Genomic DNA, 105,725 nt, shown 5'->3' with positions numbered 1-105,725 from the left:
ATGAATCTCTTGACTTAATGGTGTAGTTTTACAGGCAGTCATCATGTGGATTAACCTACCGTTATATTTACTGTAAACTTCCGCATCTGTTTTTGTACACGGCGGGTCACAGAGACGACTCTCTGACCAATCAGTGGTCTGCAGTGTTTACACATCACATTTTAGTATCTGTTCCCCAGTCTTGGAACCTTGGCGGAGGTGATACCAAAAAACTAGTACGGGTACCAGATTCCAGGTCTTTATTGTAATAGAAACACAAAAAGGCCGAGTTGAGTTGAGCTGAGCCGAGGACCACGTAGTGGAAATGTCTCATTAGACAAAACAACAATATCCAGAAGATCCAGACCAGTTTTTCAGTTGTCAAGTCGTCCTCCTTCACCGTAATGCATTTGCTGCCTCTGAATAACACCAAATTCTCCATATAGCAAAATGCATAAGGCAGAATACTAGCAAACCCACGACTGTCCAGAACAACACACCAACAAGTCTGGAACTTCTGGGTCAAACCAAACCAGATATCAAAAATGTCAACATGAAACCTCTCACTTGGTCTATTTGATTATTTCCAATTTTAATTTGTGCGTACAATCGAAAGCATGAAAAACAACTAATTTTATGATTTGTAAATGAATGATGAAACAAGTTGACCAAATGTGGGGTTTCATGTGACATTTTACTATCTGATTTGGTTTGACCCAGCAGTTCCTGACTTCTGCATGTGTTAGCTGTAGTGTCTTCTCAGATTGTCTACCATGGACCCACTATATTAGACAAAACAACAATACCTGGAAGATCTGAACCATTTTTTCCGTGTCATGTTGTCCTCCTTGAGAGTAACGCCTTTTGCTGCCTCTGAATAACACCAAATTCTCCATTATCGCAGAATGCATTAGACAGAATACTAGCAAACCCACGGACTGTCCAGAACAACACACCAGCAAGTCAGGAACTTCCAGGTCAAACCCAAATCAGATACGTACAATTGAAAGAATGAAAAACAACTCATTTTTTGATTGTACATGAATAATGAAATGAGTAATTTTTTTCTGTTTTACGATTGTGGATTCTCAACTGAATATGAAAAGAACCAATAATACACAGATTCCGTAGGAGTGCCAGTGTGTTTGTAAACTGTGGTTGCTTAATGGCGTTCGGTTGACTTCTCCAACACCACAGCTTCATTTCTTTTAATCCCATTGAGTTTTTGTCTGTGGACAGCCATTGTTAACCAAACAGTGGTGTGTTCTTCAGGTTATTTCAGCATTTCTCCAGCCCCTTCTTTCTAAAGTGAGAATGTGCAGTCTCACAGTCCCACTCAGTATCTTCAAAGTGAAAATGACCCCTTGTTCTCTCTGCTCGGAGCTGAATCTGACAGACCCTGTGCTGTAATCTGTGTGTGGTCTGAGATTCAATAGTTATGATGTTGGGCCTCATGCCCACCACTTCCACGGCTGGACCGTTTTATGGCCCCGACAGAGGGAGTGGAAGGCCATTTAACGTCATTAACTGATAGCAGTGATAAGTGTTCTTTATATAAACACTGGCAACAAAATCTGGACTAATGTCTTCCAAACTGAAGGATCTTCATCTTACAAACACATGCAAGTATTCTATACTGAAGTTACACAGCACGATCGCTACCAAAAGAAGAATAAATAAATAAAATTATATGCATACGTGTGTGTGTATAAAAATCACAATTTCAACAGTTGGACGTCACATATTTAGAGCAACTTGAGCCACTCTTGCATTAATCTGTGCTCAGTTTGTTCTCAACTCTCTATTATCAAACCCATTATCTATTTTTATTGTATATATATTTTATCTTATTTTATTTTGTAAATATTGTATGGCATGTATAAACCCTCGGAATCACGATCCACTATTGAGCTGTGATCATTCTTCTTTCGGGTTTCGAGACTAAAAGTGATGACAATTAAAATGCAATGTGACCAGGGGTGTCAAGGAAAATATCGGTTCTGCAATATATCGTGATATTTTCATTTCACAATACTGTATCGATATAAAAGTACTGTATCGATATTTTTAGGTATTTTATTCGAATGCAGATATTGTGGAGGTTCATTTTTCTTCTTTGTTTATATTTTATTTATTATTATTTTAACACTGTTTTATTAAATAATATTAGTTCCTTGCTGGGATTGAACTAAACAATGTTCTGTATTAGTTCAGAACCTAACAGGATATGAATATTTGAACAGGATCTTAAACTGTAATGTCTGTAAAACATAATTTAAGTTTTTAACAAAGGAACATTTTGTGATATAGCATTAGTCCTGTTGGGATCAAATAAAAATGTGTTTAGTATTTGTGCAGATTTCTGGTGTAATTCAATTCTTCCAGGGAATATCATTTTAAAAAAGAAACAAACAAAAAACTGCCTTTTTAACAGTATCATGATATATTGTGATATATCATTGTGATCCTAGTATTGTGATTTGTACTCGTATCGCCAGATTCTGGCCAATACACAGCCCTAAATGTGACAAAGATAGCAATACTTCTATGTCACACTAGAAACTAAGCTCAAGTATTTGTTGTATATTAAAAAATGCAAAAACATTTATACAGGTAATGAAAATCTGAGAATTTAAATGGACAGAGCAATAATGCACAGAACGATTTTAGTGTAATTCCATCATTGCATTTTACAAAAGGCAAATGGAACAAGAAGGAAGGTTGGACAAGACGCAACACGACTGAAACAGACTGTTAAGTCAGGCTGGCTCACAGAGAAAAACACTTGTCATTATGTCCATGGTCTATTACTGACATTGAAAACCGACCTGCACCATTGAACCAGAGCTGATGTTTATTATCCTCATTTGAAGTTTAAAATGGTTGAATGGCATGAGGTTCAGTCACAAACAGCCTACTTTATATTTGAACCCATACAGACCCAGCGCTTACATTAGCTGAGTGGCAGCTCCTAAATGAATTTTTCTCTCTATTTACCCTTTAAGTGATTTATCACCATTATTACAATATTATCTCTCTGGTATTTTTGCTAGCTTCAGTGTACCTTAAGTTTTTTCCTACATTTAATTCACACATCATGTAGATGTATCATGAAAACTCAAGAGTAAAATTGCAAAGGTTATTATATGAAAAGACTATTTTTTTTCAGTAAAGATATAAAAACTGAACATAAACCTCAGCGTGGCCCATCGACTGTCATTGATCCAACTCCATGGGTTTTACTGGGGAATCAATGTTGTAGAAGATGACGGTGTTTTCCACGGTAACTACGGAACCTCTGAATGTCCAAATGGGTCATATCTGATGACCATGAAAAGATGAAGAAACTGTATTGTACACCAATTACTGACATGGATATGAATCTAGATTAATGGAATCAACAGGTATTAAACAGTTTTAGATCAGATGGTTTTGGTCAGCGGCAGAGTTTGGGTCTTTTATGGGTTATTACTTTTGAGCACATTCAAGAAGTCTGAGCTTTCTCTCTTCAATATTACTTCATTATTAGTACTTAGGACTGTAAGAAAATATCGGTTCTGCAATATATCGTGATATTTCATTTCACAATATTGCATCGATATTAAAAAGTACTGTATCCGATATTTTTAGGTATTTATTCAAATGCAGCTATGGAGGGAGTTCATTTAGGTTCTTTGTTTTTCTTTTTTGTTATATTTGATTATTGTTTAATATTATTTCATTAAATAATGGTTATTTGAATCATCCTAAAAAGCCCTTTTTACTGTTTGAGAGAAGCACATGTTCGTTCCTTTGTTGGGATTGCACAAAATAATGTTATGATGTTAGTTCTGAACTAATAGAATATGAACATTTGAACAGGACCTTAAACTGTAATGTCTGTAAAACATAATTTCAGTTTTAACACAGGAACATTTTGTGATATAGACTTAGATCCTGTTCTGATCAAATAAACATTTGTTTAGTATTTGTGCATATTTCAGGTGGAATTCAACTCTTCAAAGAAGTAATCATTTAACAAAAGAAAAACAAAAAAAAAATTGCCGTTTTAACTGTATCATGATATAGCGTATTGTGATCCTAGTATTGTGATTTGTATCGTATCACCAAATTCTTGCCAATACACAGCCCTATCAGTCCTTCTACTTTGGTGTTTTTTTAACTACAATGTGTAAATGAAGTGAGCTCTAATGTGAAGTAAATGGTAATGTAAGATCAACCAGAGTGAATAATTGTCAGACGCCCACCCTGAGTGGAAATGATTATTATCAGATCAGAAGACCAGTACATGTTTCAACAGTCGATCAGTTATGTCTAATAAAACAACTAAGGTATTCAGGAATTTAGTTGTAAACTTGCAATTCCAGTCACATAAGGTTTTAAATGAGCAGATATAACATTTTACTACCTTTTTTTTTTCTCCGCCAAAAGGCAAACAGAAATCAAACTGTCATCAAACATGTTGAGACGGCAGCTGCCACGGTGGAAAAGCAATCTGGGCTCATCTCTAAAATGACCAGATCCATTTGAGGCCTGATAGACCAACTGTGAAAATAAGCATGCACACACCCAGGCTCCAGCAGGGAAAAGGCTCATCAGTGTAACAGGGGCCACACACACACACACACACACACACACACACACACACACACACTGCAGTGACCACCACCCACTGCTGCCTGTGACAACGTCAGTAAATCAGCAAAAAACAAGACAACTGTTACTGTCAGCCTTCAAGCACACATGGCCAGCACTGGAGCAGGTGTGTGTGTGTGTGTGTGTGTGTGTGTGTGTGTGTGTGTGTGTGTGTGTGTGTGTGTGTGTGTGTGTGTGTGTGTGTGTGTGTACGTCTAACAGGTTGCGGTTAGATCAACAGGCCCGTCTTCTGATTAATACTGCGACTCAAACAGCCCCCTGCATACAATCTGTCTCATCTCCAAACAGAGGAGCGCACAGACAGGAAGTGGCTCCAAAAGCTGCAGTCAGACGGATCTGGTTCAGATACAAGGGCTCAGAGCCACACAGAACTGCACCAGGCATCAGTTTAGGAAAAACAAGGAGTCACATAAACAAATTAAAGGATCAGGGAAAACAAACTGTCTTGTCACCACTTACTCCTACAATCCAAACCACGTAATTTCACTCTAAATTGTTCTGACAATCAGCACTGTTCTGGGAGTTGTTTTGAACCAGATGGTAGTGTTGCAGCTAGGGCTGTGTATTGGCAAGAATCTGGCGATACAATACAATCATAATACTAGGATCACGATATGATATATCACAATATATCATATGATACTGTTAAAAAGGCAAGTTTTTGTTTGTTTCTTTTTTTTAATGATTATTTCCTTGATGAATTGAATTACACCAGAAATCTGCACAAATACTAAACACATTTTTATTTGATCACAACGGGATCTAATGCTATATCACAAAAAGTTCCTGAGTTAAAACTATATCATGTTTTACAGACATTTACAGTTTAAGATCTGTTCAAATGTTCACTTCAATTAATTCAGAACTAACATCAGATCATTATTTTTGTGCAATCCCAACAAAGAACTAGCATTATTTAATAAAACAGTGTTAATAATAATAAATAAAATATAAACAATAAAGAAAAAAAAACAAAACAGAAATGAACCTCACAGTACCTGCATAAGAATAAATACCTAAAAATATTGATACAGTGATTTTTAATATTATTACAGTATCGTGAAATTAAATATTGCGATATATTGCAGAACCAATATTTTCTTACACCCCTAATTACAGCGACTGATTATTCTGTTTGTAAAATGTCAGAAAACAGCAGGACATGTTGATCAGTGTTTCCAAAACCCTGACATGATATATAGAAATATTCAGTTCACTGTCAAAAAGGAGTACAGAAATAGGAAAAAGAGAATTTCCTGTTTTGAAGCTTTGGCTTTTTTCTTTACAAAACAAATTATGTGTGCAGATTAATAGATTAACTAAATCAGAGGTCTCAAACATGTGGCCCGCCAAAGGTTCCAATCCGGCCCATGGGATGAATTGACAGTCAAGGCTGTGGAACTCATTTTAGTTCAGGCTCCACATACAGACCAATATAATCTACAGTAGTAATAGCATAAAAACCCATAAAAACCTTTTCTTCTCTTCATCTGATGTGAAACAAAGATAATCTTACATTATGTCTATAATAATGACAACTTCAAATTTTTTTCTTTGTTTTAGTGCAAAAAATAACATTAAATTATGAAAATATTTATATTTACTAACTATCCTGTAACAATAAAATGTGAATAATCTGAACAAATATGAACAACCTGACATGTCTGTATTAACTTCAGCCCAGTTTGAACTCTTTTCTGCCTGTTCCTCAGGGTTTAGTGTTTTTGTAGATCTGATCCAGAATGCACATGTAGAAATGATAAGTTGAGGCAGAATATTGTTAAAATTGCACTTGTTTCTGTTAAGAAATACCAGTTTTTACAGTTATTCACATCTTTTTTTGTTGGATAGTTTATAAAAGTATTTTCATAATTTAATGGGTTTTTTGCACTAAAACAAGGACAAAAATTAGGAGTTGTCATTATTTATTATTTATAGGTTATTCTGTTATTATTCTTCTGGTCCGGCCCACTGGAGATCAAATTGGGCTAAATGTGGAACCTGAAAGAAAATGAGTTTGAGAGCCCTGAACTAAATAGTTGACTCCCTTTGTGGACTAATGGTGGACTAGTCTGGCTCACAGGATGTACTCTTTCAGAATAATCCAACTCAGACTCCTCCCCTCCACGTTCTGATGAGAACGTTCCCAAATCCTTCTTACTATGTCAGAAGACAACATCTTCTGAGCTGCAACCACATCAAGTGTTCTTTTTTCCTTTTGTTAGCCTTTCCTTAAACAGGGATTTAATCATCCCAATAGCTCAACTCACTTTCCAGATGCAGACATTCCAAGTTCTGCCCCTAATGGTGATTCAGTTAAATACCAACTAGAGGAACAGCCCAGAGACCTGTATTTTTCATGTGGCAGAATGATAACGGAGGGTACCAGACCGATCTTCAACACTGGTACATAACAAACAAAATGGTGCAGCTATGGAAGAGTAGTAGTCGACACAAAACCCATTAATCATTGTGAGTAAACCAGTGAATTTTAGAAGGATCGTGTATAGTTTTGAGCAGGGAAAGCAGTGAACCCAACTGATCTGCAAAGATCACATTCCTAAATAAATAAACAAAAAACTTGACAATTTTTAACACCGTGCTAGCCAAACACAGACAGACTGCTTTCAACAGAAGCAGCAGCTATCTCCTCTTTAACACACTAATAAATCCACACTATAACCTACATATCCTACTAATATTCTATGAGCAGCTGAGTTTGTTTCTAATGCAGCTCAGTAATCACCCACTCTTAATTTTTAGTTAATCTAGAAAATGGTAGACACTACGTACCATTTGCTGACTTGTGAAACAGCTGATCAAGGGAAAAAAAAAAAAAAAAAAAATCAAATGCCTAACTCAGAATTTCACCTCAAATCTGTGTCCAACGGCCTTTTTCATCCTTTTCAAATAATTTTAAGTTACAACAAGGTAATCTAAAAGGATATTACCAGACATTCATATAAATTTACTACCTTGTATATGATTATATTCCTTCAGGGTGTTACATGTGGGCTGCTGGAGAAAACACTGCTAATTACAGCAATCACTGGATAAACTGTATTTCTTAATTTTCTGTATTCTCACTAGTCCATGTCTGTAAAAGCCCTTCATGGTGAATAACAGTGCCTTTGTAATACTTTCTAGTATTTTATGTGCTGTATCATCATTGTTAGTCCCATGGGGTGCAGTTTATGGCTGTGCTGTTCTACTCTGAACTCAGATGTGTTAATAACACCACTTTAATGTACTTCCACCTTGAAATGGTAGCCAAAGATGAAAACTCCTGTTTTGAAGTTTGTGACACTACTGACCAGACGCCTAATTCTGTTAAACTGGAAGAACAAAAAATCATCCAACTCATCAATTTACATTTGGAGAAATCTAATTTTCACTAAAGATAATATAAAGTTATTTATTCAATTTGGCAGCCCATTATAGATTACTTTAATGTTAGTAAGCAGACAGACCTCCTCCTCCTCCCTTTTTTTTTTTTTTTTTTTTAAATATGTATGTGTACCTGTGAGTGCAGGTGTAATGTTCTTGTTCTGACCACATATATGGGACACTATATAAGACTTTTTTATACTGTCATTGTTCTAATTTCAATAAAAGAGTTGGAAAAAAAAAAAAGATGAAAACTCAAGTATTTATTGTACATGTCAAGAGTAGGGTAAGGGTAGGAAGTACCCCAGGACATGAGTTCCCCACACTGTCACAGACACTTAACTAATACCATGCTCTGAACTGAATGTGCAATAACCTACTCTACCCTCCAGTTACTTTTAATGTCAAATGTGCAAACCTGTTGTTACCTCATGCGGTCCGGGGGCCAAACCTGGCCCACCAAAGGGTCCAGTCCAGCCCTTGGGATGAATTTGTGAAATGCAAAAATGACACTGAAAATTTTAACAAGCCTTTTAGTTCAGGTTCCACATTCAGAGCAATTCAATCTCAAGTGGGCAGGACCAGTCAAATACTATCATAATAACATATAAATAACGACAATTCCAAATTTTTCTCTTTGTAAATGTAAATATTTTCATATATTTACACTAAAACAAAATATAATTTCGCAATAATGTGGAAAACATGAACAAATATGAACAACCTGAAATGTCTTAAGAGAAGTAAGTACAATTTTAACAATATTCTGCCTGTTACTAAATGTTTTGTGTTTTTGTAGATCCACTGTGATCTCTAAGTTATAATGTACATGTGTAATGATAAACTGAGGCTGAATATTGTATAAATTACACTTATTTTTTGAGTTTGTCCATGTTATTCACATCTTTTGAAAGGATAATTTGTCGATGTAAACCTTTTCATAATGTAAATTTACCTTTTTTCACTCTAAAACAAAGAGAAAAGTTTGGAGTTGACATTATTTATATATTATTATGTAATTATTTTTACTGGTTCAGCCCACTGGAGATCAAATTTAGCTGAATGTGGAACTGAACTAAAATGAGTTCGACACCGCTGCCAGTGGTGGCACCAGGATTTAAAAGTGTGGGGGGGGGGCAACTGGAGGGCAAAGAAAATGTTGGGGGGGATGGACAAAAAATTAATGCTTTGCGCTTTAGCGGCTGATATACATATATAATGTACAGCCTATCCATTACACTTTATATAGAGGGCAATTTTAGGGAAAATCAGGTAATACTTAATGTATTCAAGGTATTTGTTAAAAACTACAGCATGAACAACTCAGACTTTCTGTTCTGATTATTTAATAGGTACAATCTACTTTCACATATTTCTCTAAACCAGTGGTTCTTAACCTTGTTGGAGGTGCTGAACCCCACCAGTTTCACATGCGCATTCACACATTTTAACACACACCTATCACCTAATTTCCATCAGGCTACAATAATAATGAATATTTACTGCAAATCAGTGTGACTTCTGCTGTTGTCGAGTGTGTGTCTTGACCTCCACCAAACCCCTGAGACTGACTCACCGAACCCCTAGGGTTCGATTGAACCCAGGTTAAGAACCACTGCTCTAAACACATCAGAAAAACATGCAGCAAACAAACAGCAATGCCAATGTATGCAAGTTAATAAATGTTGAAAACACAATAAAACTAATAGCCTAACCAACTAATCAAACAAAACGTATGTATACAATGGCTTCCACTACATGCACATGTATAGAATCATTGACAACATCTGTAGGCTTAGGTCCACTTTCATACTGACCGCTATAATCTTCTAGCAGAAATTTAAACTGAGTGATAAAATGGACCTGAACAGTTAACAAAACTATCTGTAATTAATAGGTGGGTTCAACACATAAAAAAAACAGTCCTTATGCTACTCATGCTAATTCTTTGCTTTACATTTCTTATGTAGAAGAAAGATGAATGCAATACAATCCATTCCAGAACTGAAGGCACACACGTCATTATGAACCCAGAACTGTATTATTCATAAGAAACAACCTCTGCATGTCTGCCTGCTTGGATCATAAGTGGATCAGAATGTGTTATGTACGCTTTCATTGACAAATTTTTCATATTTCTTCATTGCCTGAATTTTCCCAAAGATTTGCCCAAATCTGGGTGGGGGGCAAAGGTTGTGACTGGGGGGGTATTTACACCCCCATGCCCCCCTTGGTGCCGCCACTGATTATACTGCTATGTATCTGTGATAATGGCAAATATTCTATTCTATTCTATTGTAGTAAACCCCGCAGGTATAACTGTGGTACTATGGGCTTTGGAACTGCTGCTCCAACATTATACTGTTTAATCTGAGTTTGGACGGTGCGGGGAAAAAAACAAAAAAAAAAAACAGTTCGGACCCATTTTAGCAGAACAGCACAGGCCACAGCCACACGGATCAAGGCTCCAAGTGCATGAATAATTCCGCCATATTTCCACAACAGGCTGAACTTACTGAGGATCTGCAGACACAGTTAGACGACCTACTAAACTACAGCAGCAGCAGGAGGAGGAGGAAAGCAGGACAATGGGAGCCTCCCAGGCCCCACGGATGGCGTCCTGATGCCAGAGGATCCGAACCCTCCTTCCTTCCCTCCCTTCCTCCTCCTTTCTCCTTCTTTTCCCGGTGCTCCCTCCGTCCTCTGCTAAATGAATGGAGCTTTTCCTCCAAGGACAACATCCGAACCTCCGGCCTACCGAACGGCACACCGGACGCGCTTTTCCCCAGCCGGGCTCATCCCTGTGGGGGGGTTAGGGGACACTTCCAGACAGACCCTCCTGCTCCTTCTCTCCTCGGTCTGAACATCTCCGTGTCCTCCATGAAAACAATAGAAGCCGAACGGGCTCCAAACTTCCTGCGGGCTCACGCGCACACCATCCGCCTCCTGTCGACTATTGTTTGGGGGGAAACCGGAGCCCACGAGCCCCGAACCAACGGCTCCGGTTCCGCCTTACAGCAGCACATACGAACCGATACCGCAAGCCAGCGACATATGAACACATAATCGATAGAAAACAGTACTTACTTGTTCCAGATTCAGTCCATTCAGGTATTTTTTCCACACTTTCCACTTTCTTTTCCACTCAGCCGTAAAGCACTGGCCCCGCCTCCTTTCCCTTCTGGCCCCTCCCCCCTGTGTCTTCCCCCTGGGGAAACAGTGAATGTGGTTGAGCCGCGACACGTTTACGACCCCTCGGATTTTTCTGTGCTTTCATGGAAAACGGCCAGATGGTATCAGGTGTCAAAGCGGTTCCCTTCACTGACACAACACATGGACGTTTTATGGAGCTGCTGATTGAATTATCCTCCAAACCATTTCAATAAAATCTGGTAAAGAAACATTTGACATTTTAGATAACCACTTCTCTAACCCAGGACTACGGTGGCCCAGAGGTGCAACAGCCCAGAAATTATCCACTATAAGAAAAAAAGAGTACAGCCCAAAAAATTATCCACTAGAAGAAAAAAAGAGAACAGCCCAAAAAATTATCCACTAGAAGAAAAAAAGAGTACAGCCCAAAAAATTATCCACTAGAAGAAAAAAAGAGAACAGCCCAAAAAATTATCCACTAGAAGAAAAAAAGTGAACAGCCCAAAAAATTATCCACTAGAAGAAAAAAAGAGTACAGCCCAAAAAGTATCCACTAGAAGAAAAAAAGAGAACAGCCCAAAAAATTATCCACTAGAAGAAAAAAAGAGAACAGCCCAAAAAATTATCCACTAGAAGAAAAAAAGAGTACAGCCCAAAAAGTATCCACTATAAGAAAAAAAGAGAACAGCCCAAAAAAGTATCCACTATAAGAAAAAAAGAGTACAGCCCAAAAAATTATCCACTAGAAGAAAAAAAGAGAACAGCCCAAAAAATTATCAACTGTAAGAAAAAAAAGAGAAGAGCCCAAAAAATTATCCACTATGAGAAAAAAAAGAGAACAGCCCCAAAAATGATCCCCTATAAGAAAAAAAAGAGAACAGCCCAAAAAATTATCCACTATAAGAAAAAAAAGAGAACAGCCCCAAAAATTATCCACTAAGCCCAAAAAATTACCCAGTATGGAAAAAAAATCCACTATGAGAAAAAAAAGACAACAGCCCAAAAAATCATCCACTATAAGAAAAAAATTATCCACCAGAAGGAGAAAAAAAGAGTGCAGCCCAAAAAATTATCCACTATAAGAAAAACAGTGTGGTTGAGCCGCAACACGTTTACGACCACTCGGATTTTTCTGTGCTTTCATGGAAAACGTCCGGATAGTATCAGGTGTCAAAGCGGTTCCCTTCACTGACACAACACGAGGATGTTTTATGGAGCTGCTGATTGGAATTTTCCTCCAAACCATTTGAATAAAATCTGGTGAAGAAACATTTGGCATTTTCGATAAGCACTTCTCTCACGGTGGAGTTCCAGTGTACACTGTCAGTCATAGGGTACTGGTACTGGTACTGGTACTGTAGTCAGGTTTACTGTGTGTGTTTGGGTTCAGTACTATCTGAGGACTTCTCTGTCACAAATGGTGTCTGACAGGGTGGGAAACTCTCCCCACTCCTGTTTAATTTTTGTACCAAATTGCTGAGTATTGAACTCAATAATGTTCCAGTTGGTTGTTGCTGTGGAAGTGTTGTTCCTCATCTGATGTATGCAGATGATACAGTCTTAACTGCTCCATCTGCCAAAGGCGTCCAGCAGCTGCTCAACACTTGCTCCCAGTCTGGTCAGTCTCATGATATTTTATTTAACTGTGATAAATCAAAGATTATGTTGTTTGACACAAATAGTTCCAATGTAAAAACTAAACTTGAGTTGAATAACCTTCCATTAGAATCTGTCCAAACCTGCAAGAACCATGGACATACTGTATCTGATCATCTTAGTGATGATAATGACATTTAAACGAAGGTCAGGAGTCTTTACGGCAGGAGGAGTTTTATCTCTCACAGGTTTTATTTTTGTTCCACTACCGTTAAGAATAAATTGTTCATATATTTTTGCTTGAATATTTATTTAATATTTCCTTATGGGTTAATTTTAAACGTTGTACTGCTCACTCAGTCAGAGTTGCTTTTAACAATGCTTTCCATATTAAACATGGTTTTTATCGTAGCTACAGTGCTAGTGGTATGTTCTGTTTTAATAATGTTCACTCTTATTATGAGATGTTACGGAAAGCAATTTTGAATTTTATACTGCGTTTAAGTCATTCTAGAAATGTTATGATTTTTACAATTGTTAACTCTGACTTTTATACTGATTCTACTCCTGTTAAATACTGGCACCAGCATCTGTATACGTGTTATTGAAGATAGGATGTGTGCATGTGTGTCGTTTTTACATTTATAACCCTTTTTATTGTTTTTTAATGCTCATTATACTCTATGGAGTGTAACTATGTACATGTCTGATACAAATAAATAAATGAATAAATAAAATGAAATAACCCAGGACACTGCCAGTTACTCTTTGTTTCTTTGCCGTATCCAACCCAATTTAATGCATTTACTGAGTTAATGCAGTGATTCCAACCTTTTTTGTCTCCTGACCCTTTTTTAACTTCACAAATTTCTGGCGACCCCAGACATTCAAAACTGAGACTTTTTTTTTTTTTGCTAAAATTAATCTGTTTTTGATCCTGTAATAGTTTTCTATCCTCTGTTTCAAATACAGGTTAATTTTAGAGGACATTTAGTCTATATAATGTCTATTATTGTGGACAGAGGCAGTAAATCCAGCTGTAGATTACTGCACAAAGGGTCAGGATCTGTCCAGTCAGTCCAGCTGGGATTTACAAGGAGGACAATTAATACTGAACAAACAAGAACTGAAACTATGAATTATGAAAGAGCTGCAGCATCTGAAACTGACCACAGTGAACATTTGACACAAACAGAACCACAGAGCTGCAGTTTCACACTCAGTTTGTCATGTCTGTTATGTTTGTGATTGTCTCTGTCAACTCACCATAGATTTTTTCCTTAGTATTTTTTTTTTTTTTTTTTTTTTTTTTTTTTTAGTTTTTATCAATTAGTAGATATTTCAGGTGACCCCATTTGAATTCCAGGTGACCCCATGTGGGGTCATGACCCCAAGGTTGAAAAACACTGAGTTAATGTAATGTATACTTTATAACTTCCTAATGTAGAGTACAATGAGTATATACATATAAAAACCTATTAAAATACAATTGTGCTCTATCTATCTATCTATGTAAAAGTTGATAAACTGATTGTTTCATCTTTAGACTGTTGTTGAAATATATCTCTAGATAGATAGATAGATAAGTGTGTGTAATAAAATAATATTGCTAATTTCTTTTCTGTTCTTTCTTACATTTGAATGGAGCAGCTGTAACCCACAGTTTCCTCTGGGATTAAAACAGTTTTATAAATCTGAGTACAGTTCAATATAACATGGTGAACTGTCACCAACCACCAAACTATGACACTTTTAAAGCTTATTCTTATATTCATATATTAGCTATATGCTACTGTTAGCATTGCTCATTGATGCTAGCTAGCTACACACATACTGTCTGCTTTCTAACTACTTTGGGATGGTCACGGTCTGTGGGAAATAATGACCTGCTTTAATTATGTATGAGCGAGATAATCGTAGGCCACGCCCATTAAGTGCACTTCAACTCGCAACCAAAAGTTTTGAGCGTAAAAGCAAAGAGGACTGATTTAGAAGGAAAATGGTCTATTTTTATTACCACTTACTGCCTTTTGCTCTAAAATCTCCATTGGTTGTAAATCTGTTCTATTTGAATAAAACCCAGCCGTCTCTCCGTACTCTGCCACCTGCTGGAATATTAGAGGTGTGTGTGTTTCCTGTGCGTTGGTCCAGAGCCGGTCGAGTTTGGATCAGATTAGAAAAGGATGAAATGAATGACTCAAAATTACACAAGTGGAAGCAGGGATGAGTGTATGTGTTGAATGATCTGCAAATTCAACACTTCACACAGAACTTCAGTTACAAAAGATATTTCATGTCAGATGCACGTGCAAAAAGTGACTTTTTTTTTTTTTTTTTTACAAACTGGTGTCATTTCATTTGCAAGTTTCCAACCATTTGAATAAATCCTGAAACCTTTGTGCTGATACCAATGTGCATTTGTCAATAACAGTGTGTACATTTACAGATAATATGAGACATATCTGCCTCCATAAACAAATGGCTGCCCCCCCCCCCCCCGTGGAAAATGATGTAATCAAAGGTCAGAGGTCATTTAGAATGAACATGTGTTTGAGATGGAATTAATCTGATAGACACGATTAGTTTTCAACAATCTTTTCCGATGGATCCTTTAGGGCAGGGGCGTCAAACTCCAGTCCTCCAGGGCCAGTATCCTGCATGTTTTACATACTTCCCTCTTCCATCACACCTGGAAGTCATTCCATCATTATCAGGCTTCTGCAGAGCATGCTGATGAGCTGATCATTAATTGAACCAGGTGTGACGTCCATTCCGGTCCATCAGATGAATTTATGAAATGCAAAATTTGCACTGAAGATATTAACATTCAAGTGTGTGAAACTCATTTTTAATCAATTATTTTTCATTTTTAAGCGGTTCAGACAAGTAAAAATAATAGCACAATAATCTAGAAATAATAATAACTTAAAAATTTTCTTCTCTTTTTGTTTTAGTGTGAAAAAGTAAATTTGCATGATGAGAATGTTTACATTTACAAACTATCCTTTCACAAAAACAACCATGAACAACCTGAAATGTCTAAAGAAAAATACGAGCAGTTTTAAAAGTATTCTGCCTGTTACTGAATGTTTTGTGTCTTTGTAAATCTGCTGTGATGCGCATGTGTAAATGAGCAGCTGTGTGGAAATATGAGAACGTATGTAAATATATATGAGAAATCCTATCCTACTGTATGATGCAAGTTCTGTGTTTGTCCATCTGATCGATGTTGCAGCACAGGAGAGCGTTTGTACAGGTTTTCCTCAGCCTTCACCGGCCCGATCGCCACCAAACTTAATGAATAGAAACATGACCTGATGATCTACTAGGCACAATTTTATGTCCGTATTCAAATGTTATGAGGTATGCTGGGAGATTTTAGCCTCTCATGCTATCGTACAATGGCACCATGGGTACAATGCCGCTAGTATTGTTCAAACTTGCGTATTGACCCGTGTGGATCCACAGGTTGTAGATGTGGTCGTTTTATTCTGTTGTGTATTCGTGCATGCTGTACCGCATTTGTCCAGCAGTCACCGCCAAAGTGTTCTGGCCATAGCAACATGACTGTCAGGATATTGTATTCCAACATTACTAATATCTCCCAAAATATTGGTCCTATCAACTTGTCGTTTTCACTCGTCTGTTCACTGACTAAAAATACATAAGTATGATAAACTGCAGCAGTCAGATGTGTACAGATTTAATGTGATGCCTGAGACACACACGTCTGCAGGTGCACGTCTTTCTGACATGTGTTCCATGCAAGGTTCTAATAGTTTTGGATTTTTCATTATAGTTTAGTTTGGACTTTTTTTCTCTAATTCAGTTAGTTTGAATTAGTTTTTAGAGGAGGTTTGCTAGTTTTTATTATTTTCTAAATGTTTAGTTTTAGGTTTTTTTTACATCTTTTTCTCTTCTTCTCTGTGGTCGTATTCAAATCAATCCCAGACAGGACTCTGCTGCTTTAGTCTCCATGTTTCCAGGTAGAGTGGGGACCAGAAGACGACTGGAAACCACAAGTGAACACAAGTGACGGACCTTTAAATATCACATGGTGCCAGCAGAGAAAATTGCTTGAGGGAAACAAATCGATTTCGTATCAATCCGACGTTGACAAAGACGAAAATGAAGGGAATTTTATCCAGAATTTTTACACGTTTTAGTTTTGTAAACACACAATACAGTTTCAGTTAGTTATCATTTTTTCTTTTAATTATAGTTTTTATTTATTTTAGTTAATGAAAATGCTTTTACAATTCTAGTTTTTGTCATTTCGTTAGTTTTCGTTAACGATAATAACCTTGGTTCCATGTCAGAAAGACGACACTATTAGATATTTTCTTCATTTATCACAACACTGGAAGAGAAAGACTGGAAAAGAAGCAATGTTTATTTCTTCATCAAGGCATCACAATTGGTCACTGAGTCCAGCCATAAAATGAACATCCACCAATAAAATTAAAACGTCTTGCATGTTGTCAGAACTCTCTGAAGCAATCACTAAAAGAAACTTCGTGAAAAGATAAGAACAAAAGAGTGTGCAGCCAAAAGTACCAACGCATTGTCACCGTTTGAAGTTTCTGAATTCCTTCCACCACATAAAGTTCCCTAAACAGGACGTGAGGATTATTCAGCGACTTAATGCTAAGGGTTTATGGACTGGGACACGCCTCTCTGCACTTGGGGAAACTCTTTTTCTCCACACAAATATCACAATATGTGAAATTACAGTGGGTCACCAACCACATACATGTGTATTCATGTGTACTGTGACTGAACCACATATTTGGGTCATTTACAGTTAGTCTAATGTTATCAGGACTGTTAACGCTTCAGGATGTCGATTCTATCAAAATGCTTCACCACACATTTCCAGTACTGGTAAATCTGTTAGTTTAAATTTGACTATTTGTTCACTGACTCAAAAAAAGTGGTTTCTTCTCATTAAAATTGATTGATAAGTTAACTTACATGACTGAGAAGACAGCTACAGTATTGCACATACCATTGCAATCCTCATTTAAAGTTTACACACTCACACACACAAGCACAGCATATTTTGTTTTGTACACTCGGACTCATACAACCACTTCCCAACTGTTCACACACTCTGCATTTACACATCCACATGCTCTCAGTGACACACACACACACACACACACACAAAATAATGCGCAATATTTAGTGCCCAACACTTGACACCGTAAACAAAACATTCTTTGACAAATAAAAAGGGGGGAAAAAAAAACAACCTAAAGACAAAGAAATATAAACATCTTGTCCACTAGCAGGGCCTGCTGGTGCCTGACCAGTGTTGTTCCTGACCCTGATCAGTCCAGATGATCCAGGCCAATCCAGTCCGGTCCAGTCCTCATGTCATGCCTCACCTGTGTGAGTCCATAAACATGGAGTCGTGTATAAACATGGAGATCTGTCTGTCTGTCTGTCTGTCTGTCTGTGTACCTAATGGTGTGTTTCAAACTGAAGAGCCTGTCCGTGTCTGTTTGGGATCGGAGTAGCAGAGGGAACAGTAGTAGTAGTAGTAGTAGTAGTAGTGGTCGTGGGCCCGGGTCCCCTCTGCCCAGATCAGTAGGTGGCGTTGGTGGGTTCCCTCCCTGAGCTGAAGAGAATGTCGGCCTTTGAGCTGATGAGGTACGTTAACAGCAGGGACGTTACCAGCACGCCGACGCCAACACCCAGAGTCAGCATCTGTGGACGAACATTCAGATTACAGCTGAAAAGATTAATCGACTCCAATCCGTTCAAAAATATATTCAGTTACAAGTTTCCTGAATCGCAGCTTTGTTTCCTTCATTTCTCTGCTGTTAAACATTGGTTCCACTGTTGTGTTTCACACGGACGCTTATTGTGACGCACATGACGCCAGGATCAACACAAACAACGTGGAGCGTGAGGAGATGTTCCCCATTTGGTTTATGTGTGTGTGTGTGTGTGTGCAGATTTAAATGTCAAATGTTTAGAAGAGAGAAGTTTGGAATGGACGAGAAAACTCAAAAACTCAAGTGGGCCTCAAAAAAGCACAGAACATTAGAAAACAGAGCTGCAACCGATTAATTGATTAGGTGCTTGAAGCGAATGCAAAAATTCACGATTCGATTAATCGACTCGAATTGATTGAAGGGAAATATTCTATTGCAGTTTTCCTGAATTGAAGCTTCTTTGTGCGTCACAATAAGCGTCTGTGTGAAACACAACAGTGGAACCAATGTTTAACAGCAGAGAAATGAAGCTTTGACACAGGAGAATTGTGGCTGAATGATTTTTTTGGATAACTTTGAGTCGATTAATCGGTTGCAGCTCTATTAGAAAAGCTTAGAAAAGGACAGTTCACATCCTGGTCACACTCTGAACAGAACAATGAAGACGAGGACAAACAGGTTTGAGAACAGTTTTTACCCAACAGCTGTCACCACACTGAACGTGCAAAAAAAAACATCTGATGGGAAATAAGTTTGAAGGGATCAGTGCAAGGATAGAATGTGTGTGTGTATGTGTGTTTACCTATTTATTTTAGCTGCTTTTATTTGTATTAATTGATGCATGAAATGGACGGCACTTTCAATTTCTTTGTACAATGACAATAAAGAGATTCTATTCTATTCTGTTCTATTCTATTCTATTCTATTCTATTCTATTCTATTCTATTCTAAGTATATCTGTATTTGTCTTTTAACTTTATTAACCCATAAACACCCAGTATGATATTTGTGTCAGTTCCCAAATGAAAATTTCTTTTTATTGAACCTTTAGTAAGTGATTTATCACCATTTATTAGAATATTATCCTCTGCATTTTGCATTTTTTTTCCCAGTGAAAATCACATATTTTCCTGTATTTAATTCACTGATCATGTAGATGTTCATAAAAGTTCACATTAAAGTTGAGGGTTATTTGATCATAAACAGAGAAAACTGTAGTAAAAGTGTCTTTTTCAGTCAAATCTATCATTAACTGAACTTAAACCCAGTGTGTCCATCCACTGTCATTGATCCAACTCCATGGGTTTTACTGGTGAATCAATGCTGTAGAAGATGAAGGTGTTTCCATGGTAACTATGGAGCCTCTGAACATCCACATAGGTCATATCTAATGACCATGAAAAGATGAAGAACTGTATTTTACACTAATTATTGACATGGATTGATAGAATTAGTGGATCAACAGGTACTAAACAGTTTAGATCAGTAGATGCTTTTGGACAACGGTGGACCTTCGGGTCTTTATGGTTAAGATTATTTTGTATTTTTTAACACCAGAGTTATGCGTTTACTTTGGTTTCCATCTGACTCCTACAATTAAATCCAGCCTCACGAGTTCGTGAGTTAAATGTCTGTAAACTCGTGTTCGCTTTAACCTGACTGACGCAGACTCACCTCTAGTTCATGACTGGCTACGAGGAATATCCGTCCTTTGATGGTCTTCCACCTGGACTCGGTCCACGTTGAGTATTCTGTGGAGGTGTACTCCTTAAGTGGGTCGAAGGCTGGGGACAGGGCTTTGGAGAGGTGAACGGTGGAGCGGACGCAGAAACTCTCCCTCTGGGTCCCGTTGGGCGGCACCGAACCTTGAACCCACATGTAATGGTACAACTGCAAGAGGGGAGAAGGTCATGTCAGCTGGCAGTTCTTTGGAAATGGATTCCACAGGCTGCTACTTTTGGTTTGGTGACACTTTGTCTTCATACTCTGGTACTGACATTTAGCTAGAACTGAAATGATTAAGTGATTAATCGATTAACTGACCTGAATTGATTAAAACAATTATTTGGTTACAATAGTCCTGAACCAAAGCTTTGTTTTTTGTGAAATGCAAAATTCGCACTGAAGATATTAACACTCAAATGTGTCAAACTCATTTTTAATCAGTCATTTTTCATTTTCAAGTGGTTCAGACGAGTAAAATAACAGCATCTAGAAATAATGATAACTTTAAATTTTTCTTCTTTTTTTGTTTTAGTGTGAAAAAGTAAAATTGCATGATTACAAACTATCCGTTCACAAAAAAACAAGAACAACCTGAAATGTCTAAAGAAAAATATGTGTAATTTTAACAATATTCTGCCTGTTACAAATTGTTTTGTGTCTTTATAGAGCCGCTGTAATCTGTACACTGTAATGCACATGTGTGGAGAAATATGACAATATATGCAAATATATGATACGTGAAAAATATATGAGGAATATTGTTAAAACTTGTGCGTTAACCCGTGGGGATCAATGGTTCGGTTACAATTTTCCTGAACCAAAGCTTTGTTTCCTTTATTTCTCTGATGTAAAACATTGGTTCCACTGTTGTGTTTCACACAGACGCTTATTGTGACGCACATGACGCCAGGATCAACACAAACAACAGAAGAGATGAGGACAAAAAGGCAGAAAATATGTCTGTATTTTGACTTTTCTCCACTGGATCCATCACTTCCTCCTTTAAACTTTGAAGCTTTAACACAAACATTCTAAATCTGAGTGTGTGTTTGTTTCAGTTGGATGTTAGTTCCATGTTCAGTTGGATCCAAATGTGTGTCAGATTGACCTGATAGATTATAGGTTAGAGATGGAACTGGACTGGTTTGTTGTTACTTCTATATAAATATTTTTTTATATATCCTTGTACTTTTATCCTTTTGTGGTTGTTGTTTCAGCTGGTTCTGGAATAAAGGATAAGTTGTTTGTCATTTTCACACGTCTATTTCATATTTTTACTATTTTTTTCCCCTATTCAAATAATTGTTTGATTGAATCAAAGAAAATAATTGATAGATGCAGCTCTCCACTGCATGCCACCAACAAAAAAAAGAAATGTGTAACTTCTTCAGAGACCTGTCAGCACAATATGGTGGAATGTGTAGCTGTGATCTGTATCTTCTCTAGATATAAAAGAGCTCATTCTAAGGAAATGAAAACATTGGAGCACTGATTTTCTTGTGATGATAATGAAGACAAAAATATAAATATTATATTGCATTTCTAAAAATAGATCTATCCAACTGTAACATATTGGATGTTTTAATGACATGCTAACTGTGTGTTAGTGTGTTACTGCACTAGTGGTTTTATCACATATTTCACTGTAACAGGAACCATTGAACCCGTTAAGCTGATCCATTTTCCACATTCCACTCCACAGACTGAGTACAAACCCTGTGCATCATTGAAACCAAAGCTGCTGTGGAACTTACATGGTGGCTCTCTTTGTCCTTGTCGTCTTCTCGTTGATGCTGGCAGTCTTCCTTGGTGACATTGACAACGGTACCGGTCAGGTTGGCCAACAAGTACTGGACCAGAAAGGTCGGTTCACTCGACTGCCAGTTGGCCACTCCAACGTAGAAGTTTGTGGGCTTCTCCGCTGATTGTGGGGAAAACAAAGAAAATGAGTTGATCAAGATGTGCCACACCACCACCACTCATGGACCTCAATCTGTCCTCAATCTGGACCTCTAAACATAATTGTACAAGTAACGCAACGGACCTGTATGTGGAGGACTTGTTAAAAAAGCTGTGAGAAAGTGAGCTCCCCTCACTTTATACCCCCCACGCCCCGGTTGAGAACCACTGGTGTACGCCAAGGTTTTTGCACATATGTACGGACAGACGGACGATGAACTGATGACAATACCCTGCGGTGAGGGCCGAGGGTAAAAACAGTAGTGATTAAGCTTCATCAGTGACTTCAAGGGCTGGGTATCATGGTCAATTTCCTAAATAGATTTGATTTTGACTCATAAAGTTCTGAATCGATTAATCATGATTTGATTTGATTCAGTATTAATTAATTGATTCAGATTCATTTAGTGATACCAAAGTACAATTTTGAGCTGTACCTGATTATTTGACCATCGCAGCCATGCAACACAGAATCAATATTGACATTAGAAAGGAAATAAATCTGACATTTCATCAGTAAACAGATGAATCTGCTCTTAAATAATGAACAGGACACAAACATGTCCATGTCTCTACAGTGGATCAGATCAGACTTCTTTGTCATCTTTATTCTGTTTTATACCTGGTGCTTCCAGCCTTAAGACACATTACTATCACCCTGGGGCACCGCTACCAATTTTGGCCCCCTGAAATATAATCATGTTGGGCACTTGGTACAAGAAACTTACTGAAGGGGGAGGGTGGGCGGAGCTTTGTGATTTCCACTTTACTACTCCTCTAACTCTGCACACAGCTGTAGGTGACTGAAGCTAATATATCTAGAATGACTAGCTTCCATGACCCGCCTCTGCTGGCTAGTTCCTCTGCACTGTGGGATCAAATCTGTGTCAGTGGTTCCCGGGTCAGGTAGTCGCAGTCCTGCTCTGAAAAATTGATCTCATCCACTATTAATTGACTACGCAAAATAAAAATGAAATTGATCCAAAATCGATCAAAGTGAATTAAACCCAAATTAAGATAATTCAGTTGGTTTGGGAATGTCTAATTTCTGTATTTCTTAACATTCTTTCAAACATGTTTTCCACAAATTGATGCCAGAGATTCACCCACTCAATGCAATGAGGAAAGAAAAAGAAGAAAGAAAAAAAACAAACAAAGACTCTGGACTACACTGGAAATAATTCCAGACCTTCTGTACTCTTAGAAGATAAAAGAGCTTGTATGTCCACTCACTGAGACGGCTCATGAACTCTGATGGGATTATTTCCTGGAACCAGGAGTTGTTGGATTTAATCAGGAGACTGTAGAGCATCCTAGTCACCTGAGGACGAGAAAGACAAGATGCATCACCAGAGGATGGGAATTTAATTCACTCTTTTTTTTTCCCTCCACTAAAAAACATAATTTTGTGGCTTTTTACTGTTACAGACACATTTCCTGGTTGAGGAGTACAAGGAGCAGAAATATGTGGGGTGCAGGAAAGCTGTCATGTTTTTGACATGATTCTTTAAAGGTGCGGGAGACTTTCGTGACCAATTTTTCATCAAATCTGTAAAACGTCATTCATAGCCTAAGTATCATGAAACTGTAAGTCTGTCTGTCATTACTCACCTGAATCTCTTGGATTACGGTGAACAGCTTCTTAGTGCCATCCACCAGAAACAAACCATGTGTTTACAAACAGAGCTGGGAGGGAACTCGGGCATCTTCGGAATTTTGTTGTGATGTGCATTGTGAGAAACGGAGGTTCACGCAGCCACCTGACAGTGGCAGCACGATATGATATGATATATGGATGAAACAAATACAACGCGGAAATGGCTGGAGGAATATGCATAGAGGGAAGGGAGCTCCTGCCGTTTCCGCGTCGTGTCTGTTCCAGCTGCCACCGTCAGGTGGCTGCACGAACCTCTGTCTCCCACAATGCATGTCGTGACAAAATTCCGAAGATGCCCGAGTTCCCTCCCAGCTCTGTTTGTAAACACATGGACTGTTTCTAGTGGATGGCACTAAGAAATTGTTCTCCGTAATGCAAGAGATTCAGGTGAGTAATGACAGACAGATGAACAGATTCATGATACTGAGGTTTGACAGAGTTGATGAAAAATTGGTCACGAAAGTCTCCCGCACCTTTAAAGATGGTAGAACCAAGAACAACAGATAAAGTCACTCAGAGCTGCTAGTTGACCCCAAACATGTTTTTTTTTTTGTCATTTCTGCTTAAATACATCCATCAGTCTCACCAGTCGAGCCTCTGCGGTGATGCTGGGCAGTCGGGATTCTTCACCTCCTGCTTGGATGTAGAGAGCACGAGCAACCATGGTGGCCACCTCCGTCAGAGCCTGAAGGACACACACGACCACTCAGCCTTTATTTACATTTTTACTCAAAAGTCTCAAATACTGCCAGGAGTTTTCCTCCGGTCGAAGCTGAAAGTCTGTTCAATGTGAACGTATTAGGCCGTCAACAGTTGATATGAAGAGGCATAAATGATGACGTTGAATAAATAGCTTTTTAAAAATATTTAGATGTGGAGTCAGATTATATTTGTTCATGGGACATTTTTAAGAAGACATTGGAAGTGGGCTACTTCTATAGAATGAGGCCTAATTAACCTATTGTCTGTGTCTGTACGCCTAAGAATAAAAAAATATCTCTTATTGCCAGTTGATTTCTGAATGTGTAAAGTGTCCCTGAATACACCATACACATGCACTGTGTGTCATTACAGAAACAGAGGAGGGGTGGTTAAAATGTGTGATTCCACAAATATTAATACAGAATGCAGCTGACTGGCACATTTCACTTACAGTGATACCTAAACTTAAGTTAGAGTGTGTCTTTAAATGCAGCATCTGGGGTTTGACTGCCTTCTTTAAGTCTGTTTAATGTTTCATTGCAAATTACAACTTAATTTTTTGAGCATCGTTTGTATTATTCATCTTTTATTCAGATGTACATCGAAACACTTCATAAAAAAAAGACCAAATGAATGAATTTAAATTCTGCAGTGGGTGGTGACAGAGTAAACGGTACCGTGGCTGTTTCAGTGATGTGCTCCAGCTGCTCATCTGCCGTCAGGTTTGAGGGGTACGATATGTTCAAGTACTCTGCGTTATCATACATACTCTCATAGTACCTGCACACCAAACATAAAAGCACGTTAACGCACTCTTTGAGAAGACACACCCTGTGATTCTCGGCGAGTAGTTCCAGTTACCTGTTAGTAAAAACAGACTGGTGGTCCTCAATGACGATGCCAGGGATCGGCCGAGCTCGGAGGAAACGCTGGAAGGACGAAGGCGGCAGCGGCTGAGAGGCCTGAGGCTGATTCACCGTGACGTTGAGGTCTTTGGAGGCCACCTGCAGGTTTTCAATCAGCTTCCTCACCTGAAACACAACACACATGGAGATGTTTGAGCATAATGTGCTTCAGAAACAGCGGTTTAGAATCCAAATAGTGTGGTTCAGCAGGTGGTTTGAAAATCCAGTCACTTCCTCTTTCATCAATAGTCTTCTGTAGTTTGACCCATTTCCTGTACATTTGTGTTATTATTGTATGTGATGACACAAACTGGACATCTTCATCACATGAAATAATTACAGGTATTTATGCACAAAGCTGTTCTGCAACTAATGACTGCTTCAATAGTCGACTGGTCATTGACTACTGCACCGACTATTTGACTAGACTGATTATGAACTGTGACAGAAAAAAAACAATGGCTCGTATTTAAATTTATTGCAGCAATAAAATGTATTTTCTTTCCTTTAACAAGAACACTTGGTGCACAATAAACTTTGTTAAACAAATATTCAATTCAATATTGAATTGAAAATAATATTGAATATATTAAACAAAGGTGCATTTTGTGCATAACAATTATAGCACCTAACATGCATTTACTAACGACCTGTCGAGGACTACATTAGTTATTTTTTATTTGTCAACTAGATGTTGAAGACATTACAAACTGTGAGACTGCAGCCGTCTTGTAAGTTCATTACATCCACACTGTGCGACCTGTATCTAATAAACCTACCGACAATATGTTTTTTGTCTTTTGTCATGCATGACTTCGCAATAACAAAACCTTCTGAATTTCAGGCCAAGCCTGAGATTTTTAATTTAACTTAAACCCATTTTACCTGTTTAAACAATGGATCAATATAAATGAGTGTAGACTAAAGGTCATCAGTGTAAGCCATCTACTATAGCAGTAAACTGTGAAGCAAAGCTAAAAATCACAATGACACAAAAGTGTTAAAAGGATGAAAGACAGAAAAATGTATTAAAAAGAAGATAAAGAAACAGAGGGATTTGAGATGCCAGTTTACAAAGACAGCTGGAGTTAATATTCAACACACACACACACACACACACATTTATGTGTCAGGTGGCTCATCACATCATCTCATGCTGAATTCCTATTGGTTGTTAAGTAAAAATAGTACAGACGTAGCAGCAGTCACACCATGAAGTGGTCACCTGACATTTATGACAATGTTGCAGGTCATCGTTGGTCACAAGAGTAGGACAAAGAGCAGGACAAAGACATCTTTGAACAGCCCAATGTGAGATGCACATTTATATATTTTTACCACAATCAGATGAGTTTATTCTTCCATGTGGGAAAACCCTAATACATCCCAGTTTAGGAGACTGTCAAACACATGCTGTGATTTCCATCCATCCCTAATCTATCCCTTTAGTAATGAAAGGGTTAATAATAAAAACAGTTACATTTCTGATTGTAAACTTTAGCTGATTTGTTTTTTTGCACATTACAAATCAGGAAAAGTGCATTCTTATAAATGAATTTCCTGCAAATATCCAATCCACCTGCTGATGTGAGCAAGAGATGAGCTTAACAATCATGAACCAGGAACAAAATTCAGTGCAAATAATACTTAAAAAGTTATATATATATATATATATATATATATATATATAAAAAACACATATATTCAGTTTACTACAGCTACAACAGATGAAACATTGGACTGTAAAGACGATAACTATAGTCCATGTCTTAGTTCTTTCTCACTTTCCTGGTCAGTGCTTCACAACCATAAACCCATAAAATAAATCTTAACTAAAAAACCAGGGTGAGGAACACTTCATTTCTACTACCTGCTGGCACCGTCAGCTGCCATTTGCTGCTACACTTTAGTTGCACTAGTGAGTATTTCGAAGAGCAGAGCTCAACTCAACTAAACTGATCTGAGCCGCCGGAACAACGCTGCATTTGTACATTCTAGCTGTAGTGGTGGAGTCCTGAATGTGAAAAAGGGGAAACTGTGAAAGGCAAACCTCATCATTGACGCTGCTGTTCCTTCGTGACACTGGATCAGAGTGAAGCCACAGCTGAGAGTCGGAGCGCAGCCCCACCTACGACGAACACAATCAGCACAGTCAACCGCAAATCACACATCACGTTAAGACAGCACACGCTTTCATTGACGCTGAGATGAGTTGTAAAGGAACACAGAGCACAGAATGATCAGAGGGTCATTCTACAGCTCTGCTCAGACCTCCCACTTCATGTCATGAATTTTCCTGAAATAAATTGATGTAAAAACTTCTACTAAGTCTATTAAATATGTAGATTTATATTCCAACATTCACTGATTGCATATTTTTGGCTCAAATGACTTAAAAGAGGTACTGAACATTTCCAACTCATATTCATGTCAAGGTTATTATCGTTAACAAAAACTAATGAAATGACGAAAACTAGAATTGTAAAAACATTTTCATTAACTGACATAAATAAAAACTATAATTAAAAGAAAAAAACGATAACTAACTGAAACTGTATTGTGTGTTTACAAAACTAACTGAAACAGATAAAAATTATGGAAAAAAATTCATCTTTGTCAATGTCAGATTGATATATAATCGATTTATTTCCCTCAAGCATTTTTCGCTGCTGGCACCATATGATATTTAACGGTCCATCACTTCTTGTCACTTATGGTTTAGAGTCGTCTTCTGGTCCCCACTCTACCTGGAAACATGGAGACTAAAGTCCATAGAAAGCAGCAGAGTCCTGTCTGGGATTTATTTGAATACGACGGAGAAGATAAAAGATATATAAAAAAAAAAACCTAAAACTAAACTAAAACTAAGCATTTAGAAAATAACAAAAACTAATAAAAACTAGCAAACCTGCTCTAAAACCTAATTAAAACTAACTGAATTAGAGAAAAAAAGTCAGAATTAAATAAAACTAAACTATAATGAAAAATCCAAAACTATTGTAACTTTGATTCATATGAATAGGTTGTTGCTGGAATAAAACAATTACCCAAACCAAAGTAAACATACACTAGTTTTTAGTTTCCTAGTTTCTTTTTTAAGGTCATGTTTGTTCAATGACACATTTCAAATCACAAATTTCATTTCATGTTTTTGTTTTCCTCAAAAATATGCTCATAGCATAAAAGTCAAGAATTAAAAGGTTTTTCTTCTGACGTATTTGTTTGAGTATTGGTCATTTTCAAGAATGCCCAGCCTTTCTTTTCATCTATGACGACGTTAAATATCTAATTTCTGTAAATCCTTCCAGTCTGCTGCAGAGTAACACACACCTGTCCAACTTCCAGCACAGAGTGAACGTTGTCCAGATCCACAGCAAACTGATTGTTCTCCATATCGTACACCATCCTTGAACTGCCAATGTAATCGAAGGTCTCCTGTGATCGAACGGACACAAAAGTGGAAGGTGTATGAGGAGTAAGTAAACACAAAGGGGTTTGAATACAACAGGATGAAGACAACTGACCCCCTGGAAGAAGGTGTAGAGGATGGTGCGGTTGGGCGGGGCCTCCTGAGTGGCGTTCCGCAGGGCGTGAGCGGCCGCCAGCAGACTGACGAAGCCTGTGACGCTGCTCTGAGCTCCTGGAGCGATGTCGAAGAAAAAAGACCTGCTGTCCAGCTGTGGAGACGACAGAACAGACGCACTGGATGAATGAATGAATGAATGTTTATTTCAGTTAAATACAAGATACAAAACACACACATATAAAAAAGACAACAAAACAAAACACCTACATATTAAAAAAGAAACAAACAAGCATAAAATTAACACATTTTGTAACTGAAAAAGGAAGAAGCTGAAGCCGGAGGCTTATTTCTGCTTCTCCTATTTACACCCTTAGTCCATGTCCACACCTTAAGTTGCAACAGAAAAATACTTAAACTTAAATTATACTACATTCAGTGTAATAAGTTATTTTGTAAACATATTACTCTCATAGCCCTTCATAATTTGACCAATTAAATTCTTTTTGAAACTCAACAGTGAGCTACACAATTTCACTTCATCCTTCAATTCGTTCCATAGCTTGACACCAATAACTGAAACACTGTGATATTTAACGTTTGTTCTTACTTTACACTTTTCAAACACAAACATCCCTCTTAAATTATAATGTCCTTTTCTTAACTTAAAGATTTTCTGAATACAAAAAGGAAGGTTTTTACTTTTAACGTGAAACATAAATTCCATTGTTTTTAAATATACAATGTCAAGAAATTTTAGCAAACCAGATTCTACAAAAAGTGGATTACTTGATTGGAGATAACCAGCTTTGTTTATGACTCTAATAGCTTTTTTTTGGAGTTTAATTATTGGGTCTAAATTAGTCTTATACACATTGCCCCATATTTCCACACAATATGACATATATGGCATTACAAGTGAACAATACAACATATGCAAACATTTTTTGCTTAACAAGTCTCGAGTTTTATAAAGAATCGCAACAGCTTTGGACATTTTGCGTTTGATATATTCTATTTGTGGTTTCCAACAGAGTTTATGGTCAATAATCACTCCCAAAAATTTTGTTTCATACACCCTTTCAATTTCAATTTCATTAATTTTCAGTTTTATATCATCACTTCCCCTAGCACCACCAAAAACCATAAATTTTGTTTTATCTTCATTAAGTGATAACTTATTTACATCAAACCATTTTTTTAACTTGCTCAATTCCTTTTCCACAATTTCTAATATTTGTTTCATATTTACTCCCGAATAAAGCAAATTAGTATCATCTGCAAATATTGTAAATTTTAACTTACTAGATGCCATAAAGATATCATTTAGATAAAGTATAAATAACTTGGGTCCCAGAACTGAACCTTGTGGGACCCCACATGTTACGTTTCTAAGTTGTGAATTTGTATTTCCAATTGATACATACTGAGACCTATTTTGTAAATAACTTTTTAACCAGTTTTGCGTCACACCTCTTATACCATACATTTCACATTTCCGGAGTAATATTGAGTGATCAATTGTGTCAAATGCTTTCCTTAAATCAATAAAAACACCAACAGTATGTTGTTTCTGATCCACCGCTGTTGCTATATTTTCTGCAAATTCCATTACTGCTAAAGATGTTGATCGGTTTTTCCTAAATCCATACTGATGATCATTTAATATCCTATATTTGTCTATGTAGTCATCTAACCTCTTTACAAACAGTTTCTCAAGAATTTTAGAAAACTGTGGTAACAGTGACACCGGTCTATAATTTGACACCATGTGCTTATCACCATTTTTATAAATCGGAATCACTTTAGCTATTTTCATATTTTCTGGAAAAGTACCTGTTTGAAATGATTTGTTACATATATACGTGAATGGTTGAAGGATACTGTTTATCACTTGTTTTATGAGTGACATATCAATGGAATTTCTATCAGTAGATTTTTTATTTTTAGATTTCCTGACCACTTCCAACACTTCACTTTCACAAACTCCACCAAGAAACATTGAATTATTGTTTTCAATAGCAAAATCAAAGTTTTTATCATCCTTTTCCCACTTGGTAATATCTTTTGCCAAATTAGGACCGACATTAACAAAAAAATCATTAAATATATTCACGATGTCCTCTGTATTTTCCACCACAGTGTCACCATTTTTAACAACATATGTAGCAAAATTCTTTTTATTACTTTTTTTAATCATATCATTTAACACTTTCCAAGTACCTTTAATATCATTTTTGTGTATTTCTAACAACTTATCATAATAGGCTTTTTTATGTGTTCTTATAATTGCTGTCAATCTATTTTTGTATCTTTTATATTTATTCTCTTTTTCTTTCGTTCTGTGCTTCAGGAATTCCCTATAAAGACTGTTTTTCTTCTTACAAGCCCTTTCCAATCCCTTAGTTAACCATGGTTTCTTATTCTTTTTAAGATCTTGTCTATATTCTTTCACAGGACAATGTCTATTGTACAATGTCAGGAATATGTCTAGGAAAGCATTATATGATTCATTAACATCATCTACATAAACTTCATGCCAGTCATAATTTATTAATTCCTCCTTTAAGGCCATAATTGCTTCTGGTGACTTTGTTCTTACCAAACAAGGTTTTTGCTTATAGTTGGTTAAAGATAATTTGTTGTTCATTTCCAGTTCTATAAAAACTGGCAAATGATCACTTATGTCAGTCAGAAATAGACCACTCGTTATTTCACCATCAATAATGTTTGTAAAAATATTATCAATCAATGTTGCGCTTTCCAATGTGATTCTACTTGGTTTTGTAATTACAGGGTGAAAACTCAAACTAAACATAGTGTTTACAAATTCTGCTGTTTTTGCATGTTCATTCCATTTCAATAGATCAATGTTAAAGTCACCACAAACCAAAATCACCTTATCACATTTTTTTTCATATAAATTAGTAATCTCCTTATTGAATTTCTCAATACATGACCCTGGTGTCCTGTAAATACAACTAAGAAATATGTTTTTGTGTTTTTCCATCTTAATTTCAACCGTTACACATTCCATCAGATTGTCTATAGCAATTGTCAAATCACCATTTATCTTACATTTCAAATCATTTAACACAAATAGGGCCACGCCCCCTCCTCTTTTATTGGCTCTGTTTTGCCAAAACATCTCATATCCTTCTAACTCATCTAGTAACTCTTTCTCATCACTCAGCCAAGTCTCTGAAATTGCTATTACACTAAATTTATGCTGTAATTTTTGCAAATAATCTTTAATTTTATCAAGATTGCTATATAGACTCCTGCTATTAAAGTGAATCACCGAAAAAACCCTTAATTTTAGACTTATACTTGTCTTCTGAATAATATTCACATGTTGTTTTAATGCTGTGGTAGAAGTGGGTCTCTGGGTCAATATCATTCTCTAAAACATAGGGTTTGTGATCTTGAAAGTCAAAAGACTTAAATTCAGTGTATTCACACATTCTCATATTTCAGTCCTCAACAGAATCTGACCTCATAGCTCCATCACAACAAAATCTGATATGACATATCTCCACTGGTCCACCTCTGTACTTTGTTCTTCATCTTCATTTATACTGATCAAGCTCAGTTATGTCTCTAATAACAATAACTTTGGCCCGTTCAGGAGTACCATTCAGTCTTATCATTACCTTACAGTTTCTTACCCATGTGTCTTGGATTTTTTTTTCCTTTTTCAAGATTCTTGCTTGTCTTGCAATTGCAGCATTTCTCTTTGTTAAATTTTCGTTTATGTACACCCCTGTGCCCTTAAGTTTTTTTGCATGCTTGAGCACTTCAATCTTCTGTTTTCTGCTCACCAAACGAATAATAATGTTTGGCCTCTTGCTCTGTTTTTGGGGTAAGGTGTGACAGACAGCTATATCTTTACGGATCAGCTCAACCTGCTGTGTGGAGGTTGAATATTAACCCATAGAGACCAAGGATGACTTTTAGGGCAGTTCCCAAATTTTTTATCTCCATTTAAGCATTCTTAGTGATTTATCAGCATTTATTGTATATTTTCCTCTGTATTTTGGGTTTTCTGTGAAAAACAGGTATTTTCCTACATTTAATTTATTGATCATGTAGGTGTTAACTTTATTTGAAAACTAAAACTTTAAAAGTGACAAATGAAATGATAGACTGTTATGTGGAGAAGGGGTGGGATTACATAAATTATATTTCCTCCCACTCCATTTCAAATATGCAGATGAAGTCATATTTTGTTTCCATGTACAGTACAGGCCAAAAGTTTGGACACACCTTCTCATTCTTCGCATTTTCTTTATTTTCATGACTATTTACATTGTAGATTCTCACTGAAGGCATCAAAACTATGAATGAACACATGTGGAATTATGTACTTAACAAAAAAGTGTGAAATAACTGAAAACATCTCTTATATTCTAGTTTCTTCAAAGTATCCACCCTTAGCTCTGATGACTGCCTTGCACACCCTTGGCATTCTCTTGATGAGCTTCCAGAGGTAGTCACCTGAAATGGTTTCCACTTCATAGCTGTGCCTTGTCAGGGTTACTTAGTGGAATTTCTTGCCTTATTGATGGGGTTGGGACCATCAGTTGTGTTGTGCAGAAGTCAGGTTGATGCACAGCTGACAGCCCTATTGGACAACTGTTAGAATGCATATTATGGTGAGAACCAATCAGCTAAGTAAAGACAAACGAGTGGCCATCATTACTTTAAGAAATGAAGGTCAGTCAGTCTAGAAAATTTCAAAAACTTTGAATGTGTCCCCAAGTGCAGTCGCAAAAACCATCAAGCGCTCCAACGAAACTGGCTCACATGAGGACCGCCCCAGGAAAGGAAGACCAAGAGTCACCTCTGATGCTGAAGATAAGTTCATCTGAGTCACCAGCCTCAGAAATCGCAAATTAACAGCAGCTCAGATTACAGACCAGATGAATACCACACAGAGCTCTAGCAGCAGACACATCTCTACAACAACTGTTAAGAGGAGACTGCGTGAATCAGGCCTTCATGGTCAAATAGCTGCTAGGAAACCACTGCTCAGGAGAGGCAACAAACACAAGAGATTTATTTGGGCCAAGAAACCCAAGGAATGGACATTAGACCAGTGGAAATCTGTGCTTTGGTCTGATGAGTCCAAATTTCAGATCTTTGGATCCAACCGCTGTGTCTTTGTGCGACGCAGAAAAGGTGAACGGATGGATGCTACATGCCTGGTTCCCACCGTGAAGCATGGAGGGGGAGGTGTGATGGTGTGGGGGTGCTTTGCTGGTGACGCTGTTGGGGATTTATTCAAGATTGAAGGCAACCTGAATCAGCATGGCTACCACAGCATCCTGAAGTGACATGCCATTCCATCCGGTCTGCGTTTAGTTGGACCATCATTTATGTTTCAACAGGACAATGACCCCAAACACACCTCCAGGCTGTGTGAGGGATATTTGACCAAGAAGGAGAGTGATGGAGTGCTGCGCCAGATGACCTGGCCTCCACAGTCACCGGACCTGAACCCAATCGAGATGGTTTGGGGTGAGCTGGACCGCAGAGTGAAGGCAAAAGGGCCAACAAGTGCTAAGCATCTGTGGGAACTTCTTCAAGACTGTTAGGAAACCATTTCAGGTGACTACCTCTGGAAGCTCATCAAGAGAATGGCAAGAGTGTGCAAAACAGTCATCAGAGCTAAGGGTGGCTACTTTGAAGAAACTAGAATATAAGAGATGTTTTCAGTTATTTCACACTTTTTTGTTAAGTACATAATTCCACATGTGTTCATTCATAGTTTTGATGCCTTCAGTGAGAATCTACAATGTAAATAGTCATGAAAATAAAGAAAATGCAAAGAATGAGAAGGTGTGTCCAAACTTTTGGCCTGTACTGTATATGTAAAAGTTTTCAAATTTTCTTGAAATCTGTTTTATTTCCAGGCACTACTGTAGGATTATTTTGTTAGTTTTGTTGCATATTCAAAATAAACCAAACTGAACTGTAGTGTTCATTAAAATCTTAAATTCAAAGTAAATTAAAAGTTTATCAGATCAAACCAGAAAAAAAGTGACTTCCAACAAAATCTGTCATTAACTGAACATAAACCCAGTGTGTCCATCCACTGTCATTGATCCAACTCCATGGGTTTTACTGGTGAATCAATGTTGTAGAAGATGACGGTGTTTCCACGGTAACTATGGAGCCTCTGAACGTCCAGATGGGTCATATCTGATGACCATGAAAAGATGAAGAATTGTATTTTACACCAATTATTGACATGGATTGATAGGATTAATGGATCAACAGGTATTAACCATATTAAACCAACAGATGCTTTTGGTCAGCTGTGGATGTTTGGGTCTTTATGGGTTAAACAACATGAGTGAGATAAAAGTGTTACTACTGCAAACTGACAGTCCTCTGATGAGCAGTGGGCTAGGTTTTGGTTTGACTTTGAAAATGGAAATCTTCTTGGCTTTGAAAGGCGATGAGATCAGTGTTTTTATAAACTCTCATGTACATCTGAACGCTAATAAATAACAAATGCTGTACTGTAGTCAAATATCTGAAAGGGCACATTTGAAGAATTTTACTCGAAGGCAACGAGCCTTTTTTGGAAACTCACCCTGGCCGCTGCTATGATCACATTCTCAGAATTCTTGTGTCCTTTCTGTGTGGTGTTGATGGGCCTGGAGGACGCCCAAACATTGGAGTCACCCAACGGGTCACACACCCCCTCTGCAAGGAGCAACATGGACCTATTAATAAACTCATTGACTATACAGTAGGACAGGGGTGTCAAACTCATTTTAGTTCAGTTCCACATTCAGGTAATTTGATCTGCAGTGGGCCGAACCAGTAAAATAATAACATAGTAATATATAAATAATGTCAACTCCAAACTTTTCTCTATATTTTACAGTGAAAAAAGTCAAATTAAACAATAAAAATGTTTACATCTACAAACTGCCCTTTCAAACAATGTGAATAACTTGATCAAACTGAAAGAATAAGTGTATTTTAACAATATTCTGCCTCAGTTTATCATTTACACATGCACATTATAATGTACAGATCACAGTGGATCTACAAATACACAAAACATTTAGTATCAGGCAGAATATTGTTAAAATTGCACTTATTTTTCTTAAGACATTTCAGGTTCTTCACATTTGTTCAGATTATTCACATTTTTTGTGGAATTATACTTTGTTTTAGTGTAAATACATGAAAATATTTACATTTACAAAGAGAAAAATGTGGAGCTGTGAGTATTTATAGATTATTATGATAGTATTTTACTGGTCTGACCCACTGGAGATTGAATTGGTCTGGATGTGAAACCTGAACTAAAAGAATTGTTAATTTCTTGATATCTATTTATGCATTTCACAAATTCATCCCAAGGGCTGGACTGGACCCTTTGGGGGGCTGAAGTTGGCCCCCGGGCCGCATGTTTGACACCTGTGCAGTAGGACATACAGTGACCCTTTTTTGCTAAATTTATACAATGTTGAAAATTAAATCCATTTTATTTTTGGACAAAATAATGACACACGTAATGCTGCATATTAAAATACAGATGTTATGTGAGTACCTGGGCTGATGCTGAAGTTGATGTCGTTCCTCCTCATGCAGGTGGCTGTGTCTGTGACCGCAGACATGTGGGAGTACAGCTGCATGGCACACAGTGGATACTGAGGAGCGCTGCCGTTTACTACCTGGTTATGGTCCAAGAAACACTGGAAAATAAACACACATGCTGATGAAAAGGAGGAAAACTCAGACCCAGATCATCATTTGGGGTTTGTTTGGGAATTAATGACTTTCTATGAAGAGAAAATGCATTTTTGCTGTTCCAAACACACAATGATGGAGAAAGACTGCAAGTAGGGATGGAACCATATGAAAATTTCATATCACGGTTATTGTGACCAAAATTATCACCGTTACCATTATTATCGTGATATTGTTGAAATGTGCTCCAAATGTTCAAAAAGTACTTATACACACACTGAAATAATTTAAGCAAGCTGTATTTTGAAAAAAAAAACCAAACAAAACAAAAAACGAATAAAATAATAGGCAAAATGTACTTTCTGTGGCAGAAACATTCAAATATTAACATGTAAACATCAAACATACATATGTGCAGTAAAGATGGAAACTTATGGCCACTGTTTGACCATTTTCCAGATCAAGTTTGAGTTGTTTTAGTTTCTTTTTCATAGATCGATAGATAGTCTCTCTCTCTCTCTTCCTCTTTCAAAATGCGGTAATCAAACACGGTTATCATGATAATTAGAATTTAAACGGTAATACTAACTGTCTGGAATTTTACCGTGGTTTATTGTTGTACCGGTAATCGTTACATCCCTAACTGCAAGTTATTCAATGAAATGACCAGTGAGCTTCCGTCATTTGGCCCGTGGGATGAACTGGTGAAACACAAAAATTAAACTGAAGACATTAACAATCATTTTAGTTCAGGGGCCACATTCAGCCCAATTCAGTGTCAAGTGGGTCAGATCAGAAAAATACGATCATAATAACCTATAAATACTCACATCTTCAATTTTTTCTCCCACTGATTTGGGCTTATGTATTTTTTATGACTTATCAAATTTCTTGTTTTCCTTTGGTCTGATGATGAAAATGGCGCACTGCAAATGGATGTTATGTTACTGTTCTTTTCACTCGCCCAGAACGTTCCAAATAAATCCATACAAACACAAACATATTCAAAGGCGATGAGTGAAAAACCTAAGCCAGGATCTGAACTGACATTCCCCCAAAAACCTGACCTGGGTGACCTCAGACAGTCCCATAAGTAATGAATTTGTTATATCGTGTTTAAAAGGGGTTAATTATGATGTCTAAGTGAAGGAGAGTCTAGGCAAGGCAAGGCAAAGTTATCTGTACAGCACAATTCACACACAGGGCAATTCATAGTGCTTTACATATATGGAAAAGAGACAACTTAAAAACACACAAAACATAATCAATAAAACATAAATAATAATCAATTTAAAAAAAGCAAAAGAGAAGAGTGCAGATAGAACCCTTTCAGTTGTTCTGTGCACAGTTGAACAGAGCTGTTTTCAGCCTGGACTTTAACATTGTCACAGTCGAGGTCTGTGTCACTGTTCCACAGTTTAGCTGCATGGAACTGAAACACAGCTTCACCTGTTTAGTCCTGACTCTGGGCACCAGCAGAAGACCAGTCCCTGAGGTTCTCAGGGTCCCAGATGGTTTCTATGGGACCAACATGTCCCAGATGTACTTTGGTACTAGACCATGGACAGACTTCTAGACCAGCAGAGCTGTTTTAAAGTCTATTCTCTGAGCCACAGGAAGCCAGTGCACAGATCTGAGCACAGGACTAATATGGTGGTCCTTCCTGGTTCTAGTTAGGACCAGAACGGCAGCATTCTGGATGGACTGCAGCTGTCTGACAGCTGGTTTAGAGAGTTTAGTGAGAAGGCCATTACAGTAGTCTAACCTGCTAGAGATACAGGGGTTGGACAAAATAATGGAAACACCTTCACCTCAAGATGATAATGCCCCAATCCATACAGCTAGAATTGTTAAAGAATGGCATGAGGAACATTCTAATGAAGTTGAGCATCTCGTATGGCCGGCACAGTCCCCAGACCTCAACATTATTGAGCATTTATGGTCAGTTTTAGAGATTCAAGTAAGACGTCGATTTCCACCGCCATTGTCTCTAAAAGAGTTGGAGGGTATTCTAACTGAAGAATGGCTTAAAATTCCTTTGGAAACAATTCACAAGTTGTATGAATCAATACCTCGGAGAATTGAGGCTGTAATTGCCGCAAAAGGCGGACCTACACCATATTAAATTATATTTTGTTTGATGTTTTAAGGTGTTTCCATTATTTTGTCCAACCCCTGTAAATGGATGGATAAGTCTGTCCAAGTCTGGTTTAAACAGTAAACCTTTCATTCTGGCAATGTTTTGAGATGGTAAAAGGCTGATGATGTTACTGATTTAATGTGGCTGTTAAAGTTTAGGTCCATTATTACCCCTAGATTTCTAACCTGACATTTAGCTTTAAAAGTAAGAGATTCCTGATGACTGCTGACACTTTCTCTTGGTTTTTGTGGGCCACAGACAATGACTTCAGTCTGGTCTGAGTTTAGTTGGAGAAATTTCCGCTTTATTCCACATCCTGAACTTTATCAGGGTTCCTACAGATTTCTACAAGTTAAATTTAAGACTTTTTAAGACCTTTTTAAGACTACTTCGGGTCGGCGGGCCGTCTATTGACCAAAGGGTTGGCCGTTTGAATCCTGGCTCCAACTGTCCACATGTCGAAGTGTCCTTGGGCAAGACACTGACCCCTAAATTGCTCCCAGTAGAGCCAGGCAGTGCCTTGCATGGCAGCAGCCGCCTACTGGTGTATGAGTGTGTGTGTGAATGGGTGAATGTGAGGAATTGTAAACTGCTTTGGGCACCATGAAGGTGTAGAAAATGCACTATATAAGTTCAGTCCATTTACCATTTTACTTGAAATAGAATTTAGTGCCCATTTCACAGCCATACTGACAAAAATTTGTGACTCTTAGAATTTAGGAACATTTATTTATTTACATCAGCAGAGATTGAATATTACATGCATACTGTACACAGAACTGTGTGTGTGTGTAGAGTGTGAGGCTCTACTTTGCTAAATCTGCTTGATTGTGGAAGTACATACTATGCCAGGCAGTTGGACTCCCACTGCTTGGTTTTGGTGGTTGGGTTCAAACTCTCCTCAAACATAAGGACAAAAGGCCTGTGGTTGACTTTCAAAATCAGCTCTGTCTTGACGTACACTGCTAATCCAAATGGAACGATGCAAGCCGTTTTGTCAGCACCACCCATAACGTGTTCACTATATCTGAATCAGGGAACACGCATTTAAACAGCTTGGTGGTTCCATCGTTGGCATTGTAAGATGTGTTTAGGTACAGAAACCTCTGCTTTTAGGGTCGGGGTAGAACCAAACGTCGTTCAGAGGTAGATTTCTGTTGCTGTTCTAGTCATACTAGCTGGTGCTGACCGGGTACTTGATGATCCCAGCACAGACACAAACACAGAGATGGCAGGAGTTTGTCGCTTGGCTTTTACTTGGGCCATGTGTTTCAAACTTAAGATATGAAACTTAAAACCTTTGGAGGCAGTGGTTCCCAAACTTTTTTGGCTCGTGACCCCATTTTAACATCAAAAATTTGTGGCGACCCCAGATATTCAAAACACAGACATTTTTTGCAAAAATTAATTTGTTTTTGATCATGTAATAGTTTGTTATACTATGTTGTAAATAAACATCAACTTTAGACAACATTTAGGCTATATAATGTATGTAATGCAGCTTTTAAAAATTTTATTAGGAAAAGTGTGTGGTGTTTTACTTATGACATATATATTGAATTATTAAAACATATTTTTTATTAGTAATTTTTTTTTTTAATCGATTACTAGAAATTTCAGACGACCCCATTTGAATTCCAGGCGACCCCACGTGGGGTCCTGACCCCAAGGTTGGAAAACACTGTTTTAAAAACTTCTTTAAGGTATTAAATGCAGATTTGTACATTCAAGACTTTTAAGACTTTTAAGACCCTGCGGGAACCCTGTTTATGGTCTGTCCTGTCAAACATGTGTTACATGGGTTACTTTTCCCAGGAACCAAAAATTAAATCAGATATATTGAGTATTTGGCTGCAGTATTTGGCTTGGATCACTGACTGCTTTTGCTTAGGGGCACACAGGCAGGTTTGGGCAAAGTATCAAACTACCATGTCTGGAAATATAATTATGATTTTGACAGAGCAACGAGGAACTGTCGCATAGTTTGAAACTCACACCAATTAACCCTAATGTTGCAGCCACTCGCGCGTTCCTCTAACCTTTGTGAGGTAAATGTGCAGTCGGCTGTTATCAGTGAGCTCAGACTGAAAGTGGAGAGAGAGCAGATTACAGTACAAATAACAGGTCATGCTGCAGTCAGTGTGTTTGTGTTCGCTGTAAACTGTAAAAACCTGAAACCTGAACGAAACACATGCACACGCCTTGTTCATGAGTCAGATATATGAGTATATGTCTGAGTCAGATATGTGAAATATTTGCCTTAAAAAGCAGTACAAAGACAGCTAATGAACTGTTGCTTTTGATAAATCATCTCATTAATGAATGATAAATCATCTCATTAATGTGCCACAACTTGCCGGTCTGGTCCTCAGCTCGGTCTTACTCCAACAGCTTTCTTGGCCCTGGTCCTAAAATTAACCGCTAATACTGAGACAAGTTCAGATCAGATTTTTTTGCCGCTCTAGTGCTTTGAAATGGCATTTTATTCTCCAGCACCAGAGGCAAATGGGAAACAATTAGCCCATGTAACGACAACAGTGTTTAATGGCGCAATAATAATAAACACGTTTGTTGCAGTTCGAAGGATGAAGAGAGGGACTGGTCTTTACCTGTCGTATGACCTGAGTGTCATTGTCGTCTTTTAGGGAGAAGATGGGGAAGTCGAACTCCTCGTAGGCCAAACCGTTCCCCAGAGGGTTCCACACTGTCACGTTACAGTGGGCATAGGCCGGATCGTATTTCTCTGTATACACGCCTGAGGAAAACACAAAGAAAACGCATCAACCGCAGGAACAATGAGGAAGGCACTCAGCTTTTACTGCTTCAACCCACATCTTAAAGCCAGGCTACATCCAGACAAACCTAAAGGCTGGAGGTGCTTATCGCTCTAGGTTCACAGTAAAACATGTGACTTTTTTCATGTTGTGTTGTTTTGTCGTGTACTGTGACTGAGGTTCAGCTGTTCAGAGGCTTCGTTTAAGATCCTTCAAACAGCTACTTAATGTTTGCACTAAAAAGGGTTATTTTTAGTTACTGTTTAGAGAGATTCACAAGATCATTCACACAAAAAGACAACCAGAAAAATCAACAAAGCAACAGATGGTAAATGACAAGATAAAAAGATCAGGGTTCACATATGGTGGTGCATATGGTGGATTTAAGGTCTGACAGATGAAAATACAGCCAAACTGTCTGGACAGAAAGAAGCCAAACAAACAAATAAATACATAAACAAAATAAATAAGTAAGTAAGTAAATAAATGCATGCTTCTTTAGGCAATCTTTTTTTGCATCAATGTGCAAAAGTTCCGTGATATAACCTTCCAATAAATTGTAATTTTCTCTTTTTCTACTATGTTCTTTGTTGCACCACAGGCCTTAGATTTTTTGTAATTTCAGTTTTCTGTCTGTGCTGTGCAAAACTGACAAATAAAGCCGACTGACTTTGAATTCATTGTGGTCTGAGAGGAAATTTGACTTCTACACCTTCTTGTGACTCTATTTTCAGGACAACAAAAAATTTTTGCCTCTGACAAACCTGTAACTGTGGCTTTAATAGCATTTTACACAGCCTACTATTGTGGAATACTTAAATACAGTACTATGAAAATGTGTTTGCCCCCTTCACGATTTCAAATAATTCCACATACTTGTCACACTTAAATGTTTCAGAGAATCAAAGAAATTTTAACATTAGACACTGATGACCTGAGTAAATAAAAATGCTGTTTTTAAAATGATGATGATCAAATGACACATAAACCTATGGGGCTCGATGTGAAAAAAAAAAAAGGCTCTCTATTGTTAAATCACAAATTAACTTTTTTTTTTTTCAAACTGAGTTCAACTTCACCTACCTCATGGCCTGATAACAGCCCAACAAGTTGAATCAAGAAATAAAGTAAATAGAACATGTTTGACAAAGTGAAGTTGGCTAAAAGGTCTGAAAAAGTCATACATCATGCTGCGATCTAAAGACGTTTAAGAACAGACGAATAAAGACACACACACAGACAGACAGACAGACAGAGGCTGCACACTAGTCATACATACATAGATATGAGATCCAAACTGACTGCCATTCTGCATAATCTTAATAATAGGTTCATATTTAAGACACATGTCTGGAATATTAACCATAGTGACAGTGAAAAAACAGTCTCAGACATGGGTTGGCAACCTCTCCCATCTAAAGAGCCATTTTAGGACAGAAATAGAAAAAAAAACTGTCTGGAGCCAAAAGATACCCTTAGTTTATATGTTTTACCTCAAAGTGGTGACTGTTTAAAGAAGCTCTTTAGGATCAGTCTGTATGGACTATGTCTAGAATAAATCAAAGTTTCTGTGCGTTTATAGAACTACAAAGAAATAAAAGAAATACACTAAAGAAAACTGTGACTATTGTCAGTATTTTGTTGTGCAGCAAAACTCAACTGGAATGTGAAGGCTTATACAGATGAATACTAGTGATGTGACGTTCATGAACGAATCGAATCTTTTGAACGGCACTTTGAAATGTACGATGGGAACTGAGTCTTTGTAAAGAGCCGTTCATTTCTTTGTTTTTTTTTTTTAAGGAGGGAGTGTCCGATTGCCTGTCAATTTACCAACATACTGTTCTTGTTCTGAGAACTGCACGACAGTTCAGGTATTTAAGTAATTGCAGTGATTAATCACTGTTGTGTTTTGTGCATTTTTTTCCCGTATGTTTACACACATTTATTGTTCTTGTTTTGAGGAGAATAAATGTTATTTCATAAGAAAATGTTTCACTTTCTTCTTCGTTTTTAGGCTACAGACTAGTCCACATAATGCACCGTGGTGTTTTTAGTCAAATTCCATCATTTGCCTAATGTCACCTCTCATGTCATGTACTTAGCCCACACATTTGAACTAACTATTCTTTTTTACGGTAAGATAATATTTACTGTCGTGCCAATTAAACACCTTTAAAATGTAATGTCAATCATCACATGTAGCCTATTTAGTCATTAAAACCTTGGTGTTTCAAAATAATGCAAAAAACATAACAGAGCCAGTCTTTTGAACGGCTCTTTTCAGTGAACGGCTCCTGATTGAACGGTTCCCTTCAAAGAGCCAAAAGTCCCATCACTAATGAATACCTTCAGTGTCATAAAGTACAAAGTAGTCTACTTTACTACTACTGCCTCTATTTTTTGATTCATTTGGAGTGTAGTCTATATTTTTACAACTGCACAACATCAGAATGACTTTATGGTTGTGATAACAAAAGAAAAATGTGTAAAAAAAAAAGGAAAAAAAAAAAGTGTTATTCATTTTCATATGTTTTTGATGAAGCCACATGGAGCCATTTGAAAAGGGCCCAAGGGCCAAATGTGGCCCCAGAGCCACAGGTTGCCCACCCCTGGTCTAGGATTCAACTCTAACACAAAACAAACCTAGTCCGAACCAGTTCAACTAAAACAAGTCCAAACTCGTGGGGATTGAGCCGTCCACCCATCTGCAGCCCAACAGGAGACACTTTTCTGAGCTTGGACCTGACAGAACACAGCAGGAGACGTTCCCTCTCACTAAACTAAGACTCACTGCTGAACTTCCTCAACACTATCAGACAGGTTGAAGCACGCACAGCGCCACCCACCTGTGTTCTCGTTGGGGCAGGTGGTGTACGGGGAGAAGGGCTCCGTCGGGTTAGTGTTCGGCGCCACAACAGCCACCCCGGCCACCCTGTTGGAGCCGTTCTTCAGCTTCATCATGATGGATCTGACATGGCGACAGGAAGCGCAGAGCAGGACAGGTTAGACATGAGCAGAGGTCAGACAGGGCTGACACACAAACACGGTACACAAATACTGTACAAACACGGTAGGGAAATACGGTACAAATACGGTATACAAATACAGTACACAAATATGGTACGGAAATTGAAGCTCTTGAAGACCCAGCTCTTCAGAGAACACCTCCTGTCCTAGCACTTTCAAACATTCCATTTTAAATGTATTATGTTCATTCTGTTGTTTTACTTGGTATTTTTATTTCACTGTTTTAATTGTACAGCTGTTTTTATGTCTTCTTAATCTATTCTTGTATTTTAGTCTGTCATTTTGCTTTTTTTTCCCTTCTGTACGACACTGTTTTTAAGTGTACAGCTGCTTTGTCTTTAATCTATTCTTGTATTTTAGTCTGTCATTTTGGTTTTCCCCTGTAAGTTGCTTTGGAAAAAAGCATCTGCCAAATGCATAAATGTAAATGTGAATACGGTTTACAAATACTGTACACAAATACTGTACACAAATTGGATACGGAAATATAGTATACAAATACAATACACAAAAATATGATACGAAAATATGGTATACAAATACTGCACACAAATACGGTACGGAAATACGGTTTACAAAGACTGTATACAAATACTGTACACAAATGCGGTAAAGAAATCTTTTGTATTGGATCCCTTCAATAAATTGTGCAATAATCTTCTGTTCTGCAATAACAATGCAATATTTATCAAAATATAAATGCACTATTTGTATATAGACTTACAGATATACATACTATCACATACTGTTAATACTGTAAATTGCATCTATTCCTATTTTGTCCATTTTTTTATTCTACTTTGCTCGATTCTTATGTTACAAAGTAAAATTGTAAAATTGTTACTCTATTTTCTTAGCTTTATTGTTGTAAGTTGTATGTTAGCTACATCTTGAGTTGTTAGTAAGTTAGATGAAATTTGTTGGAGACTGCAGTGTACATATTGTTTGGAGATGTGCTTTTTTTTTTTTACTTACTAAAATAATCACTTAATCTAATCAAATCCAAGAAAATAATGGATAGCTGCAGTTCTAGTTCTGTTTTCTACGTTACGTATGATGTTTTGTCTGAATACATTCATATTTCAACACAAACATGACTGCTTATTCTGCACAGGGTGATAAAACTGCAAAGCAAAAAGGATAACCTTTAAAATTAGAGCAGTAGTAGTTTTCATTTTGTACCAAATGGAACACCTTTCAGTTTACATTTAGTGGGAACTGAAGGAGCCGGTTTGATCCAATGTGCTCCACTTGTGCAGACTTTTGACTAGAGATGAGTTTTGTGTCAAAGTGGTGCAGTTCAGCTGACACATGGACGTGTTGACATTTTGGAGAAAGTGGACATGTTCTAGAGACAAGTGAGAACCACTGCAAAAGGAAGTGAGAGCCTGTGTAGGATGTAAAATGTGTACCTGGTAAAGAGTGCAGCCTCCAGGATGACCAGATACGGAGGGTTAGGGCCTTTGCTCAGGACCCAGTCCAGGTTGTCTTCAGACTCGAGCACGTGAAGCACACCCACATTACCGGACAAAGAGGCTGAGAAAGGAAGAAACGGGAAAAATCAACATGGGAGACCTGCACTGTAACAGATATGCATCTAACCCAGGAGTCTCAAACATGCGGCCTGGGGGCCAAATGCGGCCCGCCAAAGGTTCCAACCTGGCCCATGGGATGAAAGTGCAAAAATTCCACAGTCAAGCCTGGCGAACTCATTTTAGTTGCGGTTCCACATGCAGATCAATATGATCTACAGTAAAACAATAACAGCATAATAACCTACAAAAAATAATGACTCCATATTTTCTTCTCGGTTTGATGTGAAAAAGTAATATTACATTATGCCTATAAATAATACAAACTTCAAATTTTTGTCTTTGTTTTAGTGCAAAAAAATAACATTAAATTATGAAAATATTTATATTTACAAACTATCCTGTAACAATAAAATGTGAATAACCTGAACAAATATGAACAACCTGAAATGTCTAAAGAATATTAAGTACAATTTTTTTTAAAAAGTAAAAAAAAAAAAAAAAAAAAAAAAAAAAAAAAGCACAAGTTTAACAATTTTCTGCCTGTTCCTCAGTGTTTAGTGTCTTTGTAGATCCAATCCATAATGCACATGTAGAAATGATAAGTTGAGGCAGAATATTGTTAAAATTGCACTTATTTTATTTTTTTTAAAAGAAATTTCACTTTTTTCAGGTTATTCACATTTTTTTTGTTTGGATAGTTTAAAAAAGTAAGTATTTTCATTATTTAATGGGGGGTTTTTTGCACTAAAACAAAGACAAAAATTTGGAGTTGTCATTATTTATAGTTATTATGCTATTATTTTACTGGTCTGGCCCACTGGAGATCCAATCAGGCTGAGTGTGGAACCTGAAAGAAAATGAGTTTGAGAGCCCTGATCTGACTAAACAAAAATGGGTGGATTCAACATTTATACCTGTATTTGACTATGGAGACATACTTTAAATCAGGGCCGTTGAACTCACTTTAGTTCAGGGGCCACATTCAGCCCAATATGACCTGAACCAGTAAAATAATAAAAACAGTGGCAAAAAGGAAAATTATATTATAATAATGCAACGTTTCCACTGGTAAGGTTTTGCCGTGGCGCCACACCATACATTTCATACAAAAAAATCCTCACCGTTGCATTAGACTTATTCTACATATGGGTAAAATATAATAGGGCAGGACACACATCCTGTCCCCTTAAATGAAAGTTTACGAAGCTTCAGGAGGTAGGGGAAAGGCAAATGAACATTAACTTTCACTTTCACTGCTACGGTCTGGGCTGCACATACACATAGTGAGGTACGCGTGGCATGGACGCCCGTACCACCCCCCCCCCCCCCTTATAGTATTATACGTAGGACCAGAGGTTACACTAGACATTTTTATTGTCCGTCATTTTGACGGACAGGGTCGTAAAAATTCCGTCATAACATATTATTATCAGTCATTTCAAATTTTTATTTTTTAATGATAAAGAGATATATTTAGTAGTTTTTAATGTTCAAAAACATCTCAGTGATGCAGCAGCTGTAGTTGCTGCTGGCTGATAAACCAACGTGATATCACGACTTGCATAATTATATACGCCACTTTTAATTGGTGTGTTATCATGCACTGAGGGTTAGGGTTCAGGTTATATGAACCAGAGATCTACGCACAAATTGACATGCCATCAAATAACACATGAAAGGTAGAAAATGCGTACATATAACACACCAAATGCCACTGGCGTATTCCTTGCTTTTCCGTCATCCTCCACCGCATCCGTCCCTCTTTTTTCACCGCGTTTATTAATGACATCGGATTTAACTGGGCTTTCTAAAATAACTAAGGAGACTCGGCTGTCTTCACAGTTTGCGCAAGAGAAGTAGCATCTAATTTTGGCTAAAGTCAGCGAAACAACAACACAAGACTGGACACTGACTGATTAATGTTCACACTGGCACCAACTGGACAGGGGGTCTACTACAGGTGGACTAACTGGACAGGGGGTCTACTGCAGGTGGACTAAGTGGACAGGGGGTCTACTGCAGGTGGACTAAGTGGACAGGGGGTCTACTACAGGTGGACTAACTGGACAGGGGGTCTACTGCAGGTGGACTAAGTGGACAGGGGGTCTACTACAGGTGGACTAACTGGACAGGGGGTCTACTACAGGTGGACTAAGTGGACAGGGGGTCTACTACAGGTGGACTAAGTGGACAGGGGGTCTACTACAGGTGGACCAACTGGACAGGGGGTCTAGTACAGGTGGACTAACTGGACAGGGGGTCTACTGCAGGTGGACTAACTGGACAGGGGTCTACTACAGGTGGACTAACGGTGAGTCATGTGACTGCAGTAGTGCTGTTGTATTCAGTGTAGTTGTGAACAGTGGTGCTGTTGGTTCTATACAGGTGGATGTTGGTTCTATACAGGTGGATGTTGGTTCTATACAGGTGGATGTTGGTTCTATACAGGTGGATGTAGGTTCTATACAGGTGGATGTAGGTTCTATACAGGTGGATGTTGGTTCTATACAGGTGGATGCTGTTATGGAATGTTTGATGCCTTGTTAAGAGAGACAGACAGACCAGTGATCCTGCAAACAGGTTCTGTTCACAGTGTTGTGTGAAAACTTTCTTTGGTAGTATGAGACTGGTGTGTGTGTGTGTGTGTGTGTGTGTGTGTTCCTTTAAGTGAGAGAGCGGTGTGTGGCGCGTGCGTGTGCGTATGGTGTGAGTGGTCGAGCAAGGTGAGGGAGCGGCAGTTTCGAGCATGAGTGTGTCAGAGGACAGAAGGAAAAAGTGTACAAACATCGACATACTGTGCATAAATAAAAGCAGCTGTCTTCCACTACCGGCAAGGGAGTTAACCCGACATTGGCCCTGGAGGAAATCTGCCCTGTTCTCGCTGACTACGGTCGGACGAGCCGAGCAGGAGAGGTTAACAGTAGATTACCCTCAGTATTTGAATCTGTCAAAATGACGGACGGCCTTCAGAATTTTCCGTCATTTTTAAAAAAAATCCGTCAATGACGGAATATTTTCGGTTAACGCGACCTCTGCGTAGGACGGAACCCCCACCCCCACCCCCCATCAGATTACACACCGCCACACCAAGAGATCAATTCCACAGGAAACACTGATAATGTGTACGTCTACAAGGTTTCATTAAAAATGTGAATAACATGAACAACCTGAAATGTCTTAAGAAATATAACTGCAATTTGAACCACATTCTGCCTTTGTTCATCATTTACACATGGAAATTACAACTCACAGATCACAGTGGATCTACAAACACACAAAACATTTAGTAACAGGCAGAATATTGGTTCAATGGTACATATTTTTTTCTTAAAACACTTCAGGTTGTTCTTATTTGTTCAGATTATTCACATTTTTTGTGAAAGGATAGTTTCTAAATGTAAACATTTTCATGTAATTTTAATTTTTTATACTAAAACAAAGAAAGAAGTTTGGAATTGTCATTAGTTATAGGTTATGATAGTATTTTACTAGTTCTGACCCACTTTAGATCAAATTGGTCTGTATATGGAACCTGAAATAAAATGATTTTGACATCATTGGTTGTTAATATCTTCAGTGTTATTTTTGCATTTAACAAATTCATCCCATGGACCAGACTGGGTCCTAAGGTCCATGGGCCACATGTTTGACACCTGTGCTTTAACTGAATGCACCTGCCTGTTGTCTTCACCTGTTGGACAGTGTTTATCACAGGGCTCTGACATTCACTATAAACTGTGCTCCTCTCACTCATCACTGCGCTTCTACAGTAAACTGGTCATCTGTATCTGCTCGTCACCACAGCCACTGATATATTTTAATTTAGGAAGCAATTTTTGGTAGACGTCCTTCTCGTTTATGTTCACTGTTAACCTGGAATCATAGAAGTTACAATCACTGCTCAGTGGATACTTGGAAACTGTTTGTTCCAAAGATAAGGACTGAATTTGGAAAGAAATCTTTGAGGTTTTCAGCTCCTGACGCCTGGAACAAACTTCAGCCTGAGCTCCATCTGCAAACACTGATTAAAGACAGAGTGAAATCCAAGCTGTTGGTCTGGAAATGTTTAGAATTATGGTATAAGGGTTTTTTTGTGTGTGCGCAAATTATTAGTATTTTTTTAAAATTATCCTTTCTTGCCTTGTATATATCCTTTTATATGTTGAATATATTCCCTCTTTCTGTGGTTTAGAGTTGGCCTTTTGTATATTTTCAGTATTTCTTTGTAGTTCTGTATATCGTCAGTATTTGTCAGAACCTGAGGACAGCGCTCCACACCTTTGGAATGCACTACTTTGAACTCTATGTAGCACAGAGTCCACTGACTACATTAAGAAGGAGCGTAAAACGTATCTTTTCAGGCAGGTGTTTAGACCGGGCTGATGTTTTTTCTTTTTGGGCTTGTGTTATTGTCTGTTTCTCAGTGCCATTGTTTTGTTTTATCTTGGTGTAAGTATGACATTTTATTCTCAACTGTAAAGCACTTTGTGATTTTATCTGTAAAAAGTGCTACACAAATTGAATTTATTTACTTATTTTTCAGTATATATTTTCAGTATAATTTTTATGTTATAGTTTTATATACAGTCTTTCTTTTCGCACTTTACGAATCTGCTGCTAAACAGAACAGAGCTGCTAAATGGATTTTCAGAGTTCCTGTAAGTGACAATAAAGATGTATTGTATGGTATTGTACTGTATTCTGTAACTATGTGACTGTATCGCTGCCGTCTTGGCCAGGATCCCTCATCTCAATGGGACCAACCTGGTTAAATGAAGGTTAAATAAATAAAATACATATCAATGCAACTGTCTACTTTAAAGCAGATTCCTCAAAGTTCAACACCAGGGTAAAGTCAAGGGAAGGTTAACATCTGGTCAAGAAAATTTAACTACAATAATCTACATCAAACTTATGTTTTTGGGTAGGTAATTACTTATATTTTCAGGAAAATGTATTTTGAAACGAGAAAATAAACTCTAAATAAACAAAAATAAACTAAATTTAAACCAAATACATTGATATTTCACTATTATATTATTTATGTCATATTCTAAACGCACAGTGTTTAAAATTAATAAATGCAAATATCTATACAAAATACAGGTGAATATAATGTTAATATTATTTGTATGTTGTAAATAGTGTAAAAAAAAAATTATGTGATATTGATAATGGAAATAAAAAATGTTACATTTGATATTTACTTCTGTTGTTCATCTGTGACACTGCCATTTTTCAAAACTCTTTCTATTTAGGTATGATCTAATATTTTTTTCTTTTAACCAATTATTAGATTGTAAAATTGAGGGTTTAAGGTTTACACTGAATACATTTGAGGATGAAAATATCAGAAGAACTTCACTTTGGAGAACTTCGCAATTCTTGAAAAAAAACAGACGTTAATGGTTTTGTCCATCCGTGATGCAGTAGTTTTTGATATTTTTCATTTAAAAATATTTGAAACTAAATTTTGCCCTTTGAGTCTGTTTCAGATGGTATTTAGACCTTTACAATTATGTGGAATACTTGTCTTAAACTTGTCTGGTTCAAAAGTTATGAATCAAGCAGTAGTGGAAAAAGCGTCTGTACCTACGACAGCTTTTCAAATACACTTTTCTCATTTTAAAAAAGCCTGTTTGTTGTTGCTGTAAACTCATCTTTTAATCAGTGGAAATCATCTGTAACCGTCGCAGCCACAGGATTGAGCAAGCATTTCAAAACCTCGCACACGATGAATCTTTTTTCTCCAAGCAGTAGAGTAAAAAGCAGTGACTGAGGGGTACGAGGGAGCACAGCATTACAGAGAAACGCCAAAGAGGACAGCTGTTACCCAGCGTGTCCCAGATGGGTTGTTAATGGGGAGCTGTACTCACACTGGCATCCTATCTGGTGTGTTGCGTTGAGCAGTCGGACGCAAGGAACGGTGTAATTGAGATGGACGTAGATCTTCTTTTCTACTGAATTACAGCCAACACCTGTAAAGGGAAAAACAACACTGAGACAAACTGCACAAGGAAACAACATGGCATCAGACCTGTGGCCAACACAGCACACAGGCTACGTTCATACTGCAGCCAAATGTAGGGCAAGTCACAGCCGCGTCTTTTCCACTTTTTAAGTCTGATCTGGGCCACGTCCATATACGGTTCTAAAGGATCAAGAGGCTGGTTTCATAAGTGTGTTGAAAGGAGTGATACTGTGCTTTTTTAAATGAAATTCTTCCTTTTCCCACATCTCCCTGTGGTCTCCATAAACTGTAAATGCTCTGCTTGGCTCTGAATTCTTCATTCATTCAACTCCACAGGTCCATCTTCAACCCTGTTTCTGACTAACGACACCAGAAAGGTGGTTTGGAGCGCTGGCCCTTTAACCTCCTCAGACCCAGCTATGGGTTTTCTGTCCACATTTGTGGACAAGAGTTTCACAACTTCATACAAAAAAAAAATGAAAAGAAAACTGTCCACCACAAAGGACATTCCATAAAAAAATTTAAAAACATCTGAAACAAGAAAAGCACTTGGACAGCGCAGACCTCTGCCAAGACAGATCTGCCCCCCCCCATCACCACCAAAATTTAATAATTTCTTCCTTGTGCCAGTATCAACATTTCCTGAAAATTTCATGAAAATCCATCCATAACTTTTTGAGTTATCCTGCTAACAAACAAACAAACACGCAAACACACAAAGCAAAGCGATCACAGTACGTCCTGGCAGAGGTAAAAACTGTTGCATCATCATGTTTCCAATATAGGCACTTATTTAATAAAAACAAAAAAAGCTTGTACTTTGCTGACTTTTCCTTGCTGAAAATGAGAAAAGCAGTTGAAAAGTATTGTACTACACAACAGAAATGCATCTGAACTCCGGCTGTAAACCTGAACCAGTCCATGTTCGTCAAAGTCGATGAAAACTGACGTGACCTCCATGTTGACTTCAGTAGAACAATGAGGTTTAGCTGAGGATTCTGTTACTATTCTTTTGCACATTTGAGTTAGTTCAGGGATGTGACTTGTTCACACTGGAATCTGATATTGGAAATATAATAATATACAATGTGAACAGCAACACAAAAAGAAATGTGATCTGACTAATGAACCCGAGTCGAGCACTGACCCTGGCAGGTCCACTTCATTTCTTTAGGGCATTTACAAACAGCTTTGGAAATAATTTTTTGTTCATTGTGACTAAGCTGTGAAACTAAACAATCTGGAAAAGGATGCATGAAATATCTGCTGTAGATATTAATTAAAGAAATATCCATATTAAAATGAATGACATCAAAAAAAATCTGAACCGCCATATAAATCTAAATCATCTGATGCTGAAAAACAACCTAGACATACTAGTAATATTCCCAAAACAGAATATTAAATGGTCAAAGCTGAAAAGCTATCAGACTGAATTTTTCCTAAAAGTTATGATGATGTATAATGTTTTGCCATCCAATATTCCTGTTTTCACTCTTTTTCTTATGCTATAAGTTTATGTCATTATGGTTGTAAATTTTTTTTTTTTTTTAAAGTAGAAAATAACTATCTCCTGAATCTAATGAATGCTACATTCTTGACAGATTCAATTCTGATTCACAAAATCTGCTACACCTTTGATCTGCATTCACAATCCTTTCAGTTTGTTTCAGTATCGGTCCAGTTGGGGTACGCACGTTACAGCTACTTTTTTTAACATATGAACAAAAGACAATTAAATAAATAGTGCAATAAATCTTGCAAAGAAGACTTTAACCTGATGTATGATTAAAAAGATTGGTATTTACATGAAGAAGTGACACAGAGGCAGTTATGTACTTGTAAAATAAATGTTTGATCTCTGAGTCCTTCCTGGTTATATAAAGGTTAAGGAAAATACAAAAATAAAATAATGACCAAATGAGAACTTTGCTGCTGGATGAATTAGAGTCCAAGCTTTACTCATGAACAGCAAATCAGCCTCTGGTTTATTCTAATCAATACAGGATCAAAGATCAATGTGACTCACAAGTCCTAATGATTCACTTGAACGTCAAGAAGATTAGGGGGATGCTTACAGATGCTGCTGGATTCCTGCTGGTGCTGAGTTCTAAAGCTGCACTGAACTGTCACTGAAGAAACGCAACTGAGTCACATTATCCCTGAGCATCCGTTAATAGGTGTCCAAATAATAATGTTCTTAGAGGATGAGATCAGTGTCAAATCATTTCACGTGGAATCAGGATCATCAGTTCGCCCTTGAAATAACAGGGAAAAAAAAAAAAAAAAACACAGGAAAAAAAAAACAGTGCTTCTCCATGGGTTCCTTAAAGCAGTGTCTGACTTTGATCCCAGATGTTTGTTCAAATGAGTCCAACCCCAGTCAGATCCTAATTATCTCTAATCCGTTAGTCTGTCTGTGCTTCTGCACCTGAATCATGCGAATGAATGTATGGAAAGCACTTTGAGTGCCCAAAAAAGCTCAATAGAAATCTAATCCATTATTTTTATTATTTATGAACACCTTCGCAGATGACTCCATCAGAAACACAGTCCACTTGTTTACAGAACAAACCCAAACGTCACTCGGGCCTTTTTGGAAATCTTGTTGTGAAGTGCATTGTGGGAATGTGAGTTCTGTGCAGCAGCAGTTTGTCTGTTGGTGAGTGTTGAACCCACATGTGTCCTTTACCTCCATCCACCGAATAGACTCATTCTATAAAACAACCCTGGTGGACTGGAGGAGTTTACGGTGGAGCGATCTGGGTCATTTCTTTGCTGAATCTGTGAGAAACCGCTTTCACCTCCCACAAACTCCCACACAGACTGGTCCTGATTGGATGTCCCAGCAGGACACTGACCCCAAGCATACCACCAAGGTAGTGCAGTAGTGGTTCAAGGACATGACCCAGTCAAAGTCCTAACCTAAATCATTTAGAGGATCTGTGGAGGGAGCTAAAGACCAGAGTGATGAGTAGGAGACCATCCAACCGGACCCAGCTGGAGGCTTTGGTCCAGGAAGAGTGGACCAAAACCCCACAGGAGACAGAAGAGAACCTGTGGACACTTACAGGAACCATTATCAAGAACAAAGGCTACTCTATTGACTATTAAGAAAAGACTTTGGACTTAGTAAACCTAGGGTATGAATAATTTTGAACATGGCATTTTTTAGAAATCCTCTAATAAAATACTCCTGAAATAAAGTATTTCTCCAAGTATCATTTGTTCTTATTTCCTCACTTGTGTATCAAATATAAGTCACAAACAAACTTGACAAAACTCATTCATTTCCATCACAAAAACAAAAAGTTACAAAAAATGGCAGGGGTCTGAATAATTTTGAGGACGACTGTAGATTGTTGGACTTTTATTAAAGGAAGAAAAGTATTTTATTGCTGCTGCAATATTTATTGACTATTAATTGAATAGTTGTTTAACCAACTTTGTTATGCATTTGAACTGTTGTGAACCAAATCAAATCAAACCAAACCAAATTTTATTTATATAGCACCAAATCATAACAAAAGTTATCTCATGACACTTTACATATAGAGTTGGTTGAAACCAGACTCTAAGCCAATTTACAGAAACCAACAGAATCCTCCAGGAGCAAACACTAGTGAGTGGTGACAGTAGTGAGGAAAAACTTCCCTTTAACAGCAGAAACCTGGAACAGACCCAGACAGGACCAGTTGGGGTTAAAAAGAGAGAGTAAAGGAGGAGAAACGAGAGAGCGATAGAGATAGAGAGAGACTGGGGGAGAGGGGGAGAAGCAGGGGGAGACACATGGATGGAACTGATGCACAGAAAACTGAACTAGAACTGTCAAAAGGAGATCAGCTGGAGTTAGTATAAGTACTACAAATACCAGTACTAACAGTAGATATACTACTACTACTACAAATACAAGTACTAACAGTGGATATACTACTACTACATATACAAGTGAACCAAATGTTCTTGTTAAAGGAAAGAAAATGTATTTTTGTGCAGCAATAACAAATAGCCATTGTTTTTTTTTTTTCTTTCCTTGAGTTCATAAGCTGACAGTCAATAACTAGTCGACTACTGAAATTACTACTGAAAAGCCCTAATTATTGCAGTTTCTCTTAACTGAAGACTAGTTTGTCACAAACTATTGAATGCCTTTAATATTTCAACCCTTAAATAACAGCCATTATTTAGACAAGGCAACAAGTCAGGACCTATCACTTGAATCTTATCAACTTTTCCCTTGTGTTTTTCCTCTAAACACTGCAGTTATTTCACATAAAAAACAGACTCGGTTGAGTTTTACTGGATCATCGAGTTTACAAAGGCACCCTTAAGATTTAGCAGACAACCTTTCACCTGCTTTATTCGCAACATGTGTGTAGAAATGCCATCTGAAACATTACAGTAGTTCTATTTTTTGCATTAAATGCAGGTGACGTTAGGGCTTTTAATCCCTCCAGCTGCAGGAGGGAATCACGAGCAGTCACGCTGATGCCGAGTTTTCATTTTCCACACAGACAGAATCAGTGACCCGGCTAAGACACAAACCACTGGACAGACTTCAGAATCAACCCCGTATGAGACTGTTCACGTTTCCCCTTTGTGAAACACCGGCAGACCATTACCACGACACTTCCACTCACTGTGAAACTTTTATCTAAAACCGGTTCGGATATTAAAGCCAATCAGGACAGCTAGCTAGCTTAGCATCCAGCTAACTCCGAACACAAAGAAGTCAATCAAAGCTAACTGTCGCACACAGAAACGCAAAGAAAGAACGAACAAATAAGTGGGCGAAAGCATTTAACATTATAATAATCCAACTCACCAATGAAAAAACAACAAATTAGCACATTAACGATCCATTTGTTCGAGAGTAAATCCATCTTCCTGGTTAGAAAAGCTAAAAAAACACAACAGGAAGTGCTGACATAGAAAACGTCCGGGTTCCGCTGTTTGGTTCCGCCCTGTTAAAATGGCAGCTCCAATTTTGAAGTATTCAACTTTTAAGATTTCCTGTTAAATTTATATCTGGCTAAATATTTGTATCAATACCAATCTAGTATATCCCATACCAGAAGTTCCCTGTTTTATATTGTTTTTTCTTTATAGTACCAACTAAAAGGAGCCACTTCTGTATTTATTCAGCTGACTTCCTCATGACTCACTCCTGTGCTGAACCTTGTACCGAATGTTATTCATTCATTTCATAATCACAAAAAAGGGGGAAAAAAAATCTTCCATCAGAAACACACAGAATCACATCTTATGTCTTTTGAGAACAAGCTTTTTATTGTCATTTTTCACAGATGCACAGACAGGTGTTCATATTGAAGGATTCCTTTTATTACAGTCAGAGGCAGAAGACAGTTTACAGCTCCAAACAGAGATCACATGGATGCACTTAGAAGAAATGCTTCCTGCCATGAAGGGTGGTGGTGATTATATAGCTGAAAGGGTTAAAAGCTTTGAACATAACATTGGCTCACTGAGAGCAGACGTATAGATACATCTCCACATTAATAGTTGTATTCATTCTACAGAGGAGGAAGGGTGGATGTGCTGAAACAGATCACTGTTCCTATCGTCTTGTTCTCTCAGCGGAACTGAAGTGGACTCACACGCAGACCAATCACGTCCTTGCCGATCTCTGTCACCTGGGAGATGAGGTCAAAGGTTAAAACAAGTAGACCAAATTATATCTGTATATTATTCTAGGACTGAGTTGCCGACTTTAACCCTATTAAGAATATTTCTGTCTACACTGATCCAGTTTTGACCTTTTTCCTCTTCATGTTATTTTCTTTTTAATTAGTTTAATATATAATGTTTACGTTTTTTTCTTTTTGTCATTTTCTTGTGTATTCTTTTTGACATTTTGTACACATTTCAAACAACAGGGGTGATGCTATGTAAATCTAACCTTTAAAGCTTCTGTGTGTATTTATATGTATAGTAGCGTAATACTGCCCATACACCCGATAAAGATCAGGAAAACAGGAATGTTGTACTTTTTCCTACAGTGACTGAGACTGTGCGGGAGTTTTTCAACTGAAACTAGGATGAAAATTAGTAACTTAAGGTTTTTTGTTTTTTTTATTAGTCAAAGCACACTTTGCCTATTAAAAATTACGTCATTAAAAAAATTCTGCGTTTACTGATGTAAGTTGAATTTAAATGAGACTAAGATAAGAAAAATCATCTCTTGATACTGTTTAATAAGTACCGACGCACTAATCCTATCAATACATGTAAGTAATTTGTGTGAAACAGAATTTGTCATCATTTCATGATAATCAAATATGACCCATTGGGACGTTCAGAGGCTCTGTAGTTACTGTGGAAACACTGTCACCTTCTACAACATTGAATTTTGGGGGCTGGAACCGATTAATGGCATTTCAATTAATTTCAATGGGGAAAACTGATTTGACATACGAGCAAACTGAGTTACAAGCTTGACAACGGAATGAATTAAACTCATAAGTCAAACGTACCACTCTACAGAAAAGTACATGATTTTCACTGATAAAATGTGAAAATGAGAGGATAATATTATAACAAATGGTAAGAATCATTTAGGAAAGGTTAAATAGTGGGAAAAATTCATTTGGGAACTGCCACCAAAGTAGCACTGGGTCAATAAAAAGATTTGTTTCATATATTTAAATATATTGATGAATACAAACTTCATTTGTGTCCTAGTTAAGTGGGAAAAGGCCTTAGACTGACTGCTCTGCTCCAGTCTTCCTGTTCAGCATCTTGAGTCTGTGCTTTTCTTTTCTTGACGGAATTGGGTTTTGTCATTTTAACACTTAAACGTCTTCAAGTGTAATTTTAAACTCAATACTGGATCACTTTTTAAGTCTGTTTTTCTTTACTGCAAGACAGTTTTAAATTCTGTGCAACATAGTAAAATTAAAAGGTAAAGTATAATTTAATTGGTTTTAAACCCATCTCGTTGGTTTTCAGTGGATTTCTGAGTATTTCCCGTCATACCTGTGTGACCCTGCAGATCTGGCCTTTGTAGGTGGGGCAGTAACAGGCTCCAGACAGTGGGCACTTCTCTACAGGACGTCCACGATACAGAGGGACGAAGGAGGCGGCGCACAGGTCAAAGGGGTTGTGGGGGTCGTAGTTCAGCTGATGAGCATCTGTCAGTGTCTTCTCACACGCTGCCAAAATCTTGCGGGTCTAAATAAGAGGGAAGGTTTTGACATGATTGTAAGAAAATGAATGTCATCACAGTAAAACAACCACGTCAGTGAAGCTGTGGTTGGTGCTCATCCAACCTGCTGAGCGACGTCGGGCTTCGGTCCCAGCTCGAGCAGGCGTCTGGCGAAGCCGGCAGCCATCTTGAAGTTGCGGAGTTTGAAGAAAAGGTTCAAGGCTGTGCGCAACACCAGCACCATGTGGACCGGCTGCAGGTTACAGTGGGTGAAATAGGCTGCCATCTGTGACAAGAACATCCACCAAGAGAACGACATGAGGCTCAGGAATCAGACAGATGATGGTCAGTGGGCCGGTGCTGCTGATCACACACAGCTTTACCTCACACAGCCTCTTCTGCTGCTCCAACGTGTCTTTAGGCAACTTCTTCCTCTCCGTCTCCATGGTCAGACCCACTATGTACTCTCTGCAAATTGTGATCAGTTGCTGAGCCTGAAACACACACATTACAACTTAGGACAGTGGTTCCCAACCTTTTTTGGCTCATGACCCCATTTTAACATCACACATTTCTGGTGACCCCAGACATTCAAAACGGAGACTTTTTTTTTGTGCTAAAATTAACTTGTTTTTGATCATGTAACAGTTTGCTATACTATGTTGCAAATAAACTTTAATTTTAGATGACATTTAGGCTACATAATGTATATTATTATGGACGGAGACAGAAAAACCAGGTTGAGATTATTGCACAAAGTGAGAATTGCTGCAAATTAATACTGAACAAACAATAACTCAAACTATGAACTATGAAAGAGCTGCAGCATCTGAAACTGACCACTATGACCATTTGAAAGATAAACAAAACCACAGTGCTTCAGTTTCAGCTTCAGAGTTTGTCATGTCTTTTATGGATTGTGATTGTCTCTCTCAACTCTCCATATATTTTTTATAATTTGCTTTTTTAACAATTATTAGAAATTTCAGGTGACCCCATTTGAATTCCAGGTGACCCCATGTGGGGTCCAGACCCCAAGGTTGAAAAACACTGACTTAGGAATTTCATACAGTCAAAACTTTCTGCAGGTTTCAATAGATTTATTTACCTTCTTCTAAGACTGTTATAAATGCAAGTCCTACTTCACATCAGGCAATTTTTACAGCAGCTTTATGTTGTCTGAATACCCATGTGGACCTTTTTAAAAACATTCCTCGTTAAAACTTCCACTGTGAAATCTGGTGCTCACAGGAGCTTCCAAATCACATGACCAGTTTTACTGCACTTCTTTGTAGAGCTGAAAGGATTAATCAAGTAATAAAATCATTCAACAGTTTTCCTGAATCAAAGCTTCATTTCCTTAATTTCTCTGCTGTTAAACACTGGTTCCACTATTGTGTTTCACACAGACGCTTATTGTGATGCACATGAGGCCAGGATCAACACAAACAACAGAGGGGATGAGGACAAAAAGGCAGAAAATGTCTATATGTTGACTTTTCTGCATTGGAACCATCACATAGTTCTTTAAACTTTAAATCTTTAACACAAACTTTATAAATCTGAGTGTTTGTTTCAGTTGGATGTTAGTTCCATGCTCAGTTGGATCCAAATGCGTTTCAGACTGAGCTGACAGATTGTTTATAGATGTCATTGGACTGGTTTGTTTTTTATATCTATAGATATTTGTATATATACACACTGTTATTGTTATTTCTATATAGATATTTCTTACATATCCTTTTCCTTTTATACTTTTTGTGGTGTTTTTTCAGCTGGTTCTAGAATAAAGGACAAGTTGTTGGTCATTTTCATACATGTCTGATTCACATTTTTTTCATCTTTTCAAATAATCATTTTATTGAATTGATGAAAATAATGAATAGATGCTGCTGTACTTCTTTGAATTTGCTCGTCGCTCACCTCTGCAATTTCTTGCTTGTTATCAACCACCAGCAGAGGGACAGACAGCAGGATGGCTCTGAAGCGCTCCACAGCTTCCTCAAAGCGTCCGGCCGTGGTCAGCTGGTAGCACTGCTGCAGACGGGAGATGAGGTCCGCCAGACGCAGACCTACAGCGGGAAGACCCTGCTTTGCACCGCAGTCCTAGAAGAATGTAGAGTTATTCACATATGCATATTAACAAAGAAAATGTGAAGAATAGGACCACAGTGTCCCTGTATCTCAGTGCCATGTCTCATCAAGAATCAATCCCAGGTTGTCAGGTTCTGTCTCTACGTTTCAGTCCTGTGGTCTGGGTGCAGGAGACCAATCTCCCAGTAGAAATGGGTGGTTCTTTCACTGGAGGAGAACTAAACTCATTCAATCAAAGTCCATATATGACTTCTATCAGTGATCAATAGGAACTAGACTGATATCTGTAACCATTTACATGTTATGAACCATTAAAATATGAACCATTATAAGGAAAGGCACATTTTAAAGGTGTGGGAGATGTTCATGACTAATTTTTCAACAAATCTGTCAAACCTCAGTCATATCCTCAGTATCACAAATCTGTAAGTCTGTCTGTCATTACTCACCTGAATCTCTTGCATTACTGTGAACAATTTCGAAGTGCCATCCACCAGAAACAAACCATGTGTTTACATTCAGAGCTGGGAGGTAACTTGGGCATCTTCGGAATTTTGTCACGACGTGCATTGTGGGAAACGCTGGTTTGTGCTGCTACAGACACGATGCCTAAACGGCAGGAGCTCCCTTCCCTCTATGCATATTCCTCCTGCCGGTTCCGTGTTTCAGCCGTTTCCACGTCATGTTTGTTTCATCCATATAATATCATATGGTCACGCTGCCGCTGTCAGAAAGTGGTGCGAGCCGTCGTTTCCCACAATGCACATCGCGACAAAATTCCAAAGATGCCCGAGTTCCCTCCCGACACTGTTTGTAAACACATGGTTTGTTTCTGGTGGATGGCACTAAGAAACTGTTCACCGTAATGCAAGAGATTCAGGTGAGTAATGACAGAAAGACTTACAGATTCGTGATACTGAGAATATGACTGAAGTCTGACAGATCTGATGAAAAACTGGTCACGAAAGTCTCCCGCACCTTTAATATTTCACAAATTTGTCAAAAATCTAAATTTCTCGAAATCGTGAACAAACTTTGTAGAGATTGTCCCATGGAAGATACACATAAAATCTGAAATGAATGCGACCAGTAGTTTTATCGGAGAAGATGTTTGAAAAAAAAATCGCTAATGACACAGCACCTTCACCGTCGCTAATGGCTGATCGGCTGGTGAGATAAAAACGAAATCAGAAACCAACATGAACTATTCATTTTAAAGCTAATTGTACCTTCCAGTTCCTCTGAGGATGGCTGCGCAGGCAGGGCAGGGAGGGCAGGCCCAGGTAACAAGTACGGCCCCTGGACAGAGTCTGCATGAACAGAGACTTGTAGGGGCCGAAGTTCACGACTCCAACCTGGTCATGGAGCAGCTGAGGAGGTAGAGGGGAACGGAGGTGTGTGATGAAACTGTTAGTTCAAGGAAGGGCTTGGCTTAAATAGAAAAGAACAGGATGCTTTATGATCATGTGAACATACCCTCATTGCCGTTTCGAAGGAGCCGGCCAGGATATGGTCCACTGGCAGCTGGGAGTTGTTGCACCACATCTGGGTTGGACTAACGCCTTTGGTGGGTGGAACGAAGAAACCGTCTTCTGCTCCTCCACCTGTGCTAGCCGGTAGATCCTGATGAAAAGGGAAAGAGTGATGAATGAAAGACATATACCCACTGGTGTATAGTAACAAATACAACACAAAGATTCACACTGTCTGAGGCCGGTCACAAGGGAAGAGAACCATGGTAATGACAGTTAAAACATCCATAGTGTCTACACCAAAGGCCAATAACCATGAATCCCGGAAGTAGATGATGCTCACCTCTTAGAATGCAACATCTAAATGAAAAATGTAAGGCTTAATATGATCTAAACAGGTAATTATATAAAAATGTACCTCTTTCAATTGTCATGAATGATGAACTTAACCACAGAGATGAAAATGAGGCTGTAACCATGTTCATTTCTGCTGTAAAGTTGGACATTTTATCATGGGGTCTATGGGGGTTCATTCACGTTTTGGAGCCAGATTCGTGTAGACATTCAAGGAATTACACACTTCCATGGTAGCCTCATTTGGATAAAACAGTGTCCACACATTACTTGTATGTTTTTTGGACTTTTGACCCAGTGGCTAATACTCTGTCCATGTATATGATTAGTGGGGTGGTCAGTATTTTCAGTAAACGTACAGTAGCATTAGTGGAGTGACCAGCTGAGCCCAGTTCAACACTTTATCTTACTCAAAAAAATAAGGTGGTGACAAGAACAGTATTTAGACAGTATTAGGCTTCAAAACAGCAATTCTAAAATTAACAGGCAACATTCCTTTGGTTATGTCCACATTTTTTTGTCTAATATTAATATTCTAGCTGTTTCAGTGTTGTATGTACAGATGTAACTTCTCTTACCAACTCTGGAGGAAGGTCCAGGTCTTCCTCTACCTCCCATCCTCCTCCCTCTTCTTTCCCTAGTCCTCCTTCATCCCCTAATACATCCTGGGCGTCCATGAAGCCATCTGAGACAGAACGACACGAAGAGTAATTAAAACAACAAATGGATTTTTACTTTATGAAACCTAAAATAAATACTGTACATGTAAGCTGCTCTCAGAATGTTGCCAGTTTACCTTCATCAAGCTGGAGCTCTGCATCCTCTCCCCATCCTTCTCCTCCCGGAGCATCCATATCCAGGTCAGCAGCCATCTGACCTGCCTTACCTGCAATATAAACAAAAAAAACCCACTGTCAAATTCAAGAGACCCAGGTTTAACCCCCTTATTACACAACTAGTGTTGAGGTACATTTACACTTAAATATGGGAAACTGGGGAATAGAAAACTAAAAATGGTCACAATAGATTACTTGGCCTTAATAAAGTAAGATTAATCACACTACTGTTCCTAAAAGTAAATACATTTTAAAATCCACAGTTTTTAGTATGATTTTTCTTCATCACCAAATATTCAGATTACAGTGGATGCTGACTGACCCTTTGCTGCAATGGCTCCCTCAAAGAAGCCCTTTGAGACAGTGAGCAGAGGCCAGTTGGTGTCCAGAGGGTTTATGGGTGGAGGGGGCTGCAGCAGCTGCGCATTGGGATCAACCTCTGGAACCTAAAAGACACAGAGTTACCGCTAATGTTAGCCAACGTTACCTCTGACATGAAAGGGAAAGTAGGTTTGGCTTCAGCTTTAAGATAGTGTGTTATGGAGGAAATATGTAGCCCACACACCGTCTCCTTTTCTGGGTCAAAGGTCTCCTTCAGTGCCTCGGCCTCTTCGTCCAGCCCATGGGTGGCAGCCGTCAGGTAAGCCAGAGACTCTGGAAACATGCAGGAAAACAGTTACAACAGTGTTTCATCCTCTGAAATACTGACAATTAAGAGGTTTGGAAACTGGAGCCAAAAGGGAAGCAGGGTTAAAGGGATTGTTGTAATGTGTTAAAGTAAAGTGTTGTTACCTGTTTTTTTAAACAACAAAGAAGTATGAACGAAGTGCTGGAGTGTGCATTTAAGACACTGAGGAAGTGAACGGTATAAACTGAGTGTATGGAAGCTGAACTCACTCTGTCCACAGTTCTTGAGGATGCGGACTCTCTCGCTGACGTCTCCCAGGTACAGAGCCGCCTGGTAGTGTCCGCTCATGTCCTTCCTGATCTCAGCTACACACAAAGAGGACAGATAAAGGTTGACTCGACTCATATTCCACATGATCAGTTTAATAGCCCTCAGAGCCACGTACCAATCTTCATCATCTTGCGCAGCTTGGCCAGGTTTCCAGTGATGAGGTAGAGGAAGGTGAGCTTGTCGAAGTTCTTGGTCCTCTGGTAGCACATCTCCACAACCTGGTGGTGACCCTGCAGCAGCGCCGCCTCACCCAGACGCTCCCAGCAGCTGCGCTCATCCAGGGCTTTGGCTGCCTCCAACGCCACCTGAACACATGGAAAATGAAGGGAAGAAAAAAAAAAAAAAAACAACTTAAATCCTCAACAAGAGAATTCACAGTCGACTATAATAAGCCGATATAATCACAGCAATTTTGGCCCACAAGAAAATACAGTCGTGGAAAGAATTATTAGACCATCAAAAGTCATCAAAAACAATGGTTATGCAATTGAGTACTAACTCCTGTGTGTGTCGTGTGACTAAAACAGACAGAAAAGAAAACATGGAATGTCTAAAAGCACTGCTTTTGTCAGTACAATGCCATAGATACTAGTGGAAGAACTGAAGTGATTTTGGTTATTATCAAGAAAACATGGAAAATAGATAGATATCAGCTCTGAAATTCAACTACTATGAGCTATTTTTGTTGTTACCATTATATTTGTCCAAACAAATGTACCTTTAGTTGTACCAGGCATTAAAATGAACAAGAAATTGAAGAAAAGAAGGGGTGGTCTAAAAAATTTTTCTGCGACTGTATGGCATATAATATAAGAAAAACACCCCAATAAATCATCAAGAAAAGGGATCGAGATCTTATAATATATTTTAGAGACTATTAGCATTAGGGCTTCAATTTGCTTAGAAAATGTATAACACTGTTCCACAAATTACTTATCTAACTACCATAACAATATTTGAGTACAATTTGATTTCTGCTAAGGGTAGAAAATCTACACCGCTTCACAATAACTTATTTTCATTTAGATATATCCATCCATCCATCCTTCTTTTTCTGTTGTATTGATAATTTCCTTACTGCTACTTCTTATACTTTAATGGAGCGACTGTAACACACAATAACTTCCTCCTGGGGTTAATAAAATATTCTGATTTGATTCTGATAAGCACAGGTGAAATTAAATCAATGCCAAAACAGGCTCCAGGTCTCTGATCCTGAAATGTTTATGGAGCTATGTTGGTGCAAAAAGGTTTACAGCATGAAAAAATAGATAAAGATTTTGAATCTGCGTTAAGATGTGTAGGAATTCACAAAAACTGACTGTTTCATTAGAAAGTTTGTCCTAATTAGAGGTGGCTGAGCTGGTCTAAACATCTCAGGACAATCTACAATCTAAATCACAATTTTTCATATGTCCTTTAATAACTCAATTATTTATTCAAAGTATTTCTTTATAACTTCTTCCTACACTCAACCTCTCTTGTGATCTAACAGATTTGGTTGTTGTTGTTTTTTTTGCAATAATGACAACCCTATCAGGGAGTTCTGTCCTAGTTTTCACCTAGTTTTTGTCACTTCAACTTAGTCTGTTTTAACTCCTGCAGGTTAAAACAGACCAACACTTTTAGAGCTGACAGACTCAAACTAAACACACTCAATAGCCTCCAAACAAACCATGATGTAAATGCACACTTTTCTTGTGGCTATGTTACTTTTTGCTATGTGCTCATATGTTCATTTTTGTGTCCCTAAAACGCTGTGTTTACACTGATCCTCAGCCCATTTAAAATGAATACGTTTCTTTCTTATTACTTTATTGTCCTGAAAGGTTCAAAAGGTAATCGTCTAAGATCTACTGCATCACTTAAAGAGTTCAACAAATCAAGCACAAACTATGAATAAAAGCAAATAAATGACATGATGCAGCCACATGAAACCTAATGACATTGATCCAAAACATTTGGAATAACCCACACTGAAAGTTTGATTCAGATACAGAACAAGACTGGATTCATTCAGGTTGAAAAGATAAATCTTCAGGGGAGACACTGATCCAACACCTGATGTGTGCTACGCCGTGTAAACACATAGCTGATACCTACAAAAACACATATTCTGATGTGTTTTCACCTTTCCTCCACATGAAAACTCTGGTTTATACCACATAAAACAAGAACTACGACCAAAGTGTAGATTTGGTAAAACTGTTTTTGTGCTTGTGTGTTCAGGGAAAATTAATATTTATAATGAAGGAAATCTCTAATGTCACTGGTATTTAATCTGTTCCATTGAAGAACAGGGGTGTAAGAAAATATCGGTGTCGCAATAAATCACAATATTTCATTTCACGATACTGTATCGATATTCAAAAGTAATGTATAGATATTTTTAGGTATTTATTCAAATGCAGACATGGCAGAGGTTCATTTTTGTTTTTTCCAGCTCTTTTATTTCTATATTCACATGGGTATTTTCTTCTGTTGTTTGTATACTAAAAAAGTAGTATTGTGATATTGCAGATCATAAATTTAGGTTTTTTAAATTGATAACACTGTTTTGTTAAATAATGGATAATTCAGTTCATCCTAAAAGCACTTTTTTACTGTCTGAAAGAGGCAGATGTTGGTCTTTTTTATTGGGAATGCACAAAAATAATGTTCTGATGTTGGATGATTCAGAGACTGAACACTGTATTCTTTTCGCAACAGGATACGAACATTTAAGCAGGATCTTAAAGTGTAATGTCTGTAAAACATTATTTATTTATTTATTTGTGTGGGGTTTTTTGTACTGGTAAAGCCACGTGTTAAAACTTTATCCAAATGCTGCACTAAAGGTTTTTCCAGGAAATAATCTTTTAAACAAAGAAACAAAACAAAAATATCGCCTTGTTAACAGTATCATGATATATTGTATTGTGAACCGACTATTGTGATTTGTATTGTATCGCCTGATTCTTGCCAATACACAGCCCTACTGAAGAGCAGATCTGCAAGATTTGAAAATGAAGATGGTTGACTCTATAAATGTGATTAACCACCCATTCTCCACATTCTACTTATAATCCATGACAAACACACCTCGATGTTTCCACACTCCAGAGCCAGACTGAAGCGGGTCTTCTCATCTTTGACAAAGTGCAGCGCCACCTCTGGGTAGCCCTTCTTCTGCAGGTAGGCGATGATGGACTGACCCACCAGTTTGGCGTTCCGCACCATATGAAGCACCTGCACGGTCAAAGGAAAGGTGACAAACACGTCATACACGGGCTGAGGATTTGAAGCCATATCACAGTCATCAGTCACCATGAGTTTTTTTTCCTGATGACCCACAGACAGACTCACCTCGTCGTACTTGCGGTTGACCAGGGCCAGTTTGAAGCGGTACTCGGTGGGGTCGATGGTGAGGACACGAGGCCTGCACTCTCTGTCCAGGCAGTACACGCTGTTACCTCTCACGCGGGTCACGTAGATGGGCAGGTCCAGAGTCCTGATGATGCCATGATCACTTCACGGAAAACAAACACACACATTAGGTACATTAACAGTGACCCAAATAAAGACCGAACGAATTTATAACATAACAAGTTGCAGATCCTCAGTGACTTCACATTGCACTGCTTAATGCACAATTTGGATTTTTTCCTTTGCTGAAATCAGATTTTTTTCCACATGGTTGTTCACATTATTATTCAAATGCACCTGCCATAAGACTCACATGTGGACAGTCTGCTGCCCTGAATGCACAGAAAAAGGCACGACGTCACACACATCACACTGTGTTTACAGACGTAAATATCGTTAGCATCATAGTAGAACTGTGATATCTGCGTAACTTTACCCTCCCAAACACTGCTGATTCATTTTATGCAGATATCACAAATTGGCCAAAAATATTATTTAGGTAATTATGCTATGAAGCTAATGATATGCAAGTCGCCAGGTCCCGCCTCCTCCATCACAGAAATGCGATGTCTGTTGCATTTCAATGATGTAAATGTCTGATGAAATGGAACATGACTGTTCAGACAAAAGTCACATTGACAAACATCACATATGTATCCAATCTAGCACCATATATGAAAATGGCCTGAAAAAAAAAAAAGTTGTTTTTTTTTTTGTTAAAAATAAAGTAATTAATTAATTTAAAAAAGTCAGATGTATGCTGTTCAGACTGTCAAAAAAAATCAGATATGGGTCACATATGAGCAAAAAGTCAGATCTGGGCCCCTTTTACCTGCAGTGTGAATGTAGCATTAAATTATACTATCACACAGTATCATTTTTCTACTGCCCTACACTACCATGAACAGGTAAACCAAAGGTGGAGAGTACTAAATTAAAAGAAATTTTAAAAAATAAATAAATAAAAAAGAAAGAAAACTCAGGACTAACACACTGTAAAGACCCAACTTGTATGAAAAATTGGAACATGCTGAACATTTTGAGATATACATACACAAACAGAAACACATGCAGATATGATATCAACACAGTGGAAACCCCTTACAGCAAACATATTACCCAGGTCAAATTCATCAGATCATTTTCCTACTTGAAATTTTGACCGTTCAACTGCCACTAAGTCTGATAATGACTTTTATTTACCTTGAACTGTTGATAGTGGTGCAATTAAATCACAATATGACTTTCTGACCCCATCATACAGCCCTAGTGTCCACTGCAGTACAACCTGATCCCTATTAGAATTAAATCATTTCACCACATCTATTGTTTTTTTGTGAAAAACATGAACATATTCAGGTTTGAGTAATGTAAAACAATATTGGACAATAGGCCTGTCAGACTTTTTTAAAGTCAGCTGGTCTATTCAGATATTAGGTTTCGTGATCCAAGTGAAACAGAGCTTTATAATGTTTACCGGACAGATAAGCCCTCAGTGTTAAGTGTAAGTACAATAAGACAAACAGTAGCACATACCCAGAGGTGAGGGCGTATTTGATGTGGTTGGAGGTGGTGTAAATGAACACTCCGCTCTCATCCCAGGCTCCGCTCTTCACTCGGATGTTCTCGTGAATGTTGCACAGACTCTCCAGCTTACGGTTGCAGATCATGATGGCTGAGGGGAAAAAGAGATTGGATTAAATTCATTTTTTTCAAGAGGTTAACATCAATAACGCCCTGATTTTTAGGTCAAATTCAGTTACCAGAACCAAACACTGTTCGAAAACTAAATCCACAAGAGGAGATAACCGTCGTGTGAATTTATGATCTTTGTATTTGTTTAAATTGCTCTTATCTCCTCACCGTGTTTGGCCAGGAGGGCCACGTGGCTGGTGTCGGAGCTCCACACCACGTACTTGACCTTGGCGATCTTGACCGTGGCCAGAGATCGCTTCTGCTGCACGTCAAATAGTGTCACGCCGTCCGCATCGCGCAGCAGCAGCGAACCTGTTCCGGCGTAGAAGATCTCCTCACAGCTCGGAACCTGAACCTTCTTCACAATTTCATTCTTTAGGTTCTTAATCAGCAGCTAAAAGAGGGAAACAGGCGTAGATATCAATGTAAATCATGCACATGTCTTTTGGTTATGTCCTACTCTTGCATCATTCTGGGCTCATGTATATTCAACAATTGTTAAGATATTGGGTTATGCAATTCTTAGAACATGTTTGGTGATGTATTTTGGATGTATTATTGGTAATAATGTTAGAAAAAATTATAGATATTTGTTTAAAATACTATTAGCAGCCTGTAAAAAGGCTACTACCAAAAAATGGTGCAGATTAGAACCACCTACAACTAACGACTGGATACAAACTGTGATTGAAATATTTGAGATGGAGATTCTGACCCATAGACTGACTGAAGAAGAACAGTGTCATGATAAATGGAAGAAATGGACAATTTTCATTTCAACGTCACACTACTACAAAAAATTGTTAGTTAGTCACAATGTTTATTGTAGTCAATGTATCCCAAATGTCCCGGGTGTTTGTCTTATTTTGTAATGTACATATAATAAACAATAAAAATAAAGTTTAAAAAAAAAAAAAAAAAAAAAAGAGGGAAACAGATGAAAGGTCTTAGTGGATATACACTAGAGTACCGCTATCAGAACTGAAAAACTGTATGAATGATGAATTATTCTCACAGGCCCCCCCACACCCACATCACACCCTGTGCAACCACAATGTAAATATGTATATGATTTTAAAGTTTAAATCTAAATTTTTGTAAGTATTTATATAAACAGCAGATTTCTCTTTTTTTCTCTTTATATCTGTTGCTCCACAAGTGTATTTTTTGTTTTCTGTATTCCCAGCACTTCATTTTTGTGTTGTTGTTTTTTTTTTTTGTATTTGCTGCTGTCAACTGAGACATTTCCCCATGGTGGGATCAATAAAATCTAATCTTATTGCTTTGTGCAACAACAGACAAGAAACTAACCAAATTTTCATGAATGAGTTTTAACTCACAGCTGGTCAAAAATGGGATAATATTGCCTGCTTTCAAATTTCACCTTCAAACCTAAATTTCATAGCAATAATTATTAGAATTTACACTGTTAAATGAAAAAAAAAAAATGTAAGAGATTCATAATATTTTTGCAGTGGTATCATTTCCTTCTAAAACCTCCCCAGATTCTGAAACTTGTTCTCAATCGATACATTTCAGTATTTTGTAGACCTGCATATAAACCTACCGAGTGCATACGATCCAGGACAGCAAATCTGTTCCTGGCGACCCAGACTGCTGTAAGACCAGAGGACCTCTTCCCCTCTGGAGCTGAAAAGGACAAAGAACAAGTGTGTTCAGAACGAAGGAGGACAAGATACAAATGTCATTCATACACAGGTGATACAGTTAGGGTTAGGGTTAGTATTTCAGTACCATCTGGGTTCTGGGAGTCACTTTCTTTGGGAATGGAGTACAGATCATAAGTGCTGTTCTCCAGGTTTGTCGCCCTCTGCAGGACAATAAAAGCATTAGATTAAAAAGAAGGAAGACTGTTTTGAACAGAGGATTATGAATAACGTGAACGTACAGTGCAGAGCAGAACGGCATTCTCAGCTGGGTTGTATGACATGCTGAAAACTGGGAACTTAGACCCACTAGGACCAGGAAAGGAAACCAAATGCAACAATTAGACTATGATATGATTAAGTCACAATGTCTAAGTTTATACCAGCCACATTTATTCAGACATGCAGAAAGGCAGTGCCTACCTGCGAAGCTGCATGACAGCAGTGTCTTTGCTGCTGTTGAAGTCCAGCTGACGCAGGAACCGGTCCTTGACATAGTACAGCATGTTTCCATAAACAGCATAGGCTGGACGCTCACGCTCCAGCTTGAACACAATCATGCCACTGTCATGACCTGAGGAAAACACAGACAGACTTTTACAAGCTGCATAGAAGAATAAGAATAAGGATCAAAGAAGAAGCAGCTTTTAAAATACTCAAGGACACTTTATAAGGCATAGTTAAAAACATTTTCCAAACAATGATGTAGGCGTATGTGACAATAATTTACCATAATATATACACAAACTGTAAGGCTACAAAGTTAGAGGGAAAAAAAGTTACATTATTAAAAAGAATAATGAGAACAACTAAAAAAGTTGGCGGCACTTATCAACATCCCAACCCAGCTGTACAACACTTTGTCCCTCCTCCTCACTGATACCCTGTTTACCCAGGGATTCATTTAGAGTCTTAACTTTCAATCTTTTCAAAAACTTTTTAAAATTTTGTAAAAAAACAAAAAACAAAAAACAAAAAAAAACAAAAACAAAAAGGGGGAGAAAGGCACATGTAAAGAGTGTGTGAAATTTGAAAAGAATCAGGTGACTAGTGTCTGAGAAACCGAATGGACTAAAATCACAGACGGACAGAATCATCATTATACCCCTGCCCATTTAATAATAATAAAATAAATCAACAGCACAGTAAAATGAGATCTGATGTGCCATTTGGAGGAGGCGGGTTTTGAGGTGGAATTTGAAGGGGGAAAGAAAGTGAATGTAATGAATATGTTGTTCCAAAGACGAAGTTCCTAAGGACTGAAAGCTCTGACAGATACCCACAGAGGACAGCAGACAGAAGGACTGGACAGGTGTGGACAGGTAGGTCCTGTACCAGCTCAACCACAGGAGGGACCGACTGTTAACCAGGCAGGTGTTTGTGTTACATTTGTCAACACTTACCAGCAGCAAAAAGGTTGAGGTTCGGGTGGGCCCCCAGCACCCAGAAGCGGTCGTGGTCCCTGCGGAAGGTCTGCACTCCGGTCCTCTTGGACATGTCCCACACCCGGATGCTCTTGTCCTCAGAGTTGGACAGGATGAGCTCCTGACGTGGGTGGAAGACGGCACAGGACACATTGTTGTAGTGTCCTCGGCACGTGTCCAGCTCCCACGCTTTAGACTCTGAACACAGGATGAAACACAAAACAAATTCAGAAACAGGAATCCACTGAATTAAGCAAAAAGCAATGAAGGTTTGTGAAGACTGAGTGGTATTTGGAGAAGCCTGAAGAAAAGCCCTCACCGTTCATCCTCCAGATCTTGACTTGCCTATCGTCGGCTCCGGACACGATGAGAGGCATACTGGGGTGGAAGGCCGCCCAGTTGACCCCCCGGTCATGACCCTGCACACGGACACACAAACCTAAAACTGGCATCCATCACATATGTCTGCGCTGAAACTGACGCTCAAGATATTAACTACCTTTGTTAGGGTCAATGTTACTACATCTGTAAAAGCAGTTTTCACAGTTGGTTTCTTAGTTAACAAGCGGAAAATGATGAATTTTTTTGCGTCATATTTTTCTTTTATTAACAAAACTGACATTAACCCATAAAGACCCAATGCTACTTTTCAGTTCCCAAATTCATTTTCTCTGTATTTAAACTTTTTTGAGTGATTGATCAGTATTTATTATAATATTATCCTCTGTATTTTACATTTTTTAACATAAATCATGTATTTTCCTATATTCAATATACTAATAATGTCTTAGGGCAAAGTTCAGAGTAAATTCAAGGTTAAATCAAAACAGAGAAAACTGAAGAAAAAGTGACTTTTTCAGCAAAGATATCATTAACTGAACATAAACCACCCACTGTCATTGATCCAGCTCAATGGGTTTTACTGGTGAATCAATTTTGTAGATGACGGTGTTTCCATGGTAACTACGGAACGTCTGAACATCCAAATGGGTCATATCTGATGACCATGAAAAGATGACAAACTGTATTTTACACCAATTATTGACATGTACTGATAGGATTAGTGGATCAACAGGTATTCAATATTTTTGGTATTTTAGATGCTTTGGTCGGCGGTGGATGTTTGGGTTTTTATGGGTTAGTTTAAACGTGTTTATCCACTTTGATTTTTTTTTTTTTTTTTTTTAATCAAAAGGACACTGGCTCTGTAAAACTCAACCTGTCAGACTCTTCCTGCTTACCTCCAGGACATGCTTGACGACAGCATCTGAGGCACCGAACAAGTCGACACCAGAGATACCGCGCACCTCCGTCTCCACGGCGCCAGGAGACAGGTTCTTCTTCCTCAGACCTGGAACCAACATTCAAAGCATAGCGCGGTGCAAGGAGGGAGCCATATTCATGTTACACAGGGCACAACCACAGCACAGGAGAGGAGGAGAAACATGAGAACGAGAACAAAGTTAACAAAAAGAACTGTCAATATAATGTAATGAAACAGAGTGGGGTGGAGGATGTCTGTTGGACCACTGAACACACACACAGAGATGAAACACACCAATGCAAACCCTGTTCTCTCCGTCCTCATCTATGCGAGTCTGGAAACAATCGTGGCTCTAGCAGTGTTGTTGATTGGGTTAATGAATCACTGGCAAAGAAGACCAGAATTTGACTGAACAGCAGCAGGTTACCGATTACACCCAGACTCAAATCAGATCAGGAAAAGATGTGGAGAAATCAACATTTGCATTTATGATTCCTTCCCCATTGAAACAGTGAGGTGGTCAGGTAGCTCAACAGCACCCAGAGGTGACAAGATGGAGGAATGACACTCAGAACCCATGTGCAAGTGTGGATGTTTCTGGGAAAAGCATGGGTAAGGTGGACACAGGGAGTACGTGGACTGGGTTGATGGGGCGGGGGTGGGTGGTGGCTGGCGTTGTAAAGACGTGCTCTGATGGGGCATTGAATGTCAGGAATATGAGGAGGAATAACATGTTTTAATTTATCCAAGCCTCATGCATTTTCCGCACAGACGCCTGGGTCACATGCAGACGTTATGGGTTAGGAATGAACTGGATACACATATGAAGACTGGCTTACAAAAATACAAACAGTATGTCCTGTTGGGTTTAAGGTAGTCAGCTAACGGTGCATCATGCCAAGAGGAGTTAAAGTCACATCAGGACGTGTGTTGGTCAACAATACACTTTCAAACCACTAGTAGAATACACAGCTGAAAATACCCATATATGAAAAGATAATAGAGTCTGATCTTGCTTGGTATTAACTAAATGCTGTGAGTGAAGCATGAAAGTTATTTACCATTTGATAAAGTCATGAAATCCACAGATGGATGTAGTCATGCTCAATGTTAGAAATGGGAAGGATATACCCCCCCCCTTGGACAAGACAGTCACAGATTTGACAGACAAGCAGGTTGCACTGAGGTAATGTGAGCCAGTTATTGGGTTATTTAGTAAGAAAACAAGTAGACACACAAACATTACATCCAACACAGATATTAAGCATGCAGAAGCACAGAAACACCTCTGAGATCTGAAACCTCTGTCTTCAGCCAGAACACTAGGTCCAAGTCCAATCCCAATGAAGATGACTAACATAGTAGTTTAGTAGGGGTTTAGGAAAATTAACACTTGACTATTTTTGTCCTGTGTTATATTGATACTGATTAGAATGAATAATTTATGTGCAAAACTTTGCAGCAGACTGTTCGTTTTGTGTTAGATCCAAAGCCCTGACTTATCTCTTCCAACTCCAACATAAACTGAAGTCGAACAGCAAGTAACAGCATCACACCAACTCTTCTACTTGGATAAAAAGTTAGCTTTTACCAAGTGCAACTAGTAAAAAGTAGTACTGTAGGTTTCATAAAAAGCCTTTTCCTTGTTATCATTAATAACAAAGGCTGAGCAATCAAATGGTGAAGCTAACTGTGACAACAAATGCATTTCATTGTCTAAATTTTTTGGTAAAACACTAACATCATGTTTGAGTGTTTTGATGCTTTACTTTATTTTATTCCTGTGCATTTTGACAAAAAAAGTTTTCATGCCTGCTTTGAATCAAGTGTTCTGAATGTTTTAGCTCAGATTGACAAAATGTTCTGACCATAAAAAAAAACAAACATGTAAGTAAAATGATTTGCTATTTACTGTGTAAGAATTGTCAGGTTTTAAATGTTTCATTCTGATTATATATTTGGTAGTAAAGCACAAATTTCTGCCATTACAGTGTCTAATCTGATCATATTTGCAGAATTAAATATTCCCCTGCATCTGCCTTGACCATTAATATTCCAAAAAGCCTATTGACTTGTTTGTGAAGATAATTATATTTATCAGGCTAATGATGTTCATTTTGTCTTCTATTAATGTAATTATACTTTCCTTTTCTCTTTTGTTCAGACAAGGTATAGTTTTTAAATGTTATCTGCTTGACAGCGGACTTCAGTCTTCCTCAGAAGCGTCATCTGACGTGCTGCAGATGTATCATTTATCAGCTGGTCGGCTCAATGAACCAATCAGTGCCCATCGAGCAGCACGTCAGATGACGCTTCTGAGGAAGACTGGAGTCACAGTCAAAAACTGTCAAGCAGGTAACATCTAAAAATTATACCTTGTCTAAACAAAAGAAAGCATAAAAGTAAAATTATTATAATTATCAACTTCTTTCATGATTGCTTTGGTTTATAATTTTCTTTTAACACTCCTGTTGGAGGGATATTTGGAGAGGAAGATGACCACGCCCCCTCTAAACCCCATAAGAAGTTTGTCTCCCTAACCTATGGAGGAGAACATGAAACAGAGTAAGGACAGGTGATAGAATTGGGATTGGACCTGATTTACAGAGTTGGACTTCACTCAGAAATGCCACACTGAAAGTGTTCTGACAGTAAACATGTCTCTGTCCAGTTTATAACAGAGGTGTTTCTGTAAACAGCCCACAGAGATTTGTCCTCTACATGTAAGAAACAAGGATGAGGAGGTGCAGGAGCTCAAACTGGCCCCTGGTTCCTCCTCATCCTCTGAACCACTCAACCCTCCCAAAAACCAGCCCCCACTGTGCTCTGGACCACAGTCCCCAGACTCTCACCGGAGATATCCCACACTCGCACTGTCTGGTCCAGACTGGCCGACACCACCAGGTCCTCGGATGGATGGAACTGAGCACACATCACGTAGTGGTTATGACCGGTCAAAACACTAAAGTAAGGAGGAGGACACAGACAACAACGAAACGGTTATGTTCTGCAATTTAACCTTTTATTTAACAGAAGTGGTTAAGTAATTGTTAAATGCTATAGAGTCAAAACATGTTTAGTTACACCAGCATTTGGCTAAACCTTCATGTACTTGTTTTTTTTTCCCAAATAATCAGAGGTGTAGTTTTAAAGAAATCCAACACAACAACTTTGAGGCCATTTGTGTATTTTTTTAAAAGACCAAGTGTAATATGCATCTGACAAGTTTTCAGAGAGTTGACAAAATTTTTTACTATCTTCACAAGTGTTTGAAACCATAACCCTCTTATAATCTAAAAGTTCAAATGACTAACTGTGAAGAGTGTGTTTACCAGACTTACCAGACACAGGTCCTGGACTGCCAGTTCCAGATACGGATGGTCTGGTCATCTGAAGCACTCAGAATCCAAGGGTACTCCTACTCAAACAACAACGACAAAAAAAATACACTTTTATTGGTCTGGAATTTGATATCCATAAGGAAGGATATCCAAAGTGGACTTCTACCACTTACATGATGGAAGAAGGTGGTTCTGATATAATCCAGGTGTCCAAGGAGGGTAAAGAGGCAGCGCCTCAGTTTGTAGTTCCACACCTGAAAAAACACAAGAATATGTACTCAGTATATACAGATGACTTAGTGATACATCCTTCCTACCAGCATATTATAAGGAACCACATAACAAGAGGCAAAACACCAATCAATTGTGTTAGGATCCAGATGTTTCTTTGCACTAAGTGAGGGAAGTCTTACCTTAATTTTGTAATCATCTCCTCCAGACACAAACAGAGGCTGCTGTTTGTGGAAGTCAATTCCTCTGACGGGGCCTATGGACAAACACATGTAGAACTAATATGACACATCTGTCAATAACAGCAGGACACAGTGAAAATAATGAGACATGAGTTAGTGTCTTACCATCATGCTCATCGAACTTGTCGATCAGTGTGCACATACGGTAGTCCCACAGCTGAATCACACCGTTGTGCAAACTAGCGAGAACCCATGGCCTTTTAGGATGGAAACTAAGGCCTGCGAGCAAGACAGTTACAATATATTTCAGTTATTTTAATTACAATATCGCCTTCAAAGGCATTTAACGTCAACCAGTGGTGTGACATAGCCGGTGGTCACGAAGACAGTGCGAATATCAGCTAGCTTAAGTTGAACAGTTAAGCTAGTTACAACAATGAATAGTTTCACGTCTAACGTCAACTATTTTAAGACACGAAATGTAACATACATGCTACATGGTTATACATGTGCCTGTGAGTTACGACCACACACATTTCGCACAACGAAATATGTTTAGACCCTAACCCTTCAGATAGCATTAGTGTTAGCTAACGTTAGCACCAGGCTAATCTGCCTCTCACCTTTAACACGGGCCGACTTTGTCTCAAACTTGGTTAGCATTGTCAGTGAGCAGCAGTAAAAACCGCTGTTATAGCGCCTCTGCTAAAATATAAATCCGCACTTGGCATAAATATGTATGAATTGGTTGCAGACAGGTAGAGTCAGGCCGCCTCGGTGCCTCCTTCTCCGTTTTCCTGACACGTAGCCCGTTGGCACTTCCGCTTTGGAACAATAAAGTTTAGAGCAGTGAAAATGTGACGCACAAAGCTCCACGGCAGCAGCACATAGAAAACAAGCACATAGATCTGAACTGACAACACACCCTGAATGAGAAACACTATCATGTCGATCTGAGCAGCCTATTTCTGTATCTGGAGCCCTAACTACCGCTTCAAACTGTGCATTCATTAAACACCAGTCAGCTGATGTAGTGTGATGAAAACAGAGATAATAATTCTGTATTTCTCCAATTTAAACTAATCTGAGTGGTGCATGAATGAAATCCCAGATCATTATATAATATGGAAATATTTGTAGTATTACGGAAACACTTAAATTTCAGAACATTTATGCATAACTGGGTCAAAAATGACGCGGAGAGGTTGTTTTCTTGCAATATCATTGTAAAAATAAATAAATAAATAAATAAATAAATAAATAAATAAATGAAAGTATTATTTCATATTGCAGCTATTCCTCATTAACATGTTTTTGACATGTCATTTAAATGTTACCTTATCTTTAATAGATTTTATGAAATTGTAGTTACTTTACCACCCCAAGCTTCCATAAATGGGTCAAAATGACCTTCATTCATTGACAATGGAGCTCCATCTGAAACTTTGATTCATCCTACATTCTGCACCATGGACCAGATGGTTTGGACCTACACCCTCTAGCATCAAGCACAAAGGTGGTCTATGGTTCTGTGGATAAATAAAAATAAAACTGAAAAATATTGTTACGTGGGCGGAAACTTGACAGAAAGTTAACTGTGTCAAGTATGAGCAGAAGTGGTGCTTTTAATCTGGCATGTAGGAAAATTAGTGTTGAAACAATCGCAACGGAATAGCAATTGCTGTCTATGGCTCTCACTCAGGGTGCAACTTTACAAATTACAAAAATACAAAAAAAAAATAAAAGAAACAAAAAGGCCAATAAATATTGCCATACACATATTAAGTCAAAACTAATACTAACACAACAACCCCGCTGAATTCTGGCACATAAAAATAACATATTTACAACAAAATTGTAAGGATGTAAAGATGTAAGGAGGATTCTGTTGGGTTTCTGTAAATTGGCTTAGAGTCTGGTTTTTGACCAACTCTATATATAAAGTGTCATGAGATAACTTTTTTTGTGATCTGGCATTATATAAATAAAATTTGATTGATTGAGTGATTTAACTGGTTTTCCCCTGTAAGTCGCTTTGGAAAAAAGCGTCTGCCAAATGCATAAACATAAACAAAATGCCCACTACCCACAATGCACTGCGGCAAACATGCCACAATATTTAAAACATGAAATCATTTTGTGGACCAAAATATAATACATATGATTACTTTTAACATGACAAAATAACTAAAGTGCCATTAAAATACATTGATTCTAGCACATTTTTTTTACCCAGTTATGGACGAGTGTAGGGTTCAGTCAGTCATGCATCTAAGGGTTGAAGAGACATGAACAAAATGCATATAAAAATAAGATGAACATGAGGTGGGACAGGTTCACTCAATTTTTTTTGTAGAATGAACCATATAAAAAGCAAAATCCAAACTGCGTTCTTCTGCAGAACTCATCTGAGCTGCAAAGACTGGCACCATGTATGCATGAACCTGTCCATTTGACCTCAGATAACCTGCTAATGTGATCCAGTTCAGTCATGCTAAATATTTAGAAACCTCTAAGGAGGAATTAGGCTTTTCAAAACTACTGAAGAATCTACTAATTTGATTGCATTTGAAGAGTACAACAGACTACTAACTGGAATAACTGTGGAATCGCTAGATCTTTACAATAAATAACCTCTTTAGTTTTTAGAATGTACCTAATGCTAAATTAAATCAAGTTTCTTGCAGGTCTATTTCAAATGACTTTGCACACACATCTACATTCACAAACATAACAATTCATTCAATTTTCACGATAGATATTAAAAATACTTTAAAATGTTTTAAATAATTGGTTTTCCCATCTTTGCCATGCTGGAAAAGCAAAAACCCACCTGTCAGTGTTCCAGTCCTGTTACCAAGTAATCAACAAAAGGCAGCAATGATGAACAAAATAAACAAACAAAAACCAGATAAACAAAATGAAAATTAATAAAACAAACAACAAACAAAAATTAAGACAGCACCAAATCCCCTACGTGATTATAAAAATTCATGCAAATTTGATTCACATTTTATCTTGAATTCTGGAAGACAATACGCGACTAAGAAATTCCTTTTATTACATTCCTGAAAAATGTAAAAGAACAGATGAAGAACACACATTTATTTGAATCATATCATTATTTTATTTCATGTATTTACAAAGTACAACAAAACAAAAACAGTTGTGTCAAATACCAGGTTGTTGTTTTTTTACAGTGTTCTGGGTGTTGTCTGCTTCGGCCCTGAGAGCTGAATAGGCTGCATCCCCCTCTAATGACACCCCCCCCCCCCCCCCCCCCCCGGTGTGTGTTGGCTGTTCTGGATTTTCAGTGTACGGATGACCGAACCCTTTTACACACACCTTTTATTTTATAGTTGAGTCCCTGGCTGGTTTCTAGACCTCTCTGTTGTCGACAGAGGTAAAGTTTTGTTGCCAGGTGAAAGGAGTCCAAACCAAAGTGTGTGTGTGTGTGTGTGTGTGTGTGTGTGTGTGTGTGTGTGTAAACAAACCCACTGATCACGGTGGACATGATAGCAGCATAATTCTGCCCATTATTGAATAGGTATGAGTTACGGTGATGATTTTGTCTGATGTGAAGTTTAGTTTTATGGAGAAAAAAAACAACATAATGTACTTTTAATGGCGGGTAAAAGGGAGAACCGTTCATGCTATCGAGTTAGAAACCCACTCAAGTGTTTTCCTTCCTGGTATGGGACCCCAAACCAAAGACAAACATCACTCTGTTATAGAAAAAAAAAAAAACTGGCAATCACATGGGGAGCACTTTGCACAGTAACTCTACACTATAATGTTGACAGTAACCACAGCAAAGGCGTCCGGGAATCATTAGACCTCAATCACTTCAAATCGATACCTGGGAATGAGGAGGAATGACACTCAGGTAAAAGGGGGCTGTTCAATTACAAAGTGTTGGTGTTTTCACTCTTTAAATAATTATATACTTTCTTTCTCATTACAGTTTAATAAATCGTTAACTCGTTTAGTCAAATGCTGTACAGAAAAAATGGTTGAATTGAACAAAAGTTAATCAAGGTGAGGTGTTAAGGGACTGAAACTTCCCCCCACTTTAAAATAAGAACCTGCAGTGCTTTGAAGGACACCTAAAATTAGAATCGAAGAGTCAAAGGCACTGTTTATACCCGTCAGGTGGTTTGATCATCTTTGACCATGAGGCTAAACAGTACGGTAAAAATAAAATGGAGGCCAGTGGTGAGCAAGCAGCTGAAAGGAACCCTGTTAAAAACAACAACCACTGACCAACTAAAGCAGGGATGTTCTGAGGGATGTTCTGAACGTGCCTTCAGTGATGTTACAGAGAAAGTGCGTTAGTGTGTGTGTGGTTCCTGTTGATGTTTTTGTGCCTCGTCCTCGTCCACACACCTTCAGCCAGAGGGAGGACGGTGCTGACGCTCCTCACCTCTCCGTCCTCCCACTCGGTCATCATCCCTCCTTGAGACTGATGCACAGAGTGACCTCGGCTCCGGTGACGCCGCCGTCCGATCACATGATGGAGCACTGCTCCGCCGACCCGGCCCCGGGACCACCGGGTCCTCCGAGGCCTCCGGAGAGGTTCAGGGACTCCATGTCAAAGTTGAATCCAGGAGGCTGCAAGAAGAGGAAACATAAGGAATACTGTCATGAAGGATCATCTGAGCTACGTCAGCCTGAAACAATAGAGGGTATGCACGTGACATCACCGCTAGCAGAAGTCACCACGAAGACATTAGTGCAAAGCTGTCTGTACCTCTAAATCAAGGCTCAAATCATTGTTTCCCATTAAATGATTCAGAAAGTAGATAACTTACCGCATCACCTGCAAGCTCTTTGGGTGGCTGGCCAAGGTCCTGCAACTGTTCGTAAAACAGCATTAGAATATGTTTAAAAGGCAATGGAAGAACAATATTTATGACATAAAAGGAAGTTCCCCTTTTAATAGGAGCATACAGGGGATTTCACAGCGACAAAATAAATTCAATTTTTATATTTTATTGTTATATTTTTGTTTATGCAATACACACATGTAGTACCTAGCACTAGCATTAATGATTAGCATTAGCACATAGCACACATTAGGAGCTGTGAACCGCCATTTAATTTAATGAGTTTACTAATCAAAAACAACTGGTTCCCAGCAAACACACACCAACAGAAGCTACGTATAAACACATGAGCATGTGCTGATCTTACACACTGCCTGGTGTATGTTGTGTCACAATAAGGTTCATAATATTTGTTCCGTCCATAGTTGCATTCATTTTTGATTATTGATGGAGAATCGGATCGCTGCATCAAGTCTGCATCACATCCCAAATTAGAGTCTGGTCTTTATGGAGGCTAATCCATGTGTAAACTAATAAAGCACTCTGAGAGCTCAGACCTCCACCAAGGCAGATCAGCCCCCTCCCCCCATTATCAAATCATTTGTTCCTTGTGCCAGCATCAACACTTCCAAAAAATTTCACCAAAATCCATCCATAAGTTGTTGAGTTATCTTGGTAACAGACAGACAAACAAACAAACCCTGATGAAAACATAACCTCCTTGGCAGAGGTAATGATGTTTCATTCTCCCTGAACCGTTCTAGCACAAACCTGATGATCCTGATCAGTCCTGGTATTGTCCAATCTGTACAAGGTTAGAGACATGAGAGGACACTGACTGCATCAGGTAGAGTTCAATAAACAGCCTGGACTAAAAAAAGACCTGCCTGGACTGAACTGACCAAATAGTTCAGATCCTTCATGGGTCAGTACTGCAGTGGTTCAGAATGTTTCAGCTGTTTGTTTACATCCCTAGTATCAGCCATTTTTTTTATCTCACTATGTCGACAAAAGCACTTGAACACAACGCACTTGTAATGTTGAATTCCCTAGTGGAAAGGACCATCTTCCCGGCAGCACCTGAAGGCAGCATCAGACCTTCACAGAGGCACCAGAGGTTCTACTCTGAAATTCTGAAACATCGGTGGAATTGTTGGTGCGAATAACGATGATCTGACAAATGGATTTACCTTCAGAACGTGTAGGTGGGAGATGGGGCTGGTGGTATGAGGCTGCTTCAGCTGAGGAAGGAAAAACTGCTGCTAGATACTGGACACATTCTACCCTTCTCAACGGTGTTTGCTCTTTGTCCAAATAAAAATTCCACACTTTTTGAAAACTGTTATTTTCTTCCCCCAGACTTTGACTTTATGTACTTTTATACTTGTGTTCCTACTTTTTTGGTTGAGATCATAAAAATGACTAATATAATATAGTATAGTATAGTATAGTATAGTATAGTATAGTATAGTATAGTATAATTTGCAGTAAATTATATTTTACTGACAGAAATGTTTTCAAAACACACAAAAGTGCACAGATGTCACACAAACAGGTTTAATAATAATAATGGATTAGATTTCTATTGTGCTTTTTTGGTCACTCAAAGGGCTTTACATTATTGACCCGTTATTCCTTCACTCTCACATTCTCCCTCTGGTGGTGGTAAACTACATCTGTATCCACAGCTGCCCTGGGGCAGGCTGACAGAAGCGTAACTGCCAATTCGCGCCTACGGCCCCTCCGACCACCACCAAACATTCATACACCAGTGTCAGTAGCAGCATTGGAGGCAAGGAGGGTGAAGTGTCTTGCCCAAGGACACAACGGACTGACTAGGACAGAGCGGGATTCGAACCGCCAACCCTTCGGTTATTTGACGCTCTACCATCTGAGCCACGGCCGTCCAGGTTTCACTAGAATCATCCCAGTACCAACCTGTTAGTGAAGTAATACCACATTTTCTCTATGCTTTTCTCATGTATTTCTTATTTTACAAGATGATGTGGCTTTGAGCATACTCTAATTTTTTTTTCTCCATACTTCAAGGTCTGGAAAATAGTGTTTCAAACTTTCAAACCCTTTAAGACTTTCCAGACCTGCACAGGTACCCTGCTTCTCCCATGTTCTGCATTCAGATTCTGCTGTGGCGGCTCAGATGTTGTCAGATGTTTCTGCGCAGCTCTACCTGTTGCATGAGGTCCATGATGTTCTCAAACGTGCTCTCCTTCTCGGCGGCGCCCTCCTCCTCCTTCTCAAACAGCTTACAGATGTCTCCCATGATTTTGGCCTGCTGCTCATAGCGCTGGTAGTCTTCTGGGCTCAGGCTGGGCTTGTTGGTGTCCAACCACTCAGGATACTGGAAGTGTGAGAAAGACATGAGTAACAACAAACTGAGCCACAGAGGATAACAGAACAAAAGTCAAACTAACCTTAGTAGTGATCTCTTTGAGAGACGGATAAAGCACTTCCTTAGAGAGAAGGTTCTGCATGATGGACTGCATGATAGGGAGGATATTCCCTTCCTCCCCACCTCCCTCGCCTCCTTCTTCCAACCCCAGGCCTTCTAGAGCTTTGACCAGGTCCTCTCCAGCCAGACCTGATGTCTGAAAGACAAGCACAGGACCAGTCTGTAAGCTGCTCCAAAGGTCACACTAAATTCTCCTCAGTATTCCACTGTCGTAATGAGCTGCTGTTTAACACTGTGAGTGTACTTATGTTTCCTGGTGACCTTTGACCCCTGCGTGAAGTCAAGGGAAGGTTAACGTCAGGTCAAAAAAATTTTATTACAATAATCTACACTAAAGTTATATTTTTGGGTAGGTAGTTATTTATACTTTCAAGAAAATGTATTTTGAAATGAGAAAAAAATTGTGAAAAAAAAATTTGAGGAGTTTTCTGAGTGTGAATGTTTGGAAAGTGACCAAGTTTCCAAATACAGCGATATTTGACTAATACATTATTTATGTCCTACTCTAGACACACAGTGTTTAAAATTAATACATGTATATATCTATGCAAAATACATTTGAATATAATGTTAATATTATTTGTTTGTTGTAAATATTGCAAAAAAAAATGTACATGATATTGATAACCGAAAAATGTTTTTTGTTTATTTAGATATTTACTTTTGTTGTCCAAAACTCTTGCTATTTAGGTTTGATCAAATATTTTTTTCCTCTACAACCAATTATTGAGTTGTAACATAGAGGGTTTAAGGTTTACACTGAATACATTTGAGGATGAAAATGTCAGAGGAACTTCACTTTGGAGAACTTTGGAATTCGTGCAAAAAAATAGACGTTAATTTTTTATCCATCCGTGACGCAGTAGTTTTGGATATTTTTCATTTAAAAATATTTAAAACTAAATTTTGCCCTTTGAGTCTGTTTCAGATGGCATTCAGACCTTTACAATTATGTGGAATATTTGTCTTGAATTTGTCTGGTTCAAAAGTTATGAATCAAAAAGTAGTGGGCGGTCCATCTGGGACGCCCTTGACCTGATGTTCGCAGAGCAGTTTCAACGGCCTGTTTCAGTAACAGTGTTATTAATTTCATAACATTCTACAGATTTTTGGATCATTTTTGTTTTGTTTCTATTGTTGACTTGAGGAACTCATTAGTTTTTCTGGAAAATGTGTTTAATTACTATTATGCCAATTATGCCTAATGTCACTCATTTGCATCATAGTTCTTGTATTTGTTATACTCAAAGTAATAATCTCCATTCAATTTAGCATCTGCTCGACAGCAACAACACAAATTCTGTATCTTTGATATAATTTATATAACTGTATGATTAGGGACGTAACGATTACCGGTATAACAATAAACCACGGTAAAATTCCTGATGGTTAGTATTACCGTTTAAATTCTAAATATCATGATAACCATGTTTGATTACCGCACTTTGAAAGACAAAGAGAGACAGAGAGAGAGAAAGAGAGAGAGAGAGAGAGAGAGAGAAACTATCTATCTATTTATCTATCTATGAAAAAGAAACTAAAACAAGTCAAACTTAATATGGAAAATGGTCAAACAATGTCCATAAGGTGCCATCTTCAGTGCACATTTGTATGTTTGATGTTTACATGTTAATATTTGAATGTTTCTGCCAACAGAAAGTACATTGTGCCTATTATTTTATTAGATTTTTGTTTGTTTTTTTCAAAATACAACGTGGTTAAATTATTTCAGTGTGTGTATTAGTACTTTTTGAATGTTCTGAGCACATTTCAACAATAGCGCGATAATAATGATAACTGTGATAATTTTAGTCACAATAACCGTGATATGAAATTTTCATATCGTTACATCCCTATGTATGATGTACCTGCAGGTTGTCTGCATTTTTGGCCAAGCCGCGGAGGGTTTCTTTCAGACAGGATGTGAACTCTTGTTGCGAGGCGGTGTCAGTTCCTGTCCAGAAAAAGTAATAACCTTTAGAATATGGACACATGAATATGAAAAAGCAAAACAGACAACATAAAGTGAAAAGCAGCGTACCGACTTTCCCTGCGGCCTCTGACAGTTTTTGGAAGTGCTGCAGTAACTCGGGCTCCTCGCTGGCCAGCTCCGTCATGGCCTTCTCCCACTCCTCCCGGGCCTGAGCTGCCATGTCGCCTTCGAACAGAGTCTCAAAGAGCTTACAGTCTTCCAGCAGAGGCGGCTGCACACACAGACACACACAGTTTACACACTGTCTGCGTGCTTTCTTAGTTGATTTTAAAAGTTGTCATTTCTTTTCTTGGGTCACCGGTTCAATTCCCCCCAGACTGGCAGAGAGTTGTCGCTGATGTGCCCTTGAACAAGGAACTTAACCTCCCATTTGCTCCCTGGGCGCCTGATATGGAAGCCCACTGCTCCTATGCTGCAGTGTGTTGTGTGTTCCTGCATGTTCTGCATGTTCTACTGATGGGTTCAATTTCAGTGTGTGAACTCCACACTGACTAAATAAAACATTCTTCTCTTTTCTGGACTGAATGATGCTTTTATTGCATCACATACTGCTCACTCTCTTAAATCCAAAGTATGTCATTTCTACCTCTAGGGCACAGATGTCAAACATGTGGCCCGGGGGCCAAAACTGGCCCACCAGAGGCTCCAGTGTGGCCCCTGGGATGAATTTGTGAAATGCAAAAATTACACTAAAGATATTAACAATCAAGGATGTTAGAACCATTTTAGGTCAATTCAATCTAAAGTGGATCAGACCAATAAAATACCATCAGAATAAACTATAAATAATGAAAAGCACATTTTTTTCCCTTTGTTTTAGTGAGAAAAAAAGGAAAATTACTCTAAAATGTTTACAGTTACAGACTAGCCCTTTACAAAAAATGTGAATAACCTGAACAAACACAAACAACCTGAAATGTCTTAAGAGAAGTATGTGGAATTTTAACAATATTCTGCCTGTTACTAAATGTTTTGTGTATTTGTAGATCCACTGTGATCTGTAAGTTGTGAGGCTAATGTAAATTATATATGACAAACTAAAGCATAATATTGTATAAAATTGCACTTATTTTTCCTGAGAATTTTCAGGTTGTTCATATTTGTTTATGTTATGTTCAAGTACAGTTCGTAGATGTAAACATTTTCATCACAAATTTTACTTTTTTTTCCACTCAAAAACATAGACAAAACTTTGGAGTTGACATTATTTATAAATTCTTACCCTATTGTTTATATTATTTTACTGCTCCGGCCCACTTTAGATCATATTAGGCTGCACGTGGAACTGAACTAAAATGAGTTTGACACTCCTGCTCTAGGGGATTCTTAACACTTTCAGTGCCACGGGCCGATTAAATCGGCTTTACGAAAACAACCTGTAAAGTGCCGATCAGATCGGCTTTGGAGAACACGCCACATTTGTGTACAAACAAACCATCCACCCCCATTTCTTTCTCACATTTCGATGATGTTCTTTCTGTGTCCCCCTTTTGAGACCAAGCAGACGGGAATTTGAGGTCACGCGACCGAATAATATTTTAATATCTTTTTAATGTTTCTTATTCTCCGGTGTTTCATCAGAGGGAGCCCTCCATGCCGGGGGGCGGCTGTGGACTCCGGGGGCTGTGGCGCCTTCTCTCACTGGGGTCCGCTCCTTTCTGGTGGGTGGGGGTCCCAGTTGGCCCTCTCCCACTAGTTGGGATGCGGGGCTGTGTTGCTGGTGCCTGGTGCCGGGGTCGGCGGCTGCCCCCTGGTGCGGATGGCTCCCTGAGACAGCGCCTCCTAAATTGATGTTTTACTTTTACTTGTACATTTTTGTTCTGGTCTACCCGTGCTCAGTCAGTCTTCTTAAGTATGTGTGAGCTTGTGGGTTTGCATGTATGTGTGTGTGTGTGTGTGTGTGTGCGGGTGAGTGGGTGGGTGTGGGTGGGGGGCGGTACTGATTTTTAAACTGATATGTAAAGCACTTTGTGCTACAGTTTTTAATGTATGAAAAGTGCTATATAAATAAAGATTATTATTATTATTATTATTATTATTAATTATTATTATTATTATAAATTATGCAAATTACGATCAATAATGAATCGGCTGCGTCCGGTGCGTTTTGAATCTAATCAGCAATTGGTCGGATGTTACCGAGTGGTTTCCTGCAGGATTCTTCAAATATTATAAAAACGACGCGAAATACTGAAAAACGGCCAAATTCTGTGGCACTTTTAAGGCTTATTATCCCCTTAACTGTCTGGCACTTAAAGAGTTAACCAGAGGGAAGGATTAAAAAAATGAAGCCAATGACAAAGTAGAAAAGCCAGAGGTTGTTAAAATGTTAAGACCCCAGTGTTAACGTGTAAAATCTACTGCAGTTTAGGGCTGTAACTAATGGCTATTTCAATGGTCGACTTGTTATCAACTACTGTAAGGATGGAAAAGAGCTGATGGAACTGATGGAGAAGACTTTATTATACTTTAATGTACGATCTTGGAGAACAAGTCATGGGACTACGGATGGAAATAAATGTTGGGACACTGGATGAGCTTATCAAATCGATGCCATAGTGAATGTGTGCACTAATGAAGGCTGCAGACAGTCCCATGCAATATGTATATATAAAACTTTTTCTTGTGTCTTGTTTCTCGTGGATTTTTGAGTAGAGTGTGTTGTCCAATAACCAAAGGGTTGGCGTTTCGAATCCCGCTCTGTCCCATTCATGTGCTGTTGTGTCCTTGGGCAAGACACTTCACCCTACTCTCCTCCAGTGCTGCTACTCACACTTGTGTATGAATGTGTATGAATGTTTGGTGGTGGTCGGAGGGGCTGTAGGCGCAGATTGTCAGCCACGCTTCTGTCAGTCTGCCCCAGTTCAGCTTGGGTACAAATGTAGTTTACCACCAGCAGAGGGAGAATGTGAGAGTGAATGAATAATGGATCCACTGTGCGCTTTGAGTATGCGTTCATGGAAAAGTGCTATAAAAATCTAATCCATTATATTTTGCTTTTTTAAATGGAATTCTTCATTTTCCATCATTTCCCTGTGGTCTCCATAAACTGTAAATGCTCTGCTTGGGTCTGAAATCTTCATTCATTCAACTCCACAGGTCCATCTTCAACCCTATTTCTGACTAATGACACCAGAAAGGTGGTTTGGAGTGCTGGCCCTTTAAATGCACATGAGCCACTTCAGGCCCCGCCCCCTCCAGGTTGTTGGCTGTGCTGCTCTGTCCCGTTCAACCAACAACTGAACAATTTAGGTCAGGGGTCTCAAACATGCGGCCTGTGGGCCAAATGCAGCCCATCAAAGGTTCCAATCTGGCCCCTGGGATGAATTTACAAAGCGCAAAAATTCCACAGTCGAGGCTGTGGAACTGATTTTAGTTCAGGTTCCACATACAGACCAATATGATCTCAAATAGTAATAGCATAAAAACCTACAAAAAATAATGACTCCATATTTTCTTCTCGGTTTGATGTGGAAAAAAAAAAAAAATTACATTATGTCGATAAATAATGACAACTTCAAATTTTTTTCTTTGTTTTAGTGCAAAAAATAACATTAAATTATGAAAATATTTACATTTACAAACTATCCTGTAACAATAAAACGTGAATAACCTGAACAAATATGAACAACCTGAGATGTCTAAAGAAAATTAAGCACAATTTTAACAACTTTCTTCCTGTTCCTCAGTGTTTAGTGTCTTTGTAGATCTGGTCCAGAATGCACATGGACAAATGATAAGTTGAGGCAGAATATTGTTAAAATTGCACTTATTTTTCTTAAGAAATGTCAGTTTTTTCAGGTTATTCACATCTTTTTTTGTTTGGATAGTTTATAAAAGTAAGTATTGTCATAATTTAATGGGGGTTTTTGCACTAAAACAGACAAAAATTTGGAGTTGTCATTATTTATAGGTTTTTATGTTATTATTTTACTGGTCCCGCCCACTTGAGATCAAATTGGGCTGAACGTGGAACCTGAAAGAAAATGAGTTTGACAACCCTGATTTAGGTAATGGGCTCCAAGTTTGGACATATTTTCAGCCTGGACTACAACCGCTGCTGCTGACAAACAATTATGCCAAACTGGAGAAATGTTGGTCTGAAGTCTGGACCTTATATGTGCAAATGTCATGAAGGAAGTAGTTATAAAACATAACAAATTAAGAGGGAATTGAAATGCATTGTAGAAATCCACTTGATTTTTGCCCAAATGAAATTAAAGATAGTTTTGCAGCAGCTGGAGGGTTCAAATTCAAACTGTATGAACTATTAGGGTCCAAATACACAAAGAAATGAAGCACAGACTAAGAAAAGTGGGTTTAGACAAATATGAGCCCTTTAAAGCAGAAATGTTAAATTTAGCATGTAGCTTTAACATGGAAACACACTGAAAACACACAGTGCAATGTGACTCTTTGTAGTTGAAGTTGGGCCGTGATTTCGATCTGTGTCAGGAGGTATTTTTACACCAGCTGTGAACTCCGAGTGGGTTATGCAGTACTGAAGACTGATCAACAACCAGCTGACTGAAATGGAGCAGCAAGGGTAGAGAAGTATAATAAACAAAAAATACACACAAGAGGATGTGCAAAAGACAGGGGAAAAACAACAAGGGTGATATTTTACAGTATGTATATTCTGTGTGAGTATCTTGTTTTTTCTTTTCTGTGCACAATCTAAAAAAAAAAAAAGCTAATTACATGAAAACCCTTTACCTTCATAGTAAAGTGATGAGGAAAATCTAATGTTTTCTTGATGTTAAAGTTGCAGTGCAGTAACTAATATCAATATTCTGTTCATTTCCATTCATCATTAACACCACATTAGCATTCCATAAATATAAGACCCAGACCTTCTCGGCTCCGCTGCTGGCTGAGGTGGAGGCCGGTGCAGGAGGGTCCGACGCCTTGTCAAAGTCACCCAGCGCACCTGAAGGAAATAAACCACATGTTCATTTATACGAGTATGTGATGCATCAACATGTCATCGTTGACTGAAAAAAAACAACAGTTTTGACAGTGAAACAAAAAGATTTTTATTTACGTTGAGAAAGGTTGTTGAACTGTATGATGTCACTGAGGTAGGTGTTTCTAAGTTGTTTTACTGTACACACCTGTGATCTCTGACCTCTGTACTGCAATATAACTAGAGCGAAAACAATTAATCAATTTATGCTTAGGGGTGTTAGAAAATATCGATTCCGCAAAATATGGTGATATTTCATTTCACAATACTGTATCGATATTTTTAAGTATTTATTCTAATGCAGATATGGCGGAGGTTCATTTTTCTTTTTTGGTTTTCTTTACATCTTATTTATTATTATTTAAAACTGTTTTATTAAATAATGGTTATTTGAAGCATCCTAAAAGCACTTTTTACTGTCTGAGAGGCAGATGGTAGTTCCTTTGTTGGGACAAAATAATGTTATAATGTTAGTTATGAACTAATAGAATATGAACATTTGAACAGGCTCTTAAACTGTAATGTCTGTAAAATATAATTTAAGTTTGAACACAGGAAAAGTTAGTGATATCGCATTAGATCCTGTTGTGATCAAATATAAATGTGTTTAGTATTTGTGCAGATTTCTGGTGTAATTCAGTTCTTCCAGAAAATAATCATTTTAAAAAAGAAACAATCAAAAAATTGCCTTTTTCACAGTATCATGATATATTGTATTGTGATTTGTATCGTATTGCCAGATTCTTGCCAATACACAGTCCTATTTATGCTGCGCATTTTTTTCTTGCACTGTATTCTGCTGCAGCCTTGACCAGTGAATTTCCCTGTTGTGGGATCAATAAAGTCTCAACTAATCTAATCTAATCTAATCTAATCTAACCTAACCTGATCTAATCTAATCTAATCTAATCTAATCTAACCTAACCTAACCTAATCTAATCAATTTGAACTGATAAAAAAAATATTTGATTACAATTTTCCTGAATCAAAGCTTCATTTCCTTAATTTTCCTACCACTAAACATTGGTTCCACTGGTATAATTAACTGATTAAATATTAATATTTCATATATATAAAAACTGACCAACCAAGGAGTGAGTGAACCTCAAGCCTACCATTCAATTCTTAAAAACCCTCGAAAAATTTTTTACCACTTCACTTAACACACAGAGCGCCCAGGTAGAACCCCTATGAGGAGCCATAAACATTATTTCTCTCTGAAACAAAATATAAATCCCACCTCCACTCCAAATAACAAAGTTGACTTTACTGTTCCAACAAATCAACAAACCACATATACATGCACATCACTCTTAGTTTTGTGTTATACTTTTGAAAAGATCAAAATGATGCCCTAAGGATGGTTTAACTAACTCATAAAATACATACAAAAACAAAAACTAAACAAAACAAAACAAAAAATCACAAAAAATGGCGGGGGTATGAATAATTTTGAGGATGACTATATATGTAAAATTACCTTGAATCTGTATTTTATATGTTGCATATATTTATTCTATCTGTGGTTTAGAGTTTGTGATAGTTTTAGATTTAGTCTTTCTTTTTGCACATTAAGAATCTGCTGCTACACAGAACAGAGCTGCTAAACTGATTTTCATAGTTCCTGTAAGTGACAGTAAAGATCTATTCTATTCTATTCTATTCTATTCTATTCTATTCTATTCTATTCTATTCTATTCAGTTCAAACAAAAGGTGCCATTGGCTGTAATACTAATAAATCAAGGTAACAGCTGATTTAATGATAACATCTGCATCAAAATGCGTCAACAGTTGATCAGTTAGCTGATATTATCTATTGGAAACTACTGATCTTCAATTTGCTCATAAACTGGATGACTGCTGAACATCTTAATCAAAACAACAAAGACCTGAGTCACTGAACTTTATTTATAATTTTACTTATACTAGTAACTAACAAAGGAAAATCTGGGTACGAGCTAAAAATTAGCATTTGCACTTCAACCATAATCTGAGCCAAATTCTGCCAAAACCAGTAGTTACTAGGAGTGTAAGAAAATATTGGTTCTGCAATATATTGCGATATTTCATTTCACGATACTGTATCAATATTAAAAAGTACTGTATCGATATTTTCAGGTATTTATTCAAATGCAGATATTGTGGAGGTTCATTTTTGTTTTTCTTTTTTATTTATATTTTATTTATTATTATTTAACACTATTTCATTACATAATGTTAGTTCCTTTGTTGGGATTGCACAAAAATAATGTTATGTTAGTTATTAACTTATAGAATATGAACATTTGAACAGGATTTTGAACTGTAATGTCTGTAAAATATAAGTTTAAACACAGGAAAATTTTATGATATAGCATTAGATCCTGTTCTGATCAAATAAAAATGTGTGTAGTGGTCTGGTGTAATTCAACGTTTCCAGGAAATAATCTTTTAAAAAACAAAACAAAACCAATGAAAAATTGCCTTTTTAACAGTATCATGATATATCGTGATATATCATATCGTGATCCTAGTATTCTGATTTGAATCATATCGCCAGATTCTTGCCAATACACAGCCCTGGTAGTTACTAAATAGTTGACATCAGCACTGACTAATTGACCAAACTAATTAACTATGTGTTTCCACATAAAAAGGAGCAATTTTTCACATCTTAAAAACTACAGAATGAAATTTAAAGAAGAAAAACCACTGGTACCATTATTCAGCTAAAATTTCCTTAGGGGGTCAAATGAGTGGCCATTTTTGTCAAAAAAAAAAAAAAGTTGTCATAAATGCATAGAACTGTGTTGAAAGGATGCTAACCCATTTGTGCACAGACTACTGGTATTCTTTGACAGTGGAAGCTCTATTTTCATAAATATTGGATTTGGAATAGCACGTGTATGTGAAAACTTTTGCTGGTGGACGGACATGACAGTGGACGGACGTGACATTACCCATGATGCTCTGGTCAGTACCAGTACTTTATTAGGAATAAACTTATAGACTTACTATTGCTAATTCTCCTCTTCTTCATAAATGTTGGTATTGTGGATCTAAAACAATCCCAGCTGACACAAAAACACTAAATGTGTCAGTGGACGGATGTGACATGGTTGTTGTGGATCCCATCATACTGATGCTCTGCAGCCATGTCAGCGTTTACACTAATGATCCCTGTGCAAAAAACTAGGAGCACTATTATTTATTGGATAGTTTATCATCAGACTAAAGAGGAAAGAACAATATAGAATTGTTATTTCTTCATAAAAATGCTTATTATTAGAAAACTATTGATTTCAACAGTGCTGTGTGCCATTCTTCATGTATGTATTGGTGGAACAGAAGCAGGATGGATCAGCACCATACTCCAGATTGAACCTGTACAAATAAAACATGTGATATGGAGGAGAGAATCTGGGAAGAAAAACTGGGGAATCTAAAAGAAGAAAAGATTTGTTTTTCAGCTAAATTCAGTTCAAATATAACTTGGCCATTTGTGACATGAAAATATAGACTGAATATAGGCTGAAAACATAGTTCATATGAGCATCAACATGTTGAACAGAACAGAACTCCTGTCCATTTGAACAACTGTCATTTACCAACACAAAGTTCCTTTGGATTCACTTAAATTGATTTCGTATGCACAAAGACAGAAATAAGACCTCTAAGCACATTTTAGCCGAAATAGACTACTAATATGACTACTGATTGGTATTATTTAGAAATAATAATCGACTAATCGACTAGTTATTACAGTCCAGCGTCAATAGCGGGGATGTGAACAGCGTCTCCTGTCTGCTGTTGTAAAACTAACAATAGTCATCAGTCGTTATTGCATGCTTACAAGAGATTAAACCCAGACAAAGACAAAAGTGTGTTAGCGCAGACATGAACACATAATCCGCCATGTTTACTCATCAGCTCATCATGTAGAGTTTAGTGTCAACCAGTAAAAAAAAAAAAAAAAAAAAGTCAAGGGCAAAGACGTACAACTGTAACATCCCGTTTTGTTACTGCTTCTAGTGTGACAACACCTGGAATGTTCACTTTCCGGTGCTTGTTCGGTAAATATTTGACAGGTCTGTCATCCAGAACTACAGCTTTTATAACTGACTGAGAGCAGCAGGTTCGACAGACAGTCTGTAAATGTTCAAACACTTAAATAACCCACGGTGCCGTCGGTGCCCTGAAGTGCACATTACACAGTGAACACGGAGCCCTTACTGTCCAGTAACTCGTCCAGTTCTGCATCGTGTCCTCCGGACGACTCTCCTGCTCCCGACGCCATGATGGTATCTGGTCCACAAATTCCCAGGTCGGTCTCATAAAAGTGACGTCTACGATTTGAAAACGTCGCGGACATATATACGTCACATCTCAACCCAAATGAGAGCTTCCGCCATCTGCTGTCAGGTGTAGAAATGACAAGAACCACTCAACACTTGAAACGAACCCAACCAGCAGACTGGGACCACAGCTCATGGGTTTTTCCTTTGTATGTGTGTGGAAGTGTTTGGACTGGACATTTAAGACTGGCTTCACACAAACGTTTGCCTTCCTGAAGAATTTTCCGTAATGGTCATTACTTGTGGACATGTAGTGGACAATGCCAAAGACGGCTTTTTACTAAATATCATCATCATTCTGGGTCAGTTTTACACACAAATGTAAACATTTGAAGATGAAACCCACTTTTTCCAGTTTCCATAATGAGTTTCTGCTCTATATAAAAACTCTCAATCACATTTAGAGTAAACATGCACTGAAGCTTCTATCAATTATTGAAGAATAGAATTTGTACAAGAAGCCCTAGCCCCCCCACCTCATTTTATTTGTTCATTATTTTAATTACTTCAAAAATGGCAGTTTTCATGGTTGTTGACATCTACATATGTATTCCTATTTGCACCTGTCCCTTTGTATTTTCTTTAATACAGATGTCATATTGTTTGTGTATTTGTATATTGTCCAAAAAAAAAAAAAAAAAATTCAACCAGGACCTAGAGCCGTAAAGATGGTGTTTTAACCCTTTCATGCATGAATTATGAGAACCTTAATCAAGATTTTTTTACTGAGTATTTTTATTCCTTTTGAATTAGGCATTAATTGTACAGCTTTTTTGTTTTTAATCTAATTTATTTTATTCTTAATTTAGGTTTTATCTATTCTTCAGTATTTTTTTTTTTTTTACAGTTGTTCTATGTCTGTCTTTATCTATTTATTTTTATTTTGTTTCATTATTATTTTGTTTTTTGCAGTTGTTGTAAGTCTTTTTTTATCTCGGTGGAGCGGCAACTTTTGTGTTCCACAACAGAACAGTTTACCTCCACTTCCGTGCAACACATCTGGAAACTGACTTGCGCGAACTTTAGCTGTGAAATTTGTCTGTAAATGTGGGCATTATGCATCACACGTCTTCATCTTCTCAATTGTCAACAAGGAAGTGAATGTGATGACGCAGAGGTCACATAGAGGGAGCAGGCGAAAGGGGACTAAGGTGATTGGTCAAATTTGCAGAAAATTCGCAGTGACTGAACGAAATTGCAGCGCCTCGCAGAATTTGCAGTGTTTGGTTGAATTTGCGTTAATAGTTGTGATCACAACATCATGAATTCCTGGAGGGACTGACTATTGGTATTGTACTCGCATGCACATTAACAGATTACACAGTCAACATACAGCTGACACAAACAAAAGTCAAACCAAGTTCTTTTTCAACATATTTAATTTGATCAAACTCTCAAATACAAGTGACAGTACATGTATATTTAATCTCAACAAACTCTCCGTATATGTATATTCTTGTAAAGTTTGTTTTTCTATCTGCAACCAAAACACTATTCATACTCATTTTGAAAATCCCCATTGGTTTATAATGGGACAAATTTCAAAGTGCTACAACTTGAAAACAGTCGTAGGTATTGATATAATTACTATTGACTAAGGAAAGGAAGTCCCACATAGGCTTTCATTTGGTACCATGACCACTTCCAACTGCCAATGCAGCATTCAGATATTTTTTCATTCCATTCAAAACTTCAACAGATGATGCCTGTTTTGTTAAATCTGTGATACTGGAAATGATTTTCAGAACCTCAGACCTCACCCCTCCAAGGTTTTCATCTGCATCTCCGTCACATCTCATTACACGTTCATAACATTCAATATTAACAGGTTCACTTTCAGCAACACTTTCAGTATTACTGAACACTGGAGTCATTTGGGACATGTGGACAGCATGGCAGTGTTTGCACATGTAGTTGTGCAGAAGATAGTCGGCACATGTGCAGGTATATTTATGAAAACATACGTTGCACTTCGTACACAGAACCTTACAGGTGCAGTCGTCATTAACACGCCTAACTTCATACCAAAGGTTTTCATCTTCAGTAGACTTCACTTTCCATAAATCTACATCCTGCATATCAATGTCTGTTATTGTCTGTCCACTTCTATGCCTTTTCATAGTTTCAGTGTGACGGTGTGTGCATTTGCCTTTTTCTGATTTGATCAGATGTTCAAACACAAGATCTCTGGCTGTCTTCAGCAAAACAGATATCAAATGATCAAGTCTTTTATTTTGCTTCCTACCTACACAGAAATCCTGAAGTAGTCTGTGGAAGGAGTCCACATTCATATTAGTATTTGGAGCGATCAGTCCCATCCTAAAACACAAAGCCCATAGTTTGATTTTTTCATTGTCAACATATGTACTCGTGAAATACTTATGGAATGGCTTTGCATTCTCTGACACCCAAGATAGAAATTCCTGCAGTTTTTTTCTGAAATCACCCTCTTTCTTTTCATATTGTAAAAGCTGGAGGTAAGTGTAAGTTTCAGCCTGTACCTTTGAATCTTTTATAAGTTCCTTTAATTTCCGCCGCCACTGTCTATCTACATGCCAACTACAATACCATCTATGAGTTGGCTTGGGGAAAACTTGGGTCCAAGCATCGTATGACGCACCAGCAAGGTCGCTCATAAAGTGCTCAGCCTGAAACTCCCCAACATTCTCTCTCACTGCTTCGAGGAAAGGAACTAAGGATTCAGCATCCTCTTTGTTTGATATGAGAAATCCAACTGGCTGACCTTCACCATACTCATCTAGAACCAGGAGAGTGGTGAGATAAAAGTCAGACTGGTTAGTTTTAGAAGTACTGTCCATTGTTATTGCATGTGTGCCGTATCGGCGCATCAGATCTCTCTGAAACTCTGTTTGAATTCCTATAAGCACATCCTGCTCTGAATGTCTGTTGTTTTTCACCCCTTGTTTGAAGTAAATGATGGGGTTGTAAGCCTCTTTACTGAACTCTTCTACCAGAACACCTACACTAGTTCTATCATTCGAATGCTGTTCCACACCATCAACATAATACTGATGCTTTATATTGAGAATATCTCTCTTGGTAGTCAGTGTGTCTCTGCATATACTTGTTACATTGTCTCTTATATCATCCAGGATTTTTTCAACTGCTACACCTTTAGATAATTTGTCAGCAATCTCTAACTTTGACTCGTTCGATATCCGCAAATGAGCCATTGTCATGGAATGGCCTGTATGACAGAAACAGTATTCAACAGACACATGTGATGTGGACTTGGATATAGTTGCTACAATAAATGCAGCACAACAACATCCAATTCTAGAGGATCCTTGTGATTTCAGACTTCTTTTGTCTTGACCTTTGCTCTTGAACACACCTGACCTATTACAGTAATAGTATAATTTAGTGCTCTCTTTTGATTCATTTGGCCCACTGCGCTGAATGAACCAGGCATTAGTCGACTTCTCCTGATTTTTCTTCCATTCAAGGAATTCATCAAATGAGGTGAAGTTCTTCAGATTCGTTCTGGCATTTTGCTGATGCTTGGAATTAAGGTGAATATTCAACTGTTTCACAGTAGAACACCTGTGCATGAATATACAAAGAACACATATAAATGACAGAAACAATTCAGCTAAATAAACTGAATTAAAATTACCTTTGAATCTTGTGAATTACCCATAGAATTTTGATATGTAGTCATAACTGTCCAAAATATACTTATAAAGCTAGTTTATTGACCTCAACCCAAGAGAGCAGTCACATATAATGACAAACATCACATTACTGAACAATTTCAAAGAAGCTTGTAAAGATGCAATGGCTATGGTCAGTCTGTAGTAGAGTCTGCGTACATCTGTGGTCTATTCCAAAGCTGTTGTCTGACTGGATGTTCATGCCAAGTGAAGCAAAGCTTTTTATATTTCAGTAAGGAAAAGTACATGTACGTGCATCTAGCCAGTGATATTAATCTTACAAAGAGAAGTGGCATTTGTACATGGTTTGTTGAGTATGCATTCAAGGATTCATTCACTTTAGGTACATGGCTAGTCTGGAAAAGAAATTAGAATCTCAGTCATCCTTGATATTCCATGATCTTGCCATTTGTCTCTTTTCAATGATTTGAATACTGCTCAGACTGATATGCAGTAAAATTTTGAAAATGTGTTTTGAGTGATATTAAATTTAAACATGAATCAGTGCATGTTACTTGTGATTACAGGTAAACTAGAAAAAAATAAATACATTTTTGTAACAATAGTGTTACATGTACGTAGTCCATATTACCTGAACTCACTGCACAGGGGGCACTTCCGCTGCTGTTTGTGATGCCGATCTTGCTGATGCTCCTCTTTATGTTTTCGGTATTTGTGTTTGCATAGTGCCTGTTTGGTTGTAAATTCTGCAGCACAGAAATTACAGCTGATAGTGTTTTTCTGTCTCTTCTTCTGGGGAAAAAAAACAAACAAAAACAGAATAGTGCTTACATTTTGAAGTAAGGCACATGTAGCATATATAGTCACAAAACAGAATTTAACAACATTTGTGAAGCAAAAACATGCAGCAGTAAGAGTCCAGGCCAGGCATCAATTTTCAAGTCCATGGAAATAATAAGTACATTTTCTTAAACTGAAAAATAACTTACTGCTAAACTCTTTTAATGTGTCAGACACAACCAACAGGACCAATTTCTGTGTTGGTTTGAACAGGATTCTGATTTAATTTTAACAAGGATAAGAGGGGATAGGTTATGGGTATGTGTTCTAAATTCATTTGTTCAAGTAGACAGGCACTGGTGTGAAGCCAAGTTTCACGTAAACAACTACAATAAAAGCCTAGCCAGGATACTATGTCCGAATCCCATGGACTTTCATACTACTATTTTGGTAGTATTAAATACATTTAGCACTCTCTCACGTAGCATCGTATGCTTGCTTTTTAGGCGGCACATGTCATCACCTTTCCTCACCACTTGCATATTCCCCTCCAATCCATACCTTTGGGATGGGCCCAACAGTATCTTGTGGTGACTGCCCGTGCCCTGCAAAACCTGGCTCTTCATCATTTTGTGAGGAGGTGGTCTCTCTGTACTGAAAGGAAACATGTTAAATCAGTAACTGAGTTCACATAAATGATATCGAGTGATGAAAGTGAGGAAAGAAAAAAAAACCCCTGAACGTTTCTGAGCATTTCCTTCTGCATGCTCTTAGGTGCATTCTGGTGCACTTTGGGAGCATAACCTGTAAAGCATTTAGGTTCAAAATTAATGAAAAAATACACTTGAACTTATTTTTGACTCCTGCCTCACACTTCAGTTCATCCCCACACTGAAGGACGACGAATTCTGACATGATTTCACAGAATATTTAGACAAAATACATTGACGGTAAAATGCTCAAAGCGAATCCGCCATCTTGTCTCCAGAGACGCAAAACGGACCACTTGTCATCAACGGACCAATCAGAGCCATCGATACAAGTTCTGTGTTGTAAACGAGCATCTCATTGGTCAAGACGAATGGAGAAGAAAGCAATATGAGAAGGACTTAAATAAACATAATTTACACTTTTCGGAGCGATTGATGCGTAATTTTCCAGCTGAAATGTTGCCAAACCAGACGGAAATGATCCGGACACATTTATTTTATCAGAACATATGCTCAGTTTTTGGAAAAAAATGGATTTCCGGCAAACACTGGAACACTTTCATCACTGGATATCAGAAGTGAATCATTTCATTGCACATACAATGTTTTTAGTTGTGTGCCATTTCATTGTTTACCTTTGAAGTTTCACCAATGAATGCCTGAATGAATGCCTATGTACATACAGTCCAAAGGTAAGAAATAAAGAATTTTCTTGTGATGCGTCATTATCAATAACTATCAGTAACTCTGTCCAGCCCAGGGTCTTTCATCAACTTTGCATGAGGCCGTTTTTTTTTTTTTTTGTAGCCTAAATTACATTATCCTATGTTGAAGAGCCATAAGATGACATCATTTAAATTAAGGAAGAAAATTTGCATACAAATTTTGTTGAAACTGTACCTCATCTCTGCAGGCACAGACTGAATTACTGAAAATTAGATTTTACAGAGAGAAGCCATTTTGGAAATTATGAACCAGTACCAGCAATGATTATGAATTGCCCGATGCTTTCAAACTACCAAAATACAGTATATTGGATCATCATGCTTGCATGTGTAACATACCTGTTTTAACGAGCCATGGTTCACTGGTTTCCACTTGCTTGCATGTGGATAGTCTAAAATAGTTCAAAAGTTAAGCGTTAATGTTAAGTAAAGTTATCACAAAGACTGAGACAACAAAATATTACTGGTATGTAATGTGCATTGTAGTCTACATTGGTGCTTAAAAAGTTTCAACCATTTAACAATTAAATGGGATGCCAGTGAAGAATAATTATAGAATAATACAAACAATTAAATTAAATACCAGGTTTATACCATGATTAATGGAGTTAATAGACTGGTCTAGCTAGTCCAACTGACTCCTGTACATAGATTATCATGTATCATTTACTATTATTATTATTATTATTATTATTATTATTATTATTATTATCATTATTATTATATAATATAGATAATGACTTATTATATAATGTAATATAACGTATTATTACCATATATTATGGTTACTGTCATTATTTTGACCTCACCAAAGTTCATGTTGACTTCTTGAATTCCTAGAAGCCTTCCCGCCAATACTGTTGTTTTGGCGGGTCAGGTGGTTCAACGTATGACCGATGACGTACTGGTGCAGCGCGTAATGACATGGATCAGTCAACCAATCAGCGCGCGGCTGACCGTCTGTCTCTATCAAGCGGATAGAGACAGAGGGTCAGCCGTGCGCTGATTGGTTGACTGATCCACGTGACTAAACGCTTCCATACTGTTTATACGTGTGTGTGGTACTGTTGAGTAAGACAGAGAAACTATTTTTGTATTACCAAGCTACCAGTGAAGTTGTTCAAGTTCCATCAACAGGTCCTCCTGTATTGGAAACTAATTTCTCATCCTAACTTTACTCCACATTCTGTTCCTATATGGAATAACAGATAGATCTTGTCCAGAAGAAAATCTTTGTTTTATAAGGACTGGGTGGAGGCAGGGATCTGGTCCATGCTGCATCTAATGGATCCCAGAGGGAATTTTCTGGAATATGATGTTTTGTTGACAAATTTAATATAGTGTAGTAGAAAACATTACTCAGTGGTGATCAAAGTGATTCCACAAGGCATGGCCAACATGGTCAAAGGAATGTTGCTTTATGACAACAGAATACCCTCTCTCATCACTCTTTATATATGATATTAATTTTATGGGAGAAAAATGTACAAACAACTTTATGCGTGGTGCCCTCACATGTAATCTTTTCCCTTTACCATTAAAACAGAAAAATGTATTAAAAGATTATCCTAAAGAAATTATAATCAGGATTAGAACCAAATACTGACTCTACCCATACCCCCGAAAGAGAAAGAAACTCATTTTAAAACACTAAATGATATTTATCCTTGTAATGACTTTATGAGACAAAGATTCAATATTGAGAGAAATAACTGTGTTTTCTGTGAATTTGAAATTGAATCTTTAGAACATTTGTTTTTTGACTGCTCATACACCAGGACATTTTGGACGGCATTTCAAGAATGGACATCTGAGAAGGACACTCAATCACCCAAACTGGAGTATAGAAACATTAAATTCAGAATTATGAAGGAAAACAAAAAACAAGAAATTATGTACAACACTTCAATTATTACAGCTAAACAATTTATCCACAGATGTAGATTTATGAACCCCCCCCCACCACCACCACTGTTCTTAATTTACATAAATGAAATAACAAACTTAAAAAAAAAAAACACTGAAACATGTAAAAACCAAACAAGCCTTGATTTAAATGTATTGATTTCTGGTTAGACCTCTGACTTTATTTTGTTTTATTATATTTTTATAGTTTTTTTCTACAAATACTGTTCAGATAAGTTTGATGTTGTTGCTCAGTCTGAAAAAAAAGTCTTTTTCTATGAAAAAAAAAAAAAAAAAGGACAGAGGGTGAGCCGCGCGCTGATTGGTTGACTGATCCACGTGACTAAACACTTCCATACTGTTTATACGTGCACGTGGTACAGGTTAGTCAGACAGTGAAACTAAAGAAAACTATTCCCATGGACTGTTTGGATTGAAACTAATACTCCGACTAAATTTAGCTTGTTGTTTATTTGCTTGGTTTCATAATTTTCTCAACTCAACCTGGATAAACAGGTTTTTTTTTTTCCCCCAATCGGTTTCTTGTGTGTAGAAGTTGTGGTTCTGCTGTTAGTGTAATGAAAACACCTGAAATGTTAATTTTCCGGTGCTTGTTCGGTAAATATTTGACAGGTTCCAGAACTTCAGCTTTTATAACTGACTGTGAGCAGCAGGTTGGACTGAAGTGCACATTACACACTGAACATGAAGCCCTTACTGTCCAGTAACTCGTCCACTTCTGCATCGTGTCCCCCAGAACACTCTCCTGCTCCCGACGCCATGATGGTATCTGTTCCACAAATTTCCCGCTCGGTCTCATAAAAGTGACGTCTATGATTTGAAAACGTCGCGGGCACATTACGTCACATCTCAACCCAAATGAGAGGTTGCGCCATCTGCTGTCAGGTGTAGAAATGACAAGAAAGACTCAACACGTTTGAAATGAATTCAACCAGGACCTAAAGCAGTAAAGATGGTGTTTAATACTATTTACACCACTGTGTAATAGTAACAGCATATTTATTACACAATTATCATTCCTTCCTTTTTTGTATTTTCTCCACTGCTGTCATTACTCAACACTAATATTCCTGGTTCCCTGTATTTATTATTAAACTAAATACTTCTACAGCCGTACTGTATTTAAGATTTAAGTCCTTCTAG

At 37.9% G+C, this 105,725-nt stretch overlaps 4 protein-coding genes and 1 long non-coding RNA gene across 10 annotated transcripts; 1 reads left to right on the top strand and 4 right to left on the bottom strand.

Annotated features, from left to right (window-relative positions):
• Nucleotides 1-17,143: 17,143 nt before the first annotated feature.
• Nucleotides 17,144-57,105, bottom strand: LOC115437005 (nicastrin-like). Its single transcript, XM_030160055.1, has 17 exons — nucleotides 56,954-57,105; nucleotides 52,034-52,135; nucleotides 46,035-46,158; nucleotides 44,442-44,563; nucleotides 41,428-41,573; nucleotides 36,539-36,683; nucleotides 35,567-35,679; nucleotides 28,967-29,119; nucleotides 28,773-28,877; nucleotides 27,493-27,570; nucleotides 25,399-25,568; nucleotides 25,215-25,317; nucleotides 24,422-24,520; nucleotides 23,412-23,499; nucleotides 21,974-22,140; nucleotides 20,169-20,384; nucleotides 17,144-18,483 (listed from the first exon to the last, which is right to left on the bottom strand). Exons 1-17 carry the CDS (start codon nucleotides 57,009-57,011, stop codon nucleotides 18,361-18,363), a joined length of 2,112 nt encoding a protein of 703 aa, XP_030015915.1. The 5' UTR covers nucleotides 57,012-57,105; the 3' UTR covers nucleotides 17,144-18,360.
• LOC115437006 (uncharacterized) lies at nucleotides 24,037-39,108 on the top strand. The gene is made up of 4 exons (XR_003937895.1): nucleotides 24,037-24,047; nucleotides 37,760-37,762; nucleotides 37,838-37,990; nucleotides 38,977-39,108. It is a non-coding gene; the product is annotated as an uncharacterized LOC115437006 (long non-coding RNA).
• Nucleotides 57,106-57,394: 289 nt separating the features above from the next.
• LOC115437003 (coatomer subunit alpha) lies at nucleotides 57,395-79,034 on the bottom strand. The gene is made up of 30 exons (XM_030160054.1): nucleotides 78,840-79,034; nucleotides 78,382-78,495; nucleotides 78,217-78,290; nucleotides 77,977-78,057; nucleotides 77,804-77,880; nucleotides 77,315-77,424; nucleotides 74,440-74,549; nucleotides 73,518-73,617; nucleotides 73,178-73,396; nucleotides 72,198-72,348; nucleotides 72,017-72,083; nucleotides 71,863-71,938; nucleotides 71,675-71,757; nucleotides 70,276-70,501; nucleotides 69,949-70,087; nucleotides 68,353-68,515; nucleotides 68,089-68,235; nucleotides 65,123-65,312; nucleotides 64,947-65,042; nucleotides 64,615-64,703; nucleotides 64,372-64,495; nucleotides 64,010-64,099; nucleotides 63,792-63,898; nucleotides 62,864-63,010; nucleotides 62,617-62,757; nucleotides 61,217-61,399; nucleotides 59,677-59,787; nucleotides 59,418-59,579; nucleotides 59,125-59,319; nucleotides 57,395-57,782 (listed from the first exon to the last, which is right to left on the bottom strand). The coding sequence occupies exons 1-30, from the start codon at nucleotides 78,877-78,879 to the stop codon at nucleotides 57,723-57,725; spliced, it is 3,672 nt and encodes a 1,223-aa protein (XP_030015914.1). The 5' UTR covers nucleotides 78,880-79,034; the 3' UTR covers nucleotides 57,395-57,722.
• A 2,381-nt stretch (nucleotides 79,035-81,415) lies between these two features.
• Nucleotides 81,416-96,782, bottom strand: LOC115437733 (peroxisomal biogenesis factor 19-like). The gene is made up of 8 exons (XM_030161058.1): nucleotides 96,685-96,782; nucleotides 92,359-92,435; nucleotides 87,554-87,716; nucleotides 87,381-87,466; nucleotides 85,475-85,648; nucleotides 85,231-85,401; nucleotides 83,028-83,072; nucleotides 81,416-82,827 (listed from the first exon to the last, which is right to left on the bottom strand). The coding sequence occupies exons 1-8, from the start codon at nucleotides 96,746-96,748 to the stop codon at nucleotides 82,723-82,725; spliced, it is 885 nt and encodes a 294-aa protein (XP_030016918.1). The 5' UTR covers nucleotides 96,749-96,782; the 3' UTR covers nucleotides 81,416-82,722.
• A 1,312-nt stretch (nucleotides 96,783-98,094) lies between these two features.
• Nucleotides 98,095-105,359, bottom strand: LOC115437873 (uncharacterized). Of its 6 annotated transcripts, XM_030161246.1 has the most exons (6): nucleotides 103,466-103,524; nucleotides 102,996-103,048; nucleotides 102,567-102,590; nucleotides 101,783-101,875; nucleotides 101,073-101,233; nucleotides 98,111-100,370 (listed from the first exon to the last, which is right to left on the bottom strand). In XM_030161246.1, exons 1-6 carry the CDS (start codon nucleotides 103,473-103,475, stop codon nucleotides 98,429-98,431), a joined length of 2,283 nt encoding a protein of 760 aa, XP_030017106.1. In that variant the 5' UTR covers nucleotides 103,476-103,524; the 3' UTR covers nucleotides 98,111-98,428. The 6 variants fall into 6 exon arrangements, with proteins under 6 accessions (XP_030017109.1, XP_030017106.1, XP_030017105.1 ...); XM_030161245.1 differs by lacking the exons at nucleotides 102,567-102,590; nucleotides 103,466-103,524 and adding an exon at nucleotides 105,280-105,359; XM_030161247.1 differs by lacking the exon at nucleotides 102,567-102,590 and having other exon boundaries at nucleotides 98,112-100,370.
• Nucleotides 105,360-105,725: the final 366 nt, after the last annotated feature.

The sequence above is a fragment of the Sphaeramia orbicularis genome, chromosome 17 (assembly GCF_902148855.1).
Source record: "Sphaeramia orbicularis chromosome 17, fSphaOr1.1, whole genome shotgun sequence".
Classification (NCBI taxonomy): domain Eukaryota; kingdom Metazoa; phylum Chordata; class Actinopteri; order Kurtiformes; family Apogonidae; genus Sphaeramia; species Sphaeramia orbicularis.
The sequence above is the reverse complement of the archived record's forward strand: the minus strand, read 5'-3'. Positions and strand labels throughout refer to the sequence as shown.

Excerpts from the sequence above, each read along its gene's own strand:
- LOC115437005 (XM_030160055.1), bottom strand. The coding sequence starts at position 57,011 with ATGGATTTACTCTCGAACAAATGGATCGTTAATGTGCTAATTTGTTGT. Across the intron at positions 52,136-56,953 it reads AATTTGTTGTTTTTTCATTG|GTGTTGGCTGTAATTCAGTA; the intron begins GTGAGTTGGATT and ends TTCCCTTTACAG. Across the intron at positions 29,120-35,566 it reads TGATCATAGCAGCGGCCAGG|CTGGACAGCAGGTCTTTTTT; the intron begins GTGAGTTTCCAA and ends TCGTCTCCACAG.
- LOC115437003 (XM_030160054.1), bottom strand. The coding sequence starts at position 78,879 with ATGCTAACCAAGTTTGAGACAAAGTCGGCCCGTGTTAAAG. Across the intron at positions 77,425-77,803 it reads CAGTCCAGGACCTGTGTCTG|TGTTTTGACCGGTCATAACC; the intron begins GTAAGTCTGGTA and ends TCCTTACTTTAG. Across the intron at positions 64,100-64,371 it reads GGGAGCCATTGCAGCAAAGG|GTAAGGCAGGTCAGATGGCT; the intron begins GTCAGTCAGCAT and ends TTTATATTGCAG.
- LOC115437733 (XM_030161058.1), bottom strand. The coding sequence starts at position 96,748 with ATGGCGTCGGGAGCAGGAGAGTCGTCCGGAGGACACGATGCAGAACTG. Across the intron at positions 83,073-85,230 it reads TCATGGACCTCATGCAACAG|TTGCAGGACCTTGGCCAGCC; the intron begins GTAGAGCTGCGC and ends TTTTACGAACAG. Across the intron at positions 82,828-83,027 it reads AAGAGCTTGCAGGTGATGCG|CCTCCTGGATTCAACTTTGA; the intron begins GTAAGTTATCTA and ends CTCTTCTTGCAG.
- LOC115437873 (XM_030161245.1), bottom strand. The coding sequence starts at position 105,343 with ATGGCGTCGGGAGCAGGAGAGTGTTCTGGGGGACACGATGCAGAAGTG. Across the intron at positions 103,049-105,279 it reads AGTGGACGAGTTACTGGACA|ACTATCCACATGCAAGCAAG; the intron begins GTAAGGGCTTCA and ends GAACTATTTTAG. Across the intron at positions 100,371-101,072 it reads CCCCTGTGCAGTGAGTTCAG|GTGTTCTACTGTGAAACAGT; the intron begins GTAATATGGACT and ends ATTCATGCACAG.